The sequence below is a fragment of the Garra rufa genome, chromosome 24 (assembly GCF_049309525.1).
Source record: "Garra rufa chromosome 24, GarRuf1.0, whole genome shotgun sequence".
Classification (NCBI taxonomy): domain Eukaryota; kingdom Metazoa; phylum Chordata; class Actinopteri; order Cypriniformes; family Cyprinidae; genus Garra; species Garra rufa.
In genome coordinates, this window is record NC_133384.1 from 19,562,558 (window position 1) to 19,706,736 (window position 144,179).

Sequence of the window (144,179 nt, forward strand, 5' to 3'; positions counted from 1 at the left end):
CTTAGCTCCCTCACATAACATAATCATATCATCTATAACAGGAACATCAGATCGTTTTTATGACATATTATGTCGTTATTACGAGAAAAAGATGTCGTTTTAACGAGAAAAGATGTCGTTTTAACGAGAAAATTATGTCGTTTTTACGAGAAAAGATGTCGTTTTAACGAGAAAATTATGTCGTTTTTACGAGAAAAGATGTCGTTTTTACGAGAAAAGATCTCGTTATAACGACATAGCTGAGTGGGAAAAAAAATAAGTGTGCGGCAGCAATGCGTCACCGTAAAAATCTTACTGTTCAAAAACTTTTGACTGGTAGTGTATTTGCTGCCATCTAAAATGTTGGATGCAATAGACAAATGTGACCACCAGGTGGTGTCACTGTACTCAATTCCCTACTTTTATGTGAGTACAATTTAAGAGGGATGTGGGAAAATCATAAGTGGTGTCCTCACTGAAAGAGACAAGACCAAGACATGACTCAAAGCAAAAACATCCAGCATTCATGGAAGAATTGTGTAGCAGTGATGTGAGATGCTATTTTTGCACGTGTAGCCATTTAATTTTAATAAAATCATCATGCTTCTCTCAGACTTTCATTGGATACTCCATAAGCTGGAAAACACTGCAACATACACATTTTAAGACTTTTTCAGAGTAGAGAGCTGACTCACACTATAAAAGAGTGACACTGTTCAAAGACATGGGTCAAAGGTCAGTTGGACACCTGGGAGAGAGTCACCCCCGAGGAAAGCCATAAAAATTGGGTTTGCCTTTAGACATTTACATACAATCCACAGCAGAAAATAATAGTTGAATTTATAAAAATGACCCTGTTCAAAAGTTTACATACACTTGATTCTTAATACTGTGGTTTTACCTGAATGATCCACAGCTGTTTTTTTTTTTTTTTTTTGTTTTTTTTTAGTGATAATTGTTCATGAGTCCATTGTTTGTCCTGAACAGTTAATCTGCCTGCTGTTCTTCAGATAAATCCTTCAGGTCCCACAAATTCTTTGGTCTTTCAGCTTTTTTGTGTATTTGAACCCTTTCCAACAATGACTGTATGGTTTTGAGATCCATCTTTTCACACTGAGGACAACTGAGGGACTCATATGCAATTATTATTTTTTTTATTACAGAAGGTTTAAACACTCACTGATGCTTCAGAAGGAAAAGTGATGCATTAAGAGCTGGCGTAAACTTTTGAGCAGAATGAAGATGTGTACATTTTTCTTATTTTGCCTAAATATCATATTTTTTAAATTAGTACTGCCCTTCAGAAGCTACAGAAGATACTGACATGTTCCCAGAAGACAAAATAAGTTAAATTTACCCTCATCTTCAAAAAGTTTTCAATGCATCGTGTTTCCTTCTGAAGCATCAGTAAGCATTTAAACCTTCTGTAATAAATGCATATGAGTCCCTCAGTTGTCCTCAGTGTGAAAGGATGGATCTCAAAAATCATACAGTCATTGCTGGAAAGGGTTCAAATACACAAAAATGCTGAAAAACCAAAGAATCTGTGGGACCTTAAAGATTTTTCTGAAGAACAGTGGGCAGTTTAACTGTTCAGGACGAACAAGGGACTCATGAACAACTCATTAAAAAATATATATATTATGTAAAATATTTTATTCTGGTCAGTACTAAATAAAAAATAACATGCATATTGTATGATCCCTCTTATTTTGCTAAAATAGTTAACATTCTGCAAGGTGTACATAAACTTGACTTTTTATTTTTTTTAATATATATATTTTTGTTAGCTGCAACAAGTGGACACAAGTTGTTCAGTTAACATTATACAGTTTAGTAAATGGCTTTTAGATTTACTTTTTGTTGTTTTGTTAGTTTAGTTATGTTTTATAATCTTTGATATATTTTGATGACTGTGATACACAATTCAGTGGCAACTATTGGGGCATGTTGTCACAAAGAAATGAACATCTGAACATAATGATTTACAGGTTTTGTGGCCAAGAAATATAAATAAGTATGTTTAAAAAACAAAGGAAAATCAGCCTACATTTCCCAACATGCACTTGGAGGGCTCCGTCACCCCCTTCATCAAATCCGCAATCTCATTCACTCACTGTCCGTGCCGAGGACAACAACTCACTACCTCTGTGTCTATCTGCCCGTGTAAGTACAGTCCCTCATTCAATTCTCCTTCATTCAGTTCATTATTATTATTTATTAGAGCTTAGAGTCGAGTTGTTGCGATGTGCCGTGAAGGAATTCAATGAAAGTCTTAGTATTTGCACTGACGGTAACGTTATATTGTACTATATTTCTCCGAATTACACTCATGTATAAAGTCGTGACTTCGTAAACATTAGGTCGGGAATTAGTTGTGTTAGATAAACAAATAATTTGACACGGTTGACATAGTTTTTAAATTTCCTGACAGTGTTTTATCACTGGTCTGTCGCACGTTTACTGTTAGTCTTTGTCTTGCTCGACCGCTAATCTACCAGACAGCAGCTTGACTTCACAAAACAAATGACAGGATCTGTACGCTGTTTGTATTGCTTCTTAAACAGGTAGTAAAGAAATATTAATACTACTTTGTCTTTATTTCCTTTGTCTTTAGGATTCTGAATCACTGAACTACAAAGAATCATTTCAGCACCACGACCAGAGATCATTTCATCCTATGTGTTTTCAAATGACATGAAATGAACTTTTTCGATGCTTGTGCTTATAAATGAGGCGAAGTTGTTGGCACCTACAACAGGTGAAATATTATAGAATATATCTAATGCATATGATATGACCATATTGTGATTTATTATGATTAGGAATAAATAAAATAGCTGTTGGACAGCTATACATAAGGATCATGTGTAGAATAAATGCTGTAAACTACAACTAATTTATAATCATAGTTCTAATTTGCATTGACTCCACAAAGCCAAAATGACTTCACCGTATAACGATGAGACCCGGAGTGATATATCAGAATCTTTGGAAGTCTGTGAATTCCAGGGACAATATGGAGATCCGGGAGGTTACTTCAAATCTAAAAGCCTGCCCGTTCTTAACGGAGACTGTCCTACCGTTGATGAGTCTCTGGAACCGCGGCTGGTCAGTACGACGCAGACTTTAGTAAATATCGACCAGTGCTTGGCGTTTGACGATCTACGACAGAAAAGAGACTCGAGTGAACTGGATTCACCCACCAGAACTGATTTCTCCCCTTCCATGTCTAGTAATGTGGGTCTTAGCAGCTCTATGAGAACTGAAGCTAATCGAGGTGGCAAAAAAGTAGGCTTTTCATTGGCGAGATTCATCCGCTTTCCTGTGAGGAAATACATGAGGGTGATTCTGTCCGACTCTAGGTGTTTTTTATTCTGTATGTGTTACCTGACGTTCATCCAGTCGTTGATGGTCTCAGGCTACCTTAGTAGTGTCATCACCACTATAGAGAAGAGATACAGCCTTAGAAGCTCAGAATCAGGACTTTTGGTTAGCTGCTTTGACATCGGAAGTCTTCTGGTGGTCGTCTTCATCAGTTATTTCGGTGGTCGAGGCCAGAGGCCACGATGGTTGGCGGTTGGAGGGGTGTTCATCGCTGTGGGAGCAGCTCTGTTCTCCCTTCCGCATTTCATCTCTCCACCCTATCAAATCCAAGAGGTCAATTCATCCACGGGGAACGAGGGCCTGTGCTTGAGTGGGAATGGGAGCAGGAGGGACGGTCTGGATGTGTCGTCCTGTCCGAGGGACCAAGAGGGCAACGATCATTCCGTATATGTTGCCCTGTTCGTCTGCGCCCAGGTTCTGGTGGGCATGGGATCCACTCCTATCTACACGCTGGGACCAACATACCTGGATGATAACGTGAAGAAGGAGAATGCTTCCCTCTACCTTGGTAAGAAGTGTTTTTTAGTTTTATGACAGTACCTACTTGCTTTTGTGGTTCTAATATGACAGTTAAAGGATTAGTTCAGTCCTGAATTATCCAAAATGTTCATCCAAGATGTTTATGTCTTTCTTTCTTCAGTCGAAAAGAAATTACGTTTTTTGAGGAAAACATTCCAGGACTTCAACGGGGATCAATGGGTTGAAGGTCCAAATTGTAGTTTCAATAAATAATAAATATAAAATAATACTAAAAATGATTGATATACTTTTTAGCCACATTTATAATTTTTTTTACCACAATTATCAGAATTACATTTTAGTTCTGGAGTGAACTAATCCTTTAACAGTGTCATACATTTTTAGATATGTTTTCAAATATTTAATTTATTTTAATTATTACATTTTAATATTTATAAAATTTCCTAAGCATATAGATACATATATAAACAAATATATACAAATATGATATATAACGTGATGTATAATTATTATATAAAAATATTTATATAATAAAAATATATACATATAAAACTGTATTTAATTTTTTAAATGGTTAAAATGTTTTTAATTAATATATAAATATAGTTTTAGGTGTATAGTTAGTAATATATAATTAATTTATTACATTTGTAAATTAATAAATACAGAATTATATAAACATTAGTGTATAAATTGTATAAATATTAAACAAACACACTAGTTTTTATTTTTAGTTTAAATTAATAAATACAGAATTTTTTTATATATATTTTATATACATATAATTTGTTTAGGGAGATTTTTTTTAAATATATATGAGTGTATTAAAATTATAAATATAATCATATTTTATATAGTATATTAATATTAATATGACTGGCAATATAATTATTAATATTATATTGCCAGTCAAAAGATTTTAAATGTTTTCAATAAGTCATTTCTGCTCACCAAGCCTGCATTTATTTGATCCAAAGTACAGCAAAATAGTACAATTTTGAAATATTTTTTACTATTACTATTTACTATTAAAATAACTATTTTCTATTTGAATATAATTTAAAATGTAATTTATTCCTGTGATTTCAAAGCTGATTTTTTTTTGCATCATTACTCCCGTCACATCATCCTTCAGAAATCATTCTAATATTCTAATTTGCTGCTCAAAATAATAATAATAATAATTATATATATATATATATATATATATATATCATGTTACACTGAAGACTGGAGTAATGATGGTGAAAATTTAGCTTCAATCACAGGAATAAATTACATTTTAAAATATATTTAAATAGAAAGCAGTTATTTTAAATTGTAAAAATATTTCACAATATTGCTGCTTTTGTTGTATATTGGATCAAATAAATGCAGGCTTGGTGAGCAGAAGATAATTTTTTTAAATAACATTAAAACTGTTCAAAAACTTTTGACTGGTGGTGTATATTATATCATATTATATAAATGTTTTACAAATGAAGAAAAAATCCTGGAGAACTACAAGAGGTCATTGCAAGTGGAGGGGGGTTTTATACATGATCCCATGACCTTTGTTCTTTCCTTTGTCATATACCTTTATCCTTAATGTTTTTCAAATCCCATTCCTTCCGCACTGTGATTGAGCATGCTGATGAATTTGAATTAAGCCTCTTTGGATACGCAGACTTTGGTTGACAAAACGAATCAGCATCATGCTATTATCAACATGTTAAGTCATATCCATAGTAACTACAATGAAATGAAGCATGCAGGGAGTGTGCACAGTGACAGGTTTAAACAAAACAAAGCTGCTTTAGTTGTATGATTGATTGAGACAGGCCAGTGATTTTGAATTTTGTTGGAAGGTCTCTTTATCTACAGCTTGGTGAGCAAGTGGGGCAGTGACGGACCCTCTGTCTGGGGCAACACCCATCTGATTGTAACCTCCAGCTGTACACACTCCCAGACGGCATCTTTTAAAGAAGCACATCACTGATCCACAAATAGGGAGAGGTCTTTGTGATGGGTTATAATGCTTCAGTGAACATGCATATGCAGTCTTTGGAATAAAGAGCACCCCATTATAAAGTACATATGCTGCAGCCTTAAAGTCAATGTATTGATCACCGCTTACACCTGAAACAGTTCAGTGAGCTTGATACGAGTGAGAGCCAGAGACACAAAACAAATGGCTTCTCTACATTCTGACAGCCTCAGGTTTTTCTTCTCCCTTGAAACTTCATGGCCTGGAAAAAAAAATGTTGATACCTTAAAGCCTTTTTTTGTTGTAGTGTCTTTCTTTATCTTGAAATATGAAGCATTACTTGAGTTGATTAAGATGATAATAATGCATTTGTTTTTAATGCTGTGATTGCTAGATTTTTATTTTATATCTCGCAATTCTGACTTTTTCTTTGCAATTGTGTTTATATCTCACAATTCTGACTTTTTTTCTCAAAATTCCATTTTTGTTTCTCGCAATTCTGACTTTTTTTTCTTCTCAGAATTCCGTGTTTATACCTCACAATTCTGACTTTTTTTCCCCCTCAGAATTCAGTGTTTGTATCTTGCAATTCAGGGGTTTTTTTCCCTCGGAATTCTGTGTTTATACCTCAGAATTCTGACTTTTTTCCTCAGAATTCCGTGTTTATACCTCACAATTCTTTTTTTTCTCAGAATTCCGTGTTTATACCTCAGAATTCCGTGTTTATACCTCACAATTCAGACTTTTTTTTTCTCAGAATTCCATGTGTATACCTCACAATTCTGACTTTTTTCCCCTCAGAATTCAGTGTGTATCTCGCAATTCAGGCTTTTTTTCTCATAATTCCGTGTTTATACCTCACAATTCTGACTTTTTTCCCCTCAGAATTCAGTGTTTGTATCTCGCAATTCAGGGTTTTTTTTTTCCTTGGAATTCTGTTTATACCTCACAATTCTGACTTTTTTCCCTCAGAATTCTGACTTTTTTCCTCACAATTCCGTGTTTATACCTCACAATTCTTTTTTTTCTCAGAATTCCGTGTTTATACCTCAGAATTCCGTGTTTGTACCTCAGAATTCAGTTTTTTTTTTTCAGAATTCCATGTTTATACCTCACAATTCTGACTTTTTTCCTCAGAATTCCGTGTTTATACCTCACAATTCTTTTTTTCTCAGAATTCCGTGTTTATACCTCAGAATTCCGTGTTTGTACCTCATAATTCAGATTTTTTTTCTCAGAATTCCATGTTTATACCTCACAATTCTGACTTTTTTTCTCAGAATTCCATGTGTATACCTCACAATTTTGAGTTTTTTTCCCCCTCAGAATTCAGTGTTTGTATCTCGCAATTGAGGCTTTTTTTTCACAGAATTCCATGTTTATACCTCACAATTCTGACTTTTTTCCCCCTCAGAATTCTGACTTTTTTCCTCAGAATTCCGTGTTTATACCTCACAATTCTTTTTTTTTCTCAGAATTCCGTGTTTATACCTCAGAATTCCGTGTTTGTACCTCATAATTCAGTTTTTTTTTTCAGAATTCCGTGTTTATACCTCACAATTCTGACTTTTTTTTCTCAGAATTCCATGTTTATACCTCACAATTCTGACTTTTTTCTCAGAATTCCGTGTTTATACCTCACAATTCAGACTTTTTTTTTCCTCAGAATTCCATGTGTATACCTCACAATTCTTACTTTTTTTCTCTCAGAATTCAGTCTTTGTATCTCTCAATTCAGGCTTTTTTTTAATCAGAATTCCGTGTTTATACCTTACAATTTTGACATTTTTCTCAGAATTTCGTTTTTACACCTCACAATTCTGACTTTTTTCTCAGAATTACGTGTTTATACCTCACAATTCTGACTTTTTTCTCAGAATTCCATGTTTATACCTCACAATTCTGACTTTTTTTCTCACAATTCTGACTTTTTTCCTCAGAATTCCGTGTTTATACCTCACAATTCTTTTTTTCTCAGAATTCCGTGTTTATACCTCAGAATTCCGTGTTTGTACCTCACAATTCTGACTTTTTTCTCAGAATTCCATGTTTATACCTCACAATTCTGATTTTTTTTCCCCCTCAGAATTCAGTGTTTGTATCTCGCAATTGAGGCTTTTTTTTCACAGAATTCCGTATTTATACCTCACAATTCTGACTTTTTTTCCCCTCAGAATTCAGTGTTTGTATCTCGCAATTCAGGGTTTTTTTCCTCGGAATTCCGTGTTTATACCTCACAATTCTTTTTTTTTTTCTCAGAATTCCGTGTTTATACCTCAGAATTCCGTGTTTGTACCTCATAATTCAGTTTTTTTTTTCAGAATTCCGTGTTTATACCTCACAATTCTGACTTTTTTTCCTCAGAATTCCATGTTTATACCTCACAATTCTGACTTTTTTTTCTCAGAATTCCGTGTTTGTACCTCACAATTCAGACTTTTTTTTTCTCAGAATTCCATGTGTATACCTCACAATTCTTACTTTTTTTCTCTCAGAATTCAGTGTTTGTATCTCTCAATTCAGGCTTTTTTTTTCTCTGAATTCCGTGTTTATACCTCGCAATTCTGACTTTTTTTTTATTCAGAATTCTGTGTTTATACCTTACAATTTTGACATTTTTCTCAGAATTTCGTTTTTATACCTCACAATTCTGACTTTTTTCTCAGAATTACGTGTTTATACCTCACAGTTTGTTTATACCTCACAATTCTGACCTTTTTTTTTTTTTCTCAGATTTCCGGGTTTGCATCTTGCAATTCAGACTTTTTTTTTCAGAATGGCATATCTTGCAATTCTGAAATCTTTTCTTAGAATTGTGTTTATAGTTCAGTGAGCATGATACGAGTGAGAGCCAGAGACACAAAACAACTGCCTGAGGTTTTTCTTCTCCATTGAAACTTCATGGCTAGAATTTTTTTTTCTTATGTTGATACCTTAAAGCCTTTTTTATTGTAGTGTCTTTCTTTATCTTGGAATTTAAGCATTAAATGAGTTGATTAAGATAATAATGCAAGTGTTTTTTAATGTTTTAATGCTGAGATTGATTTACCTTGTGCTTTTCTCAAAATTCTATTTATGTCTTGCAATTGCAATTCTGCCTTTTTTCTTGCAATTGTGAGTTTATACCTCACAATTCTGCCTTTTTTCCTCAGAATTCCGTGCTTGTACCTTACAATTCTGACTTTTTTTTCTCAGAATTCCGTGTTTATACCTCACATTTCTGACTTGTTTCTCAGAATTCTGTTTGTATCTCGCAATTCTGATATTTTTTCTTTGAATTCCGTGTTTATACGTTATAATTTGTTTATACCTCACAATTTTGACTTTTTCTCAGAATTCCATGTTTATACCTCACAATTCTGACTTTTTTTCCTCAGAATTCTGTTTATACCTCACAATTCTGACTTTTTTTCCTCAGAATTCTGTTTATACCTCACAATTCTGACTTTTTTTTTCTCAGAATTCCGTTTATACCTCACAGTTCTGAATTTGTTTTCTTGCAATTACGTGTTTATACCTCACAATTTGTATATGCCTCAGAATTCTGTCATTTTTCTCAGAATTCCGTTTTATACCTCACAATTCTGACTTTTTTCTCAGAATTCCATGTTTATACCTCACAATTTGTTTATACCTCACAATTCTGACTTTTTTTCTCAGAATTCCATGTTTGCATCTTGCAATTCAGACTTTTTTTCTCAGAATTACGTGTTTGTATCTCGCAATTCTGAATTTTTTTTTCTTGCAATTACGTGTTTATACCTCACAATTTGTTTATACCTCAGAATTCTGACATTTTTCTCAGAATTACGTGTTTATACCTCACAATTTGTTTATACCTCACAATTCTGACCTTTTTTTTTTCTCAGAATTCCGGGTTTGCATCTTGCAGTTCAGACTTTTTTTTTTTCAGAATGGCATATCTTGCAATTCTGAAATCTTTTCTTAGAATTGTGTTTATAGTTCAGTGAGCATGATACGAGTGAGAGCCAGAGACACAAAACAACTGCCTGAGGTTTTTCTTCTCCCTTGAAACCTAATGGCTAGAATTTTTTTTTCTTATGTTGATACCTTAAAGCCTTTTTTTATTTTAGCATTAAATGAGTTGATTAAGATAATAATGCAAGTGTTTTTTAATGTTTTAATGCTGAGATTGATTTACCTTGTGCTTTTAATTCTGTATAATATTTTAATAAGAAAAAGTACATAAATTGGACTTTTGGTTGATGCTTGATTCACAGACTGCAAGTAACATGCAGCTAAAAATAATATGAATCATCAAACGAACCATTTATTGTGTCAAAATTGTGCCTTCTTTCTTTCTGGCATCTCCCTGTTCCAATTATTTCAAACCCCATCACAATTTGTGTAAAGCACTTGGGGCAAGAAAAGGCAAATTGAAATCTCCCATACGTTGAGAGGAAGTAGAGTGGAATGTTTGCTTCATCCTGAGCTGAATGTTTGCTTCATCCTGAGCTTGCTTCATGTTTGAGCTGCGCACACATTCTGCTAGCCCCGCTTAGGGCTGTTATACTTCCCTCTGTGCTCTCCACAGGTGGTTCAGACAGGGTTTGTTATTGCAAAACATGCTTATTCTCTTTCCTCTGCATCCTGCAAGCCTTCTTTTACCTGTGGTGTCTGAGTTAGTTGTGTGCCACGAAGAGGGAGTCTGTGTTATGAAAACATTTGCATACCCCAAAGTCCCTCAGGCAGATTCATTTTAATGAGCTGTTGCAAACCAACGTCTATTGTCCACCGTTTCCTCTTTCTGACACACTTTCACATACTGAAACTGACCCCTGTTTAGTTATCAGTGACAGTTACATGAAAAATGGTTGAGAATGGCATCTCTAACCTTTTTACTTAAACCCATAAACATTAAAAAATTGCTAATGCAGATAATTTATAAATGGCCCCAAAAAAACTCTTAAAAGCACCAAAGCCGATATACATGGAAGCCAGTTTCTGAATTAAAAAAAGGTAATTCCGACTTACAATTCTGACTTTTTTCCTCACAATTGCTAGTTTGCGTCTTGCAATTTTTACTTATTTTCTCAGAATTGAGATATAAACACAATTGCAAGTTATAAAGTCGGAATTGTGAGAAATGAATTGGAAATTCTGAATTTTTATCAGAATTGTAAGATATAAACTCACAATTTGGAGTAATAAAGTCATTCTGAGAAATGAAATGAACTTGCAATTCAATTGCGAGTTTATACCTTTCAATTCTAGCTTTTCTTTTCTCGCAATGGTCTCACTTTTTTCCTCAGAATTCCATGTTTGTATCTCGCCATTTTCCCCCCCACAATTAAGTTTATATATCGTAATTCCAACTTTATCTCAGAATTCCGTTTGTATCTTGAAATTATGACCCTTTTTTTCTCGCAATTGCGAGTTTATACTTCACAATTCTGACTTTTTCCTCAGAATTCTGTTTATACCCCGCAATTCAGACTTTTTTCCTTAGAATTCTGTGTTTGTGTCTCGCAATTCAGAATTTTTTCCTCAGAATTCCATGTTTGTATCTCGCAATTCTCTTTTTTCATGCAATTGTGAGTTTATATCTTGTAACTTGATTATTTTATAATCTTTGAATATATATATATATATATATATATATATATATATATATATTCAAATATCAAGATATATCTTTGAATCTTGATTATTTTTCTCAGAATTCCGTTTGTATCTTTCAATTGTTACCCCTTTTGTTCCGATTGCGAGTTTATACTAAGCAATTCTGACTTTTTCCTCAGAATTCAGTGTTTGCATCTCACTGTTCAGATTTTTTAAACAATTGCATGTTTATATCTTGCAATTCTGACTTTTTTTTTTCCACAGAATTCCATGTTTGCATCTTGCAATTCTGATTTTTTTTTGCTATTGCGAGTTTTTACCTCACAATTCTGACTTTTATTCTTCAGAATTCCATTCTGTATCTCGCAATTCTCTTTTTTTCGTGCAATTGTGAGTTTATACCTCCTAATTCCAACTTTTTTTCTCAGAATTCCGTTTGTATCTTGCAATTGTGACCTTTTTTGTAGCAATTGTAAGTTTATACTTCGCAATTCTGACTTTTTCCTCAGAATTCTGTTTATACCTCGCAATTCCTACTTTTTTTTCCTCAGAATTCCGTGTTTATACCTCGCAATTCTGAATTTTTCCTCAGAATTACGTGTTTGTATCTCGCAATTTTGACTTTTTTCACGCGTTTGAGTTTATACCTCGCAATTCTGACTTTTTTTTTCTCAGAATTCCGTGTTTGCATCTCACCGTTCAGAGTTTTTAAACAATTGCATGTTTATATCTTGCAATTCTGACTTTTTTTCTCGCAATTGCATGTTTATATCTTGCAATTCTGACTTTTTTTTCTCGCAATTGCATGTTTATATCTTGCAATTCTGACTTTTTTTTCTCAGAATTTTAAAATATGAACTCACAACTATCAGAAAAAAGTCAGAAATGTCAGATAAAAAGTTGTTTACCTTTTTCAGCTTTCATTGATGTATATCGATCATCCACTAATAAGCACAATAAGCAATTTGGGACAGAGCCAACAATCTCAAAAGTATACAATAGAATAGTTGACACTCTAAACAATATTACTATAACAAATACAATTTAAATAGTATACATAGTAAAAATGTCCATATTAGTTTACTTTCATGCAAAAGAAAGCAATATTTGCCAGAATATCTCATCATACAAAATATCATAAATATTAATCTTTTCTCTCCAAAGGAGAAATAATGCATATGTGACCCTGGACCACAAAACCAGTCATAAGTGTAAATTTGTCAAAATAGGACAATGTTTGGCAGAGATACAACTATTTGAAAACCTGGAATCTGAGGGTGGAAAAAAATCTAAATATTGAGAAAATCGCCTTAAAAGTTGTCCAAATGAAGTTCTTAGCAATGCATATTACTAATCAAAAATGAAGTTTTTATATATTTGTGGTAGAAAATTTACAAAATATCTTCATGGAACATGATCTTTACTTAATATGCTAATGATTTTTGGCATAGAAGAAAAATCGATAATTTTGACCCATACAATGTATTTTTGGCTATTGCTACAAATATACCCATGCTACTTAAGACTGGTTTTGTGGTCCAGGGTCACATATAGGTTTGGAATGACATAATTTAAATTGAGTGGTTGAACTGTCCCTTTAATGATCTTGTTCTTCATTTGAACAATGGACAGGATTTTGACCCCCAATTGGCAGCGTGCAATTTCCTCTTAGGTAGCAATTCATTAATGAAGTGGGGGCCCAGGTGTTTCTCTGACTGATTTACAGCCAGGCCAATGATTTTCTTAGCATGGTGCTCGTGGCTTATAGACTGCAGACAGCCGAGGGGTTCAGTTTTGATTGGATTGTTCCTGTGTGTTTGAGTGTTCAGTTTGTTGCCAAATGTAGAATGAAGTAATAATACTTAAGCAAGGCAGCCCTGTAACTTTAAGCTCTGACACTCTAATAACTAAGGGCCTGCATTATTTCTGTTTTAGCTGTTGCGCTTTTTGTCAGTGATAGTTGATCATAATGCACTGATGGCTCCCTGGTGGGTGAGCGGTTTTATTTGCGGTAGTAATTGAGGAATACTGCGAGATGGATGGAGGCTGTGTTAAATTGGTGTGCACAATATCAGGACGCCCTGTGTAAACACTCCTACTCTGTCAGCCTGCTTCTGGTAAATTTAGAAGGGGGTAACAGCTGCTGCTTTTTGTGTGTGCGTATGTGAGAAGAAGAGAGACTTTGACATTACTAGGTGTTTCTTCAACTACAAGCACTTTTGGCCCAGTGGGTTTTTAGAAAATAAATAATCTTAAAAATGCTTTTCATAATCTCAGTAGTTTAATTTGTCCACTTGCATTGTCCCAATGGTCTATATACCTGACTTTTTTCCCACCATACTGTTATTTCCAACACAAATTAGTTATTGTATTTGAAGGGGTCATTAAAAGCAGCTTCAGTTTTCATATTATGTTTCTCAAGGTTAGTTTTTTGCACCGATAAAAGCCCATTGTTTGTGAAAAATTATTTTTCATCCTTTTTTCCACTCTCTGTGAAAAACACTCAACTTTAAGGGGCATTACCTCTTGCTAACTTAATCGCACCATATCCACAACCTCCTTTACGCCATTTAGAGGAAACCATCCCAGGATATAGTGGACTTCAATTGGAACAAATGGGTTGAAGGTCCAAATTGCAGTTTCGGTGCAGCTTCAAAGGGCTCTACACAATCCTAGCTGAGGAATAAGGGTCTTATCTAGCGAAGTGATAGGTCATTTTTTAATAAAATTTTAAATTGATGCACTTTTTAACCACAAATGCTCATCTTGCACTAGCTCGACTTTGCGCATTACGTAATCACATTGGCACTTCGGTTCAAAAAGGTAGGGTAGGGTGAAAAACTTTTTATTATTATTTTTTTTTTACTTATTTTTTTTTCTCCCACTTTAAAATCGTCCAAAAAAGTTTTCCTTTTTTTTGTAAAGGGCGTTTGACTTCCTTTGCATGTTCGCTTTGTATTCCACCTACATCATGTGTGACTTTTCCAACATGACTACATAATGTGTGAAGTTGAGCTAGTGCAAGATGAGCATTTGTGGTAAAAAAAAAAAAAAAACAGTCTAGAAATTGTAATTATTTTTTAGAAAATGACCTACTGTTTCGCTAGATAAGACCTTTATTCCTCGGCTGGGATCGTGTAGAGCCCAAGCTGCACTGAAACGGCAATTTTGGACCTTCAACCCACAGATCCCCATTAAAGTCCACTATATGGAGAAAAAAACCTAAAATATTTTCCTCAAAAACTTAAATTTTATTCTGATTGAATTTTAATTCTGGAAGTGAACCTTTAAAGGGGTCATCGGATGCCCCTTTCCACAAATTGATATGATTCTTTAGGGTCTTAATGAGAAGTCTATAACATACTTTGGTTAAAATTTCTCAATGTTAGTGTAAAAAACACTCTTTTTACCTTCAGCCCTTCTTAGAGCGAGCTGTTCTGTTGCATGTTCCTTTAAATGCAAATGAGATCTGCTTGCCCCGCCCCTCTCTGGTGTGGGATGACGAGCCGTAATGTTTACTATAGCTGCGTTTAGCTGCGAAACTTGCTAGCCAACACGTTATTAAGAAAGGCCATTTGCAAAGATGCATCAAAACCCTTATACTCATTTCTGCTGTGGGTGAAGCTGCATCACGAATGATTCGCATGAACATAGACTCATATGTAGATCGGGATCGGCGCTTTCCTTTCAAAAACGAAAGTAACGTTAATCCTCTGCGTCTTCAGCGGCTCAGATGTCGGGAGAAAATGACGACTGCTATGTTCATTATTACATCCAACAACAGAACACCTCAATCGCTCAATCTGAGACATTCTTGTCTTCCCCTGCACCTGAGTCCACACAATGGCATTCAGAGTCGGACTGTTTCAGCTCGGCGAGGCTGGGTCTAAGGTAAGGCGCTCATGTGAATCAACTATCGTGGGAGAGTCCTCTGTCGGTGTGTTGTCACACCGAAAAAAAGCTGAGAATGACCTGATTTAAAAAGGGGATATTACTTTAAAAAAAAAAAAAAAATACCACTTTGTGGATTTTTATCATTGTAGGGTGGTTGTGTACACAAATTGCCAACACACATTAATGTTCAAACAACATGTAAAAGTGAGTTTTGCATCCAATGACCCCTTTAAAAAAATCCTTTAAAAAGATTTCCTGGTGTGTAAAAGTGGCCAAAGTTGAAGAAACAGCCTACTTTTTTTTTATTATAACGCATTGCAGTTTTCCCTCTTAGTGTGCTCAATGTTTCCACCAGCACACACTGAGCTAAATACATCTGTCCTCTCTTGCTCCTGTGTTTAATATTTTCCTCCACACGCTCCATCCATTATGTGTGATCATGTTCCCAGAGCTGTGCTTTTGCTGTTGTGTGGCCTTACAGAACATTGGCACCCATGTCACGCTACTTCCAAACTCAGCCACAGGCTTCGGTTACATATTAGAGTTACTCAGCAGATAGCACAAGTAGTAAATGAGCTTTTTACACCTTCCGTCACTCTCCCATACTCTCCTCTGCGTCATCGTCCTTGTGTATGCATCACGTCACCAGGAAGGAACTGTATTTTTAGAAAGTCTTCTGTTTCATTATATACACTAATTGATTTTCTGCAGCAATGGATTCTATTTCTGGCAGCGTTTGGTGTTGCGATTATTAAAGGTCACATGAAAATTGAATTTCCATTTTTCATGTGTTCTGAAACAGTTGGCTTGTTTTAGTATGGCTGCTGTTAACAACCTCCAAATAACCTAGTTTATATCTGGGATGTGTGAATAATACATGATTTTGTGTTCATATCAAATGACTAGAATGACATAATGATTATACATTGCCATTTTATATGGCTTAAACGTTACAAATGGGGCCAGCAGATTGGCTCTGACAGATGTCACATTGAGTTTGAAATGGGATCAGAGCACTTGTTATGGCGTTAATCGAAATTAGTGCCTGTCCACAAGGGGTTGCGAACAATGCATGTCAATTTGAGCAACTCAAATTAAACAATCTTATTCTTCAAATTAACCCTAATTGCAGATCTGGGATTGTCACTACATGACAGCAGTTTGAGCTAAATTATTACAGATTACTGTATTCATTGCTTTGACCCTTGCTTTGAGTTGCAGCCTTCTACCTTTGAAATTCAAATTGGCTGTTAAAACTAAGAGAATTGGATGAGGAGTTAAATTTCAGCATAATTTTTCTTTTCTTTTGTTTTTTTTTCTTTGGTTGTATTTGTAGTAGAGATGCTCCGATCAGCATTTTTGGGGCCGATCACCGATTACCGATCACCAAGATCATGATCTGCCGATTGCCGATCACTGCCGATCACAGAATGGCAGGGGAATGGGAATCTTTTATCTATAATCTAGCAGAGTTTGCACCATTTGTAGAAATGAGAACCACCAAGTTAGGGTTGTGACGATAGTATCATGTATCGACGATAGTTAGAGATATGCCAGTTGCTGATGCCTTTGACAATAGCAAGACGATTATTTAACTTTTATTATTATTATAACTTTAGCGATGCAGTGCAGAGAGTCGGTTCTAGGATGCTTCAGAAACTTGCCGTGGTATAAACACACGCATAGAGTGGCCACGTCGCCTTAACGCGCCGCATGGGGAAGAGATTTATTCATCATACAGTGTAGATAGATAAACTGATTATAACGGGAGTGTTTTTTAAAGTGCACCTGGCACAAGACTAGGCTACACTAGTTAGTGATGAAGTTCTTTGATAATGTAAATGTTCTTTGCTTGTTATTTGTAGCTGCTTTTTTAGATGATGTAAGGATTATATTATCCAGCATTGCACAGTCATTAGGATAAAGGTAGTAAAATGTGGTTTAGGCTGAATTAAATACGATATATCAGAATCCGTCTGTATATAGGAAACATAAACATTCACCTCAGTAACATCTGCGTTAATTAGAATTACGATGAGATAAAATGGCGCTAAACATACACACGTGATTTACACGGGCACCGTTTCTCCTCATTCTATATGAACTGAACTACAACATGAACTAATGATGACAATCAGACATACAGCGGTAACATTATTGCAATATGACGGGTATAGAAAGATACATTCATTTACATTCAAGCACGCACATTTACCACTCACTGAAGATAGCAGAGAATGAAACCGAAAGTAAACTTTAACTTCTCCGGCAAAACTACAGTCAGCGCTCTGTACACGCACAACTTAGTCACATGCCCAAGACTACCCTTACAAAACGAATAAGGATTTTAGTGCATAGAGATTATTAAATAAATTTCACAGGCTCACAGGCTGACGATAGGACGCTGTGAAAATTGAGCATATCGCCCAACACTAGTCTTTATTGGACACTTTGAAAAACTTCCAGATGGGAGAACTCGCGTTGCCACTGGTAAGCTCCGCTCTGCTGTTGTTTACCTGTGCGCCGTGCATGCACGAGTGAAAAAGTTGCGCGAGTAATTTAGGTCAAGTGATCGGCTTTTTTGATCGGCGCTTTTGGGGTTCGCCGATCAAGCTATTTTTAGCTGATATCGGCCGATCATGATCGGTGGCCGATCAATCGGAGCATCACTAATTTGTAGTGTGCCGGTAGTCTTTTGTTGGGAATGTTTAGCTCTAAGCATTTTGAGTCTTAAGCTTGACTAAAGATGAGCCAAGCAGTTACTTAACACTTAAATAGTGTTCATTGTTTGATACTTGATGCTTGAGTTATTGATAGATGTATATATACAGTGTATATCATATATATATATATATATATATATATATATATATATATATATCCTATATACAGTACAGTTGAAGTCAAAAGTGTACATACACCTTGCAGAATCAGCACAATGTCAATTATTTTACCAAGTTTTACCAGTATTTAGTACTGACCTGAATAAGATGTTTTATTTGAACCCTTTCCAACAATGACTGTAAGATTATAAGATCACATCTTTTCACACTGAGGACAACTGAGGGACTCATATGCAACTATTACAGAAGGTTCAAACGCTCACTGATGCTCCAGAACGAAACATGATGCATTAAGAGCCAGGGTGAAAACTTTTGAAATTTGAATCATGGTAAATTTCTCTTATTTTGTCTTCTGGGAAACATGTCAATATCTTCTGTAGCTTCTGAAGGGCAATACTAATTGAAAATATTGTATTTAGGCAAAATAAGAAAAATATACACACAGTTCATTCTGTTCATAAGTTTTCACCCCCTGGCTTTTAATGCATCGTGTTTCGTTCTGAAGCATCAGTGGGCGTTTGAACTTCCTGTAATAGTTGCATATGAGTCCCTCAGTTTTCCTCAGTTTGAAAAGATGGATCTCAAAATCATACAGACATTGTTGGAAAGGGTTCAAATACACACATGGCAAAAAAAAACTGAATTTGTGGAACCTGAATGATTTTTCTGAAGAACAGCGGGCAGTTTAACTGTTCAGGACAAACAAGAGACTCATGAACAACTATTCGTACGTTCGCCTCTAGCTTTGTGTGTACTGTGGACATGTAAATATCTCCATTACAAATCGGTCTGAAAGACACCTATTGTCCTTGCTGACCATGTTCTCAAAAGACATCTTGTTGCTGCTATTAAAACGGCACGATATGCGGTTGGAACCATAAATAACCTAAACGAGAGGGGAAAGAGGTTGTGCAAAACCTCATGCAATGTCCATTTTTTTCACAGAACCCTGTTGTTTTACTATAAATACATGGTAAGGTGATGATTTGCAGCCTCTCTGTGCATTTGCCACGGCTTATATCCCTTAATCACTCTTTGGCCTGTCTGGGATTTTAGATGTGACTTTGTCTTATCTAATGACCTTCCCTCAGGATATAAGGCTCTCTGAAGCGCAGAATGTTTGCCACGTCTCAGCCCAGGAGCTATGGAAAAAGACCTTCTCGGAGATACTCGGCAAGTTGTTTATCCAGAAAATATGCCTGTACTGGGATTCACAGGTTGAAATTCTAAACCCAAGTATTTGGTATTTAAAAACAACATCAGAAATGTTGCATTAAAGGTCATTTGTCTGTGCTGAATCACATTTTCCATGTTCCATTTTCCTACACAAGCTTTTGACTCGCTGGTCACTGTTATTGCAGTGTATATCTTAATTAGCCCAAATTCTGAATTCTTATGGTGATCTCATTTTGAGGACCTTGCTCCAGTTCAGAATGGCATTTGAATGTAGATGTAAGATCTGCTGCTCGGTAGGTCTGAATTTGTTTTTTAGACTGCCTGGAGTATTGATTTATTATAGGGTTTGCTTAGTGATCCTTTACATGGAAGGATGTTTGTAGACTCTGATGGCCCAGAACAAAACCCTTGAGAAATTCATCTAGGTTGTATTCCTCACTTGGCAGGATTTATGGTGACTTTGGAGATCTGGTTTGTAATGTGCATCTGCATACATCCTGTACAGATGAGCTTTCAGGGATTAACCTTTCTGTAAACCCCAGAATTACCTTTTATGACCTTGTCTTTCATAATTGGTTATGTACAATTGAAGTCAAAAGTTTACATACACCTTGCAGAATCTGCTAAATGTTAATTATTAGACCAAAATAAGAGGGATCATACGAAATGCATGTTATTTTTGATTTAGTACTGACCCGAATAAGGTATTTCACATAAAAGATGTTTACATATAGTCCACAAGAGAAAATGATAGTTGAATTTATAAAAAATGACTCCATTCAAAAGTTTACATACCCTTGATTCTTAATACTGTGAATGATCCACTTTTTTTTTTTGTGATAGTTGTTCATGAGTCCTGAACAGTTAAACTGCCCACTGTTCTTCAGAAAAATCCTTAAGGTCCTTCAGCGTTTCAATCCTTGATGCTTCAGAAGCAAACACGATGCATTAAGAGTCAGGGGTGTAAACTTTTGAACAGAACGAAGATGTGTATCTTGTGTGATCTTGTTTTGCCTAAATATCTTTTTTTTTTAATCTAGTACTGCCCTTCAGAAGCTACAAGAGTTACTTACATGTTTCTTAAAATGAAAACGTGTAGCAGTATATATCCGAGCAGCTCTTAAAGTGACAGCAGTCTAATATTCCTGCTAATATCCGTCAATATTGTTGTCAAACAACAAAAGAGAGAAAATCTCTTACTGCTCTTGACTAAATCACTTTTGTAACGTTAATAATAAGAAATATATATTTAATTTACACAAGAATATGCAGCGTTTTTATACAATTGATTAATTTTTATGATAGTGACACTGCTGACAATTTGTATAATATCAAAAAAATTGATATCAAATTTATTTAAAGCAAAAATATAAGTAAGAGTTCTATCATTTAAAATCTTAATGGTTTTTATTAACATGTATTGTAAAATGAATCTGTATTACATTGAAAGCTAGCCTCAGATGCGTTCACAGATGTCTGAGCTAAGACCTGAATATCCACTGACCCTGACTACACCAACCTGTCACTGACTTTAATGGATGAAAAACCTGCAGGTGTATATGAGTTGATTCTCTGACACCAGACACGCGCACAAAAGAGTGGGTACCCATCTCACTGCCCCCTTCCCCCATTGGGCCCTCATTGTCTGTGACCACTATGCAGATAAATACAGTGCGCACGAGCCAGTCGGCCCAGATGGCTCTTTTAGAAAGAATGTGCCGAGGGATCATCTGTCACTTACCCAGAATACTGGGTCATGGCAAAGGCATTTCTAAAGCTCATGCAATCAGAGCAAAGCCAGTTTGTAATCCAGCATGAGGAGGAAAACAGAGACGTGCACTCTGATGGCCGGTGCACGTTTTCATTCCACCTATCTGTGATTGTGACCCTGAGTTTAATAAAACAGTGAGGAAATATTTGTCAGCGTATTTGACTATTATAGGGATGACATCATGTATGGCACACGTATGCTGCGCTTGCTGATGGAGGCAGCAGTTTTAAGGCATAAAAAGTTACCAAACTTAAAATGTTTTAACCTAATTATGTTTAAGACAGCACTGCATGTATATTACAAAACAAGTAAATACATTTGTTTATTTTGTGTTTGTTTGGTTGTTATTGTTGTTGTTGTTGTTTTATCATATGCTATTTATTATTTATCTAGCCCATTTCTGTCACTGAATAAAAATAACAAAGATAATTGTGACTTTTATTCTAACGCTTCTGACTTTTTTCTTACAATTGCAAGTTGTAAAGTCAGAATTGTGAGATATAAATTTACGATTCTTATGTTTTTCTCAGAATTGCATGATATAAACTCACAATTGTGAGTTATAAAGTCAGAATAGCGGGATAAATTTAGACTTTTTTTCTCACCTTTTTCTTATTCTGAAAAAAAGACAATTCTAACTTTATAACTTACAATTGTGAATTTATATCACATAATTCTGAAAAAAAGTCAGAATTGTGAGTTTATATCTTGTAATTCTGACTTTATAAGTCACAATTGTAAGTTTATATCACGCAATTCTGAAAAAAAGGCAAACTGTGAGTTTATATTTCACAATTCTGACTTTATAATTCGTAATTGTAAGTTTATACCACATAATTCTGAGAAAAAAAAGTCAGAATTGTGAGTTTATATCACGCAGTTTTGACAAAAATATAGAATTGTGAGTTCATGTCATACAATTTTAATGTTATAACTCACAATTGTAAGTTTATATCACGCCGTTCTGATCTTTATAAAAAAAGTTTATATCTCACAATTTTGACTTTGAATCGCATTTGTGAGTTTATATCACGCAATTCTAAGTTTATAACTTACGATTGTGACTCGCATTTGCATGTTATAAAATCGGAATTGCGAGATATGAACTTGCAAAATTCTGAGAAAAAAAGTCACAATTGCAAGAAATAAACTAAAATAAAAAAAGAGATAAAAAGTCGCTATTACCTTTTTTTTTAGTGGCGGAAGTGGGCTTCCATAGTTTTTAGATATTTAAAAAGGCATAAAAAAATTTACTTTTATATCTGTTTTGTATTTTATTCTATAATCTTGTGTTATGTATTGTTATTTTAATTTATTAAATTTTTTCATTCTGTAGATGGGTTGGCAGCCGTTTCTTGTTCTGTCTTTACTTTCTAAATTTTCATTCCCCTTTATTTATTACTCCATGTTTTGTCATGGTCAGGTGACAGAGAAAAAGTGATTGAAAGCAAGAGAAAGGAAAAGAGATGCAGAAAGAGCAAGATCCACTCGCAGAGTGGATAGGATTAAAGATTTAGAAGCCAGAGTGAGCATCTGACCTCACGGTGAATGACGCCGTGGCTGGCAAGGAAAAAGGTACAAAGGGATTACCAACTTTTTCTTTGGGCGGTTCCTCGTAATAACATTCCTGCGCTAAAGCTCTTTAATGAGTGAAGCACGCCTTTGATCAGCTGGTCACATGGAGGAGGTGATTGCCACAGTGTGTCGAGCCATTTTGGGCTGGGACTGTCTTGAGCGTCAGCCAACCCCTTCTCAGGTGCTTCCAGAGGATGTGATGAAACATCAGCTCTGTTGATGCAATATGTTTGTCTTTTCTTGAAAGTTTAACTCTGTTTTTAAGTGGGCACTCACATAATTAAAAAAAAAATATTCCACAGTATTCAAATTATGCGTTCCCATCCCCTGTGTTAATTTATTGAATATTTGGATGATTTGATAACAGTTTTAGCATTGTTTAATATTCAAAAACACAAGTGCCCAAGTGTGTCTCAGAGAAAAAGAAAAAACTGTATTGTCAGTGGTGGAGAAAAAAAATCTTTTCCCAGTGCAAGTTTGAAACTGGAGCAGTATATCAGTCATGATGGAAGAAAATTGAATTACCAGGCTCTGTTTTTTCAGACATCACTGTCATAAAGACTTGGCCCATTTATAGTCCTACTGTAATCTGTGTTAAGGGACAATAAGAGAAAAAAAGCTTTGTGACTGACATTGGTTCCCATGTGTATAATAACGAACATTTAATTTTGCAGCCAAACACAATATCACAAAATTATTTTTTGTGTGTTTTTGTTCTAATACAGACCTGGTAACTATCGATTGTTGATGAATGGAAAATAACTTTTCAATATCAGTCAAGTGGTATTCAATGAATGCCTGATTTTACTATGGGTTGTTTTAATTGATAAGTCAGTTTATATTAGGGGTCGACAGATTATCGGTACCGATATTAAGCATTTTATGGATATCGGTATCTGTCATTTTCAAAACCAGTTTGCCGATAAAATAATTTTAAAGCAAGAATGTTTTTGTCAGAGTCTTTGTTATTTATAACATTGACAATCATTTTAATTTTTACACCAGACATATATATCGGTTCCAAATATCGGTTGATCTGTAATCAGCATTGTCCCTGAAAAACACGTATCGGTTGACGTCTAGTTTAAATTTGGTTATATTAGCAGGAAGCAAGTCCATTCAAAGTTTTTCTCTTGCTTTGATGATCCATCTTACCTTTCATGAAATTAGTCCCAAGTGCACTTCCTGGCAGCCAATAAAACCAAAGTGGCAAATAACCATTAAGGTGGCAATTAGTCTGTGGAACAGGAGGTCAGGTCCATGAGGAGAGCAGGTCAGCAATTTTAGCGCCACCTCAGGATGTAGGAGAGAGACGGGAGCTTCCTGAAAGCTTACCTAGGGATATCTCCAGCTGGAGGATCTCTGTTGGGAAGACAACTTTGCTGTTTCTACGCTAATAGAAATACCATTGCTACATTTCATTGTTGAGATGAATGCATGGATCACTTTTATGATGCTTTTTACAAATCATGTGGCTACTCTCAAATAGGGAGAGTGTATGGATCAGTCACTACTTAACTGTGCAGAAACATAAGAAACTAGATATGATAATTGAGTTGTTTTGCCTTAAAAGAGTAGTTTTTATGTAGTAGAAGTGTTTGTTGATAAAGTTGGAGTTGTGGAATTCCTGTCAGCGACCAAAGCATTTTTAATGAAGGCAATTCCTGCCGCTGTCTTCAGTTTAGGGTGGAACTTGGAACATCAGCAGTAGTGTTTCAGATTTGTAGTGAATGTTGCTGTCAGCATCAGTCGGAGTTCCACGCGTTCGCATCGGAATCAGCAGAAACCGTGAAGGGAGTCAGCAATGTGCAGCAGAACCCCTGGAGAGACCCATCGGTTCAGCAAATAAAGTGCTCAGTCGCTCTGTGTGAGTGAGATTTTTATGGCTGGATGCCCTGTCCTGTTTATTTTTCTGACTTTTTTATGAAGAACTTATTAAGGAACTCATTTTGAGAATGCACTTTGCAAGTTTATCTAATGCATAGCAGAAAAGAGCATCAATTGTTTCTAATAGCTATTAAAGTGCTCTGTGCTTGCATATTGTGGTTCTAGTTGGACTTATAAATATTACAAAGTCCTTTATATCATAGCCTATATATGTTTCGTTTGTAGCTAAGCAACTGGGGTGCTTAAAAAAGCCAGTAAATTTTAATACTGTTTTGGTAGCTTGACTTCCTCAAAAATGCTTCTTGTGTTGATTCAATTTACTAATCAAGGAGCTTATCCAATGTGTTTCATCTCATTTTATAATATTTAAACAAGATTTCATAATAGTCCCATTGGATAAACAACAAAGTCTGTTTTTCAAGCGACTTAACTCATTTGCTTCATGGTGTTTGTTGAAATAAGCATTAGCCGAGTTTGAGCATAAGAACTCTACACTGTTTATTAATATTTTTGGAAGAAGTCTTTTGTTTACCTAGGCTGCAATACAATTGCGAAATATTTCACATTTCTGTTTTCCATTTTCAAATGTAATTTATTCTTTTAAAGGCAAAGCTGAATTACTGAATCATTACTCTTCAGTGTCATGTGAACTTTTGAACGGTACTTTATCATCTGATGTAGCCAGAGGGACTGACCATATGCAAACAAGACCATATTGGCCATAATGCTTACAGGTGGATGGGTTTACCAGCTTGCTTTGAAAAGGTTAGGATATATCTTAACATGTCTTCAGGCAGAGCCTGCTGAAGATGACAGCTTCTGGAATAAGATCTGGTCTTGTGAGGAAACCTGACATATTATAGTAGCGACACATGACCCAGTTAACACAGATCTTGCAGTAGTAAAAACACTTTTGAAGGGATAGTTCTTAGTTCTTAGTGAAGTGAGTTACTGCTACTGTGCTTTTTGAAGTTTCTGGCCATAATTTTAGGAGTTCCTCAAGGCTTTGTAGTCGGTTCATTCCCGTTCTTGCAGTTTTCTACACAAAATGCTCATGTTCTTCAATTAAGTGATTTCCATAGACCTGTGTAGAATTACATATGTACTTTTAATGATTTTTTTGTATCACAATACAATTAGATATGTAATATAAATGCGATAAATTATGTAATAATGTAGATTGGGTATTAATAAACAATTGATATTAACTGTATAGAACCTTTGCACATTGCAAGTTCACGTTTTACTCAGTAAAATTACCTCATAGTAAATAAATAAATATTGTGTCATTTACTCACCCTCATGTTGTTAGAAATCTGTATGACTTACATAACATATGTTTTGAAGAACATTGGGGTCTGAACAACACTGACATATTTTAAAATGTTGTCTTTTGTGGCACAGAAATGCTGTTTTTTTTTCTTAAACACCCTCTAAAGTACTCAAAGAACATGTCAATATTGATAAAGAGCAACATTACTGACAGTTCAGATTAAGCGCTGTCACTTTGATTATACATCAGCTTGTGTTAAAGAGATAGTTCATACAAATATTAAAATTCTGTCATTGTTTGCTCACCCTCATGTCATCTAGACACCTACTGTATGACTATTTCATCAGCAGAACACAAAAGGAGGTGTTTGGCTGAATTCATAAAACTTCCATTCATGTCATGCAGTGGAAGTGAATGGAGACTGACGCTGTCAAGCTCCAACCTGAACAAGAAATCATCATAAAAGTAGTCCATACTACTGAATTATTTTATGAGTCCCATGAGGTCATTTGAGAGCTTTGTGTTCAAAACAGACTGGAATTTAGGAGCAAGTATTGATGCTCTTACATATTTTTTTTTTTTTTTTGATGCTCTTAAATATTCAAATGTGTTTCAGTGTTTGTGTGTCTATACATATATGTGCGTGTGTAGAATTGATCATATATTTAAGTTAGGGGTCGACTGATATGTGTTTTTCAGGGCCGATGCCAATATCTATTAATACAGAGTAGGTTATCAAGTAGATCAAGTAGACCGATAACCGATATTTTGAACCGATATGGATGTCTGGTGTAAAAAAAAATAATAATAATAATGTCAAAATTATGAATAACAAGGTCTCTGACAAAAACTTTCTGTAATACTTATAAATAATTTTATCTGCAAATCAGTTTTGAAAATGACCGATACCAATAAACCATAAAAATCCGTTTTGCTGATTAAAATCATTTAAATACATTTAAAGAACGTTTTTGTCAGAGCCTTTGTTATTTTTAATTTTGACATTAATTTTCATTTTTACACCAGATATATATATCGGTTCAAAATATCAGTTATTTGTCTACTTGATCTGTAATAATCAATAACGGCATTGGTCCTGAAAAACACATACAGGTTTTGAATAAGACAGATCCCGCTAACCATAAAAATCCTTAATTATCAGCCAGGCCGATAATTGGTTGATCCCTATTATCGGTATTGGTAATTTTCAAAACCGATTTGCCGATAAAATAATTCAAACGTTTTTGTCAGAGACCTTGTTATTCTTAATTTTGAAAATTCAGACATAAATATAAGGTTTAAAATATTGATTATCAGTCTACTTGATCTGTAATAATCGATAACGGCATCGCCCTGAAAAACACCTATCTGTCGACCCCTTAACAATAACCATAAAAATCCTTAATTATTGGCCAGGCCGATAATCTGTCGACCCCTAATTTAAGTAATTGACAGAAAATGAAGGTCATAACTTTTCTGTGTCAGGATACAAGGCCTAGAATCAATAACAATTACAGTACACAAGCATCGCTGCTCTACCAGAGTGGTTATGACATTGTTGGTGGGTCAGTGTTGATGAAAAGTTGTGAAATTAATCATTTGTGTCCTGTTGTGTAGAAATGGTGAGTTTGCTGAATGAAGCACAGGGTCACTCTCTCTCTCTCTCTCTCACACACACACACACACACATTTTTCTCTTTCTGTCTCTTCTGTGTCAGCTACATTGCTCTTTTTGTCTGATGGATCATTGCTACACTGTGGCCTTTGAGGCCTCTGTGTCCTCTCTGCACCTCATTACCCTCAAAGTCACACCTGCCCCAGGGACACAAATGCCCTCAGAGAGGCCTGTGGTTTCCTCACAGAGTTGTGCTTCAGGTACAACTTATTGAAGTGAGTTATTGCTGCTGTGCTTTCCGAGGTTTCTGACCATATTTTTAGGAGTGCCTCAAGGCTCTGTAGTCAGATAATTCCCATTCCTACAGATTGTTACATTAGAAACTGTTTTCCTTCAGTTTCCATAGACATGTTTAAGACGCCACACATGCACTTTTAATCATTTTTATTGTATCGCAATACAACTATTAGGGGTTCAAGTGTATAGCGCTGAAATCCTATTATAATTGTTAGAATCAGCAATCAGATCAGCAATCTCCGTATAAAACTGATCTTGCAGAATAAACCATAAGTTGTAGAGACTTCAAACTTGGAGAGATGGTAGTATTCACACCGCCAACAACATGACCTAGGCGCTCGCCCCAATCGGCTTGACGGGGGCACTACAGCGAACAAAAGTATAAAATCTCTCATAAGACACTTGAGCCTGCAACTGACGGGTTATGAGTTATGTCATTGGAATCCTTGGCTCATGAAATGTTCGGGTATTTTTTGAAAAACCTACTTTTGCAAACTAGTCCTAGGTTTTTTGCCCGATTGGAACCAAACCAGTGCAGACAGATTCTCTGGAGAGTGAATATCAATGATTATTAAAAAAGTTAAACTTTTGACTCACTGATGCAAAGGGGCGTTAAAACGTTCGAAAGAGGCAGGGCCACTTTTAATAAAATGCCTGTAACTCCTGAACAGAATGAGATATCTCCACCAAACTCTGAACACTTATGCAAGAGCTGAATCCTGGTCACAGGAAAAATAATTCAGAGCTTGGCCACTTGGTGGCGCTATAAAAATAGCTATAACTGCGCAACCTTTTGTCCTATCAACATGAAAATCGTTGTGCATGGTCTTGGTCCAAACTGCCACATGTGTTTACAAGGACATTTGCACATCCCAAAAAACATGGCTGCCATTGGCAGAAGAAATTTATGCATCTGTTAGACAAGGTTAACGGAGGCCAATTGGAATGTAACTTGGCAGGCCTATTCGACTCATGGCTTAAAGGTCTAAGAGAAATTTGAAAGAAATCAACAACCGTGGGGTGATATTAAATATTTTTTTAAAGGGTGTTAAATATTCTTACTGCATAGTTTTTTGCGCATATGCACGATATTCATATCCTACGATAGAACTCCTTATTTCAGACAACTTTGCCTCTAGAACCACTGCTGTCAATCAAATTATTTGTTAAATGATTGAGAAGATGCATACAAAAATTACTTTTGCAAACTAGTCCCAGGCTTTTTGCTCAATCTGGGAAAAAAAAAAAAAAAAAAAAACACTGCAGTATAATTCTCTGGACTCTCTAGGACAATAATTATCAAAAAAAAAAAAAATGTAGAAATTTACCCTGTGGAAAGCAATAATGGGGTCATTTAGAAAAGGGGCCTGTCCAAATTTACCCAAAATCCTATAACGCCTAAATAAAAAGTCAAAACTTCACAAAACATGATGAGAACATGCAACAGGTGATTCTAAACAAGCATGCAAAGTTTTAAGGGGGTCCAACCACAGATGGCACTATAACCGTCATAAATGTTACAAAACATAATATTTCTATGGTAAATTACTTTACTTTATTACTTTTTTTACTTTACAAAAAAGGCTTGCTACGTAATGTTTTTCGTCATATGTGCTTACATGCCTTAAAGCGCTTAAACCCCGGTAATCGCTGCTTGCAGCTATATTATATTATTACAATTATAAACTATTTAATATAAATACAATAAGTTATGTAGTAACCGTATAGCACATTTGTACATTGCAGAGTTTATACTATCATATCGTATCACCTCATATGCACTCTGATTTTTAATATGGTAAAAGACGGCTGCCACTCTTTTTTTTTTTTTTACATTTTCTCTGGGTGTTTGTAAATGAGTGTTGTCGGGATATCACCAAAGCCACATCTAGTGCTCTGACTGGATTGAACTGGCAGTGCAGCTGTGTCAGGCCATTCTGATGGGGCTCTGGGACAGATATATAAGGTTAGAACTTGTAAGAAGACACTGCTGCATCAGCAAGTTGCCATGACAATGTCATTCCCCATTTCATTGTCTTTTACCCCTGTCTCCTAGCAAGGTTACAAGGTCGAATAACCACCGAGATTCAGTTCTGTATACTTACAGTAGCTGGGAATACTTCTTCAACATTTGAGTGCACTATATTCATTCAGAATGCTGCTTTTCATTGGCTCTGAATTCATCTTCTGTTACATTTCGTGCTGAACATTGTGTGATGAATTGCTGCCTATTATGCTGTTGTTTTGCTCAAGCAGAGTTCTCTAGGGATACGAGGCTTCATTAGAGCCCAGTGTGAGATTATACAACTCAAGCCCATATTTAATCAGCTTCATGCTCATAACGGGACAAGAAAAACACAGACGTCCTGCGATGAATCCCCTACAGGGCACAGTCGGTGACATTGGGGGATGTTGCAATGTTTTATTTCATCATATGCTTCATGCTCGGTTGTTTTAAGGCTGTTAAGGGCCATTAATTATTTCTAGCGTTATGGACTTCACCTTGCCCAGCCTTTGTGCTCTCTTTCATGACAGTGTCGCTGTGCGCATGCTGACTTTCATTTTTTGGTATGAAATGAAATCAATTTATTAATCTTTCCTAATTATTTTTGCCACCGGGGACGCAGCTCATTTAGTATGAAAGGTGCTCGCGTAAGACTTCATCTTCCTCTGCTGAGATAACAAATCCTTAAGGAGTCAGTCGGGGTTGGGAGCGTTTCAGTCAACCTTTGTGAGCCATGCCTGATGGCTGGGGTAGAGAGAGAAAAAAACAGCAGTTCCGTGCACCGTGAAATAAAGTGTATCTAAATCCATCACACAGGGGAGAGAGGAACACACACAGCTGCACTCCTCTAAAGGGATCGGTGGAGTGTGGTTAATCTAATCAATTAATCCAATATAAATGACTAATTTATTAAATCTAAATTACTAATATAAATGTATCAGTTATATTTGATGTTTATAAGGCTTGGGGATACCCTTAATCTTACACTATTACACTAATGTACATTGAAAGGACTAATATATTTTCTTTAGGGGGTAAATACTTTGTACCTTAAGGTAGCACCCCAATGACAGTTTTTTTTTTTTCTGAGAGTGTATGTTTACATACTTTGACTATATTTATATAAAATCGACAACAGCAAAAATGGTAATAATCATAATAAATATATAATACTAATTATTATATTAATAAATAATCAAGAATTCATTATAAGTGTTAATTAATATATAAGTATTAATATGTAATAGTAATAATAATAATATAAATTGATATAAAAAAATCTTTGCATTGTATATATTTTTATGGTTATCAGTTTACAACAATAATAAATATATTAATTATTATATTATTAATAATTCATTATACTTAATAATCAATATGTAATTATTCATATATAATAAAATAATAAACAGTAAAAGTAATAAATAAAAGTATTAAACACAATATTATGAATTATAGTCTTATTAGTCTTATGTATGGTATTATTATTAATAATTTATTATAATTATTGTATTTTATATTATTATTATTATTAATACAATAAAAAGTCAGTCATTTTGACTTGTTACGTTGCTTTAAATCTTATGTATATACATTTTTAATGTATATCAATTTATAATAATGATATATAATAGCAATAATAATAATATAAATTGATCTTAAATCTTTACATTGTATATGAATTTTTAATGGTTATCAATTTATAATAATAATAAATATATTAGTTATTATTAGTAGTAGTAGTAGTATTATAAAAGTAATTATCTAAAACAATTTAAAATATTATTGTTATTAATACAATAAGTCAACATCATTTTGACTTGTTACATTGCTTAAATCAATTTATAATATAATATAATATAATAATATATAATATAATATATATTATAATATATAATAGCAATAATAACAACAATATAAACTGATATCAAAAATTACATTGTATATTACTTTTTTATAGTAATCAATTTATTACAATAATAATAATAATAAATATTATATAATATTTTATTAATTATTATGTTAATAATAGCTAATTTATACTTAATTTATATATAATTATAATTTATACTTAATATATAAATAAATATTCTATATTTATTAATATTTAATAATAATAATGATTAAAGAATTTTTATGAATTAATATTAATATTAGTTGATATTAAAAGTCTTGTGTAAATTTTAATGTATATCAATTTATTATAATAAGGATAATATAAAAATAAGTAATCAAATTAAATAATAGTAATAATAAATATATAATATTAATATATAATAATAATACAAATTTAATAATAATATCTTATATTAATTATTATATTAATAATAATGGCTAATTCGTTATACTTAATAATTAATATATAATGTTAATTATAATATAAATATTAACAGTAATAATTTTAATGTATATTAATTTATTATAATAATATAAATCATATTATATAAATAATAATCATAATAACAATTTCCTTTTTAAAAAAATGGTTTTCAATTATTTTATAATGATTTTATAAATGATTTTATAATTCAGTTAATTTTATAGTAAACCTAATTATTTTTGAATAATAATATCAAGTAATTATTTAAAACAATTTGAACTATTAGTATTATTTTTAATACAATAAAAGCCAAAGTCATTTTGACTTGTTACATTGCTTTAAAGAAAAAAAAAAGAATATAATTTTGTTCACATATATATATATATATATATATATATATATATATATATAAAGATTTTTAAAAGAATTTTGTATTTAAAAAGAAAAGAATGAAAACAACTGTTACTTAATTAATAATCACATTCTTTTTTATGTTTAGTCAATAAATCCTCTAAAAACAGCAAGTGTATTAATGGTGATAGAAGATGCACCTTTAATTATAAAATTAATACATTAAAAATCAGCTCGCAGGTCACATTCAAGTTCATTTTAATTGTTAGACTCAAACTTTAATTAATTGTTAGAGTTTATTGAGTTAGTTGTTTACTATGTAATTATGCCATTAACTTTCGTTAACGTGAAGCACTGTCTCCTCTCACATGACTTTTTACCTCTGTTTCATTATTTGTATACATTATTTCATCTGATATGTAGTATTATATTTCCCTAATCTAATTATTTTTGAGGAAACCCCAATGGCTCTCAGGAGAAGGCAATGTCCTTGAGTGACATTGATGTGTGGTAGTGTAAGCGTGGTTCTACTGATGCACAGCTGCAGCATTGATGTCCTTCAACTCCCACTGCAGCTCAGGAGTTTTTTTTTTTTTCAGTTTACTGTAATCTGATTAGATCCTTTGAGATTTTTTCCATATTGTAAACATTGCATTTGTGTCGAGTGACTAACTCTGCAACATATCTGCTGAGAAGGTCTGTTGTGTAAGTTTCATCGCAAAGATTCATTTGAGATTCGTGGAGCGTGCTGTTGTGACGTCAGTTGTTGACGTTGATTACGACAGTACGATATTGCATAGACAGCATGTTTTTCTCCTCCGCAAGCACCTCCTTTCTGTCCTTCCCAGGACGAAGGAAGAAGGAGAAACAGCACATTGGGCAGAGCTAAAAATCTACGCTGGGTTTCTGCCAGGCAACAGGCAACCTTGAAGGATCTCCAATTAAATGACTCTCCTTCACCCTCTGTTCAAGCATAGCGTTATTAACATGATCAATTGAGCTGAACAAAGCCGTTACACAATCGGGAATGAAATATGTGCATGTTCACCTGTGTGACACTTGAGGTGAACCCTTTCAGTGATGGGTAGTGATCAGTAATATACTGGCTTCTGGCTAATGACTGTTGACAACTAAGGTGATCAATTCTGTTATACTAATGTTAATGATCATGGATTGGCTTTCGTGTATGTCTATTATAATGATTGTTGGTTAATGAATGAACAACTTGGACTAGCATTATGAAAGTGACTGAGTCTGGATCAACACCCTTATTGGTTCTAATATGAACAATATTCATATTAACTGATCAGATTTTAAGGATAAGGAAAAATTAAAGCTTATGGATAAAGTTAGAAATGCATTTCTTTAATATGAAAGTTGTTCTGGAGCCAATGTACATCTTTCTTATAAAAAAAACATAGTGACCACCAAATTATTAATTATGCCTATAATTTATTGCAGTTAACCCCCTTTTTATTTTTTTGAAAGCTTATTCCCTGTTTTATATCTTAATATAATTAGACTTAATATCTTTTTTTTTTTTTCACATAATTGCAACTACACTACCATTCAAAAGTTTTTGAACAGTAAGCTTTGCAATGTTTTTTTTTTTTTAAAGAAGTCTCTTCTGCTGACCAGGCCTGCATTTATTTGATTCAAAGTACTACCAAACAATAAAAATGTGAAGTATTTTTACTATTTAAAATAACTGTTTTCTATTTAAATATATTTTAAAATGTAATTTATTTCTGTGACCAAAGCTAAATTTATAGCATCATTACTCCAGTCTTCATTGTCAGAGAAATCATTCTAATATTCTGATTTGCTGTTCAAGAAACATTTGTAATTATTATTATGAATATTTACAACAGTTGAGTACTTTTTTCAGGATTCTTTGATGAATCGAAAGATTAAAAGATCACATTTATCTGGAATAAAAAGCTTTTGTAACATTGTATACCACTATACCATTCAAAAGCTTGGAGTCAGTATAATAATAATTATTGTTTATATTATTTTGGGGGAAAGAAATTATAGGAATTAATTGTTTTATTTAGCAAGGATTCTTTAAATTGATCAAATGTGATAATAGACATTTATAATGTTACAAAAAAAATTATTTCAGATAAATGCTGTTCTTTTGAACTTTCTATTCATCAAAGAAACCTGAAAACTTTCTACTCGGCTGTTTTCAAAATAATAATAATAATAATAACAAATGTATTTGAGCAGCAAATCAAAATGTTAGAATGATTTCTGAAGGACCATGTGGCTGGAGTAATGATGCTAAAAATTCAGCTTTGAAATCACAGAAATAAATTATATTTTAAAATATATTCAAATAGAAAACAGTTATTTTAAATAGTAAAAATATTTTAAAAAATTACTGTTTATGCTGAACTTTGGATCAAATAAATACAGGCTTGGTGAGCCGAAGAAACATTACAAATCTTACTGCTCAAAAACTTTTGATTGGTAACAGCAACATTATATTTTACAATATGTATATTTCGCAACTAAATTTTATGTATCACATTTTATCATGACCTTTTCATGTGATTGCATTTTCATATCACACAGTGGGACTATCTCACAATTTTGCCTTTATTTCTTGTAAAAGCTTCATGATTTATAATGCGACTAAATTTTACAGTGTAATTTTATATCTTATGTCTTTTATCTTACGGCAAATTTTTCAGGTAGTTGCAACTGTATCTCAAAGTATATTTCATAATATTTTACAATTTGACTTTATATTTTGCCATGTCATTTTATATATTTTGGCCAAGGCTTAGACTAAGGCAGGATTATTCCATAGTTCAATTAGAACATTTAAGTAATTTTTATAAATGTGCTTAGAAAAAAACATTCCTGTGTGCATCTTAAAACAAAACAAAGGCACTGATATATTTTAAGATCAGTCAGTGCAAGATTCTTTATCTTGTAGCTAGCTACCTGTTACATTTTTTACACTGAGGCTAAAACAGGCTTTGATAAATTCATGGCAAGCGTAATCTATTTCTGTGAAGTTTGCCGTGCCAAAGAATTCAAAACTGGCTCACCTCGAAGCTCTCGACCCGACACTTACTGATAAACTGGCATGCTGGGTATTTTTTTTTTTTTTACACAATATAAATGCACCACATATTTCCATCTCTATATCAAAGCTATATCTGGCATTTCATTACCACATTTTACCCAGCAAAAATAATTCAATCTCTTCGTCCAGGGACCGTTTCCTGTTTCTTTTGTTCAGTAAGAAGATAAAATAAAACATAATTTGTAGATTTTCAAGTACTTTACATTGAAGTCAAGGTTTCGCTTCATTAAGCGACTTTAGAGGACTCATGCTAGTCTTTACCAATATTCATTATGTGCTCAGTGTGAGCACTTATTATTGTTAAAGTGGCTTAGTATTGAAGCATTAATGTAATGACATGCCCCTCTGATTTCACATCCTTTATAGTATTTCCATCTGCTTATGCTGCGCAGTAAAAATGGGCTGCCTGGTACCACAGAAGCACTAATAAAATGGTTTTAATTATTGATGAATTCATGATGAATTAATTGGCAAGTGAAGTTTATTCATCTGTATCCAACTGAATGCTGTTTCCTCTCTCTATTTGTTAGATGTTGGCTGGCTGTTTGGTTTTGTGTGCTGGGCATTTCTGCTTTAGGCTGATAAGAGCATTTATCAGCAGCTTTTGTGCTTTTAGGAATAATTTCTCCCTGCTCCCATCGTCTCCAGGGGTATTTTAGAAGAACCTGTTATTTAATTAGGCTGTAGATAAGGCTGATTGAATATTTGAGGAGTCAAAACTAAACGAGACCCTGGTGTTCCAGAGTTTGCAAAGAAAGCCACCCTTGTGAATAAATGAATAGCATTACGGAAGAAAGCCTGCAGCGTTATTTGTTCTCTGTTCGCGCTTTGATGTGCACAAAAGAATTATGAGAGACATGTTTCAGACTCTCTGCCATGTTTTTTCTTGGCTTTGGCACATTGTTGCTTGTAAGTGACTTCACACTGACAGAGCTTTGTTTTATCAACTGATTTATTGTGTATTTGTTGCAAGCAAAAGTGCAGAGTGAAAGGATTTGTGACTGAGAGCAATAATATTACCAGTATACCATATAATGACTTGACTAACAGCAAAACAAGCTGCTAAATCTTCTGAAATGTGAATTGTTGCAAACTTGAAATATATAAATACAAGTTTTCTAAATGGTGACAGTATATATGACAGAATCATTGCCTTTCAATTATCAGACAGAACTGTTAAACAAAGACAAACTAATGAAGATAGAATCCTGCTTCTAACTCTTATCAGTTTAACAGAATAACTTCTTGAACAGAGCAGATAATTAGAAACTGTCAAATACTGGCCTTGGATGATATATGGATAGTTCACCCACAAATGAAAATTACCCCATGATTTACTCACCCTCAAGCCATTCTAGGTGTATATGACTTTCTTCTTTCAGACAAATGCAATAAGAGTTATATTAAACATTCCATGGCTCTTAAAAGAGTTTTATAATGGCAGTGAATGTGTGTTGAGATTTTGAAGTCCAAAAAAGTGCCTTAATCCATCATAAAAAGCTCTCCACAAAGCTCTGGGGGGTTAATAAAGGCCTTCTGAAGTGAATCTGTGTGTTTGTGTAAGAAAAATATCCATATTTAAAACTATAAGCTAAATGTTAATCATTTTAATTTTACACTTGACTAGTACAAATATGTGGTTTTGTTTCATAATTACAGTGTGTACCTTTTCCTTATTTACCCCAAACAAATGGAAATTAAATGTGAGAACATGACCATATGACAGCTTGAAATTTTACCTGATCTAATAAAACATTGATAAATTGATAAAGGTAATGACTCCGCCCCAAAATGAGTTCTAATTTGTTTCCAAGTACGAATAGCACTGTTAATGACAGGGCTGCTTCTATAAATTTCTTTTTTACATTTTACTGGTGAAAGAATCACAGCACCAAGATCGTAAGGGGTACATTCATCCTGTTCTAATCTAAGCCAGTGAATTGTACGGTCGTTTTCAAGCTTTCGTAGCTGTCTAGATAACAATTTGTGTGGCTTATCGCCAAACTCAAAATACTTTTGTTTCATGAACAATAGAGACCTTGAAAACTTTTCAGATGTTATCTTATTATATTGATATCTAAGTTTTAGTATTTCCTTGTGCAAATCTAGAGAGGGTGTTCTGGCATTTTCTTCGTCTAACTGACTAATTTGTCTTCCCAATGATTCTAAAGCAGCTTTATTTTATTTATTTTTTTGCACCTTGAAGAGAGATAAAACAACCCCTTAAATATGCTTTAAAGGTGTCCCACAACAGTGAAGGCGAAATATTTGGTTGGTTGTTAGTTTCAAAAAATAACTCAAGCTGTGTACGCAAATACTCACAGAATTTTGCATCCTTTAATAGCTAGGTGTCTGCCCGCCACAATGGTTGAGTTTTAACAATATCTGATCATTTTAAAGCAAAAGTAATTGGACTATGATTGGAGATCTTCCCATTGGATTGGCTAACCTCCACACATCACTGACATTAGAATTTTTAATATACATGTTAAGAAAGTCCCTAGACTTGGAGGGTGGAGCAGGCTGAGCTGATGATCTGTCTAAATATGGGTCTAAAACACAATTGAAGTCCCCTCCTATTATTAAACTTGTAGGTGAAATATCAGGAATCCGGGAAAACACGTTTTGTAAAAAGCATGGATCATCGAAATTTGGTCCGTAGATGTTAACCAAAGTTATAGGTGTTGAAAATATTTCTCCCGTAGCTATGATAAATCGCCCCTCCTTATCTGCAATTGTAGATCTTAATTTAATTGTGACCCCCTTCCTTATTAAAACAGCAGTACCCCTAGCCTTTGATGAGAAGGTAGAGAGAAAAGATTGACCTACCCACCTGGCTCTCAGCACAGGATGAGAATCTTTTTTAAAGTGCGTCTCTTCTAGAAATATAATGTCGGTGTTCATAGATTTTAAATGAGACAACACTTTACCACGTTTAACAGGGTGGTTTAGGCCTTTAACGTTCCAGGAAGCACAAGTTAAAGTTCCCACCCCACCATCAGGGTTACTCAGAGTAGCAGCCATACCAATTATTGCGTTTATTGCCCCCCACATAACGCACCCACAGACGGAACCCCATAGAACATCCCCTCCCACGATCTCTTAACACTACAAAACAAAAAGGAAAACACAAAACAAGAACATACCTGAATGCACAGGCTTCGTTGAACATCAAGTCAGAATTCCCGAGATAACTTAACTGTAAGAACAGCCCTACTGGCATTAGCTGACTATCAGGAGCTCAGTGAGCAGCTCCTATACGGGTTCTGAAAGTTTGTATGCACATGAACACAGCTCCGTTATTGCAAATGCACAATGTGAGTTATATAAACTAGAGATGCACCGATTGATCGGTTGACGTTTACTACACTTTCATTCATTCACATGTTTGCGCTGCACCACCGCATACAGCGTCTTCACACACTAATAGTTCGAAGCGAGCATATATGTTCCATTTGAAGGTATTTAAAGCATGCGCGGCGTGAATTTAATTTGTATTTATTTACAGATGCATTTATGTTACACTTCTCTAGTAAGTTTCATCTTATGAAGACGCTGTATGCGGTGGTGTAGCGCAAATATGTGAATGAATGTTCCGAAGCTTAGTACCGCTGGATTAACTGGTGACAAGGCAGAAATGCTTCTCTTTATCAAGAATAATTTGCCATTAATGCTCAAGTAATAGCATTTAGTACTAGCATTGTTATTTCTACCTGTTTGAAGACACGGTGCACTTTTTGTTATTAAAGTTATTGTTGTGAGATGATCCTGTAATTAATGTTTTAAAAAAAATTCCATATAAAATTCATTGAAGAAAAGTAGATTTTTGTATGCCTGCTTTGTTACTTATATTTTATTTCTAATGTTTCCAAGACTCAGAGCACTTTATTTTGTTAAAGTTATTTTAATATGAGAAGATGCTGTAATGTTTATACATTGCTTTTATTATAAAATAAAATAAAAACATTGAGGAAAAGATTTTTGCTAGTATAACTATACTATGTTAGTTACTGGAACTAATTTTATACCTTTTTCGAAGGCACAAAGCACTTTATTTTGTTGTTAAAGTTATTTTGTTGTAAGAAGATCCTGTAATGTTTAATAATTTATTTTATTATAAAATAAATTTAATTAAAGAAAATATTTCTGTATAGGCCTATATGCTTTCATTACAGTTCTTAAAAAAAAAACCGGAATCGGCAGGTCACACTTACTGAAAAATCGGAATCGGCCAAGAAAATTGCAATCGGTGCGTCTCTAATATAAACATCATATAAAACAAGTCACGTCATACAAAAAAAAAAAAAGTCAGATCAGCGTTAATACTTTTATAACACTGTTTACACAGTATCAGTCTAAGGAGATTATGATGTCGATACATTTCCCTCACCGAAATGCTGCTCTGCATAGGCAATCGCTTTACCAGGGTCAGTGAAGTACAATTCTTCTCCACTATAAGAGACCCGCAACTTCGCAGGGTATAAAAATACGAAGCGGACTCCTGGTTGGTCTAGTAGTAGGTCTTTCGCTCTGTTGAAACGGGTGCGTTGCTTCAGTATGGCAGCTGGGAGGTCAGGAAATATCAGAAGCTTCTCTCCGTTGTAGGTGATGGATTTGAGCTGTGCTGCTTTTCGGATGATGTCTTGCCAATCATGAAAATAATGCATCTTGACAATGAAGGCCCGGGGATATGAGGTATTGTCGGAGCGTTTCCTCAACGATCTGTGGGCGCGGTCAATCAAAGGTAACGTCTCCAAAGAGAGCGCATTCTTCAACAGGTGCGCAATAAATTCTGTAGCTTTGCTCCCAGTCTCCTCGCCCTCTTTAAAGGAACACTCCACTTTTTTGGAAATAGGCTCATTCTCCAACTCCCCCCGAGTTAATAAGTTGATTTTTACCGTTTTGAAATCCATTCAGCCGTTCTCCTGTTCTGGCGATATCACTTTTAGCATAGCTTAGCATAGATCATTGAATCCTATTAGACCAGTAGCATCACGTTCAAAAATGACCAATGAGTTTCGATATTTGTGCTATTTAAAACTTGACTCTTGTGTAGTTATATCGTGTACTAAGACCGGTGGAAATGCAAAGCTTCAATTTTCTAGGCTGATAAGATTAGGAACTACACTCCCATTCCGGCGAAATAGTCAAGGAAGTTTGCTGCCGTAATATGGCCGAAGCAGGAGCAGTAATACCACGCAGCACATGTGCAAATGCTAAACTAGCTGGGAACTCATTTCTGATAATACTCCGCTTGCTTCGGCCATATTACGGCAGAAAACTTCCTTGACTATTACGCCGGAATGGAAGTGTAGTTCTTAATCTTATCAGCCTAGAAACTCGCAGCTTTGCATTTCCACCGGTCTTAGTACACAATATAACTACAGAAGAGTCAAGTTTTAAATACAACAAATATGGAAACTCGTTGGTCATTTTTGAACACGATGCTATTGGTCTAATAGGATTCAATGATATATGCTAAGCTATGCTAAATGTGATATCGCCAGAACAGGAGAACGGCTGAATGGATTTCAAAATGGTAAAAATCAACTTGTTAACTCGGGGGGAGTTGGAGAATGAGCCTATTTCCAAAAAAAGTGGAGTGTTCCTTTAATATTCAGAATGCGCAAGTTCTGCCTTCTACTGCGACTTTCCAGATCCGTACATTTCTCCGTGAGTTGGGAAACGCTGCTTGTTAACTTTTCTACCTCTTTTTGTAACTGGGAAACCGTGTCAGATGTAAAATCTGCACTACGTTCAAGCTCTGACATTGTTTTAGCTTGTTCATCCATCGTGTTTTTCATGGTAGAGATTGCAACATCAGTCTCTTTTTTTTTAAAGCAGCTAATTCTGCTTTGATGGAGATGGAGAATTGGTCTAGTCTTTTGTCGATGACCTCAACTATCTCCGACTTAAATAGCAGAAAGTTTGACTGTAGAGCAGCTATCCCTTCTAGCACTGCCTTGTTAGCCTCGGTGCTAACCTCACCGCTGCTGTGATCTTGAATCTCCCTCGGGGTTTCTGTCGTTTGTTCTGCGTTTCTTTTTGGTTTGTTTGGCATCTTAAGTGGTTACTCTAAACTCAATGACGTGACAGTAAAATATTATTTAGTTTAGCTCACATATATCATTAAAAATTGCGGAGCCGTCTTAACGTGCGTCCTACTCTCACATCGCGTCTCGCGGGAGTCCCGAAAATTAGTTTTAATTTGTTTAATAATGTGGACTATACAATTTAGTTTGTGTGAATTTTGTGCATTGTTGTTGAAGATTATCAATGAATGTAGTTGGTTTGTGAAGTTTCCCCAAATTGTCATGACTGGCCAGAATTGTAGTATCAGCACATCCAAAAAAAAAAAGAGAAGAAATTGCCCAATACATTAATTTTATTCCAATTGGAATAACTTGAATACATCTCACATTGTAATGGTGGTGTCCAAAGATTTAAGATGATTTGAAGGCATAATATATAACCAAACAGACAAAAGTCAGCCTGTCCTATTTCACAGTGTGATCATCACCCATTGCTAAATATGGTTCAGAGTGTGAAATATCTGTGTCCAGATGTCATGCCGCTCTGCCTGTAATGTGCAAGTGTGTGCGTGTATTAGATTTGGCTCATTTTCTCAGCTCTGGCTTTAGAGGTCTCGCGTAAGGACAGGAGACAAGAGTCTAAGCCAACATAGTCATGTTTACATCAAATCAAAAGTGACTTATCTGTCTCCCTCAACATGTTTGTACTTGTGTTATATAACCCGGCAGGCCTTTGGCCAAACCATCTCTAGTGCTGAGGCAGATTAGAGATTAGGCCTAGTTGTGTAGCTGCACCTGCCTCAGTTCAGTGTGAGCTTCTGGCTGGATCAGAACCAGCTTGGCAGTCGCGAGGGCCATGTGGAAGTGGAGAGAGTCCACTGCTGCTTTCTTTGAACAGACGCAAACAGATGACTGTAGGGATAATGCTCTCCTGACAGCACACAGATCCATCCCTCCGGCCTCGAAAGCAACAACAGAAATCAATCGAGCCTTGCATATGCACCTGTCCATGTGGAGGATTAGCAAATACCGCTAAAGTCCTTTATAAAGCAAGTCAGTGCACTCGGCAGTCATTTGTGGTGTCACCTCTGGGCTATTTCCAGTCATGTGAGTACAGCTTGTATCTACTTAAATGGATAAAGGCTGAAATCTCCAAAACTTTTGGCTAATCTTGTTACAGTATCGAATAAGTCACTAATGAGGTTTGACAAAAATAATATCGTAAAGTTTAGTTTCTTGAGGACTTCCTATAGAACTAAGAACCAGCTTCCAAAGTAATTCCAAATAAGAATTCGAACTACGTGCCGTTTCGCTAAATTCACTTAAAAAAGAACTAACTCATATGAGTCATTCTTTCAAAAATCGTTTGAAATGCACTGATGGTGTTATTTTATTTTTCACAAGAGCTCATAAGAGCCATTGTTCCATAATCAGACTACATAGGTCATGCAGTGTATTTTTGACTTACTAGAAATAATTGCTTAGAAGAGTCATTTTTCTGGTATGCAGACTACACTGCTTGTGCATGTTTTTGATTAACTGAAAAGAATCGACTGAATTTCTCTTATTTGCTTTTGTCTCCTCCGTATACTGTCGTATCTGGTGTATAAACAGAGCTATACAGCAGGTAGAAAACTGCTACTAATACATGATGTTCTTCAGCTAAGTGGAAGCATGACGCACTATTAATGATTAGCCCTTCATACTCTTCATCATCTCAGTGTGGCTGACTCAGTCGCCCGGTGAGTCAAGAGAGCGACTGAAAGTGGAAAGAACATTAGCAGCCTTAATCAGACATCCTGTGAAATAAAGAAAAAACATTTTACGTGGGTGTACAGAGCAAGGTTTGTAACGTGGTTGTTTGTGTCTTTCAGCTATTATGTATGTGATGGGGGCTCTGGGGCCAGCTGCGGGGTACCTGCTTGGAGGCGTTCTGATCGGCTTCTACGTGGATCCCAAAACCGTCATCAACTTTGAGCAAAGTGATCCACGCTTTGTTGGCAACTGGTAAGATCTGCTCCGTAGCTTTCAGCCTATGAAAGATTAACACAAATTACATTTTTCCACATTTACTACTAATTCTGCTGGAAATCCACAGTTCATTTGTTTTATTCCAGTCTTTGACAGAATAGCATAAATTCCATATTAACCACTTTATGAGCACATATTTTATTAAAAACAAAGCTGGATATCTCCATTTCAATTCATTTCATTTCAGAATTTTTCATTTTTGTTACTAAAAATAACATTGGAAATGTGTTGTTTCAATTCAATTATCTATTTCATTTTAGCCTTTTAATCTATTTCATTTTAGCCTTTTATTTAGCCCCTTATTTCATTTCATTAAAGTGCCTCTATTATGCCATTTTAAAGGTAGTTAATATTGTTGTATTAGTCTCTTAAAACAGGTTTACATGTATGCAAGTTCAAAAAACACTTTAGTTTTCTCCAAAATTAGATTTAATTTTACCCCGTTTCTAAATGATTCGTAAACGACTCGTTTGAAGCAGTTCGAAGAATCAGTCTCTCTAAACCCCTCCTTTCAGTGAGCCCTCACTGCTGTGATTGGTCAGATGGTGCAGTCCTTTTGGATTGGTCTACCGCTACAGCGCAAAACGAAACGCCCATTGGCATAACTGAATGACAGCTGCGGAGACCTGTTAATCCATAGAAAAGATAGCCTCGATTTTACCCTATCAATTCGAGCCGGAGTCTGACGATGAAACGGTTGAAGTGCACATAAACAAGAAACTGTTTTGCAAGCACGACTGGAGCAGGACGTTTCTCAGTGGGTGTCATATGTTAACTGTGGAAAGTGCTTGCAATTTGCTTTTGTAAGCGAACCGGGCACACCTCTACGTTGTGAACTTCAACACTGTACAATCCATAACACTGCGTTAAGCCATCGTTTATCATTATCATTACTTAAACTAATAAGGCAGACAGACAGTCAAGCTGCATCAATCACAATTTTTAGACTACATTGCACTCACAGCTGAACAACAGAACTACAGAAACGCAAGTTAGCCGGTTACCAAGACATGTGCGGGGTTGTTACACACCATAACGTACACAAAGACGTATTTTGAACGATCGCTAGAAAATACAATCATCAATTATTAATCATACTTACAGGTAGAAGTTCAGAGGAGCAAGCCGGTCCAAATAAACTGGGCACTGATCCATTTTTTAAAACCAAGTGTTTGGTGAATCTCGCGTTGTAACGTTACTCCCCAAGATTGGAAAAGCAGTCATCAGTAAAATGACGCGAACACAACACAAGATTGGAATTGGACTGCTGAGGTGTTGTTGAAAAAATTAATGTTAACCACTCATTCTTGGTAGTTTCATCTTTCGGAAGGGCATATAAAACAAATTCACTCTCACAGCGCAGGACGCCTTCTTGACATGATGTAATCCACGTGAAAATGGTAGGCCTACTGTTTGTGGGCGGGCAAGTTGTTCGCGACATAAAAATGTGGGCGGACATTACGCAAATGTGTAGCTCGTGACGTGTGGCCGTTACAGAAAAAGATTCGAATTGCTGACGACTCGTTTAGGCGAATGTGAGCCGACTCTTTTTTTTGATAGATAAAAACTTCATTTATAGTGCACTGTCGGCGTCACAACTTTGCAGATAGTTTATGTTCACATACAGCTACATGACACACTACATGAAATATCATATTTGAAAAGGCATAATAGGGGCACTTTAATGTCATTTCAGCCTTTGAAAGAATAGCATAAATTCCATTATTACCACTTTTTGAGCATATTTTACTAAAAATAAAGCTGTAGGTCTTAGTTTTAATACAATAAATTTTATTTCAGCATTTGAACGAATAGCATAAATTCCATTACCTCTTTATAAGCATATCTTTTAACAAAAAATAAAAGTAAATCTACGTTTCAATTCATTAATTTAATTTCAGCCTTTGAAATAATAGCATAAATTCCATTTTCTACCACTTTTTTTACCAAAAGTTAGGCTAGAAATCTTCTTTTTAATTTATTAATTTTATTTCAGCCTTTCAAATACTATAACTGGAAATCTCCATTTCAATTCATTAATTTCATTTCAGAATTTTTCATTTTTATTACTAAAAATAACATTGGAAATGTTTTGTTTCAATTCAATTTTGAAAGAATAGCATAAAATTCATTATTACCACATTTTGAGCATATTTTTTACTAAAAATAATGCTGGAAGTCTCCATTTCAATTCATTCATTTCATTTCAGTTTGAAAGAATAGCATAAATTCCATTATTAACACTTTTTGAGCATATTTGTACTAAAAATAAAGCTGTAGGTCTTAGTTTTAATACAATAAATTTTATTTCAGCATTTGAAAGAATAGCATAAATTCCATTACCTCTTTTTAAGCATATCTTTTAACAAAAAATAAGTAAATCTACGTTTCAATTCATTAATTTTATTTCAGCATTTCAAATACTATAAATTCCATTACATTTTTTTAAACTAAAATAAAGTATATGTCCATTTCAATTTAATATTTTTTATTTCAGCCTTTGAAAGAAAATCATAAATTGCATTATTGCCACTTTTTGAGCATTTTCTTTACTAAAAATGTAACTAAATCTAAATTTCTATGAATTAATTTAATTTTAGCCTTTGAAAGCATAGCATAAATAATTCTTTGACTTTTTGAGCATATTTTACTAAAAATAATGCTGGAGATACACATTTCAATTCATTTATTTTATTCCAGTCTTTGAAAGAATAGCATAAATTTCATTTTTACCCACTTTTTGAGCATATTTTTTGACTAAAAATATAACTGGAAATCTCCATTTCAATTCATTAATTTCATTTCAGCCTTTGAAAGAATAGCATGAATTCCATTATTACCACATTTTGAGGATTTTTTTTTTTTACTAAGAATAACACTGGAAATCTCTATTTTAATTCATTAAACCCTTTTAAATAATAGCATTAATTTAATTTGTACCACTTTTTGAGCAAATTTTTAAACTAAAAATAAAGGAATAAAAGGAATTAAAATCATAATATCATAAAAATCATAAAAAATTATAATAATAATCACAACAATAAAAACAGAGAATTTAAGAACATTTAAGATGATTTTAAAAATTGATTTAAAATTAATTAGCACAGTAAAAATGATTACACATAGAGTAATGCAACCTGTTCGGACGTAGCACAGTGCTCAATCAATAAATGCACAACTGAACAGTAAATCTCCATTTCAATTCATCCATTTCATTTTAGACTTTAAAAGCATAGCATAAATTTAATTTTAAAAAAAGATTTTATTCTAGCTTTTGAAAGCATAGCATTCCATTTTCAAAACTTTTTGAGATCATTTTATTACGAATAATGTTGGAAATCCCCATTTTTATTTCAGCCTTTGAAAGCATGACAAATTCAAATAGTAACACTTTGTGAGCACATTTTGCAACAAATAATGCTGGAAATCCCCACTTTTAGTTCTTTTATTCATTTCAGCTTTTGAAAGCCGGAATTAATTGTCGAACTGTATTGCTTTGTCCTTAGGTGGAGTGGTTTCCTGCTATGTGCTTTCGCCATGCTGTTGGTCATCTTCCCCATGTTCGCTTTCCCCAAAAAACTGCCCCCTCGTCACAAGAAGAAGAAGAAAAAGCACAGCTCGGACAGCACCTCCAATGACGACGACGTCCTGAAAGAGAAATCCAACAGCAAAGGCCAGACTGTGACGTCCTCAATGGGCTTTGGGAGGGACATCAAAGGTGTGCAGTCATAACAGAAATCCTTCAGTTAATGTAAAACTCTGCCACTGCAGAATGGTCCTTTCAGGGGTGATTATGTGATATTAAGCATTTAGTCAAAAAGCATCTTGCAGTACAGTTATTACAAAGTCAGTCCTCTGGGGTTTAGTGTCCTTCGTGGGCAGGATGTGAACCTGCAGTCTTTCAGTTATCAGCTCAGATCTTTAACCATTAGGCTTCGTCCCTCCCTCATTTAATTACACAGTGCTGCTGACCACCACTGTCAGGAGATTTTCAAATGCTGATATAAAGACTGTAGATTGATGATCAAGCTCAAAAAGTTATAAATGAAGACTGCGTAAGCTAGCAGAAGTTGCTTTTCATTATTCATCTGGGAAGAGCATTAATGACAATTCTGCCACCATCATCACTAATACGGTCCCGTTCATTACCGGACTGCTGGGAAGTTGAAGAATTAAGAGATGACAGAAACCAGTTTCTGCCTTATCACAAAAAATAAAGCAGGTAATTAAATAAGATAAGTGCTTAAAATAAAAATTAAACTTACACTGTGAATATAAAGTCAACAAATCGGGATGATGTGACACTGACTGCTGAAGATTGCCAGGAAAAGAATCAATTACTTTTTAAAATATTTAATAAAATATAAATCAGAACTTAAAACTAGAACAATGTACATTAAATATTATAAATCTCATTGCTATTCTTGTCACACTGTGATAAGTGCCAATTATTATTTGCCTGGAGAGACTTTTGTCCTGCTTTGACAAATACACACAAGTGACTACAATCAAGACAAGCCTTGTTCTATAAACCCGTTGTAACCTACTTCTATTCCCCCCGGCCTGCATGTGTTTGCGTAAGTAGGCTTTCAACATTTCAACTGTTTTACAATGCCTTACAGTAGGCCAGTAGTTTCTGGGACTTTGATGTGGAGACAGACAAGCTGTTTTGTTCATTAGTAGGTAAAGCTTCTAATCTGCCTGCTTTGTGCCAGCTTGTATGTCTCTTTTCTGTCAGTCCCATAGATCCTATAGAGGTATGAGAGTTCAACCTTCAGGAGGAAATTAAAGTTTGATTATAGTCGACTTCCATGGAAACAGTGCTACATCTGCTAATTAAACGAGGTGGCCATGATGAAGCATTCGGTTAAAACTTATTGGATTTAAACGGATTAGCCTATGAATCCAGAAGAGCTGTGGAGACACCGTGTTTAGGTTTAGCTGTCTTTAAGCTATTAGAACAGAAAACATCTGTTAGTATGGATTATGAGTGGTTTATGAGCTGATGGTGGGGAGAAGAATGTGGGTCGCATCTGTGAGCACAAACATTGAAGACAAATTAGCATGAAAATATCTATCTATCTATCTATCTATCTATCTATCTATCTATCTATCTATCTATCTATCGTATTTATTAGGGCTGTCAAAAAAATTTTTTTTTTTCATTTTAGGGTCATTTTTACCTTTATAAGGCCTATTTTTTTTCATACCTAATTAAATGTATGCGTCAATTTTCGTGTCAAATTCTTACATTTTATAAAAAAAAATCAAATAGTAAGACACCAATCAAATGAAATCGTTATCAACTAAATTTGTACGATTGTGGGTTAGAAAATCAGAATCACAATTCTGAGAAAAGTCACAATTGCGAGATATAAACTAGCAGTTCTGAGAAATATATAAAATATATATAACTTCTGACTTTTTTACCCAGAATTGTGACTTTATTTCTCAGAATTTTGAGTTTGTCCAGCAATTCTGACTCGCATTTAAAAAAAAAAAAAGTTTATTTCATGTAATTCTCAGAAAAAGTCGGAATAATAAGTTTGTATCGCACAATTCTGACTTTACAACACACAATTGGGAGTTTATATCAAGCAATTCTGCCTTTTTTTACTCAGAATTGTGACTTTATTTCTCAAGTTTGTCCAGCAATTCTGAATCTAGAACTTGCATTTGCGAGTTTATATCTCACATTTTTTTAGAAAAAAGGTTAAAATTGAGAGTTTATTTCATGTAATGCTGAAATAAAGTCACAATTCCGGGTTTATATCTCACAATTTTGACAATATTTCTTGCAATTGCAATTTTATATCATGCAGTTCTGCCTTTTTGCTGACTTTATTTCAGAATTTAGAGTTTGTCTCGCAATTCTGATTCTAGATCTTGCAATTGTGAGTTAATATTTTACAATTCTTAAAAAAAGGTTTGTTTCACAAAATTCTGAGAAAAAAAGTCAGAATTGCGACTTTATTTCTCGCAATTGTAAGTTTATATCATGCAATTCAGATTTTTTTACTCAGAATTATGACTTTATTTCTCAGAATCTCAAGTTTTTCATGCAGTTCTGCAAAAAAAGTCAGATTTGTATGTTTGTCACACTAATATGAGTTTGTTTGTTTTTTTAAAGAATTGTGTGATGTAAGCTTGCATTTGTGAGAAATAAAGTCAGCATTGCAATTTTATGTCACGCAATTCTGACTTTTTTTAACTCAAAATTATGACTATTTTTCAGATTTTCGAGTTTGTCCAGCAATTCTGACTTTAGAACTTGCAATTGCGAGTTTATATCCCAATTCTGAGTAAAAAAGTCAGAATTTCTAGTTTATATCTCACAATTCTGAGAAAAGGTCTGAATAATGAGTTTGTATCTCACAATTCTGACTTTATAACTCGCAAATGCAAGAAAAAAATCATAATTTTGAGAGAAAAAGTCACAATTACCTTTTTTTTATTCATTAGCGGAAACGGGCTTCCAAACGATAATGTCAAATTGCATAGCGTTTAAACTAATTATGATATTATTGTATATGATATCTATCGCACTCCCTTAGTATTGGATATGTATCTGCTAATGGTAGACATTTATGCTTTTTTTCTCTTTTTTAACATTTAGATTACCTTAGTCCTATCTAATGCTCACTTAAATGTATTATTTAAAAGCACTACTAAATTAACTGTTAAATGTCATAATGAATATCCATTTATCATACTGAATATTTTAGTGTTGTAATGCCTAAATTCATTTGTAGCATTCAAACTCAATTTATTTTATTTTTTCGTGATTCATTTTTTTTTATTTAGTTAAAATATTACAGAATTTAAATATAGAACATTTAACAGTTATTGCTGTGTGTGGTTGCTGATGCTATTTTTTTCTCATTCAACAGACCTCCCCAAGGCTGCCATAAGGATCCTCAGCAACATGACATTCCTGTTCGTGAGTCTGTCATATACAGCCGAGAGCGCCATCGTCACTGCCTTCATCACCTTCATCCCCAAGTTCATCGAGTCTCAGTTTGGAATGCCTGCCTCTAATGCCAGCATATACACAGGTACATGTTTTCATCATAACAGTATTTAGACCTCTCATTCTATATTCTTATATTCTCTTATTTCTCCTTAACACTTATGTGATATGACATTCTTTTTATGTCATATCACACATTGCACGATTCACACTCTGTTCCTCACATTACAGAACATGTGTTAAAAACGAAGTGTGAAGACATGTGTGATATTTTTTTTCACAGCTGTGCCTGCTTGTTTTGTGGAGGTATATTTGATAGATACTATATAAAGCTGTATAACCAAATATATATTTGAGTGTGTATCACTGGGTATTAAGTTGCTATGAAAATGTATTGGTTGGTCATTTATATCAACCCTCAAACACATATTGCCCTCCATCTCAGACTCTACATCATTATTAAGCCCTGCATATGTCAAAATATCTCAGCACAGATGCTCTCTCATAAGGTGACGGGAGACTGGCCAGGATCTCTAATCAGAGCCCACCAGGACTGACTAGAGAGTGTGATCCACTTCTTCCAGCACGGGTCACTGCCACTTTCATCCAGTTTGTTTACTATATAAATAAATTATTGCTGCAAAATGATTAATCATGATGAGTCACATTCAAAATAAAAATGTATGTTTACATACTGTATGTGTGTGTACTGTGTATATTTGTTATGTATATATAAATACACACACATGAATATATATAAAAAAAATATATATATATATATATTAGTGGTGGGCCGTTATCGGCGTTAACGTGCTGCGTTTATCTGGCGATAAAAAAAAATATCACCGTTAATCTATTCTCAAAGTTGGGTTGGGAGCTGGGTCTATACTACGCAAGCTATGATGACTTTCACCTTGATATTTTAGCATGGATGTATACCTAGCCGAATTGCACTGTAGGGGGCAAGAACGAGTCTTTGAATCTGTGTGTATGCCTACTGTGAAATTACCACATCAAACGAGACGTGCTAACATGGATGCAGCTATGAAGCCGCTGGGTTTGCTTCAGGGCAGGGCCATTGCTAGACCCTTTTTACTGGGGCACGTGCCTCAGTGAAAATCTGCTGTGCCCCAGTAAAAACTCAAATTTGAGTTATAATTTACTTTGATAATCCCGAAATAAAGACATTAAACTATATGCAACAACTGAATTGACGCTTCTAAAAGCAACGCAGTTTAACCGCAGACTATGCACGCAGATATCCATGCCCGTGCGCGCCTGTGTATTTAACTGCAACACGCACGTCACGCAGCCTTTTACGCAGAAGTACATGCAGTGTAGGAATAGTTGGTCACACAAGTTTGTATAGTTAATTGTGTTGTAAATGCAATTGTCAAGCAGTTTGTGATGCATTTTGGAAACAGGAGATGAGCCCCTGGTCTAATGCGCCACCTGGCTTGAGAAACCCGTTCTCAAAGACTTACTTTTAGTCGTTATTTGGGTAGCACACATATTCTGAATGCCTTCGGCAGAAATCAAATTAGCCATTTTAATCTAGATTAATCTAGATTAATTCCAAGATTACAGTGAGATTAATCTATATTAAAAAAATTAATCTATGCTCACCACTAATATATATTAGATATTTATATATAATATATATGATATACAAGAATAACATATTTTTCCTTAATGTATACATGTATGTGTGTGTAAGACACATAGAAAAATATACACAATAAATATACTTATTCCATGGAATGTCTGGATACTGAATTCTGATTGGCTGGCAGGTGTGCAGTAAAACCGTTTAATGCACAGGTAGTTCCAAGTCAGTTAAATCACCGTTCTATATTAATGCGCTGCTTTAATTGATGCACGCAAACGCAGAGAGAGAGAGAGAGATCGGACTCGGAGATCGCATTGTGCTGCGCACATACATAAACTTCTTGTCAGCACTTCCCCGCGATTCTTATTGTTAAAATATCCTACATACTAGATCGCTACATTATATTCCTCAGCAACGAGGTGGTAAAACTGCGGTTTTTGAATGAATTTGTTGTTTGTAGAGAGAGACGCGCAGGCGCACAGCAATGCAGACAGGTACGCGCGCACACACACACACACACACACAAACACAAACACAAATACAACTGTCATCTCTACCTCTCTCTCGGTCGATGGATAATTTACTGAAACAAATGCTAGAATTCATTCAAATAAATGTGATCTTACCGCATTATTTCATGTCTGTGTCTGATTTGAAGCAGTCTGATTTGAAGCAGAATGCTAGAGCGGCGTGTCATAACTGACGAAAAATAACCGTCTTTTTACCTATTCAGTCAAATATTGCGCTGCAAAGAGCAGTACTAGTTTTAACTTATATATAACTTAGCAAATGACCATGGAATAAGCGGGATAATCAACGGCTTGCCGTGCATTAAAGGATTTAAAATGCACTTCGCGGAGGTTATTAGCCTCCACGTCGTGCATTTAAAATCCTTTAATGCACGGCAAACCGTTGATTGTCCCTTACACAGTACACACACGTACAGTATGAACAACAGTACAAACTGTCACAGTTTATGGGAAAATCCAAAGTTCTATACCATTCCAAATAGTCCAAGCTGTTCTAAAGCATCCTAATTACCCTGATTCATTGGGAACAGCTGTTTTAATCAACTCAACAGGTGAAAAACAGAAGCTCTCTGCTGTTGGTTTGTGGACAGTCATGGCTAAGACAAAGGAGCTCATTGAGGACCTGCGGCTGCGCATTGTGGCTGCACACAAATCAGGAAAGGGCTATAAGTCCATATCTAAATGTTTTGAAGTTCCAGTGGTTACAGTGCAAAGTATTATTAAAAATACAAGGCGTTCCGCACTGTGAAAAATTTCAGAGGACGTGGTCGGAAGCCAAAAGTGACACCTGTGCTGGCCAGGAGGATAGTGAATCCAAGAGGTAAAAAAGAATCCAAGGATCACCATCAAGGCCATCCTGATGAATCTGGGCTCTGCTGGTGGCAACGTCTCAAGGCAGACAGTCCACAGACACTGCACACCGCTGGGTTCCACGGACGCAGATCAAGGGGGACACCACTTCTCCAGATAAAACATACAAAAGCCCACCTTGCATTTGCAAATGCTCATCTGGACAAAGAAGACGACTTCTGGTCTTGTGTTTTATGGTCAGAGGAAACAAAAATTGAGTTGTTTGCCCACAATGATGTAGTCTTCATTTGGCGTAAAAAAGGAGAAGCCTTCAACCCTAAGAACACCATCCCCATTGTCAAACATGGTGGTGAGAACCTAATGTTTTGGGGGTGTTTTTCAGCCGGTGGACCAGGGAACCTAATCACAGTAAACGGCACCATGAAAAAGGAGCAATACATCAAAATTCTCAACAACAACATCAGGCAGTCTGCAGAGAAACTTGGGAACCAGTGGACATTTCAGCACGACAACGACCCAAAACACGCAGCAAAAGTGGTGAAGAAATGGTTAGCAGACAAAAACATTAACGTTTTGCAGTGGCCCAGCCAGAGTCCTGACTTAAATCCAATTGAGAATCTGTGGAAGGAGCTAAAGATCAGGTTGTTGGCAAGGAGACCCTCCATCCTGAAAGAGTTGGAGCTCATTGCTAAAGTCGAATAGGCAAAAATACCAGTGGAGACGTGCAAAAAGCTGGTCAGCAATTATAGGAAGCGTTTGACTTCTGTAATAGCCAATAAAGGCTTTTCTATTGATTATTGATACATCGTCTTATTATATTCTGGGAGACGTCTGTGTCATTTCTATTAAAAAAAATCTTGCTGGTTGAATAACTTTAAGTAAGAATTTGCCAGTGGTATGAATAATTTTGGGTTTGACTGTATATAAGCACCTCTGCTTTATATTAATATTAGTGCTGTCAAATCGATTAATATCATTCAAAATACAAGTTTGTGTTTTTATAATGTATCTGTGTATATTTATATGTATATACAGTATTTGCATATATAATCTAAACACAAACTCTTATTTTGGAAGTGATTAATCACGATTAATCCATTTGATAGCACTAATATTATCTACCTTCGTTGTATAGGTGATTTTAGGGCTCTGTAGCCGAATTAAATGCGAGTTAAGAACTCACCGCCACAATGCTGGATGTGTTTGTACTTTTACTGTACGTTTACTTTACTAAGTAGGATTTTTCAAACATGCGCAATAATGATGGCTTTTTCAAATATGAGCTATAATAATAAAGGTGCTTTCTAAGTGGTGTCTCAGTAATTAGTGTCTGTATATAAACTAGCAGGGTTCTGCTTCAGAGTCATTACTGTGGCCCCTAAGCTTGTTGCCAGGATACTGGGAGCGACAAAAATTAATGGTATGGTTGCTATGTCGAATCTTAACTATGCTTGTGTGTTCTTAGATTATAACAGGAAGGCAACATGTTGGACATAACCCTCGTGGATAAAGTCTCTCCTTCAAGCCGAAGCGAGTAAAACTTATTCTGATTTAAAAGCCATGTTGTATTAACAGCAGATTCATATGCCTGCTGAAGTCAGAGCATTCACACAGGCCTGGATGTTTTACACATCAATAGATGCAAGCAGTTTGTCGTTTTTGTGCTGTTTCCTCAGTTATGGCTGCCAAGATTCCCTTCAGCCTATAAGACTGCAGCTGCAATAAACTAGAGACGGACAGAAGACAGATGGTGTACCATAAAACAGAAAACTGAGGCTAGGGAGCATCAGATCTACATTTATGCTCCAGCTTTCCTACAAATTAATTCAGTTATAAATCACAGCTTGACTCCAGATTCAACAATGGCTTCAACAGTGTTTCTAGATCACCTATGTGAATGTCTGTGTTGTTCCTATTTCCACATGACTTAGGTTAAAACTTGTATATGATGTTAATCAAACCATATTTAATTAGGCTAAGTGTAGACCTGGCTGTGTTTATGGTTAAGCAGTTAATGTGCGATCACAGAAGTGTGTATATCAATATTTTACAACGGCTCTTCCAGTCTGATTTAGAGCTAGAAGTATTCACTTTAAAAAGTGTGTGTAGTTTATAAAATAAAGCAATAGTCACAAAATAAAAAAAGGTTGGTTGTTTATTTATTATAAATAATTATATATAATAAACAATTATATGTAATATATATATATATATATATATATATATATATATATATATATATATATATATATATATATATATATATGATTCTTCAAGTCCACATGACTTCAGACAGCACTAATGACAGTGATATGAGTGTGTGCGTGCAAGAGATCTGTCAGTGAGCTGTGGTCATTAACACCCTGCCTTGCTCCAGCTTGTGGCCTACAGGAATCGTTGTACTTTGTCTTTGCATCTCCCACACACACACACAGCTCTATGCCAGCTGTGCACGCAGCCGGGGCCAAATCTCCCAGGACATCCTCTCAAGGAGACTTTCCCTGCTCTCCTTCTAGATATACAGCGGGTTTGTGTGAATAGTGCTCGTTTCTCCTTCTCCTTTCATGACAGGGAAGTGTTCCTGACGCACTTCTGGCTAAATATAGCCCAGAGGAACACTGTATTGGCTTCACACAGTCGTGGTTGTCTCGTGAATGGGCGTTCTTGCCACCTTGTCAGGTTGGAAGGGTATGTGTGTTTATGCATGTGTGGGTGTACGAACATTGGATGGATTGTAATGAAGTTAGGTGTAATCAGCTTGAATTAGTCTGGCTAGTTTATGCTAGTTTAGTGCTAGTCTAGCTTACTGGTGAAGTTGGCTGACTATAGAAGGCTTGTTGGTTTAACTCGAGGTCAAAGTTTGTCTGGTTAGCATAGTCCAGTTTTTTGCAAGATTTTGCAGCTGCACCATCTAGAATCTTTCTCCATTGACAACCATTCAAAATTAGCTGTCTATTCTGTCTTTTTTTAACATATAAATAATAAATATTTACATTTATTTAATAGTTTTTCATTAAATATTTGACCACAATAAAAGGGATCATACAAAATGCATGTTCTTTTTTTATTTGGTACTGACCTGTATAATATACTTCACATAAAATACATTTACATATAGTCCACAAGAGAAAATAATAGCTGAATTCATAAAAATGACCCATGCAAAAGTTTACATACACATGATTCTTAATACTGTGTTGTTATCTGAATGATACACAACCGGGTTTTTTTTTTTTTTTTTTTCTTCTTTTTTTTTTTTAGTGATAGTTGTTAATGAGTCCCTTGTTTGTTCTGAACAGTTAAACTGCTCGCTGTTCTTCAGAAAAATCCTTTGGGTCCCAAAAATTTGTTTTTTCAACATTGTGTAGTTAAACCCTTTCCAACAATGACTGTATGATTTTGAGATACATCTTTTTACACTAAAGACAACTGATGGACTCATGCAACTATTACAGAAGGTTCAAACACTCTCTGATGCTTCAGAAGGAAAAACTATGCATTAAGAGCCCGGGGTAAAAACTTTTGAATAGAGTGAATATGTGTTCATTTTTCTTATTTTGCCTAAATACCATTTTTTTATTTACTACTGCCCTTTAGAAGCTACAGAAGGTACTTATGTGTTTCCAAGAAGACAAAATAAGTTAAATTTACCCTGATCTTCAAATTCGAAAAGTTTCCTGGCTCTTAATCCATCATGTTTCCTTCTGAAGCATCAGCAAGCATGTGAACCTTTTGTAATAGTTGCATGACTCATTTGTCCTCGATGTGAATAGATGGATCTCAAAATCATCGAGTTATTGTTGGAAAGGGTTCAAATACACAAAAATGCTGAAAAAACAAAAAATTTTGGGACCTGAAGGATTTTTCTGAAGAACAGCAGACAATTTAACCATTCAGGACAAACAAGGGATTCATGAACAACTATCACTAAACCAAAAAAAAAAAAAACACTGTGGATCATTTCGGTAACAACACAGTATTAAGAATCAAGAGTAAGTAAACTTTTGAACAATGTCATTTTTATAAATTCAATTATTATTTTCTCTTGTGGACTATATGTAAACTATGGTTGCCACCCGTCCCTTAAAATACGGAATCGTCCCGTATTTGAGAATGAAATTGTGCGTCCCGCTTTTTTGAATCAATACGGGACGGGTTTTGTCCCGTATTTTTTATCATTTTTTTAAAGCAGCGTCTCATGCAAATCATCCCAAACGCATTTTATGAAGATGCCTCCTTTTGCCACTTTTGATTGGGTAATACTTGATGTCATCATTAGTTTGATTGGTCTTTTTAACTGTCCAGTGAGGAGGGCGGGTTTTTTAAGAAGAGTCTGCCAAGTCTAAAAATGGCAGATGCTTCTCCAGGTAACCCCCCGCGTCTTAAAGTTTCAGACGCAGTATGCGTCCCTTATTTTTTTGTATTAAAAGTGGTAACCCTAATGTAAACGTATATGTTAAATATCTCATTCAGGTCAGTGCTAAATAAAAAATAAAATGCTTTTTATATGATCACTCTTAATTTGGTAAAATAATTAACATTTTGCAGATTCTACAAGGTGTATGTAAACTTTTGCCTTTAACTGTAAATGAGAATGCTAATGGATATACAGTATACACTTCTATGGTTTAGCTAGCAAAAAACCTAAGGGGTTACCTTGACTGAATATCAAAAGGGGCGGATGTTGAATTTGACTTCTGTGTTTAGGTTGTGTCACGATGCATTTATGAGAGAGTGAGCTTCAGCTTTTCTTACGCGTTATAAGTTTCCTTTTACGAGGCTCTTACTCTTGACCAAGCTAAAAGCATGTGCTTGCCTTTCCCACCCAATGGATTTACACAGTGACCTCGGACTGCCAGCAGTCAGCTTTGACTTTCAAATCCCAAGCTGTGATGCCAGCACGTGTGCCACACTGCTCTGCCTCACGCACATTTCTCTCCCCGTTCCCTGTTATTCTGCCAGCCAGTGATGTCTATCTTTGGTTCTTAGTCACTCCGTCACTGCATTAACATTCGTCCTTGGTCCTTTTTTTTTCTTTTTGCTTCAGTCTTTAGACTAAAATCAACAGCCGTGATGTGAACAGATGTTTTTCTTTTTCATGATGGACCTGTGAACTATGTTCAGGATGTGTTCACATTCCTTGAGGTCTTTGTGTTAGCTTCCACCCATAGAAATATATGGACATTCCTTTCCTTGAGCTGCATTGTCACCTTTTTCTTCTATAGTTTTGTACAATTTTATCTTTGTCCCCTATATATCAGCGGTGTGCGGTGGTTTCTGAAATGAGGAGGGAAAGTCCTCAATGTTTTTCTCTTTTATATTTTTACATTAACTATTTATCAATATTGTATTTATTAAAGCAAAGTATGATCTCATCAAGTTAGTGTTTTTAAGCATTATACATTTATTACAAAATAATAACTCACAGCAGTAACAATTTAAACAGTATATTTTATTTGTGAACTTATGTTCAGCTATTCTTTTTAATAGTTAACTTTAAACTATTTTTTGATTTTTCGGATCATCTGTGATCAAAGCTCTGTAAATATTGGTTATATTTACTTTAAATTTGACCAAGCTGATTACTCACTAAAAACTCCCACAGACCATGTTTTCAGGCCATTTTAAGTCTTATTTTGACGCAACAAATTGGTTATATTGAAGTGTGTGAGTTGTTTACTTGCTTTTTTAAATGAGTCCATTAACGCCATTATATTGTTAATTCAGACTGATTCGCGAACACATAACGCACACAAACACAAGAGGCAGGATTTATCGCATGAACCAATCACAGCTGAATGGAACCAGTCCTATCCAATCATATTCACGTGACTTTCCCCCATTCGTTCTCAATTACCCCCCAACAAATTCACCACACGTTTTAGGAAATCTGTTAAAACTTAATGGGCTCAGGGAAGGCGAGAGAAACGCTACCGCTGTAAATTTACCTGTTGGTGTCGCTGCTGAACAATGTTTCTTTTGAAAAACAAGTGATTTATACACTTTGTAAAGTTATATTTTGTAATATTGGCATTGTTTTGTACACTATATGGTTGAGGGCCAACCAAGGACATGTTGATGAGCTAATGGTTACACATTGCACACTTTTTTATTCAAATCTGATGTTTATTGTGATAAGTGGCTTTCTGGACTAGTATTTTGACTGATCTCTCTCTTTCTTTTCATTTAGGTGTCATTATTGTGCCCAGCGCAGGGGTGGGTATTGTGCTGGGTGGCTACATCATAAAGAAACTCAAGCTTGGAGCTCGTGAGTCCGCCAAGCTGGCCATGATCTGCAGCGGGGTGTCTCTCCTGTGCTTTTCCACCCTCTTCATCGTGGGCTGTGAGAGCATAAACCTGGGTGGGATCAATATCCCTTATACCACAGGGTAAGAGAGTTACATCGGCATTAAAGCCTGTCAGTATAAGATTTGATGTATACTGCATGGATTTGGGTATCCTACGTGTTTTGTGGTTTCAATTATGGTGGGGTCGTATAAACACTAAAATACTTTGAACAACAGAAGAAACATATGTTGAACAGCAGGTGCAAGGGCTGTTTCTCGCATCATGGTGCATTTCATTGCCCTTACATATGCCTGCACGTATGGACTGAAAAGACAGTTGATGAGTCAGTATGTGATTGATTTTGTGGTTGTTTTCTTGCACCTCCAACTAATCCTACACAACTGTCTTAAATGTTACTTTATCTATTGAAAAAGTATGCACAATGCAGGCCTAAAATTACCTATTTTAAAAAAATTAGTAACCACTTAGTGCTTTTGGCTGGATAACTTTAACCATATTAAGCCACCTGAAACCAAAAAAGTATCTAAATTAAAAATTAAAAAGCGAAAAGATATGTTCCATTAAGATATTTTGTACATTTCCTACCGTAAAAATATCAAAACTTAATTTTTTATTAGCAATATGCATTGCTAAGAACTTAATTTGGACAACTTCTCAATATTTCTCAATATTTTGATTTGTTTGCACCCTCATATTCAAGATTTTCAAATAGTTGTATCTCAGACAAAACATACATCATATTGACCCTTAAGACTGGTTTTGTGGTCCAGGGTCACATTTTCTTTCTGGTTTGGCCTTTTTCACAGACTGTGTTTATCCCATGAGCCATGTGTTTGACATTCCTGCTGTGTAAGCTCCATTGTCTATATCCTGTTGTCCATCTTACAAGGCACCATTGAGTGACTTAACAGGTTTCTTGTGCTAAAGTCTGCAATAGGGAAGTTTGCATGGCCCTGACCAGCTAGACAGCTTGTTTGCTGAAGACATGACACAAAAGTGTGAGGCCCTTTCAACAGATAGACCTGCCTTGTAGAAATACAAAGCATTTGTGTTCAAAGTAATGAGTCAATGCTTACATTTCACATCCGTCCAAACTCTTTCTTTCCGCTACATTTCTCAAGGTTAGCCTTTCTCATCCTGTATGTTCTATAACAGTATTTTCATGGTTAAAATAGACACACATGCCCATTCAGAAGCTCTTATTTATTATTTATTCATTTACCAACCACAGCTGCTTCAGCTCAGCTGACCTTGACGAGAAAACTGCTTCCGTTAACTGAAGCTTAAAGGAGATGTAATTTAAGTCTCAGGTGTCCCCAGAATGTGTCTATGAAGTTTCAACTTAAAACCCTTCACAGATCATTTATTATATCATTTTGAAAATGCCAATTGTGACTGAGAAGCAGTAACATGCTGTTTTTGTAGATGCCATCTTTTTTTAGAATAAGGCTATGTCTTTACAGCTCATACCTCAGATAATCTGTCAAAAACATCTGTTTGCTTTTAATTATTATATCTATTGCACTGAAATCATGTGTTTTAGAGCCGTATCAGTTTAAACTTCTAATATAGGGTTTTCTAAGCGCACACATTCGAAGCACGTGCACAGAAAGCTGCTGTCACATGGCATGTGAGTACTAAACTAAATTCTCTTTCATGTCTTATTACACTTAAACTGTCAAATACACACATGTTTATGTTAAAAACACAGGAGTTACAAAAACAGTCGATTATGTCTATCAAAGTAAATAGCTGGGAAAGAAATCACATGTTTATATTAGATCTATGTGGCAGCAGCGTAATATACAGTAAATAAATGAATAAATCCTCTGCTCTCGTCTCCTCTAAGGCTGGGACTCTAAAATAGTGTTGTGTGCTCGTCTGTGCAGCCAAAGACAGAACAGTTAGCATGCTTAGCTTAAACATTCCACATGGAAAACACAATGGCGACACCATGGGTAAAAACCTACAGATTGAGGGGCGGTAATATTATAATATATCCCCTTTCTACATCACAGGGGGAGTGAAATCTGCACAGCTTGTTTTTTCACAAGCCTGCAGAGAAAGGCTTACCAAAAAAAAGATTGGTTTGTTCTTTTTTCACACTTTCTGGGTTGATAGATACACCAGGTAACCTGATTATAGCTCTTTAACATGGAAGCAGTCAGATTTTCATGATATGTCACCTTTAAATTCTGTCATTATTTACTCATTCCAAAACTATGACTTGAATTTTTCTGTGAAACACAAATTGAGAGATGTTGACTAGGATGTGCTGCCAGACTTCACAATGACAAACCAAAACACCATGTTATCCCTTTATGTCCTATAAGAATGTGTAGTTTTATAGCAAAGGGGTCTGTCTCACTCAGTGTTTAAAGACTGGATTCCGATCGCTGCTGTTTCCGTCCGTATGTGGCTGTGTAATGCCGTGATTCATCCCCTCATTCTGCTGTAGATCTGAGAGGATAATGTAAAGTCAACCAGATCTGCTGCTGATTGCTTTGCGTTTTATGTGGGAAAGAGCTTTGTTTGAATTTGCCTGCCGTTCCCACAGCATTAAAATAACTGTTTATACAGTATCGCTTTATTTATTTTACTGTCTGCATGTTTCCTTCTTACTCTCTTTTATCCTCTGCGGGAGATGATAGTTTGAGAGGAATAGGCTTTGAAAACTCATTTGTTTTATTATATAGTCGAATGACAAATAAATAAACCTTACTGTATTGTATTGCTATATTTAAAGGGATAGTTCACCAAAAAATGAATGTTGTGTCATTAATTACTCACCCTCATGTTGTTCTAAACCTGTAAAACCTTCATTCACCTTCAGAACACAAATTAAAGGGGTCATCGGATACAAAACTCACTTTTACATGTCGTTTGAACATTAATGTGTGTTGGCAGTTTGTGTACACAACCACCCTACAATGATAAAAATCCACCCAGTGGTATTTTTTTTTAATCTTTAAAAGTAATATCCCCTTTTTAAAATCAGGTCATTCTCAGCTTCTTGTCAGTGTGATGGCACACCAACAGAGGCTGCTCCCATGTTAGTTGATTGACATAAGCACCTTACCTTAGACCCGCCCTCACCAAGCTGAAACAGTCCGACTCCGATCGCCATTGTGTCGACTCAGGTGCAGGGGAAGACGAGAATGTCTCCAATTGAGCGATTGAGGTGTTCTGTTGTTGGATGTAATAATGAACACAGCAGTCGTCATTTACTCCCGACATCTGAGCCGCTGAAGATGCAGAGCATAACGTTACTTTCGTTTTTAAAAGAAAAGCGCCGATCCCGATCTACATATGCGTCTATGTTTGTGCAAATCGTTCCTGATGAAGCTTCTCCTACAGCAGAAGTGAGTATAAGGGTTTTTAATGCATCTATGCAAATGGCCTTTCTTAATAATGTGCTAAACATGGCTAAAGTAAACATTACGGCTCATAATCCCACAGCAGAGAGGGGCGGGGCGAGCAGAGCTCATTTGCATTTAAAGGCCCATGCAATAAAATTAGTTGATTTTTTGCAGAGCTGATTTTGACAAGGTAAAACACTACTATTGAGAATTTTTAACCAAAGTATATTATAGACTTTATTGAGACCCTAAAGAATCATATGAACTTGTGGAAAATGGGCGTCCGATGACCCCTTTAAGATATTTTTGATGAAATTCAAGAGCTTTCTATCCCTGCATAGACAGCGACGCAAATGACATACTCAAGATGCATTTTTTTCCTCAAACTGAAGACTCCATTTCCCTTCTGTTTCTGTTTTTCTTCAGGCCGACACTCACTCTGACCCACAGAAACCTGACGGGAGGCTGTAATGTGAATTGTGGCTGTCGGATCAACGAGTACGCTCCTGTCTGTGGCTCAGATGGCATCACATATTTCAACCCATGCCTGGCGGGATGCAGCACGGTTGGCAATGACAGTACCGGGGTAAGCCACACTGCATGTCTTTCTGGAGATGCTCCCATTTTTTTGGGACAGCACAGATCATTTCAGGTCAAGATGTACCCAACACCAAACATTAATATTAAATGTTAATCATCTAGTTAGATGTTCTGTATACTGTAGGTCTTTCATTCCAGTCACATCTACTTAAATGTCAGCATCTCATCTCACTGATACAGTCTTTTTTTATTCTAGAAAAAAGATTTGAAAGCAAGTGGGTGTCAGAATGTCTTGTCACCTTTTGGTCAGAGTGTGAATTTAAATCATAAACACTTTAAATTGAATATCTGTGATAATGTTCATGCTCTTTTTTTAACAGATCAGAAACTACACAGATTGTGCCTGTGTTCAGAGCAGGCAGGTTATCACACCACCCACCAGCGGCCAAGGCAACCAGCTGCAACTGGTCATTGTGAAGACCTACCTGAATGAGAACGGATTCGCTGTGTCAGGGAAGTGTGATCGCACCTGCAACACGCTCATCCCCTTCCTCATCTTCCTCTTCATCGTTACGCTTATCACAGCTTGCGCACAGCCTTCTGCCATTATCGTCACTCTCAGGTAGGACACAGTTACTAATGTTTCTGATCTTTTAAAATTACTTTAAAGGTGCATTTTGTTCTTTATTAAAAACAAAAATCAGTAGGGACTTTTAACACATTTTGAATCAGTAAGATGTTTTTGAAAGTAGTCTCTGATGTGCAGCAAGGCTGCATTTATTTGGTAATTATGAACATTTATTTGGTAATTGCGATACAAACTCGCAATTTTGACTTTTTTCTCAGAATTGTCTAATAAACTAGCAATTGCGAATTATAAAGTCAAAGTTGCATGATATAAACTCACAATTGTGAGTTATAAAGTCAGAATTGCAAGATAAAAATTTATAATCCTGACTTTTTTTCAGAATTGTGAAATATTAACTTACAATTGTGAGAAATAAAGTCAGAATTACATGATATAAACTCACAATTCTGACTATTTTTCTCAGAAGTATGTGATATAAACTTGCAATTGTTAGTTATAAAGTCAGAATTGCAAGATATAAACTCACGATTCAGACTTTTCTCAGAATTGCATTATAAACTAGCAATTGCAAATTATAAATTAAGATAAAATCACAATTCTGCCTTTTTTTGTCAGAATTGTGTGATATAAAGTCAAATTTTGATATAAACTCGCAGGTGACTTTTTCTTATTCATAATTGTGAGAAATAAAGCAAATTGTGAGTTTATATCTTGTGATTCTGACTTTATTTCTCACAATCATGAGTTAATATCCTGCAGTTCTGAGAAATAATGTCAGAATTATGTGATTTAAACTCACAATTCTGAAGTTTATATTTCACAATTTTGACTTTTTTTTCTCACAATTGTGAGATATAAACTTGCAATTGCAAGTTATAAAGTCCAATTTTAAGAGGGAAAAAAAACTGATATGTTGAATTGCGAGTTACATCTCACAATTATAACCCGCAATTGCGTGTTAGAAAGTCAGAATTGCATGATATAAACTCATAATTGTGAGTAATAAAGTCAGAATTGCAAGATATAAACTGAATTCTGACTTTTTTTCTCAGTAATGTAATATAAACTCGCAATTCTGATTTTTGTTTTCTCATAATTGCATGAAATAAACTTAATTGTGAGAAATCAAGTCAGATAAAAAAGATATAAACTCAATTTTATTTTATTTTTTCAGAAGTATGATATAAAATCACAATTCTGACTTTTTTTCTCGTAATTCTGATATAAACTCACAGTTGTGAAAAAATAAAGTCAGAATTACATGATGTAAACTCACAATTCAGACTTTTTTTTCTCACAAATGTTTTTTTCCCAGAATTGTGAGATATAAACTCGGAATTGCGAGTTAGAAAGTCCAGTTTTGAGAGGGAAATGAAGTGATATGTTCTCAGAATTGCGAGTTATATCTTAGTTATAATTTAACTCACAATTGCTTGTTAAAAAGTCAGAATTGCTTAATATAAACTCGCAATTCTGACTTTTTTCTCAGAATTGTGTGATCTAAAATCGCAATTCTGACTTTTCTTATAATTGCATGAAACAAACTCAACTGTGAGAAATAAAGTCAGAATTACGTGATATAAACTTACAATTGTGAGAAATAAAGGTAAAAATGATTTAACTTGCAATTGCATGTTAAAAAGTCAGAATTGCAAGATTTAAACCTGAATTGTGAGTTTATATCTCACAGTACTGACTTTCTGGCTAAAAATAATTGATTTCTTAAAAAAAAAAAAAAAAATGGTACTATTTATTTATTTATCTATCTATCAATGAATCAATCAATGCATTAGTAGTAGTAGATGGTATTAAAGAATACAATAAAGTCATTTTCTTTTGCAGGTCAGTCGAAGAACAAGAACGACCGTTTGCTTTAGGAATGCAGTTTGTGCTGCTAAGAACTCTGGGTAAGTCACAAATGCTTTATTTACTTGAGGAATGCACAGCTTTAAAAAAATAACTCATTAAATCCGTCAGCATTGTTTATAACTACAGCAGAGCTTTTCATATAGCACCACCTTGTGTTCTTAAATGTAAACTACAGCTCAGTACAAAGCATTATACATTCGAGTCAGATAAGATGACAATAACAAATGCAGCATAATATTTAAGGCTTAAAGCAGTAGTTAATAAATCAGTCTTCCATTTACCACAATGCTTCTCTTCTTCCATGTCTGCAGCTTATATTCCCACACCAATCTACTTTGGTGCAGTGATTGACACCACCTGCATGCTCTGGCAGCAAGACTGTGGCGTTCATGGCTCTTGCTGGGAGTACGATGTCACTTCCTTCCGCTTCGTGTACTTCGGCCTGGCTGCCAGCCTCAAGTTTGTGGGCTTTGTGTTCATATTCCTCACCTGGTACTCAATTAAATACAAAGAAGATCGTCTGGAGCGCTGGCAGCGCCATCTGCCTCCTCTGGGCACCGTCAGTGAGCTCATCTGCCACGCTGGAGGCCACAAAAGCCACGCTCGCACCCGCTCCTGCCCCGTGTTCACACCCCGTCCCGAGCCCCTCGACCAGCCCCCGCTCAACCGCGGACACTGCAGCCAGAGCTGCCCCGGAAACGCCCTCAAAGCAATAACCCCACCTGCCCGCTCGCTGCAGGAAATGCACATTTGAGGAACGTGCGCCCTGACATCTGCCTCCACGTGCCTTCCTTACAGGTGTTAGCGCCGACGTACACCTGTTTTGCCCCCGCGTGGCTTTCAGGGGCTTGCTGCGCTCACCGTTCTCAACGTCACCAGTATTTGCTGTCGAAGCGTATGGAAGACATCTCATGGTGCTAAAGGAGAAACGGAGAGGACTTATCTCTGTTATCCAATCTTGGATTCCGAGATTATTATATCAAAGACGTACCACAAGCACAAAAGGATATCAGTACTATGCAACGCCGTACCGCATTAAAGCCTCCTAACTATATTAGCATTATTCACAACAGTATTCTCAACAGCAGAACATCTCACATGGTCTTTCTGAACAAATCTGTGAAGACATTCACTTCAGAATGGTGTTAACAACTCCCTTCTGGTTGGTTTGGAGGCGTCAATGTGATCCGGAGCTGTACTAGAACATTCAGCCTCCTCCAGAAAAATCACATGGTTGCAAATTGCCCAGTCAGCAGCTGGGCAGCTGGCAACCTGCCTGAGTGGACTTCTAAAATGCATTTGGAGAAGGACTTCGAAGCCTAGTATTTTCTTTTTTCATCTTCATAATAATTCTGTCTGTTTAGTGATTGACTCTGAAATGACGATATGTGATTAGATGCATACTGTGGGATCAGATGTTTGTTCAGTGCTCCAGTATCACGTTTTTAAAAGAAGGCAGATCAATTTGATGGATTTTTGGTGAATCCGCATTCAAACCGGTTTCGTTTTTTGTAAGTGTGAACAGCAAAAAATTAATGAAACCTGATGTTTACAAACCCGATCTAAATCACATTCATATCTGGTTTGATATGAAACCAGAATGGTTTGGAATGACAAACTGAATATGTTCATTGTGCACTCTTTCCTTATATACACTCTTAAAAGAATTCTTCAATAGGCGGTTTCGCACTGGAGGAACATTTTCGTAGTTTCTTAGAACTATTGGTGGAAGTTTATGGTTTTTGGTGTGTTCGCACTGCAGGAACTAGGAACGTATTTAGTTCTAGGAACTCTGTTTGGGGGAACTATATTAGCCCCTACTTCGGAGTAGGGTCTAAAACAGTTCTATAGGAACTACTAGTGACATAAGTATACACTGTTTGGCCAAACGTGCAGAAGAATTGCAAGATATAAACTCACAATTGTGAGAAATAAAGTCAGAATTACATGATATAAACTCAAAATTTTAAGAAAGTCAGAATTACATGATATAAACTTACAATTCTGACTTTTTTTCAAAATTACATGATATAAAATCACAATTCTGACTTTTTTGTCTAAGAATGTTGTGATATAAACTCACAATTTACTTTTTTTCTCAGAATTACATGATATAAAATCACAATTCTGGCTTTTTTGTCTCAGAATCTTGTGATATAAACTCACAATTTACTTTTTTCTCAGAATTACATTATATCTAAGACGTACCACAAGCACAGAAGGATATCAGTATTATGATTCTGACTTTTTTTTTTCTAGGAATTGCATTATATAAATCACAATTGTGAGAAATAAGTCAGAATTATGTGATATAAACTTGCAATTTTCTTTTTTCTCAGAATTGTGATATAAACTCACACTTGTGAAAAAAAAGCCAGAATTACATGATATAAAATCACAATTCTGACTTTTCTTTTGTAAGAATTGTGCATATAATCTTATGCATTGTGCATATAAAGTGCCTATTGGCATATGGTTCCCTGAAGAACCTTTAACATCCATTGCACAAATGGATGGTTATTTAAGTTTAAAAAAAAAAAAAGTTTTTTTACAAATTATTAAAATGTCATTTACAATAGGAAAGAAGAGGTCCTTTTAAAAACTGTTCAATGAAAGGTTCTTTTGGGATCCCAAAATGGATCTTCTATGGCAAGACTGCGAAACCCCCTTTTGGGACTTTTATTTTTAAGAGTGTATAGTGAAGTATGTGATTTTGTAGTGAATTCGTGATCAAGTCAGCAATTTCGGACACAGTATGAATTCCTAAGTGTCTAATTTAGTCAAAAACCTAAAGGGATAGTTCACCCAAACATGAAAATTCTGTCATTAATTATTCACCTTCATGTCGTTCCAAACCTGTAAGACCTTTGTTCATCTTCGGAACACAAATTAAGATATTTTTGATGAAATACGAGTTTTCTGACCCTGCATAGACAGCAACGCAACTGACACATTCAAGGCCCAGAAAAGCAGAGACAGAAGAAAAGAACTTGTTGAAAAAGTCATTATTTTGTTTTCTTTTTGCACATAAAAGTATTCCAGTAGCTTCGTAACATTACGTTTGAACCACTGATGTCACGTGGATTATTTTAACCATGTCCTTACTACATTTCTGGGCTTTGAATTGCTGTCTATGCAGGGTCCAAATCAGATTGAAAACCATATCACATATGTGTGTGGTGTAAACAAAGGGATTCAAATCCAGATTCAAAAGATTCAGGATTCAGTCGACCACTCATGCTGCTGCTGCCTCTGCTGCGTCCAAATACCTGAGCATGTCTGAGCAGCTTTAGCGATAGCATTGGTAAAGCCATAGCAGAATGAGAATGGATTCTCTGCTTTGGTTGATGTAAATGAGCATGTGCTCTGGCTACAGCCTGATCCTCAAGCACTAGCTCGATTATTATGCACCAACTATGTATAATTAAACTTCTGCCTAATAATATGCAAATTTCAGATTTTCAGTACTCTATGATGGGTTTCTAAAGCCAGTTTGGCGGTTCATTAGATGTAGTTCAGTTACTTTTGATCAATACACAGTACAGAAGTCATGAAGGCTTTTTGAACTTTTTAGCCATGTTCGATAGGTATTATTCGGTTCAATTTTGATTAATGAGGAACTAACATGATAGGTAGCTAGTGCTTAGCATGCAAACAACAAAACCCAGCTTAATCAATGAAATACAAAATGGAGACCATGCCATATTAATTCCACCCTTTTACATGTCTCCACTTTTGTGAGCTGTACTGTATGATCAGAATTTCAGATACACAATACTTTTTTTCCAAACCTCTTATTGTCAGTGTTTTTCTAAAAGATGAAGTATTTCAGATGCTGACTTCAGTATTAGAATGTAATATTTAAAATTGGGCTGTAAAAAGTTAAATCAAGCCCTTCTTGAAATTGCTTTTTCAATGTTTGTGAACTATAAGGCGTACCGTGGTGAAAGTCTGACCTCTTTATAATAATCAGAAGCTCCTCATTAGTTTGACCTACAATGTGAGCTGCTCAAAATCTGATTAAAGTTAGGCTGTAAGACAGTACAAAGTACAAATTAATTTGAACATGAACATTTATATAAGCAAACAAATGCAAAAACCACAGAAGCCCTGGAGCCCTGAAGTACCCTGTTGTTGTTTTTTTTCTGCTGTGTAACCTCAAAAAAAAGCATTTTTCATAATTTTTCACATTTCCCTCCATGCTTGAGTTGCCTTGGCAAATGAACACAACAGGTTTCAAGTTTTTTTTCCAGAGTAAAGAACTGAACTGTTAATTTCCTACCATAAATATATCAAAACTTAAATTTGATTAGTAATTTGCATTGCTAAGAACTTCATTTGGAACTTTAAAGGCTTTTTTATATATAATATATAGATTTTTTGCACCCTCAGATTCCAGATTTTCAATTAGTTGTATCTCAGCCAAATATTGTCATATCCTAACAAACCATATATCAATGGAAAGTTATGACTTTCGACCCCTATGACTGTTTTGTGGTCCAGGATCACATTTAGGCAAATTGACTTGTTTGCTCCTAGTTATTCCGTTTAAAGATCAGCTCACATTTGAAGTCAAATAAATGTGTTGGTGTGAATTTTGGCTATCAGCAGGGCTGATTTTAGATCAGTGTTAAAAGTGTAAAGGCCAGTTGTGTTTGTCTCTCTTCAATACTCATGGACACGAGATGTCCTGGACTCCCACATGTGAACTAGTCATCTAGACATTAACTTTAATTCCGTCTTGGTTCTTCAGTATTTTATCGACATGTATTTATTGAAATAAAAGAATTTAGAAAGAAGCGGCAATGGAGAAATCAATGCCTTGAGTTTTGTATGTCATTAAAACAGTACTTTTTTATATTTTATGTTTTTTAAATGTTCATATTGCTTGTATATTTTATAAGGAGTCGTATTTTTCTTTGTAAACTAGCCTTTTTTTCTTTTAGTAGACAGTGGTGCCACCTACATAACATCAGGAGAGGTAAAACGTTTTATTTTATGGCTTTAAATGCTTTAAAGCAAATTAATTTATTTATTTAGCTGGAACAAATCACTGTACCTAAATTCAAAGGCTGGCCTCTATCTATCTAATTTTTCCTGTAAGTGCGGACGCCATTTGTAAATTTTAGAAACAGTTTGTATGTTGTTCCAGCCACGACGTCCCAGAAATGGAAACAATTACAGTTGTAATCTCAGGTACTGATTATGTGCTTTAATCAGTCTTAAAAGTGTCTAATGTTAGTTTGAATATCATATTGCGTGAGATTTATAGCCATACTGAAATCAAGAATAGATCATTTACCTCAGATCTTGAAAATAAATTTAAGACAGGCGTATGTTAAAACTGCGAACTCAGTTGCTTTCCATGACAAAGAAGGTATCCGTCACATGTAGTTTCAACAGTGTTAGGTTTAATATTTATGAATTGACCTTATGCACGGAGCGTTCTTTAGAACTTCCGCATAAAGATAAGCCAGCTCGTAAACTTCCGCTGAAGCTCATTTTATTATATGTGCTATATATTAGGTGGACACTCTTGAGACTGATCTAGTGCCTCGTTCTTATCAGAAACTGAGAAAAAATATAATTGCAACATTATCTAGCGGCATGAACATTAAGTTTCATATTATTTAACAACATTTAATTTAAATGCGGAGCCTGGTAATCCCGTACTGTCCATATCTGCATAGTTGTACATTTAAATGCTGACAGCTAAACACTATCATAACATGTTTAGGCTAACGTTAGCTAGCTAGCGATATTTCTCTTCCAGGACATCTTTAGTCGTGAACCCATTTTTTAAATCTTGCAATATTTCAAAGCCTTTATTATTTTCTAACTCTACAGCTGTGAAATAAAATGTACTTCAAGGACTCACTTTTCATTCATAAAAAAGGCATCGGAAAAAATTACTTTTCACGGAAAACAACGTCTATTTTGGCTAAAATAATATGGAATTACCCATATAACCAATAGATGGCAGCAGAGGATTATTATGCAGCTGCCTCTCCCTATATTTTTTTTTCAAGACGTCTTGCTTTTCGATTTCTTATAAAATTACCAGTATAATAAATTGTAGTAATAAATACCACCCTAAAGTATATAGTATAGCAAGTGCAGAAAGCCATTAAGCTCACACACAAACAGCCTATAAGGGTGAATTATTTAAATACTAATATATAGTTCACTACATAGCCTACGTTAAATATTTATGGCATAATAATTAAATAATGCACTCAATATGAATCGAAAGGAATTTGAAATATTTTATAAAACTGAATAACTACTTTTAAGTTTTATCTTGAACTGTAAAATCTATTAAATAGCCTATATTTAACCAACACATACTTGTTGTAGTTTTGTTACTCTGAATTTAGTTTGAATCATTTAAGCTTTTTTTTTTTTTTGACATCAGCTTGTCAGATGTTTCTCCGGTTATTATTGTCAATCAGAGCAATGACTCGCGCATATTTAGCCGATTTACTCACGAATTTTTTTAATCTGGCATTTGTCATTCTTGAAACGGTATACATGGACGTTTGGTCCTCTTAGACAAACAACACTTTTGCCACAGTTTTGCACGTTGTTAGGCTATATTTCTGGTTATTTCACTATGGCAGGCTTACACCGTGTCCTAACTACAAGCGACACGATTCCGCGACACGTGATAAAAGGTATCTTTTCCATGTTAATTGGAGTTTTTGTCCTAACTAGCTGCGACAGTGACATGCAAAATGTTTATTTTATTTTAGTAACCGTTTCTAACGTCGCAGCTGAAACAACAACATACAAACCATGACAATTATAATCTCAGGTATTGATTATGTGCTTTATTCAATGTTAAAAGTGTCTAATGTAAGTTTGAATATCATACTACGTGACTGCGTTATAGTTATAGCCTACTGAAATCAATAATAGATATTTACCTCTTGAAAATAAATATAAGCAAACATATACGTTAAAACTGCGAACTCAATGCGAACCAACAAGTGTTTTCCATGACAAAGATGGTATCAGTCACTCAGTATGTAGTTTTAATAATGTTAAAAAGGTTTAATATTTATGAATTAGATTAAACTTGTCCATTTCGTTGGGACTGCAGTGCACTTCTGAATGGCTGAGATATTTCAGTGTTTTTTGTCGATTTCATCCGGCTATTATAGTCACGATGTTACTTCCACGTTGAAGAATAAGGTGAATACTTTAACGTGGAAAAATATATTAAAACATTTGTATGATAATAGGGATCAGTGGCCATATTTGTGACCTTGGACCAGAAAAGTAGTCGTAAGTACCACGGGTATAAATTTGTAGCAATGGAAAAAAATACATTGTATGGGTCAAAATGATTAGCATATTAAGTAAAGATCATGTTCCATGATGGTATTTTGTAAATGTCCTACCATAAATATATATAAACTAAATTTTTAATTAGTAACAAGCATTGCTAAGAACTTAATTTGGACAATTTTAAAGGTGACTTTCTTTGCACTCTCAGATTCCAGATTCTTAAATATTAGCATCTCAGACAAATATTGCAACAAACCATGCATCAATGGAAAGCTTGTTTATTCAGCTTTCAGGTGATGTATTCATCTCGATTTAAAAAAATGTACCCATATGACTAGTTTTGAGGTCCAGGGTCACATTTTTGAGATACAAATGCTGCAAAAAGTATGAAATCTCAACATCACCCATGTATTCGCATACACAAAAGAACAAGACAAACAAGGCAGATATAAGAAAAAGCTTGACTTTTATTTTGAAGGGACAAACTACTGTCAAATGACTTGAATGAAATGAACAGCTTTAAACTGTTAAGCGTGAAAATATATAATATAAAAGAACTGCTTGGTTTTGTCTTTAGTTTCATTGAAGCAGAAAATATATACAACAAAAAAGGCAGAAGTAAGAAACACTTTGAAAAGCATCAGAGATCGAAAACATACATCAATCATGACTAATAAATACCAATCATTTCCATTTCATCGCGATGAGGTGATACATCTTTACAAGGGAATAAGAAGCTGGACTTGAATGAATGAAGCCATTAGCTTACGTGAAGGCAAAAATAAAGCAAATACATTTCTGATTGTGCATTCGTTGCTCTAAACGCATGTAGTACTGAGACAAATGAACAGGTCTTGCATGCAAATGCTTCTAACTCTGCGCCGACAGCTGAAATCTGGATGGTCGGATATGTACATCGATTCATTTCCTCAAAGCTCATTCAGAAACATACAAACTTAAACGTCTTCACTGTGAAGTGGAAACCATATGGGCAACACAAATTTGCATAATATGATACACGTTGCATAATATATGCAGGATTTTATCAACAAAACGTTTTTGAAACTACTAAATTTATACCCACAATTCATGTTGTCAGTTGTGTTCACCCAACCAGAGTACAATCTTGGTAAATTTGTTTAGGTAGTTACATCGTACGTAAACTCCCACTTTAGATTTAGCTCTGTTAATATATTACAAATGCTTCGATATTTGAAGAACAATGTGGATTTTATTTCTTAATAAAATAATTTGTCAATAAACAGATTAGAATTCTCTCAAATCTACATAGTTACAAAATGTTAATTCTCTATATCATAGGCAACGTCATTGGAAACTCTTCATTTTTAATCAATAGGTAGGTTATACAGGATCATCTCGTTCATTAAACAGCAAACAGCGACTCCTCGTGTTAACAGGCACAAAGACTAAACTTTTCTTTCGTTAAACACACCGTTCTCTTTATTGCCCGAACCGTGAATAAATTAACTTCTAATGCTGAAATGCTAAACGTGAAATAATTTAACCGAAAGTGTTACTTCATAATAGAATTATAGATTTTTAAATACTTTGCCGTTGGTGCCCCTTCCTCCACAGCTGAAACATAAAGATGTGCTTCACACAGGTTAACGTAGGTGGGAAACGTGAACAAGCTGCATTATTTCCACTTCTCCAGAGCACAGTGTGGCTCAGATAATATTCAGCTGGCATTCGGAGAAAAAAAATAAATAACTCGGTAAGAATAAATAAAAGCAATAATGGTCAACAGATATCGCAGTTAACGTTACACGATACGCTACGTAACGCGATATCTGCGGCATGTAGAATAAATTAAAAGGAAACGTTCACTTTTCTCCACCTTGTGCTGATGATCCAACACCATAAAATGGCATGAAAACAATCTTAGATTCAGAGGCGACTTGGCCAGCGTAACGCTGACCCATCTGCGCTCTGATTGGTTCATTTTTTCACAGATAAAGTGCTAACTGAGGAGCCTCTGGGGGATTCGTGTACCGTTCCCAAGGAGCCGTTTTGTGAAACGGGAGTCTTCCTCTAGCTTTGCAAAAAAAAGTACAGACCACCATCTCAAGTCTAAAAAACGACTGAGACTGAAGCCCCTCCAAAAGGGGCTGTTTAAATGCTGCTTGTTTTGGTGGAAATTCTCTGAAAAGGCGCCAAATAACAGCGATGGTCAAAATGCATTGCTTCTGAAAGCTAGAAAAAGTCCCTGAGATACATAATCAGCATTATGACTCCCATTGGTGCCCCTTCTGAATTCATATAAATAACCTTAGCAATAATAATAATAATAATAATAATAATAATAATGGTAAATGTTGATAATACCACCAAAGTGGGTGAGAAGTTCTTCACCTTCCTGGCCATATGTACAAATATTTAAAAAAAAAATCAGTCGGCCAGACTGAACTGAAATGTTAGCTGCCACAGCGATGGCAATAATGATAATAAAGATTGTTATAATAACTTAATGCTTCGCTAACATCTTAAAGGCAGATAATGCAAATATTGATATCCTGGGATGGAGGGTCTCCATTCATAAAGTAAAGGAAAAAAAAAAAACACATAGCGTTCATTTACAATCCCCAAGTTCATTTGTACAGAAGAGCCCCTGTTAGACTTTTACGGACTCCATCACCGACAGCTTCATGGCATCTTCTAGCATTTGATTGTCCGTGAAAGTGGCCGGAGGTTCTGGGACAGAATCTGACAAGCCGATTAGAGACTCCAGGAGGCACGTCCCCGGGTCGGTGGCTTGCGGAAGGCTGGGGTAAGTAGGCAACTGGAACTGAAAGAAGTTGTCCACGTGTTCATACTCCTTTAAGGAGTTGTACAACGAGCTCGGTCCGAGACAAGGAAAGCCGTCGAAGAACTCGAGATCTGATTCGGATGAAAGGCTCAAGTCCATGTAGCTAGCCGAGTGATCGATAGAGGGCGAGGGCGTGTGTGGGACGGAGTCGCTGTGGAATAGAGCGTTACCTTGATTAGCGTTCTCATCTAAGAGCTCGGACATGGCCATGCGGCTGTTGTCCGTTTGTGACGTGCTCAGCCTGTCGTCCATCATGCTGAAAATGCCGTAGCCCATCGACTCGCTCTTTTTCTGGTAGTCGCAGTTGTTGTTGTTATGCTCCCTGACAGAACAGTCCTCATTGTCTGTTTCGCTAAAGCTTAGGATTCTCGTAAGTCCGTTTTCGTCGACGTCTAATGACGACTGTTCCCTTTGAGCATTTTCGACAGATTCCGAGTCCTCGCTCTGGTTTGAAGAACTAGATGAATCGGTCATGTCGCTGCTACAGCTGTTCTCTCCCGCGGCTACTAGCTCTGAGTTGAAGTGAAACGTGGGTCTGTCTGGCGTGGTGCTGCTCTCTACTGGTTGGCTTGGGGAACTGCAGTCTGGCTGATCTTCTGAAGGAGTCTCACTCTCTGGCGTGTGCTCCTCCAGACGCTTCTCCAGCTCTAGCTTCATGATGGTGTGGATGTAGTGGGTCTGAACTCGGCTGGAGTTGAACTCGATGCGGCCTTCCGTGTTGCCACAGCCGTCTTTAGTGCAGCCACATGGGAAGGATGAATGGTCCATCTGTGTAGTCAATAAACAGTACGTTATTATTAAGAAAGTGTACATAAAATACAGCATTAATTTATATTATATATTCACAATTTTAATCCAGTCTTCAATGTCACATGATTCTTCAGAAATGTAGGAATAATATCTGTAAATATTACCCATAACCTTGGGATGGCATATTCTAAAAGGAAATCTCTCAGGGCTAAATCGCTCACCTGACATTTGATCCCAGCCAAACTACAGCTGCAGGTCTCTGGCTCGCAAAAGCCCTGGCAGTCGCATCCGCAGTCTTCTCTCGACGCACGCAACTCATGCAGTTGGCGCTTCTCATCTTTATCGATTTTCTTCACGCCAGCGGCTTTGAGGATAGCGTATCTTCTTTTAGAGGGGTAGGGATGCAGGAAGGAGCCATCATCCACGTTTACTCCACTGAGGTCGATTTCATCCTCTGGGATGTCATCGACGGTCAGCCTGTCGGCCTCTTCGGATTCCTGGGTGCCATTTTTGGTAAGCTGCCACATGAGAAAACAATATTTACATGACTACAACTTCACATCACCTTTAATGTTTGACAACAATTTGAGAAAATTAAACTCAATCATACCTTCAGCTTAAGAGCTTCCAGTTTCTCCTCCTTCAATCGGTTTTTGATTTTCTCTCGCCGTAGGTGCCGTTGTGCTATGGCGAACTCTGCTAATGTGTAGCGACGCTGGGCGCTATGCCTTTGCACCATGCCAAGGGTGCAACCTCCCCGGCTGGGCACGCTGGTGAAGCCCTGACAGCGTGGAAAGAAGAAGACCGTAACCTGGTCAAACTGCACGTTGCCTCGCCGTGTGCGCTTGGCCTTCTTCAGGATAGACGTGGCTGAGGAAAGAGAGAAAGAACGAGAGGATAAATATAAGACGTTCAGGCTTGTGGTGGACTTGAAAAGAAAACATTAAGTGGAAAACAGCAGGCGAATACATTCATGCTTGGAATTTCTTAATGGAAAATTAACAGCACATGTCTGAGAGAGAAAAGAGAGTGGTGGAAAAAAAAAAAAGAAATTTCAGTTCCTAGTATCTCATTGGGGAGTATTTGAGTAGGATGTGTGCCAAGCCTAATGGGAAGACTTGGAGTGGGGGAGTCTCTTGTGTAAACATCTAGAACATATTAACGTTGTTGCGTGTGCACCAAGTCGCCACTAGATGGCAGGCTACACATATCAAATCAGCCTAGACCTACAACCATACTACAAATAATATTCCAGCACTGAACATTCGAACAGATGTGCAAACAGTTCAGCTAATAGTTTTCGGGTCAAATCCAGTCATATGCAAAGACAACTGCATTCTTCTTCGCTCGTGTCTGACAAACAATCCACCCAGGAATTTCCTCTTTGGCGCTGAAGTGTGCAAGGAGAATAACATCCAAAATCACAACCCAGCGGCTGGATGATCTGGTAGTCTGAGGTTTTTGGAAGTGGTGAGGGCACTCAAGACATTTGCTATTTAACAACATACACCCCATCTTTATACAAGACAGGCCATCTGTCCGCACTTTCCTTGCAAATTATTCCTACAACCAGCCAAAAATCTGCATTTACCGAATGAATCAGTCAATGTCAGTGGTTGAAGCATCTCAAAGGGGAAAGGAATTTTCTTCTTTAAACAAAAAAAAAAAAAAAACATATTTTTTACTCGTAAATTCCTTGTCCTCTTTGCAGCAATACTTGATGTTGAATTGTTAGCCTCTGTGAGAGAGAAGCACATTCTCCCTTGGGGCCACCAGCTCACCGATTGTTATCTAAAGGGAATGAAGGAGATGGATCTCACTGTGCCTACAGCTGGTTTATATTAGACTTGCAATGGTGGGAACTCATCCTTGCACGTTTTTCTATCTAAAAGCTTGTGCAAATATGTTTTGCTCATCTAATGAAAAAAGTTTGATGTGAGCATTTGTGGCTTCCATGGACCATCTCAGAAATACAACAGCGTGTTATTGTTTGAAGAACAGAGCTGGTTTTGGAGATAAGAGTAAGCAAGCACTGACTTCTCAGTGACATCTCAGTTACGCAATAAGACAGTCTGATTCTGGTGACTCCATCTATCTAATATGCTCAAAAAATTATACTCTGTGGATGTTAGTCAGAGCTGAGGCATGTTTTATTTTAAGTCAATGGAAACAAGACAATGAGGGACAAAGAACATGTTCAGTGGTTTGTACTTGAGTGTGTTGTTGCCAACCATTATGCAACACCGAAAATGCATCCAAAAATCTTCAGAAAACATGGTTTGTGAATGTTAGACATGTGCAAGCTACTGAACAGACTGTACACTACTATTCAACAGTTTGGGACAGTAAGATTTGTGTTACTTTTGTTCAGCAAGGATGCATTTAGTTGGATTTAAAGGGACAGGAAATGCAAAACGCGTTTCCACAAATATTTAGCATCCAAAAAACACTGACCACTAACTTTGAAATAAAAGTATACGTCTGTCACTCACAGCTTTGTGTTCATTCTCGTCGAATTACATACGCCGTCTACCCTGACAATGCTCCATTCTCTGACTTTGTTTCATAAACACAAGCAGACAGCCGTATCGTTTCCCTTCCTCTTCTCTTCATCCTTGTCTTCCTGCTCCGTGCCCCTCTTGCCTTTCTCAGCACCTGTGCTGGGTTCATGCCCGGTGCTCAGACAAAGCTCTGCGTTCATTCTGTCTCCGTCACATGGCACACTCACTGGCTCCTTGCCCTGCCATACTGGGAAACTCACACAACTGTTTGCTTTCCCTACCCTGACTCACCCCAACAACCTGGAGGAGGTGACCTCGTGAATGGGGCATGCATTAAAACATCCTGTGTAATTAGTCGCATCCATGCAATTAACCTCGGACCTTCTTTTATCTCAGTAACACCTTATCAGGAAGGACACATGGCTGTAAACCTTACAGACCTTATGCATAAAAAAAACAATGGAAATGTGAGTCTGACAAGTCCACCTTGAAGACTTTTTGCTTTCGACTTATCGACTGGAGCTGAGTAAATTGTTTTTGGATTACTGTGATGTTATTATCAGCTTTTGGACTCTCATTCTGACCCATTCACTGCAGAGGATCCATTGGTAAGCAAGTGTTGTAATGCTAAATTTCTTCAAATATTTTACGATGAACAAACAGACTTCCCTACATCTTGCATCTTATTCAAAGAAAAAATTAGTACTTCAAGAGGGGAAACTTACTGTTTAAGGATGTTGCAGGGGAGCTAGGGTTGCTGGGAGTTGAATCCAGAGTGTCGGAGTAGCAGCTCTCCCCATCCGAGTCCCACTCCGAGTAGGCAGAGGAGGAGAGAGAGGAAGGGGAGGAGGAAGAGTAGCACTGGTCCTCCTCCACCTCCTCATACTTCCTCTTAAGAACCCCGCTCATGGCGCTAGCGTTTGGCTATCTGTGGAAAACAAGCAAAGACAGAAAAGAGTGTTAAAAGGGCAAAAATGAAATTTGTTTTGCAGCGCTTGGATGTTATCGGCAAATGTAGCACTGTTATTGCATGTCCAGTGAGGTTTTTAAATACAGGCTATGAGCATTACTCTCCAAACAAGCAGCTGACCACGCTTTATGCTGCCTCTGAGCGGTGAGGAAAACAGGAAGCAATCAATCACGTCCCTCTGCTGCAAGTCAACAATTACCAGACCCTTCACCTACTTCCAAATCCAATCGCTTAGACAAATACATTGATTAGGATGGGGGTTGATTACATAGCCACATTAGTGAGGAGGGGAAATTTAGGTTACCCCACTCGAAAAACCCACACAAGCCAGAGCCGGTAGCGGCAATTACGCTTTACACAGCTGCTAAATGCATTTTATGAGACTCTGTAGTAAATGTGTGTACAGCTTGGCACAGTAAACATGTTTATGTAAGCCCAGACTGCATTTGTCGCTGCTCCTGTGGAGAGGTTGCTTATTGGGCAATAAAAGCAATCAATCCTTTGGCAGGAAGAGTCTAGCCGGTGCCCACCAGCTTTTAAGGGTCAGAGCCGGTGCAGCACAGCGGCGTTTACACAAAACCATCATTTGATACTGGCGGCTGTGGACTCGTTTGTTTCTCTGCCCTGAGATAAACCCCAGTCAGCTAGTTCACCTCAGGCTCGGCCTCTCGATGCACTCCACAGCTCAGAGGAGTTCGTGCTGAAACAGGCAGAATGGAAGGAAGGAAGGAAGAACAAAGGGAAAAATGGAAAGCTTTGATTTAGAGATAAGAGTTTTCACTGCTGCTTGAAGATGTGAGCGCTATGCTAACTGGACAATGAAAGACTAAGTGATAATGAGCAGTAAATAAGTGTTTTAGAACAAGCTTCCCAGCAAGACAAGCCACTTCGAAGAAAAAGTGACAGACGGTCATGACTGGCAGATTACACATCTCATGATGTTGGTCTATGTGTGTCATCGACAAAAAAAATAATAAAGAGCCAAATGAGACTGATTCATCCCTGCCATATAGAGTGTGACTAACACAATATGACTCAATAGTAGTCTGCCATTTGCCTAAAAATCAACCCTTGGCACTTAATGTTATAATAATGGGTGGGTACTAATATTTCTGGTTCCAAAAGATAAAAAGAGTTCAAACTGACCACTGTAATTAACTGACTTTAATCAGTTTTTAGCAGTCAATAATGCATTTGTGTAACAATACAGTCAACATTTGAAGTGGATCAAAAGTTAAAGTTGTCCTAAAAAAGGTTTAGATCCACTTTAAATGTCGACTACTATAGTTTAGTATTTTAATATTGGTGATTTTTCCATTATTGATCATAACAGAAACATAATATTTGTTCATCCCTCATCTTCAGACACAAGTATGTAGACTTGTGTAGGTCATTTTGTTTACAAGCAGAACTTCTATTTCTGTGCCTGTGTGTTTCACACATTCGCAAATGTGCCAGACATCGAGGGCACGTCTGTGCCGTCTGCACATTCAACCGCGTCTGCCAAATACCGCTGCCAAGGTGAGTCTTTATCTTCGTCTGAACCTGACAATATCTTCCACGAGTCAAACTTATCTGCTCGTGCAACACCAGCTCGAACCCCGACAAGAGGAAATATAGTTGGAAAGTTACGCAATGGTTTGTGCCACACTCCAACGAACAAATGACACAGCAAATAGCGGACTTGTCTGAAAACAGCAATGGTCTATTTTTATTGCAAACAGTATGTGTCCAGATCTGTCCTCATTTGCATCAGGGAGCGTGAACCCTTACATGCTCCGTCTTGATTGAAAACAAGCAGCTTTGTGCACAGACAAGCCCAGAGGAACAGCTTTTTATACAACCGGCAAGATGACAAGAGAGAACCTGACACTTGACTCCCGCCACACAAAGAAAAAAAACAAAGAATTCATCCTCATCTGCTTATTTGACTAGTAAATTGGCTTTCGCCTTTTCTCAACGTCACATTTCGAGGCTTTGTATAAGAAACTACCTGGAAAGGTTTCTCATTCGAGAAAGAAAAAGAGAGAATCCCTGAGGACGGCATGCATGCCTACCAAGCAGAGGAGTTTTAATTAAGGACTCTGGACAGTGAGATAGAGGGGGGAGAGAGAGAGTGCGAAACCTGGGTGTTAGAAGTGGGTCATTGTCTCTTGACTGCAGCCTACCTGACACATTGATTTGTTAATCTTGCTTAACGGGCAGAAACAATGGCGACGAGCTAATCCCAGGAACAAGAGAGGGGGGATGCGAGGGGCTCAGCTGGAGGTCAATCTGGAGCTTGTCCTGTTGCACTCCAACATCAGCGGCGAGTAAAAATATGAGGTAGAATCTCACAAATGCACAGTCAAAACACACATAAATCCGCTACAGAGCAAGTCTGGATTTCACATCCAGGCAGAAGCTGTCACCGGCGAAGTATTCCAGAAGCTCCGTGCACTGGAGCATAAATTATGCAGGACTGATATTCCAACAAAGGCAGTGCACTGATGAGGTATTTTCAAAGCTTCGTTAAAACTTCTAGAACTCCCCCGCTTATCCTGCTTCCAAAAACCAGCCTCTCGGCAAACAGTGGAATCCCGACCTGGTCTTACGCAAGAGTGTCGACTTTGCCCCTCCAGCTCACGGCTTCCATCCAGATGATAATCAGCAGCATGTAGCTCATCCAAAAAGTGCAACTGTGATAGCAGCCTGCGAAAGAGGGTGTAAAAACCCTTGCGAGATAAGTGGAATCCAGATTCCACAATAGAAACTCTCCCCCTGCTGGTCAGCCCTTAAGAACTGCAGTCAGGGAGGAGGAGGGAGGCTTGTGTTGTGCCGATCATCACTCTAGATGTTCAGCTAAGCCAGAGACATACTGTTCCTGAACCTCAACCCATGCAGAGTACACATTCATCCCAAATAGGAGCGTGTGCTGATGTGGGAGGAGGGTAGCCGGCGAGAACTTTAAACAAATAAATAATGCGATGTCTCCAGCCCACAGGAATTCTCCCCTGGCAACGGCGACACATTCTGTAATAGTCTATCTATCCCAGATGTGTCTGCGTATTCCAGACCGCTATTGCCCAAGAGGAACCACCTCAGACAGACACATCTATAAAAACACCTGACGGGGCGTCACGAGTCAATGATTACATTATTAGGGTGGGGATGATTTTTCTCTCTTCACAGGCTCTCTTCATCATACTCTGCATTTACAAATTTAAAATACACAGACAAAGATTTATAAACACCACACTTTGGGCTGCATGTATGAAATTTACTTATGAAATTTCATACATGCATGTATGAAATTTACATTACTGACATGCAAAGTGATATTTAGTATCTGACTAACTTAACTGACTAACTTAACTCTAACACTGGTTTTCAAGTGGAGCCCAGGGAAAGGTTTAGAGTAAATAAAATAAGTTACTTAAATAACACATCTAACAGTGCTATAGTGAGTAGAAAAAAAATATTTACACAGATTTGCTGTGTTCAATTTTAGGTTGGTGGTCCCTCAAATTAGGATGAGCATATGTTACCCTGGACCACAGAATTATTCATAAGGGTACATTTTTTTTTAAACTGAGATTTATGCATTATCTGGAATCTGAAGGTGCAAAAAAAAAAAAAAATCTAAATATTGAGAAAAATCACCTTTAAATTTTGTCCAAATTAGGTTCTTAGCAATGCATATTACTAATCAAAACTTAGGAAATTTATAAAATATTCATGGCACATGATCTTTACTTAATATCCTAATGATTTTTGGCATAAAAGCAAAAAACGATTATTTTGACCCATACAATGTATTTTTTGCTATTGCTACAAATATACCCGTGCGACTTATGACTGGTTTTGTGGTCCAGGGTCACACATATTTGGGCTTCTGTGACATCTTAAAACACCCTCTAAAAACCATTTCACAGTTTTGAGTGAATCAATCCTCACATTTTAACTCAACGAGTGGAAAATATGATCGCTCAGGAAACTGCCTAAACCGAAAGGCGATATTTCCATCACACACGGAACAATTTGCATCAATATCCGAAATGCAAACTTCCAACAGAGTGCGCAAAGTGTAGCTTCCTCGAGAAGTCATCAGCATGAGTTTGTTCTAACTAACCTAAAACAAATACTGGCCATCTTTACCAGTCTCTTAAGACTCCCAAGGGAGAGTATTCATGTGTGTGTCTAGGGTGGGGGAGCTCAGGGGTCACCCGATCACGTCTGGGGCGCTCACTGGTACCTCACAAGCTGGGAGGAATGTTAGAGAGTGACAAAACAGATGGGATCCCTCTGCTTCTAGGTTTTAGAGACATCAGGACCTCCACCTCCCCCAGTACAAACTGAACTATCCCAAATAGGAACACCCAGTCTGTGGGTGGGAGCTGACATGATAAAAAGATGACATGTTGTGATGCACACTAATGATGTTAACATCATCTCGGTTAAAAGGTATGGCTGGTTTAGACGACACGTGAAGACTCTTAAGAAGAGGGAAGGAACTTACCAGCTGACTGATTCACTAGAAAAAAACTACGGTACACGTGCAAGTTCACACCTCATCAACCCAGAAGTAGGCAAACAACATGTTTATCAAACAGGACCCATAAAAGAGTTTAACGTGCAGCCCAATTCAAAACAACACAACTCACTTGTGACCTTTAGTTTTTAAAAGGCATAAAACACAAAACACAGACAAATATTTAGAAACACCAAGTATGAAAGTTTACAATACTGACATTCAAAGTAAAATTTAGTATCTGACTAAGACAATAATTCTAACTTAACTGGTTTTCAAACTAGGGTCCAGGCAAGTTTAGAAAAAATTAAACTTCAAGTTTCTACTATATGAGTAGAAACAAATATTTACAGTAAGAATTGCTGTGTTAAATTTTAGGACAAACACAAACACATTGTTTGTGCAAACAAATTCGACGGACACAGTGTTTGAGTGCGTTTATTGTTCAACATAAACACACTCAAACTTTAGAAACGTGCACTAATACACGAAAAAGATCACAACAACAAGTACTCCCGAGCTGGTATTTTGTCAATACACCAAGACAAGTTTACATATAAGCTCTTAAATCCACTTTCAAACATTCAGGGGCTGACTGTTTACCTCAGAAAAGAATCCAGCGAATATGTAAGTAACAAACGAGGGCGAAACGAGAACATTATGTTACATTTCACCTCAGTTATTTCAATCACGCCGCGCACAACCTATCACCAATTGTTGAATCTTCTCTCCTTGTGATTGATCAATCAATCACAGCAAGCATTGCATATTTAAAGGGCTACAAACTTTTCTAATATATCATCGGAATCAAAACGCTTGCTTTCAAAGAAAGAAAGAAAACGTTGTTGTTAGTGAACCCTTCACACACACACATATTTGTGTGTATGGATTTATAATGACCTCGACCAAGCTCGGATCAACTAAGGTATCTCTCAAACCTGCTTTCAGCCTTGCGTGCACCCGCGGTGACGTCACTGAGGACTGGAAGTGCATGTGAGGCTGAGAGCAGATCTGCAGGCAGACTATTGAAATGATGCGGTGTGGCACCTTAAGGAGTCGCTCTCGCTTCAGAAGACACACCAGCACTATAAACGTGAACGAGGAATGCACTCAACACATAACACACACACATCCAAACCAGCAATTAAGGCTTATCGGATATGGTCCACTATGTTGGAATTCTGCCAATGGATCCGAACCGAGAATTATCAATTTTCTCTGTTTGACAGAGAAAACGCTTTTGTGTTTACTCTGAACACTAATAAACCGTTTAAGAGTTTATTAGTTAACAAAATGAACAAAATAGTGATTTATATTTAAAACGCAAGACAATGGTGAATAATGTAAACTTTAGTTAGTTTTTTTTTCTTCTATGTCACGGCGGCACCTTGCTTTTTAAACAGTTACACAACGCGTTTTATCTGTTTACACTGGCCGACAAAAGAACATTGAAACTATCTGGCTGGACTCCAGCACCGAGGTTTGCCTATTAGACACATTACAAGTGCCGCCTTAAACAGCGCGGAGCTCCGCTACTCACCGATAACGTGTCCGATCAGCATTAGTATATCACAAAAGAGAGAAAACGAAGAAGCGGTAATAATCCAAGAGATACGACGCGGCGCGTTTATCCGTATAGAGATCCCGTTGTGTCCGTGCGGCTATTGTGCGCTCGCTCGGCGTACTGAAGCGGCAGCTGAAGCTGTTCCTCTTGTCTGAAGCAGACGGCTGAGCAGCGCAGTCTTTTCGTCAGTGGAAAACTCCCTCCTGGCGTGTGACGCAGGCGGTGACACTGCCCACGCGCCGCTTCCTGCCTTCCGCGCGGAGCGACACTCCTCCTGACGCGCTCTCATCCTGACAGAAAATCACTATAGTAACATGCTTGAGAAAGGACCGGAACACAATAACCGCGGGTTATGGGAAACAGTAAACGTTTCACTACCCTGAAAAAGATGTATTGTAACAGTGTAACGTAAGTAGTTCCTGTTCATTGTAGTAGCTAAGCTAGTAAATAGCAATTCCTAAAACACTGTAAGACCTTATAGAATCTTTCTGCTAGTTTATGTAACAATGTTGCCTAATAACACATTACTATGTTAACTATGGTAAACAATAGCCTATTATATAACATTTAGGCTATTTAATGTATAACGATTTTAATTTATTTTAAGGTTTCTTTTTAAATTCTTTTTTTAAATTTTAACATTTAGGCTTTCCTGCAGTCTTGATTTTTATATTGATATTGAATAGGCTAAATAAAATATATGCAGTTTGATGTTGTCTGGGTGGTTATTATTCATCATTTCCTGAGTCAGCCTCCACTGAATTAGTGAGTCATAAATCTTTTGCATCATTTAGTAGTAAATCCTGTTTTACTTTTGCATCATTCAGTAGTAGAACTTGTAAAACCATTGCCTAATTTATTGGTCGGGTTGTAGACGTGCTGTATGGACATACAAACTCTCAGACATACTGAATAAGTCATTTGATTACAGTGGAAGTCCATGGAAAGGCAATTCAGAGAATTGTTTCTATAAAGAAATTTTTTTTTAATTAAATTTAATTTTTTAAAGAACATACTGGGAACTCAAAAAAAACCTTTTTAATTAAATTCACATTTTTGTAGAATATACTCTAGAATAAAATAAAATTAAATATTTAAAAAATCAATTTAGATTAACTTTTTTTGCTTAATATACTGGGAACTAAATATAAAATAAAATTATACTAAATATAAAAAATAAAATCTAAATATTTTTTATTTTTGTAGATTATACTGGGAACTCTAAAAATAAAATAAAATTAAATTAAGCTAAATAAAAAACTTGAAGAATATACTGGGAAATATATTTAAAAAATTTTTTATAGAATTTACTCTAAAATAAAATAAAAATTAAATTAAATTATTTTTGAAGAATAAACTGGGAACTAAATATAAAATAAAATGTAAATTCATTTCTATTTAAATTACGTATTTTTAAAGAATATACTGAAAACTCCCAAAATAAATAAAATAAAATATATTTAAAAAAAAACTGAATTAAATTAAATTTACATTTTTTGTAGAATATACTCTAAAATAAAAAATGTTAAAAAATATTTAAAAAACAAATTAAAATGTAAATTAAATTAAATTATTTTTGAATAATATACTAAGAACTCCAATAAAATAAAATATATTTAAAAAATTAATTTTAAATTTAATTTAGTTAAATGTATTTTTTTAGAATATATTTTAAAATAAAATAAAAGTAAATATATAAAAACATTTTTTTTTTTTTTTTCAAATTGAATTAAATTATTTTTGAAGAATTTACTGGGAACAAAATATAAAATAAATATAAATTAATATAAATTAAATTATTTTTTAAGAATATACTGAGAACTAAATATTATAATATAATAATTAAAATATATATATAAAAAAATTAAATTACAAATTTTTATTTTGTAGAATATACTGGGAATAAAACATTTAATTAAAATATATTAAAATATGTTTTAAGAAAACACTGGGAACTCCAAAAAAATAAAATAAAATAAATTTTAAAAATTACATTTTAAATAAAGTAAAATTTAATATTTTTTTTAATAAACTCTTAAAAGAAATTAATAATAAAATACATTTAAATTTAATTAAATATATTTTTTAAATATACTGGGAACTAAATATAAAATAAAATATTAAGAAAATTAAAATAAATGAAATTATTTTTATTTTGTAGAATATCTCAACTCACAAAATAAAATAAAATAAAACAAAACCACACAAAGCTATTGTGTCTAGTCACATGACTTGGTATACATTTTTTTGTACATTTATTAAAGTCCATGTAAAGGCAATTCAGAGAATTGTTTCTAAACACATTAGAAATGTATCACTTTCCTGTGAGTGGGCGTGGTTTCAGTGCTGACAGGGGACACGCCCCCAGCATTTGAGAGCAGAGAATACTGTTTTTGGTTTTTCAAGATATTGATACCTCATTTTATGTACTTGCCTTTTTTTACCATTCAAAATTTGGCTGGGTGGTAAACAACACATTCTGTGGTGTCACAAACTCAGAACACATTAATATTGCTTTACACAAACCTGAAAAAAGTTCGACTGGAGCTTAAAGCAAGTTCGAGGTGAATCACAGTGATTTCAAGTAGGCTATGACTGAGCATTGCGTCTCCTCCTATCTAAAGCATCAGTGTGACAGCTGTGTCATCATTAACTGCGCACGCCTGCATGACACAGAACTCCACTAATGCAGTATTTATCAGAATGGTGCACAGCGCAGACGTGTTTAGGAGGAGTAAACTTTCAGTTTCTAGAGAAAAAGGGAGTGCTGCCAGTATCAACACAGGTGTAAAACGTTTGGGTGGAGACAACAAAAGACAGCTAGTGTTTGTGTACAGAGCATAATAATCAAACACAGGACCACGGCCCTTATTTTAAAGGGCTTCGGTCCTCGGGGTCCTATCCCAAGACAAATAGGCAGGTCTGATGGCATGCTGAGAATCACAGCTCTGCTGTTGTTGCAATGCACAAACCACTATTCTTGAGCACTTTATAGTCAATGTTGCTGTTTACGTTAGCAATTCTGTGTTCATGTTACTAATAAGTGTTTACTTATGATTCATGAGTGTTGGTTACTTATTAGTGCACGTGTTGAGACACCTGGAATGTACTTTAGATAGTCTCTTCCTGATTAACTTGGCTGTCGCCTACATGCTTTTAAACACAGTTCAAGCGTATCTAGATAGTCGGCCTTTTGGTACTTTGTCACTTCTCTACTCCACTCCTGCCAGCAAAACCACTGCTAGTGAAGAGATTGGTAGACTCTTGCTGTGTCTCTGTGGTCTTGAGCAGCTGAAAAACTTGTTAAAGAGAGAAACAGTAACTCAGTGTGCTTCCATTACTGTCACACGCAATAATATTGATAAAAGATGGTTCGGGACATGAAAGAACTCATCACAAATTTCCAAAGTGAAAAAAAAAAGTTCAAGGCATGAGCACTGATACTCACAAATGTTTGTCTGCTCTTCCAAGAAAAGGAGCCTCGGGAGGGGGAGGGGAATGATTTTGCCAGGGCCACTGGCTCAGGCCTGCATATATTACCCACTATGTCTTTAAAAGTGTGCCAGAGACTTTACCGCAGAGGACGCCCCACATCGAGAACAATAATGGCCCTCAATGCTTACCATCTGCAGGGAGAAAAAAAGCCATTGCTGCACGTGTTCTAAGCGGCACCTCACATGAACTGACTCGCACATTACTGAGCTGGGATCATACACCTCATGGAATACATTAGACAACAAGTGCACGCTGAAGTTTCACATTTAGGTTTTAAAGGGAAAGTTCAATCAGAAATTGCAATTCGGTTAGTCATTCTCAAGGTATTCCAAAGATCACAAGATGAATTTTTGAAAAATATCCAACCCCAAATAATAAACTAAAATATTTTAAAACCTAAATTCAATTAAAATATATATTTTTTTTTTAATATACTGGGAACTCTAAAAATAAAATAAAAAATAAATTAAGTTAAATAAAAATACATTTTGAAGAAGATACCAGGAACTGTAAATATAAAATAAAATAAAATAAAATAAAATAAATATATATATATATATATATATATATATATATATATATATTTTTTTTTTTTTTTTTTTTTTAAGAATATACTGGGAACTCTAAATATAAAATAAAATATTTACAAAAAATGTAAATAAAATTAAATAAATAAAATGTTTTTGAAGACTACACTGGAAACTGTAAAATAAAATAATAAATTATTTTTTTAAGAAATATGGGAACTCTAAATACAAAAAAATTCAATTCAATATATAAATTATAAATATAATCAAATATAAAAGAAAACAAAATTTAATAAAATTTTTTGAAGAATATAGGAACTCTAAATATAAAATATAATAAAATATTAAAAAATAAATTTTAAATTAAATTGAAATATTTTTTGAGGAATATACTGGAAACTATATGAAATAAAATAAAATATTTATAAAAACTAAATTTTGAATTAATTTAAATTAAAATATTTTTAAGATATATTGGGAAATAAAATTAAAATATGAAATCAAATATTTTGAAAGAAATTAAAATATTTTTGCAGTATATACTGAGATATAAAACAGAATATAAACTAAAATAATATAAAATAAAATATTTGGAAAAGAAATTAATTAAATGAAAATTTTTTTGAAAAATATACTGGGAACTCTAAAATGAAATGAAATAAAATAAATAAAACAAGTTACTGTGTCTAGTCATATGACTTGTAATACGGTGCATAAGACAAACTGATAACTTTTATGGTGTTTTTTTTTACCAGGATACTCTTAAAAAAATAACCTTTTGTTTTTCACAGAATAAAGAAAGCCAGATTTACATTTCCCTACATTTTTTGGGTGAACTATTAATTTTTAATTTCTTTAAATGTTTTATATCTTAGAGAGAAAACAAATTCTTTCAGTAAAGAGGAAGAAGTCCTTTTTGAAACAGAGTGGTGCTTACAGGAGTCAGGGTGAAGTGCAGGTTTTTTTGGAAACAGATTGATGGCCCCAGCTGTCCCTAAGGAGTGAGGCGAGACAAAGCTGGGCAGCTGGTCACCTGTAGTTGAGACAAGTGCTGATACTGCACTTCTGGATCCGCTATTCAGTAGAAGCCTAATTATTGCCTTACAGTCCTCCTGTATTCATACCACTCCTGAATATAAAGTACCAACAACTTCTGAGAATGACGTAATGTACACAGAATTTTTAAGGTACTTTTAGAAAAATTTCAGAAAATTCCAACCCTGAGTGCATTATGCCCCGCCCACTTTTTTCTATTAATTCATTACAAACTTAAAGCAAAAAAGTATTGGTACAAGTGACAGCTTCATAATGGCAGTGGATGGGTGTTGAGATTTTGAAGTCCAACAAAGTGCATCCATCCATCATAAAAAGTACTCCACACGGCTCCAGAGAGTTAATAAAGGCCCTCTAAAGCGAATCGATGTGTTTGTGTAAGAAAAATATCCATTTTTAAAACTCTATCAACTATAATAACCAGAAAATGAAAGAAGATTTTACTTCTGGAACCCAACTTTTGTACACTATTGGATGGGTAACAATCATTTAAGTTGGATCTGAAAGAACACAAACCACATAAAATAAGCGTCACAGAAGCAACACAGTCTAACTTCTACTTCTTTTGGATAATTAAGCATCTAAATTGGCGATTAAAAAGACAGAAAAGCCAAAGCTGAGTTAGACACAGGGGTTAATCTGCAGGCGGAGGAGAGCGGAGACACCCTTCCCCCCAACTCACCGCCAACCAATTACTACACAGAGCTTCTGCTTCACTCAGAGACAGACGGATCCAGCCAGTGATATGACATCATCAGATGCCCATTAAAGGAGAGTTTACTTGTTTTCTCCCCCTCTCTCTTGCTCTCTCTCTCTCTCCCTCTCTCTAAAGACGAGCTCAGAAACGTGAAGCCTATTTTCCCTCCGGAACTCTGTCACGGGGTGCAAAGACAAAGAACTGTTTGTTTTTTTCTTTCACATTAAAACTTTCTTGAAAACTCGGGTGGGCAAAGAGTTAAATACATGGGTTCTTATAGTTGAAGAAAAACATTCATACACTTTATTTTGACTGTTCAATATTACATACACAGTCAAAATTTTTAATGTTTCTTAAAGAGGTCTCTTCTGCTCACCAAGCCTGCATTTATTTGATCCAAAGTACAGTAAAAACAGTACAATTCGGAAATATTTTTACTATTTAAAATAACTGTTTTCTATTTGAATATATTTTAAAATGTAATTTATTCCTGTGAACAGAGCTGAATTTTCAGCATCATTACTCTAATCTTCAGTGTCACATGATCCTTCAGAAATCATTCTAATATGCTGATTTGCTGTTCAAAAAACATCTTGAAGATTGTCCACGTAAAACTGATTGTGCAGACCAAACTGTAAGTCGTAGAGACTTGAAACTTGAAGGGATAGTGCTCGCACTGCCTACAACATCACTAAGGTTTGCCCCAATTGGTCTGATGGGGGCGCTACAGCGATCAAAAGTACGAAATTGCTTATAACTCCTAAACCGCGAATCGCAGGCCTTATGTCATTAGAATCCTTGGCTCACGTTCCTTGCTGGACAAAGCACATGCCTCAGATATAGCAAAATTTTCAGGGCCTGTTTGACTCACGACCACAAAGATCTGTAAGTAATTTCGAAAGAAATCAGCCACTGGGGGTGATATCACATTTTTCAAGTCTGTAAATGATTGTGCATGGCATGTTTTTTTTTTTTTTTTGCATATGCACCTCATTCCGGACAACTTTGCCTCTAGAACCACCGCTGTCAATCAAATCGTTTGTTAAATGATTAAGAAAATGTAAAAAACCTACTTTTGTGAACTAGTCCTAGGTTTTTCACTCAATCTGGAAAAAAAATCACCGCAGTACAATTCTCTGGGCTCTCTAAGTCAATAATTATCAAAAAAATGTTGATGTTTATCCTTTGGGAAGCTATAACGGGGTTGTTTAGAAACCTATAAAACTTAAAGCAAAACTCAAAACTTCACAAAAGCTGGTGAGCACATGCGACAGGTGATTCTGAACAAGCATGCAAAGTTTTAAGGAGATCAGACCACAGCTGGCACTATAACAGCCATAAACATTACAAAACATAACATTTAAGTGCTTAATTACCTGTTTTTGCAACAAAAAAAGGTTTGCTACATGTCTTATTTCATACATGCTTAATTGCCTTAAAGCGCTTGAACCCTGTTAATCGCTAATTGCAGCTATATTTTATTAGTATTATTATCAATATTAAAAACAGTTTAATACATTTTTTCAGGATACTTCGATGAATATAATGTTAGTGGGTGGTCCTTCAGACGTTTAAAATGCATGACATTTCTGCTTATTGTGCATGCCAATTAAAACCTAAAACGTATCTGCTGCTATGGCAAGCCGTTTTAGCATTAAATACTCTTTGCCATACTAGTATGGCAAGCCGTTTTTGCATTCCATCTTTGTTTGTCTTTTATGTTTTAAAACATTCCTTCATTATTGTAATTATTGGTGAAAATAGTCGATCCGGAAGCTCACATTGTGTTGAACTATAGATCTGCTATTTTCAGAACTTACAAGTGACACCACCCAACAGCAAAATACTTACTGACCTACATTAATTTGTTAAAAGACTACTTTTTCCCCTTTTTTGACTAAAACTAGACCAAAACCTTTTTGACTTTTCGTCGACTAAAACTAGACTAAAACCTTTTTGACTTTTCGTCGACTAAAACTAGACTAAAACCTTTTTGACTTTTCGTCGACTAAAATTGGACTAAAACTATCACATATAGAAGTGACTAAAATTTGACTAAAACTAATAAGCATTTTAGTCCAAAAGACTAAGACTAAGACTAAATCTAAGATGGTTGTCAAAAACAACACTGCCTAAAGCAAAACTCAAAACAACACAAAACCTGGTGAGCATGTGCGACAGGTGATTCTAAACAAGCATGCAAAGTTTTAAGGAGATCGGACCACAGCTGGCGCTATAACAGTCATAAACATTACAAAACATAACATTTAAGTGCTTAATTACCTGTTTTTGCAACAAAAAAAGGTTTGCTACATGTCTTATTTCATACATGCTTAATGCCTTAAAGCGCTTGAACCCTGTAATCGCTAATTGCAGCTATATTTTATTAGTATTATTATCAATATTAAAAACAGTTTGATACATTTTTTCAGGATACTTCGATGAATAGAAAGATCCAAAAATGAGCACTTATCTGAAATAAAAAGCTTTTGTAACATAATACAATAATGTTACTAATGTTATATCAAAAGATGATAAAGACATTTATAATGTTACAAAAGATTTCAGATAAATGCTGTTCTTCTGAACTTTTTATTCATCAAAGAAACACTAAAGAAATTATACTTACCTTTTTTTTAAACATTATAATAATAATAGAAGTTTTTTGAGCAGCAAATCAGAATATTAGAGTGAATTCTAAAGGATCATGTGACTGGATTTCATATTCAGCTTTGAAATCAAAGGAATAAATTACTTTTTAAAATATAGAACAGTTATTTTAAATAGTGAAAATATAAAAAAAAAATGTACTGTTTTTGCTGCACTTTAGATCAAATAAATGCAGGCTTGGCGAAAGAGACTTCTTTAAAAAAAACATTGAAAATCTTACTGTTCAAAAACTTTTGACTGGTAGTTTACTTCTGAAATATTAGGTGTTCGCTGATAACAGCTCATGTGCTGGTATTTTCTCGGTCGCATCTGCACCGTGACTAGACACTCACTGTTTCCAATAGTTTCTTTCAGTTCCAACAAACACTCATTATACTGACCCTGCCCTCAATGTGTATTGTGTGTTTTTCTCCTCTACAGACTCTCTGTGCATGTCTTTGGCAGCTGAGGAGGGGGAAAAAAGAGAAAGAAAAAAGATTCAACTGGTTTTGTTTACTTAGCAACATCGCAAGGCTGTAAACTAATGCCTTCAAGAGTCTGCCCCGGAGGGATTTTATTCAATATCACTCCTGTTGATTTACAATTTGTTATAGACTAAGTATATATCAATACTTATTTGCTGATTAAAGCTTGAAAGATGTCAGGTTATATTAAGAGTCTATTTCTAATAGTGAATTTACTTGTTGTGGATTTGGGCATACAAACAACAGACCTCAAGATCATTTTAATGATTAAGGACTAAATAACAGGTTCATTTCTCGTAGCTTAATGCTTTAGACAAACCTCTTTCACGTCGCAGTCCCCGTCTCTGCACAGGAACACAGTAGAAAGTGAACGGAGGGTCATGAATTTAGAGCTGCAGAGGTTAATGATGAGTGACAAGTGGATTAAAACGGCCGTAGATCCCAGACAACAGTGGCTGACTCTGACCAACCCCCCTACCAGAGTTAAAGATCTTTGTAGTTTCACGACGGAGTCTGATCTCCTCGCTGATCATTCATCAATGTTCAACATCTCAGTAGAAACAACAGAACGGAGGCCTACACTCTCAGTGTGTGGTCAGATGTTCTTGTAATACGCTGACAGACTTTTATACATAATTACAGTGTTTGCAAGATGAATTGAAGATGCCGTTTTTTATTCCTGCTCTCACGATTTTCTAATTAGGTTAAAAGTTTTCCATATCAACAACCTTATTTATTTTAAATTATACGTGTGCATTGCGCAAGATTTGAGTTTAAAATGCAATATGCAAATATACACTATAAAAAAATATTTTTTTAAAACTGTAAGTAAAACAAAAATTATTGGAGCATGCTTTACGAAAAAGAAATGTTAATTCAATAGTGTGTTACTTGATGTTTGTGAATATTTCTACAGCAATTTTTTATCCATTTATTATTATTACTACAGTTTATCATTTTAAATACTGACCAGATTTTTCATATTAGCAACCTTGTTGATTTTAATTTATACATGTGCAAGATTCGCGTTGCAATATGCAATATGCAAATGTACACTGTAAAAAAAGTATTTTTTGAAAATGTGAATAAAAGATTATTGTAGTATATTTTACTAAAAAATACTATTTCAAGCTTTCTACTTAAAAATTTTAAGTTAAATTCAATGTGTTACTTGTTGTTTCTTTGTAAATATTTGAAATCTAGCAAATTCTGAGTAATAATTGCTTCTACACTCATTTTTTATACATTTAATATTATTATTACAGTGTATTATTTTAAAAACTGTTAAGATTTTCCATATTAGCAACCTTATTTTAATTTATATGTGTACAATGTGTGAGTTTGAAATGCAATATGCTAATATATACGCTGTAAAAAGTATGATTTTTGAATGTAAATAAAACAAAGATTATGTATGTTTTACAAAAAAATACTATTTCAGACTTTCTACTTCAAAATTTTAAGTTGAATTCAGTGTTACTTGCCATTTCTTTCTAAATATTTGTGAAATTTACTAGCAAATTTATGAGTAAAAATTGTTTCTACACCAATTTTTTTATCAATTTATTACTATTATTATAATTACAGTTTATAATTTTAAACTCAAGATTCAAGTTTGACATGCAATATGCAAATTTATGAAAATGTAAATAAAACAAAGTTTACTGTGGTATGTTTTACAAAAAAATACTATATTAGACTTTCTACATAAAAAAAAACTAAATTCAGTGTTATTTGCTGTTTCTTTGTAAATATTTGTGAAATTTACTAGCAATTTCTGAGTAAAAATTGTTTCTACACCAATTTTTATCCATTTATTATAATTATTATAATTATTATTATGATAATTTATCATTTTAAACTCGAGAATTGAGTTTGAAATGCAATATGCAAATGTTCACTTTAAAAAAGTATTTTTCAAAAATGTAAATAAAACAAAGATTGTTAGACTCTCTACTTCAAAATTGTGTTTCTTTGTGAATATTTTTTAAATTTACTAGCAATTGCTGAGTGAAAATTGTTTCTACACTATTTTTTTATCCATGTATTATTATTGCAGTTTATCATTTTAAAAACAGATCAAATTTTCTATATTAGCAACCTTGTCTATTTTAATTTACACATGTGCAATGTGAAAGATTGAAGTTTGAAATGCAATATGCAAATGTAGATTGCAAAAAAAGTATTTTTCGAAAATGTATATAAAACAAAGAGTATGTTTTACAAAAAATACTATTTCAGTCTTTTTACTTAAAAATTTAAAGTTAAATTCAATGTGTTACTTGCTGTTTCTTTGTAAATATTTATGAAATTTACTTGCAATTTATGAGTGAAAACTGTTTCTACACCAATGTTTTATGCATTTATTATTATTATTATTACAGTTTATAGTTTTAAACTTAAGATTCGAGTTTGACATGCAATATGCAAATGTACACTGTAAAAAGTATTTTTTCGAAAATGTAAATAAAACAAAAATTATTGGGGTAGGTTTTACAAAAAAAAATACTAGACTTTCAACATCAAATTTTTAATCAAATTCAGCATTACTTGCCATTTCTTTGTAAATATTTGTGAAATTTACTAGCAATTTCCGAATAAAAATTGTTTCTACACCAATTTTTTCATTCATTTATCCACTTTAAAAAAGTATTTTTCGAAAATGTAAATAAAACTAAGATTGTTGAAGTATGTTTTACAAAAAAAATACTATTTCAAACTTTCTACTTCAAAATTGTTACTTTGTGAATATTTTTTAAATTAACTAGCAATTGCCAAGTGAAAATTGGCCATTTTTTAATCCATGTATTATTATTGCAGTTTATAATTTTAAAAACTGATCAAATTTTCTATATTAGCAACCTTGTTTATTTTAATTTACCCATGTGCAATGCATATGTTTCATGTTTCATTCAATATTTAATTCAGATTAAAAAATTGAAGTTAAAGTCAATGTTACTTGCCGTTTCTTTGTAAATATTTGTGAAATTGTCCTTGCAATTTCTGAGTGAAAATTGTTTATACAGAATTTTTTCAACCATTTATTATTATTACAGTTTATAATTTTAAAAACTGATCAGATTTTTCATATTAGTAACCTTGTTCAATTTTTTTTGCAAGATTTGAGTTTAAAATGCAATATGCTAATATACACTATAAAATATATTATTTGAAGTTTATCAATAAAACAAAGATTATTAGAGTATGTTTTACAAAAAAATACTATTTCAGACTTTCTACTTTAATTTTTTTATTTAAATGTAATGTTACTTTCTTCTACTTTCTTCTGCCGTTTCTTTGTGAAATCTACTAGCAATTTCTGAAAATTGTTACTATTTGTTCTGCTTTTTCCCCCATTTATTACTATTATTAATACAATTTATAATTTATTGTTAATATTACATAAAAACATATCTTCTTGTATTTCACATAAGCAACATTTGGTGCAAAACATAAATTCAAATTCAATAATGTGCACTACTGTTCAAAAGTTTGGGGTCAGTAAGATTTTATTTAAAGAAATTAATATTTTTATTTAGCAATGACGCATCTAATTGATCAAAAGTGACAGTAAAGATTTTACATTGTTACGAAAGTTTTTTTCTTCAAATAAATTTTCTATTCATCAGAGAAAGATGAAAAGAAGTCTGTGTACTGGCTGCTAAAAATACATTTTGAAAATATATATTAAAATAGAAAACACTTATTTAAAATTGCAATAGTATTTTACAGTATCACTGTTTTCAATGCATATTGAAGTATTATGGAATGGAAGTTTTAATATTTAATACTATTTTCATTAAATTGCATATTATTATATTATTATTTAAATAAAACAACATGAATATACATAAAAAGGCAAAACAGCATTTTTTTTTAATCACTAATAGTTTTTTTTATTTTACCAAACTTGATTGTATTGATATATTGCATATTGATAAGTGATGCTTATTTTCAAAACACCTTGCTGAAGCTCCTGTGCAATGGGCATATCATTCGTAGCAACTCCAGCAGAAGTCAATACAGCGTTGAGTGTACATCAGGTCATGTCAGCAGGACTGCAGCGCTTCCTTATTGAAGTGTTTACATGCAGCACACGTGCTTTCACACTCGCTTTCCTCGAGCGCTGCTGTGGCTTCATTGCAAAGAAGTCAGCTGTCAGTTGAACAGCGAGTTTTTACAAGGCTGATAACTGTACGGCTACCCCTCTGTGTGCATATTTGTGCATGAAAACTCCCCAAACAACAAAGGGGGAATGTTGATGAGAGATTGTTTTGCATGTTCTTACATCACCAGCAGAAACATACTGATGACTGTGCATTTTGTGAATTTACTTCATAAACTAAACAATGTTTATGATCTGTTGATCTTCAGTCATGTATACACCATATATAACGTTGCTTTCAGGTTCTAATTCATTAGCTTGTCTTTTCCTCTTTCTCATAAACAGGTCTTTGTGTTCCTCTCTACACACAGAAGGTTTTTTCCAAATAACTTTCCCAAGGCTATATATCAGTTTCCACCTAAATAGGCGGAGATAACAGACAGTGACGGAAACCCCTTGAAGACGTCACATGCGCTGCCTCTGAGAAAGGGAAACCAAACACACTACAAAGTTTCCCGTTAAAGCAGGGTACTTCCTTATTACTGAACTGACACGCTTGCAAAGTGTGTTTCTCCCTTTAAATAGACTCTGAAATAACAAGCTATGTTTGAACGAGCCATAATAGCTGGGAAACGCTGCCTCCAATCCATCCATACACAGAAGCTGTTCAACAGGAGTATTAGTTGGATTTCCTTTCTCGTTTACCGAGAGATATATTTTTAGCACGGCTGGTGTGACTAACACAAATGATATGAAGCACACCCATAAGAAAAATGAGCTAAGGCAGGGATTTTTTTTTGTGTGTGATTTAATTACTATGTAACATTTTGATGATGATTTCCTCTTACTATCTTTGTATCTCAATAGGCGAGAGAAATATTTTAGCAGATACTCTGTAGATCAGATTAAACACGATCAAATGTGACTAAATGTAAAATGACTGACTGTGAACAGATCTTAAATAGAAATGGTTAAATAAGTCTGATTCTGGTTCCTTCATAGTCCCATGAATAATTTCTTTTAGTATTTTTAAGCAAAAATAGTCAAATTAATGAGATAACTCAGAAAACAATTCAGTTTAAACAATAATCACAAAAGGCGTGTTTTCAGTCTTTTAACATGTGGTATAAATGCTATAAAATAACTGAGGGCCTGAGGCTTGCTGTATGGCCTATACTGTTAAATAACAATATTTAACAAGCAAAAAATGTAGAAAATGTTTGATGTGTATCTTAGTTAATGTAATATACACAACTTATCAGTAAGTACACTGTTAAGTGTCACAATAGCAATTGATTTACTAAAAAGATTCACTTCATTAGATTCACCGATTGTGCTGTACATGTTTGATTCACTAAAACAAACTAGATTATAAAAGTTATTTGTTTGGGAATTGGACAACACTGGCTGTGCTGTACGTTTTTGATTCACTAGAACTTGTTCATAAGAGTTATTCTTTCCGGAATTGAACAACATGGGATGCGCTGTTTGTATTTGATTCACTACAATAAACTGGTTCATAACACATTTATTTGGGATTTTAGCAAAACCACAAAATCTGTTATCTTTTTTTTATTTTTTTTTCACACTGATTGTGCTGTATGTATTTGATTCACTAAAGAAAACTGGTTCATAAGAGTCATATGTTTGGGAATTGGACAACACTGATTGTGCTGTATGTATTTGATTCACTAAAGCAAACTGGTTCATAAGAGTAATTTGTTCAGGAATTAGACAACACTGATTGTGCTGTATGTATCTGATTCACTAAAGCAAACTGGTTCAAGAGTCTTACGTTTGGGAATTGGACAACACTGATTGCACTGTATGTATTTGATTCACTAAAGAAAACTGGTTCATAAGAGTCATATGTTTGGGAATCGGCAGAGGTGGAAAGTAACGAATTACATTTACTCGCGTTACTGTAATTGAGTAGGTTTTTTGTGTACTTCTACTTTTTAAAGTAACTTTTAAATTTTTTTACTTTTACTTAAGTACGTTTTGATTTAAGTGTTGTACTTAACTATATTTTGAATATCATCCGTTACTGAGTAAAAATAAATAAATAAAGAATAATACTAAAAAAATTAATTTAAAAAAATGTGCGTGGAGGGAAGGAGGAGATCGCGCACCGGAAACTACTGATTGCTTGGTGAGCGAAGGAGAACAAATGCAGCGCGCTAACTCAAGAAAGATGGAGACGGACAGTTGTGCAGAGTTACATCTCTCGGCTTCATGCATGAAGCAAACCGTCGCGCTAATGTCAAGGTAATAACAAACTTGCGCGTGCCTAATGTATAACATTCGTGTATATCAGAGTCGTACATTAGGCACGCATAAGTCCGCTATTGATTCACAAACTATGCGCGTTCTCTGGGCTCTGATCCCTATCGTATTTTTGCGTCAAAACATTTGCCTAGGGGGGTGTTCCATAAAACAGATTTACCAAATAAGTCAGGCTTATTTCAGTTAGTCTGACTTATTTTGTGCCAAATCAAGTGACAATAAGTCAGACTAACTGAAATAAGCCTGGCTTATTTGGTAAACTTGTTTTATGGAACACCCCCTAGTTGTCCAAATTACTGTCCTGTGAGTGTTTTATAATGAATGCTCACCCATAGAAGAGGAGTGAGGCTCGGTGTTTATGAGCATCAGGCTGCACTGACAGTTCACTGATCTTGTCTTTGTCGAACCTTCACATCGATGTGTTTCAACAGATTTAGAACGTATTTGTTGTAGTTTGAATTCGTATGTTAATTTTTTAATGGAAACAGTAGTTTTCTTTAAAGGTTATAAGGTATATTTAAAGTTTTAATTTAAAGTTTGTTTGAATTTTGAGTTTTTTTATAACATGCAGTAGAAGAATAATAAGGCAAAACAAATGTTTTGGTTAATAAAAAGACTTAAAAATAAATACTTTTCTCTTTACTGCGGAAGTAAATAAGTAAATAAATAAATAAGATAATAATAAATAAGAGGACATGTCTGGCATAGGGGGGCCTTGCAAAATTGAACAGAGAAGGAGGGGGGGCCCCGTAGTAAAAAAAGGTTGGGAAACCCTGCTCTACTGAATTCACAGTTTATGCAACATTCAGTGGTTGTGATGTTTAAAGTTTTATGGGATTATTTGCCTAAAAAAATTCCCTAAATGTTTTATATGGTTATTTTTTGTTGTATCTTATTTATTTGTTTTTATTGCACTTTAATTTGTAAAGTTGTTTCCTCAAATAAAAACAACCAGGTTGAGAATTATATCCCCTTGGTTTTTTTTGAATAACACTAGAATCCCCCACCCAGCACTGCTGTTCAAAAAAAAAAAAAAAAAAATACTCACTAAATTTTACTCAGAGTAAAATTTTAAATGATTGCGCTGTATGTATTTGATTCACTAAAGAAAACTGGTTCATAAGAGTCATTTGTTTGGGAATCGGACAACACTGATTGTGCTGTATGTATCTGATTCACTAAAGCAAACTGATTCATAAGAGTCATTCATTTGAGAATCTACACTAATTGCACGTGTGTTTGATTCAGGTGATTTGGTTCAAGGAGTCATTTGTTTGGGTATCAGACAACACTGTTTGCACTGTTTGATTCACTAGAATAATTCAGTTCATATGAGTCTTTTTATGGGAATCGGGCAACACTGATTTAGCTGTATGTATTTGATTCACTATAGCTATATGTTTTGATTCACTAGAACTGGTTCATAAGAGTCATTCATTCGTGAATCTACACTAATTGCATTGTATGTGTTTAATTCAGATGATTTGGTTCATATATAAGAGTCATTTGTTTAAGTATCACACAACACTGCTTGTGCTGTATGTGTTTGATTCACTAAAACAATTCACTTCATGTGAGTCATTTGTTTGGGAATTGGACAACACTGATTTCACTGTATATATTTGATTCACTAGAACTGGTTCATCCATTTTTGACTGTACACTAATTGCACTGTATGTGTTTGTTTCAGATGATTTGTTTCAAGTTTAGATTTTAGACAACAATGGTTGTGCTGTATGTGTTTGATACACTAAAACAATTAAGGGTCATTCGTTGGGGAATTGGACAACACTGAATATAGAACAGGTTCATTTGTGAATCTGCTCTGCATGTGTTTGATTCAGATGATTTTGTTCATAAGAGACATTTGTTTGGGTATCAGAAAACACTGGTTGTGCTTTATGTGCTTGATTCACTGAAGCCAACTGATTCATAAGAATCATTCACTTGGGAATCAGACAACATTGGTCACATTCTATATGTCTGATTCAGTAAAAAGAAAGGGCTCATAGAAGTCATACATGCTGAAATCAACACTAGTCACACTGTCTGTTTCATGCTGAGTAAAACAGTATGGTATTACGTCTGCATCGGCATTATTTGCCAAAAGAATGCATGTGATAACTGGAATGACCATCATTTTAAAAAACAAGGCATTTGCCTACGCAGAAACTGACCTTAAAAAATAAACCTACATTGCGAAATATTCAGAGTACCTGCGTGACAAGTTGCCCCAGTTTGTCCTTCTATTAGCGTCTAAGCTGAACTTAAACACTTGACCACGAACACATAGCGCAGCGACTCTGAATACTACATGCTGGTTTCAGTGTGCCTTGAATTCTCTCTTTACATGAGACTTTGGGGAATGTGTATGACACACCAGTGTGTGTGTGTGTGTGTGTGTGAGAGAGAGCGAGTGAGTTTGGCAGGACCTCAGCACTGTGTTGTTACCAAGGCTACAACAACGTGCGGGCCAACCGCAGGTGCCGCCGCAACAACAGCGTTTCCCAATTAGGGACCCTGAGAGAGGCCCAATAATGAAATGTGCCCCTGGGCTGCGCTGGGTTAACTAAATGGATCCACAGTCGTTTAAAGTTAACAAAAGGCTGACTCGGGAGGCATTTGAATGGCCACCCCCTTCTCCGTGTCCCACTCTCATTCATATCACACGGTTAAGGACGTGCTTTAATTCAGGGGGGCTGATTTCAAAACAAGGGATCCCCCCGACAGGGCAAATCTATCATTGGCGGTTAACAGTTTTCAGCGAGATTAAACATATCCATAGGGAAGATCCCATGAAAATGTAAGCAGTAAAAGTACACAAGTAAAGAAACTTAAACAAGTAATTGCATTCTCGCAGCCAAAGCGCACACAAAAACACTTACAGACACACACACACACTCGGACCAGCTTTGCCCTCAGAGCCTGAGAAAGGAACCGAGTTGTCCTGTTTGCCGAGGGCTAGTGTCCACACATCCGCTTCCACAAAGGCCCCATTGAAAGTGCACCCAGGTTAAAGTGTGTTTGAAAACCCTGTTTAACAGCACAGAAAAGGAGGCACAACCCTGACTGAGAGCAGAAGCAGCAGGCCTCACACTGCCTGCTTTACTGCCAGCCTCGACACACATACTGGCTGTTGTGCTGACACTTAGTTTTTCTGTCTCCCTCTCCCTTCCTGGTGAACAATATGAAGGGAGGTGCAGGAGAGGAAGTAGCCAGGCTGGGTGGTGAGCGGGAGGGAGGAGCGGGCCCCTCTCTTTCCCATGTGAAGGACAAGTCTGTTGGAGCGTCAGTCTGGGGCCGTGATTGTGTTCGGCGCCTGGCTGCGTCTCACAGAAGACCCCCATTAATCACTGGAGCAGGTCTCTCTCGCTCTCGCTCACTCTTTCTCTTTCTCTGCCCTTATGCAACGCACCACCTACATCCAGGACCCCACACACAGAAGAGGCATGTGCGCACACATTTAGCACTTCTAGAATGCAGACATGCAGAATACACTGCACTTTCCACAAATAGCCTAGAAAATAAGTCTCCAAACAAATGGTCATGCTGAAAATTGAAATTCTTTCTACATTTATTCAACTAAACCTGAATGACTTTCTTTTTCTGCAGAGCAGAAATGTGTTACTTTGGCCATACAGTAAAAAGTCAGTAGGGTCCGATGTTGTTTTGGGTTCATTTAATAAGAGTTATTTGTTTGGTAATTAGACATGATTTTGCTATATGTATTTGATTCACTTTAAATGTTTTGATTCACTAGAATTCATTCATGAATCTACACTAATTGCACTGTATGTGTTTGATTCAGATGATTTGTTTCATGGAGTCATTTTTTTGGGTATCAGACACTGGTTGTGCTGTATGTGTTTGATTCACTGAAACAATTCACTTTATAGGAGTTTTGTTTGGGAGTTGGACAACACTGATGTTGCTATATGTTTTGATTCACTAGAACTGTTCATAAGAGTCGTTCATTCGTGAATCTACACTAATGCATTGTATGTGTTTGATTCAGATGATTTGGTTCTAAGAGTCATTTGTTTGGGTATCAGACAACACTGGTTGCACTGTATGTTTGATTCACTAGAACAATTCAGTTCATAAGAGTCTTTTTTGGGAATCGGACAATACTGATTGTGCTGTATGATTTACTAGAACAATATGTTTTGACTCACTAGAACTGGTTCATGAAAGTTATTCATTCGTGAATCTACAATAATTGCACAGCATGTGTTTGATTCAGATGATTTGGTTCATAAGAGAAATTTGTTTGGGTTTCAGACAACACTAGTTGTGCTGTATGTGTTTGGTTCACTAAAACAATTCAGTTCATAACAGTAATTTATTTGGGAATTGGACAACACTGATTTTGTTGTAAGTATTTGATTCACTAGAACTGGTTCATATGAGTCATTCATTCTTAAATCCACACGAATTGCACTGTATGTTTTATTCATTTTTTGGGGGAATTGGACAACACTGATTTCACTGTATGTATTTGATTTCCAAGAACTATATGCTTTGATTCACTAGACCTGGTTCATACGAGTCATTCATTCTTGAATCTACACTAATTGGACAGTGTGTTTGATTCAGATGATTTAGTTCAAGGAGTCATTTCTTTGGGTATCACACAAAACTGGTTGCGCTGTATGTGTTTGATTCACTAAAACAATTCTGTTACTAAGAATCATTTGTTTGGCAATTGGACAACACAGATTTTGCTGTATGTATTTGATTCACTAGAACTGGTTCATAAGAGTCATTAATTCATGAATCTACACTAATTGCACTGTACATATGATTTTTTAGGGTCTTAATGAAAAGTCTCTAATATACTGTGGTTAAAAATTCTCAATAGTAGTTTAAAAAAACATTTACCTTGTCAAAATCAGCTCTGCAAAAATATCAGCTCATTTTATCGCATGGGCCCTTTAAATGCAAATGAGCTCTGCTCGCCCCGCCCCTCTCTGCTGAGGGATTACGAGCTGTAATGTTTACTTTAGCCACATTTAGCCGCGTTTAGCTGCATTTAGCCGCGTTTAGCTGCATTTAGCCGCGTTTATCGGTGAAACTTGCCAACAAGCACATTATTAAGAAAGGCCATTTGCAAAGATGCATAAAAAACCCTTATAACTCACTTCTGCTGTGGGTGAAGCTGCATCACGAATGATTCACACAAGCATATGTAGATGGGAATCTGTACTTTCCTTTTAAAAATGAAAGTAACGTTGTCCTCTGCCTCTTCAGCAGCTCAGATGTCGGGAGTAAATGACGACTGCTATGTTCATTATTACATCCAACAACAGAACACCTCAATCGCTCAATTAGAGTCGACACAAGGGTGATCGTATTCGGACTGTTTCAGCTCGGTGAGGGCGGGTCTAAGGTAAGACACTCATGTCAATCAACTGTGTTTGTCACAACAAGAAGAAGCTGAGAATGACCTGATTTTAAAAAGGGGATATTACTTTTAAAGATTAAAAAAACACCACTGGGTGGATTTTTTTTTTTCATTGTAGGGTGGTTGTGTACACAAACTGCCAACACACATTAATGTTCAAACAACATGTAAAAGTTAGTTTTGCATCCGATGACCCCTTTAATAGGGGGCAGCCGTGGCCTAATGGTTAGAGAGTTGGACTTGTAATCCAAAGGTTGCAGGTTCGATTCTCAGGTCCGGCAGGGATTGTAGGTGGGGGGAGTGAATGTACAGCACTCTCTCCACCCTCAATACCACGGCTGAGGTGAGTCCCTTGAGCAAGGCACCGATCCCCCAACTGCTCCCCGGGCGCCGCAGCAATGGCTGCCCACTGCTCCGGGTGTGTGTTCACGGTGTGTGTGTGTTCACTACTGTGTGTGTGCACTTGGATGGGTTAAATGCAGAGCACAAATTCCTAGTATGGGTCACCATACTTGGCCTCACCTCACTTCCTTTCCTTTCCTTCCTTTCCTAATAGAATTTAAAATAGTTTTGACTACAATGAACTGAATGTCAGTTCAACATACTCATGTTAATGTTATGCAACTTTAATTATGAATTAGAGTTGAGAAGTTCATAATTTGAACGATGGGAGTCTTCCTGTTGTTAAAACTAGTCACTTTTTATGCTAAATTAGTTGTTAATGTTAGATAATACTTTATGTAACACATCTAATAAATATTAAAACAAGAATGTGCTTTGTAAAAAAAGAAAAAAAAGAAAAGAAAAAAAAGTCATGAGACTTTGTTGTATTTATAGAAAGTACCACCTCTCATTCATGCACACACATACTCTGAGTTAAACACACAAAGCACAAAAATATAAAAAGAAGCTCATTCAGTCACACACACACACACACACACACACACACACACACACACACACACACACACACACACACACACACACACACACACACACACACACACACACACACACACACACACACACACATTCATTCCCATAATCGTTTATTTACTGAACTCACGTGGGTGAACAGCATGTAAAAGCATTTCATGAATGCAATAAAAACCAAATGTACTGTAAATACCACTATTTGGAAAAGCTGCAAAGTTCTTTTAATCCTCTTGCACTGAGGTGGAGAATGTCAAATAGCTGGCAATCCAACCTGATGAGAGCACTGGAATTGTTGGCTTATTCACATGAGGATTGTTTACCTAAACTGCTAAAGCTGGATACAGACTCTCGGAGCCGCTCTGAATGTTAGCGAAAGCTCACCAATTTACATTTCTCTCATATATCTTATACATACCTATTATATCTCATAAAATCATACAACATCATTTAAGACAACAAAAGAACTCAAAACTCATGAATTGTTTTGCATAATCTGTAAATAAAATAGATTATTGGAGTATGATTTACAAGAAAACACTTATTTTACGGGTTACAATTCATATGAAAGTTTAAAAGTTCATATGTGTCAAAAACATCTCCACCATTTTAAAACACCTTTTTCTTTTTAAATGTGGTATATTATATTATATTATATTATATTATATTATATTATATTATATTATATTATATTACTCATTTCCATAATGATGCAGATGGGAAGTGAAACACATTTGACCTGAGCATCCTGTCGCTCACACCCTCACACTCTCATCTCCTCCAGCTCTCTAATGCTAATTTATAGAGCAGTGGAGAGCAGAGAAAGAGAGAGGCGGATGGTGCAGCAGGTCAATGGCTTCTTCAGCACATAAACCCTCCCGTAATGAGCGATATTTGTGAAGCATCAAGGTGACAGAGTCTCTAGAGTGGAGAGTCATGTGACCGTACAGGTCTCCTGCACTCATTACACTGCACACACAAGCTTTCTGTGTTTGCCACTCAGGAACCATGGATGGAAATTAATACTTCCGGCCAAACAAATGATGACATTACACTTTTATACTGGCAATAAATTCTTACGTTTTTACATGGTGAGTTGTCACATTTAATGTAAAGGAAGGCTATTATTAATTGAATTATTATTATTATTTCACAAGATTTATTATGTATTATTATATTATTATGTACAGTATATAAAATTTAGCATTTTCATATATATAAAATTATAAATAGGATCAATTATATAAATTCATGTAAATATTATATAAAATATAATGTAAAAGAAGGCTACTAAAGGCTATTATTAATTGAATTATTGTTATTGTTATTGTTATTATTATTAGTAGTATTATAACTCTATAATTATACAATATATTATATTATAATTTTATGTAAATATATATATATATACACACACACACACACACACACACACACATACATATTTATTTATATATTATTATGATTTTTTTAATGTCTTTATATACAGTATATAAATGTAGTACTTTTTATTATATATTATATAAAATATAATGTAAAGGATGGCTATTAACTGCATTATTATTATTATTATTATTTTTACTATTTTAACTATATTTATGCATTATATTAAAATATATCATACAATTATAAACAGTGTATATAAACACACATACATATTTATTTATTTATATATTTATATATGATTAATTATGTATTTTTATTAGTGGTGGGCATAGATTAATTTTTTTAATCTAGATTAATCTAGATTAAATCTTGAAATTAATCTAGATTAATCTAGATTAAAATGGCTAATTTGAATTCTTCTGAAGGCATTCAGAATATGTGTGCTACCCAAATAATGACTAAAAGTAAGTCTTTGAGAATGGGTTTCTCAAGCCAGGTGGCGCATTAGACCAGGCGCTCATCTCCTGTTTCCAAAATGCATTGCTTGACAATTGCATTTACAACACAATTAACTATACAAACTTGTGTAACCAAGTACTTCTGCGCAAAAGGCTGTACGACGTGCGCGTTCCAGTAAAATATACAGGCGCGCGGGTATGGATAGCCTATCTGCGTGCATCTTCCAATAAACTGCGTTGCTTTTAGAAGCGTCAATTCAGTTGTTGCATATAGTTTAATGTCTTTATTTCGGGATTATCAAAGTAAATTATAACTCAAACTTGAGATTTTACTGGGGCACAGCAGATTTTCACTGGGGCACGTGCCCCAGTAAAAAGGGTCTAGCAACGCACGCACCTGCCCTGAAGCGGCTTCATAACTGCATCCATGTCTGCGCGTCTCATTTGATGTGGTAATTTCAAGACTCGTTCTCGCCCCCTACATTGCAATTCAACTAGATATACGTCATCCGCGCTAAAATATCAAGGTGAAGGTTATCACAGCTTACGTAGTATAGACCCAGCTCCCAACCCAACTTTGAGAATAGATTAACGGCGATATTTTTTTTATCGCGCGATATGAGTCTCACGTTAACGCAGCACGTTAACGCCGATAACGGCCCACCACTAATTTTTATACAATAGTACTTTTCATATATATATATATATATATATATATATATATATATATATATATATATATATATATATATATATATATATAATGTAAACATTATATATTATATGAAATATCAAGCAAATGAAGGCTATTATTAATAGATTATTATTATTATATATATCTATATTTATGCATTATATAAAAAATCATTTTTATAAACAGTGCATATAAAACACATACATATTTATTTATATATTTATATGATTTATTATGTATTATTTTTTATATATTTTTATATACTGTAGTATTTTTCATATATATATATATATATATATATATATATATATATATATATATATAAATTAATGTAAAAAATATATATTATATCAAATATCAAGCAAATGAAGGCTATTGTTAATTGAATTATTAATATTTAAATATTATTATAATTATTATTATAACTCTATATTTATGCATATATATGTATATAAAACACTGTTGAATATAAAGGAAGAAATTGTTATCGCATCAAGCATTCATAGAGTAGCTGTGATCAAGCATTTCATATCATTACAATCACTGCGGTGACAGCTTTTGGTATAAATAACAATTAAAAGGGAAATTATGCAGATTTTAATGATAGTATCATAACATTGGGATAAATCCATTAGATACACAACAAACAAAACCCATCAGCGACAAAAACAAGACAGGAAGGCTGATGTCTCTCTATTGTTGCTCTGCATGATAAACATGTTTATCACTAAAACCCAGATTATGTGAACTAGGATTATAATCCATCCGTATTCCCAATACCAGCACTGGAATCTCATTAGAAACAGGAACTGTCTCTTTCCAAAACATTGAATGCTAGAAAAACACTGTTTTCTCAAAGTACCATTCTGAAATATGTAGACAGATCATCGTTTAGTCTGATCAAAACACACTCAATGAGGACAAATGGGCCTTTTGATTGGCAGAGACTGAGTGAATGGCACAATAACGTTGTAAGCAAGCCTGTGGGTTGTGTGTGTGCGCGTTCTGGGTGTCTATGCGGGTCACTAATGGGTGTGAGGATGTATTGCTGTGTCAGCTTGATGAAGCACTGCCTGTGGAAGCTTCCCATCCATCGGCAGTGATTAATCAACCCATCAGAGGCTGTTAATCATGGAAACAATACACAGATTACAGACACACACACGCATCCTAAACAGCTCATACACGCGCAGTGAGATCAGACAGCAGACACTGATTGGTATTACATTTTACAATAATCATCAAACACACGGCTAATCGCATGTTTGGAATTCATTTTGCACAAAAGTAGTTTTATATAAATGTGTAAAAAGTCTATGAATGCCAAACATTACTTTCAAACTGAATGTAAGTAAAACAAAAAAAAAACTGTCATAATATATTCAAATTTAATAAACATTAGCAATTGGCAAACATGTTTTGCCTTAAAGATAAGTCTTAGCAAATTCAGAGAAGTTTGTATTCATATCATTAGAAGCATTTATAATTTAAACAGATTAATATGTGTTTTAAAGTGTATTCATTGCCAGTAGTAAGCAATCAGCGATGAATTGTAACGCTGTTAAGAAACCATCTGACACCTGAGAGGTGTAAATTCACTTATAACAAAAAGCCACTCATTCCTTAATGGGAAAGTACAACCACGTCACTCGATGTATTTCACACAGTAATTTGCATGTAAATGCTGCCTGTCTACACATGCAATGTAAGCTGAAAAGGCAAAAAAGAAAGCTTTGTGCTCTTTAGAAATCCTGACGAATGTCTCTTAAGTACGCCGTAAGCAAATAACATCTTTCTTTTTCATCTTATTAATGTATCCCCAACAGATGCAGAGCGGATTATCTCGATTAGTCCTTTCTTTTGGCCCTGTTTTGCTGCTTTGCATCTAAATCTATCAGACTGTGTAATAAAATACAGGAACAAAACTCAATGTTTACAAGTTACATTACACTTTTAATAATAGAGGTTTGTTTTCACAATTATGTGAAAAGGGTCAGAACTGCAAGATATAGAGTCGGAAACTTTTTTTTCTAATTGCGAGTTATAAAGTCAGAATTGTAAGATATAAATAGAATTGCAAGAAAAAAACAACACCTAGAAACATCTTACTGTGTAAGATACAAAGTAAGAATTGTGACATATAAACTGAATTGCAAAAGAAAAACGGCATAATTTCATTGTCGGACGTCAGAATTGCAACAGATAAATCTCATTGAATTGTAAGAAAAATTGTCACAGTTCGATTTTTTTTTCTCATTGTGAGATATGAAGTCGGAATTGTGAGAAATAAACTGAATTGCAAGAAAAAAATGTCACAGTTTGTACTTTTTTCTCATTGTGAGATATACATAAAGTCGGAATTGTAAGACAAAAAAACGTCAAAATTTGATCTTTTTTTCTCATTGTGAGAAATAAAGTCTGAATTGTGAGAACTTTTTCTCGTTGTGAGATATAAAGTCGGAATTGTGAGAAATAAACTGAACTGCAAAAGAAAAACAGCATCATTTCATTGTCGGAAGTCGGATTTGCATCATATAAATCACATTGAATTGTGAGAAAAAATGTCAAAATTTGAACTTTTTTTTCTCATTGGGAGATATAATGTCAGAGCTGTGATATTTAACCTGAATTGCAAGAAAAAAATGCCACAGTTTGAATTTTTTTTCCCATTGTGAGATATACATAAAGTCGGAAATGTAAGACAAAAAACGTCACAATTTGATCTTTTTTTCTCATTGCGAGAAATAAAGTCTGAATTGTGAGAACTTTCTCTCGTTGTTAGATATAAAGTCAGAATTGTGAGATATAAACTGAACTGCAAGAAAAAAAAGTCACAATTCAAACTTTTTTCTCATTTCTGAGACATAAAGTCTGAATTGTGAGAACGTTTTCTCGTCATGGGATATAAAGTTGGATTTGTGAGATATAAACTGAACTGCAAGAAAAAACATCACAATTTAAACTTTTTACTCATTAGAAGATACAAAGTCAGAACTATGAAACATTAAATGAACTGTAAGACAAAACACGTCCCAATTCAATTTTTTTTCTCTTTGCAAGATATAAAGTCAGAATTGTGAGATACAATCTGAATTGTAAGAAAAAACATCACAATTCAAACTTTTTTCTCAATGCAAGATATAAAGTCGAAATTGTGAGATTTGAACTGCATTGTGAGAAAAAACATCACAATTCTAACTTTTTTCTCACTGCGAGATATAAAGTTAGAATTGCGAGATATAAACTGAATTGTGAAAAAAGTCACAATTCAAACAATTTTTTGACTAGGAAATTGTGTCCGAATTGCAAGAAAAAACATCACAGTTTGAATTTTTTTTCTCATTGTGAATTTTTCATTTTTTTCTAATTTTTCAGATAAAATCGGAATTGTAAGATATAAACCGAATTGCGAGAAAAACATAATTCAAACTTTTTTCTCATTGCATGATATAAAGTCAGAATTGTGAGATATAAACTGAACTGCAAGAAAAAAACATCGCAATTCAAACTTTTTTTTTTTTTTCGGAATTGTGAGATGTAATTGCCAGAAAAAAATTCAGAATATAACTTTTTCTCATTGCAAGATATAAAGTTGGAATTGTGAGATATAAACTGAATTGCAAGAAAAAAACAGCGCAATTTGAACTTTTTCTCATTGCGAGATATAAAGTTGGAATTCTGAGATATAAACTGAATTGCAAGAAAAAACAGCACAATTTGAACTTTTTCTCATTGCGAGATATAAAGTTGGAATTCTGAGATATAAACTGAATTGCAAGAAAAAACAGCACAATTTGAACTTTTTCTCATTGCGAGATATAAAGTTGGAATTCTGAGATTTAAACTGAATTGCAAGAAAAAAACAGCACAATTTGAACTTTTTCTCATTGCGAGATATAAAGTTGGAATTCTGAGATATAAACTGAATTGCAAGAAAAAACAGCACAATTTGAACTTTTTCTCATTGCGAGATATAAAGTTGGAATTCTGAGATTTAAACTGCATTGCAAGAAAAAACAGCACAATTCGAACTTTTTCTCATTGTGAGATATAAAGTTGGAATTGTGAGATATAAACTGAATTGCGTGAAAAAGCGTCACCAAATTGTGAGAAAAAAAACATCACAATTCGAACTCTCTTTTTCTCATTGCGAGATATGAAGTCGGAATTGTGAGATATAATCTGAATTGCAAGAAAAAACAGCATAATTCGAACTTTTTCTCATTGCAAGATATAAAGTTGGAATTATAAGATATAAACTGAATTGCAAGAAAAAACGTCACAATCCGAACTTTTTTCCTCATCGTGAGATATAAAGTTGGAATTCTGAGATATAAACTGAATTGCGCGAAAAAGCTTTACCAAATTGTGAGAAAAAAAAAACATCACAATTCGTACTCTCTTTTTCTCATTGCGAGATACAAAGTCGGAATTGTGAGATATAAACCGAGTTGCGAGAAAAAACGTCACAATTCAAACTTTTTTTTTTTTCATTTCTATATTATAAAGTTGGAATTCTGAAAAAAAAAAAAAAGTCACAATTACCTTTTTAATTATTATTTTTTTCCTTACTCTGTAGTGGAAATGGACTTACATAGTTTTCACAGCGATTCCACAGAAGAACCATTTGTGGTTCCCCAAAAATTTTTCAGTGAGTTGACTTAGAAATCTAAACAACCTTTACCCCTTCAGTCGAATCACTTCGACGTTACATTGGGATCTCGCCTGAGAGACCGATCACCTCTGAGCCTTATTAAAAAGGCCAATTGAAAATTGGCGAGTGGACGTGCGCGCCGGCCACGCCCCCGTACATACGGGTATATAAGATGGCTGCGCGCACCACTCAGTCAGACTTTTGCTTTCAGAGCCGATGTGTCGAGCCTCTAAACAGCCGAGAAGAGTTCTTCAGAGTTCATGCTCCCTCCTGCTGCTGCGCTGCCATAACTAAAAGAGTGTTTCACAGAAAGAGCATTGTTTGGCAGCCGCCAGCGCGGTCCCGCGGGCGGCCGTTTTCACGGCCATATAAAGCCTTTTTGCATTCCAGCGAGCAGCCCCGGCGAGTGCATTGCCCCGCGGCGCCTCTCTGGGCAAACCGGGATCACAAAAGAGCAATTTCTAGCGGCCGTTTTAGACGTTCTTTTCAGGATGTCTTTTCGGCCGTGCGTTTCTGGATGTGGTAGTTTCCTCTCCTCAGCGAACGGACATGAGCGCTGCCTCACGTGTTTAGGCTTTGAGCACACTGGGGTGGTGCTCATGAATGGTTCATGCGGTGAAAGCATGACCATGACCACGCTGAAGTCCCGCCGCTCGTTCGCGAGCTGGCTCCCCCCGCCTCCCTCCCGTGGTCAGCCGTTGAGCCGCCTATGCTCTTCGGCCACCGCGGTGGAGCGCGGGGGGGGACATTCAAATTACAATAGACAGCGTTCCGCCGGCTCAAAAAGCCCTGCGGACCTCTCTATCTCAGCGCGGTCCCGTTGAGTTTCCGCAGCAGACGCTTCCCCGCCTGGCGGGCTGAGCGTCTCCTTCGGTGCTCCTGCAGAGGATGAGATGTCTGTCACAGCATCAGAGGGAGAGTCAGACGGTGACACATCTCTTCCCGCGGCGCGGCGCCCACCCTTGGTCGCTGCCCCCCTGGAGGTTGATGTCGAACTGTCGGCTATGCTTCTCCGGGCAGCCGGGGGGGATCGGTTTGAAGGTTCCTCAGGGGCCCGGCCGATCCTTCTAGGCTGGACGACTGGTTCCTGGGGGGGGCCCGGCGGCAGCGCCGCGCTCCCCCCCGGTCCCGTTCTGACCGGATGTGCATGAGGAGCTGACAAAATCTATGGCGCCCTATTCATTTGACGCGCTCTCCAGCTCCTCTCCCCTCGCCACTCTCCATGGCGGGGCAGCCAAGGGGTACGTGGCGGTCCCCCAGGTCGGGCGCGCCATCGCGGTGCACCTTTGCCCGCGGGCGCGGCCGCCTGGTGGGGCCCTCCGCGTCTCCCTTTTAGGGCATGTGAAATTCTTCCGCCCTCATCGGCTGGGCCTTTTCTGCGCCCCCCGACACGCTGCCCCGCACTGCAGGCCATGGCAACACTGCAAAAGTGCCAGGTGCAAGCACCTTAAGGCCTGCACGAGAGTGGTCCTGACCAGGGGGTACTTGAAGAACTCCGCGCCGCCACTGACTTCGCCCTTCGGGCTACTAGGTCGCGGCGTGTCCCCTTGGTCAGGTGATGTCCACCTGCGTGGTCCAGGAACGCCACCTATGGCTGACTCTGGCCCGGATGGCAGAGGCCGACAAAGTTCGCTTTCTCGACTCTCCCATTCCCCAGAGCGGCCTATTCGGCGACACCGTGAAGGGTTTTTGCTCAGCGGCGTCGAACGTATCGCCGGCCCCCAAAAGCCTGCGATCCTCCGCCCATCAGCATACCCCGTCGAGATGCCAGAGCAGTACGCCTCCCCGTCGTTCGGGCTGGGCATCTCCTCTGGCGCTCCAACGGTCCAGAGGCAGACGGAGGCCGTCCAACATATCCTGCCCCGCCGCGAAGTTACCATTCCGCCGCCTGGGCCCCCGCCTCCGCCTGCCCGTCGCCGAGGGCGTCCCCCCGCAGCTCCGTCCCCTGCTGAGCCACACGATCCAGGCTCGCAGCCGACGTCGAGCCGCCCGTGGGAGAGGGACGCCGCTCGCCTCTCAGGGTCCTGCGACGGAAGACCCTCGCAGGCGAGCTTCGAAGCGTCCCTGATGCGAGCACCCCCGGAGGTGGAGAGAGCTACTCTGTCGGCACTCCCGCTGGAAGCGGGACTTAGCCGGTCATTTGAAATCACAGAAAGACCCAGCCTTCTCACCTCTGGGGCCCCGGCCCCGAGTTTCCTTCCTGAGCAGCACTTCCACTCCTCGGAACCAGACTCGGGACCGGATGTCGCCAGCGCGGGAACCAGGGAAGTAGGTAAGCACTGCTTAGTGCAGTTAGACACTTCTCCAGGACGTTTATCCTTCTGGGTTTTGTCTCCTTCCCTGTCTTTCCCCAGGCTGCCCCACCACGGTCACGCCGGTCAACGTTCCCTTGATACCACTACACTGGTTGATACGGACGGTACGGCCCGGCTCCAGGCGTCCGCCCAGACTCACAGGTACCCCTTACATTCTTTATTCAGAAGCAGGTGTGCCTCTGTTCTGCCTGCGGAGGTCGCGTTCCTACTGGCGAAGGACGCGATCCAGCCTGTCTCTCCAGCCGGGACGAGGTCGGGGTTTGATAAGTGTCCTGACTTCACGTGTCCAGTTAGAGTGGTGGGTTAACATCCGCCCTGGATGGAGCTCTGTTCCGATCCCTTCTTAGGCTGTCGGCACACATGCTCACGACGACGCACATACAAGTATGTTTCCGTCTCCAGGGCTGGGTTGCAGCCATCTGCCTGAAGGGCACCCGCTGTCGCGTCTCGATCTTCCCCGGCGCACACCCCTTCGGCGGTCTGCCCCGGGGATCGAGCGCTCAGCGCGAGGTGCGTCCATTTGGCTAGTCCCTCTCCTTCCTGCCTTCTTAGGCCATGGGAGCTCCCCTGTCCCCTCTTCGGCAGACAGGTATTCGCGTCTTCAACCGTCTCTTCGACTGGTGCTTTACCAGCCCACTCGTGAGTTCCGTTGTGCGAACATTGGGACCTGGTGCCTCGGCACCCCCGCCATCTGGTTCTTCAGGCCAACCGAGGAAATTCGTTTCCTCGGTCGGGAGCCCGACTCGCTCCTCAAGACAGCCCGCCTTACTACCAAGAGCGCGCAGTCAGTGCTGTAGTTCCTGAGTCAATCAGGCACAACACAGCGGTTCTCTCAAACTGAGGCTCCTGGGGCACATGACAGCTCTAGCCGCTAAGAGCCGCTAAGCTTGTTCATGTGAGACCGCTTCAGCACGATCGAGTCCCATGATGGGCATGGCATCTCGGCCCACTCCGGACTGGCGTTTTCCCGCAGTTTGGCCGACAAGCCAGCCCGTGGCTTACCGCGGGTTGGGTTGCCATGTACGACAGAGGCTTACAGCCTCTCCATCTGCTCCCAGGGAGTACGTGGCAGATTTTGCTACTTGCCATTCACTTGAAGCAGGTAAACTCAACCGTGCAGCCTATCGGCTCTCACGGCAGTCCACCACCTGCAGGATGGCGACTCCACCCCGTGACGCAGCTAGTTTGGAGCATATCGGTAGGCCAGCCACATCCGCTCGCCCCCGATTGCTCTCATTACCAGCTGCCTCTTTCAGAGTAGCGCTGGCACTCAGCTGACCTCCGGGGCCCAAGTACGCCCTTCCCCAGCGAGCCTCCTTGCACAGACTCTGTGCAAGTCCAGGGAGGACGAGGAGTAAGTCTGTTGGTTGCGCTACAAGAATGGCCCACCCAGGCTCAGGTCTAGTAACCGTTCCCTCGCGGCAGTCCCTCCCTGTAGGGCACGGGATGACACCCAGACCTCTCCGGCCTTCGCAGGCCGTGATACAATTATCACTCAGTACCGAGCTCCCTTGACTAGGCAGGCTCGCACTGAGATGAGGTCTATTTGCTGGCTTTCCACAGAGTTACACGGTTGCAGTATGCTTCCCTTCCTGCAGGAGAGTTGAGCGCAGACTGTCCCCTCACTCTAAGTATATGCCGCTGCTTCGCCGCATATCACATGCAGTAGATGGAGCTAAGTAGGTAAGCATTCACTGGCCGTGAGGTTTCCCAGAGGTGCCCAGAACGCACCCCACACCCTCTTGGGGCCTTTCCGTCGCCTTCAGAGCCGCGGGACGCTCCAATTGAGCCACTGGCCTCAGTCGAGCTAGCATTCCTGTCATCAAGACAGCGCTCCTGACCGCCCTGGCTCCCGTTAAGAGGGCAGGAGACCTACAAGTTTTCTCTGTCAAGTAACGCCTCATACCCTCTGGGACCCCCCCGTCGCCCTTCGGGGCCGCGGGGTGCTCCTCAGGAGCCTCGGGCCTCAGTCGAGCTAGAATTTCTGTCAGTAAGACAGCACTCCTGACTGCCCCGGCTTCCTTTAAGAGGGTAAGTTACCGACAAGCTCAGGTTCCTCAGAGGTGCTTAGCATGCACCTCATACCTCGTGGGCCTCCCCGTCGCCTTTCAGGGCCGCGGGTCGCTCCGTTGGAGCCACGGGCCTCAGTCGAGCTAAAGTTCCTGTCATTAAGATAGCGCTCCTGACTGCCCTGGCTCCCATCAAGAGGGCCTACAAGCTTCTCTGCCAGCAAAGTGTGTCGAGAATTCGGGCCCGGCGTTCTCCACGTTACCGTCGAGACCCCGGCTCGGTGCCCAAGGTCCCCACCACGCCTTTCCGCGACCAGGTGGTAGACCTGCAAGCTCTGCTCTGGAGGAGGCAGACCCAGTCGTGCGATGTAGTGTCGTTAAATATGTGAGACTGAATCACTCGGCACTTCAGCCGCACCAGCAGCTTCATCTGCCTCGGGATTCGCAGAAAGGGAATGCTCCCCGAACTGAGGTTGGCTAAATGGTGGTAGATGCCCCTCCCTGTTATACCCAGGGACAGCCGTGATCCTTGGTTCATGGCACCTCACCAGCAGATGTAAAAATCGGAAGCTGCGGGCTGGGCGACACCCTACCTTCGCTTGGTTCTCCAACCTTGCGTAGAGGCCGTTCTCCCGTGTCCTAACTTAGGGACTCTCAGGCGAGCGGGAAGACCGGCTGGTGTCGGCTTGCTGCGCCATTCCCACGTGGATCCGTGCGCTATTTCCCAGTATGTTCCCTCCGGCGAACCCTGGGTCCTCCTGCCCCGCAGTCAGGGCTAGGCGCGGAGTAGTCCTGCACTGTGATCCTGCCTGGGTTTCCTTCGCCCCGCAGGTTGTGGCTTAGTTTTTTATTATTCCAGCGGAGGAGACCGCTGTTTCCCTCGTATATCCCCAAAAAACTTTTTATGGATATATTGAATTATTCTTATTCCACATGTAAAATTTCATGTGCTCCGCCCCCCCAACCCATGCTTCAGTACAACTGGCATCCCTGGAGGGGCCCCCTTATTGGGCCCCAGGGCGTTGGGAAGGTTACGTTACACTTCGCCTGCCGGCACGTATACTTGTCAGCACGTGAAGCTGTTGCGTAACGCGGCGTCAGGGTCGTGGCCTTTTCCATGGGTTTGTTCCCAATGTAACGTCGAAGTGATTCGACTGAAGGGGTAACGTCTAGGTTACGAAGGTAACCCTCGTTCCCCGAAGGAGGGAACGGAGACGTTACATTCCCCTGCCACGCCCCTGGCGTCGCGCTGACGCCGGGCTCTCCCGGCTCTTCAGCAAAAGCCTGACTGAGTGGTGCGCGCAGCCATCTTATATACCCGTATGTACGGGGGCGTGGCCGGCGCGCACGTCCACTCGCCAATTTTCAATTGGCCTTTTTAATAAGGCTCAGAGGTGATCGGTCTCTCAGGCGAGATCCCAATGTAACGTCTCCGTTCCCTCCTTCGGGGAACGAGGGTTACCTTCGTAACCTAGACGTTATTCCACTATAAAAAACCTTATTGTGGAATGGAAAGGTTCCATGGATGTTAAAGGTTCTTTATGGAACCACAACATTCAATAAATAACTTTTAATTGTAAGAGAGTGTGTTTTACAAAGGCAATCCGTTCATTTTGGAACAGAACTGAGACTATCACACTTTCCAAAGACAATAGATTTCCTCAGGTATCGTTCCCCACTGACGCAGCTGTCCTGGTGCGGACGCCAATCCTATATTTTCATTTCACTAATTAGACCTATTGATTAACCCGACGTTGGCTGCGTTCCACGAGAGACGGGAACCTGCTATTTTCTGTCGCCCTTAACCACATGTTTGATATCAAAGATGACTCATCATTTTAATCGTCGTTTCCCAACCCTGACTCTTGTGTTTTTACTGGCACCTCGCAGCTGTACAGAAGGGGAGTTTTATTTTTCCGCTGACCTCTCTCTCTCACTCGTTCTCTCCCGCTCTTTCTCTTTCCTGACCGCGAGATGATGAGATATGAGAGTTGGGTGGTAAATTAGAACAACGGGCAGTTTTCCACTGCATATACAAGATGTGCTAATTTGGGCAATGTGGTCAGGGTGCGTCCTCGCCCCTCATAACCATCGCCGTAGAAGCTGCGCGCTCTGGCAGATGGCTGTTCGCAGGGCAGCTAGATAATGACGGAGGATTAAACGCCTGACTCCCTTGCCACATTCCCCTCCTGCATGTGTTTGTGTTCCCTCTTTAGTGAGAATTTATGGGTTCTGTGGCGCTAAGATAGATTGCCACAAAAAAAAGCCTCTGAGAAAACGCCACTAATCTGCAAGCGATAATTCCCATTCAAGTGAGTGATTCTGGATTAATAAAAATGCTAATTCATAGAAATGCAACGCAATGGCTCCCGGTGAGGAGGATTCGTGGCATGTTTGCCCTCAACTCTATTAAAAAGAAAGACACAGAGATCATAAATATGGATCCCGTTTTGTCGGCCTGTGTGGGTGGTTTGTGCCAAGCAGCTACACTCATCCACAACATATTATTCATTTGAATACCACGGGCAAAGGGACACGCTGACATGGGAATAATTGAAAGAGATGTGATTAGAATCTGGAAGGCCATGTTTACACCTAGTAAACATCTAGGGTGATTTAATCACAAGCTGTCAACCATGGCACGTTGTTGTTTACACCTTAAATGTCTTCTTTGAGGTACTGGGCACATCAGGATATTTTCAACGTTTTACCTTCACTACCACATGAAGAATGGGATATTTTGCAACATAGTGAAATGATTTCTATACGAATGCCCAAGGCAGTGAACAAGCAGGACAGAGTTTAACTGTAGTAAATATTGAAGCATTTACTTGATAAATGCTCACTGGGGCATTAGGTCAGCAAGTGTGTTGTAAGTGGCTGATTGTTTTTCCTTTGTGATTTATTTGAGCACCTTAAGAAATATCTCTTGTGTGTGTGGTGAAACTGTTTTTGGTTTCATCACAACTGACTTATAACTCAAATTCTGGGTAAAAGGCAAAAATCAGCAGAAGCTCTACTTGCAGAAACAGAAACCAAGCAGGGCTAGGGGCAGAAATGACATTGACAAAAATGCCCCAAATATTCCAAATGTGGAGTCAAAAAATGTCCAGTGATGTTTTTCTGCTGCACGTTATACTGTCAGGGAAGTTTTTGGCCCCAAAGGTTCTTTGGTTCTTCTGCATTTTTGTGTATTTGAACAATTTCCAACAATTACTGTATGATTTTAAGATCCATCTTTTCACACTGAGGAACACTATTACAGAAGGTTCAAACGCTCACTGATGCTTCTGAAGGAAACACAGTGCATTAAGAGCCAGGGGTGAAAACTTTTGAATGGAATGAGAGTGTGTACATTTTTCAAATTTTGCCTAAATATCATATTTTATTTATATATATATATATATATATAGCTGAAAAAATAAAGAATTTGTGGGACCTGAAGAATTTTTCAGAAGAACAGCGGGCAGTTTAATTGTTCAGGTATAAATTCAACTATTATTTTTTTCTTGTGGACTATATGTAAGCATCTACTATGTTAAATATCATATTCAGGTCATTACTAAATAAAAACATGCATTTTGTATGATCCCTCTTGTTTTAGTAAAATAATTAACATTTTGCAGATTCTTCACAGTGTATGAAAACTTTTGACTCAGATATGAAATATAAAATTTACTCATGTACTCATGCTGGTTTTATACAGTAAAATTTTTTTTTGATTCATTGACAAATGTCTAGTAATGTAACTATTAAGCGAAACGTAAACATAAAAAGTTTTCAAACAGTATTTAGGTAAAAAAGGTACAGTGTAAGTAATGTGTAATATGTAATGCGTAATAATATGTTCATATCATTTCATTACAAATATCAATCAGTCATTAATTGAGTAACATTTTTTTTTATTAAAAAATATCAAGATATTTACACCAACTCACCTGAATAAAAGAGACTTTTCATGAAAAGATCAAAGGCTACACACTCACTTTGATTTATCAGACAGTTTTTCAAAGTTTGTAAAATATTAAATAATCCTTTAATATTTTATAAAATATTTTAATATTTTATATGCTTATTTTGAAAGAAAATATATGTATATAAAACATACCAAACTACATTTTTTTACAATCTAATAATTGACCCATAAAAGACTGATACTTTTACATGCCTGCTTTAAAGTAAAAAAGCTCTTGAAAATTGATATTAAATATTAATTCGTCACACCTAACAGCAGAGACACTACAATCAGACTGAAATGTGCTGGCTAAAATTAACTTCACTTTCCGCCAACTTGTCGTACTTGACCCAGGTTTTCCATTACAACCTGAGGAATCGTTGATCTCACCTGTGCGTTCAATAGAAACATTATCCCATTACCAACAGCTAAAGGTGATCCTTCACAGACAACATAGCAGAGATCAGAAATTGCTCGAGTTAAATATTAAGATGGCAGAGGATTTATCAGTATGGGCCAGAATGCACTGCACACACACACACACTCACACTCCTCCACACTCAGTATTCCAGAAATAAAGCAGGCTGGATCATTAGTCTCGGCACATAACCACATAACTCACTCATTGCCACCATGAATATTCCTAGAACATGATTTGTGATCCAAACTGTCTGCCCGAGTTCTGTTTATTTAGAGTCAGTCTGACTGAGACAGTACAGAGTATCACTTAAAATAACACACACGCAGCCTGTAATTTAAGGACAGTCTTAGTACGTGATAGAATCCAGTTTGAAAACACACAATGAACGCTCGCTCTGGTCCATTCAGCCCCATCGGTTTTCACTTTGGAAAGGGAGCTGGAATGAGCTGCATTCCATTTTATTTCACCACATTTATTTGGCTTCAGTGTTATTTTATCATTAGTGTTTTGTGAGTTGAACAGCAAGAGTTTAAACAAGGACAATCATTTGCAAGCCCATTTCTGCCACAGAAGAAAAATATAAAAAGGTAATAAAAAGGCTAAAAAAGGCAATGCAATAGATAGAAAATTGTGACTTTTTATGTCCCAATTCAGATTTTTTCTCATAATTCTTAGTTTATATCTCACAAATGCTCAACTTTTACTGTCGCAATTTGGATTTGCCAGATATGAACTCAGAATTGGGAGATATAAACTCACAATTCTGATATAAAGGACAATTGAGAGATGTGAACTCACAATTGCGAGTTTATAACTTGAAACTGTAAAGTATAAACGCAATTCTGAAAAGATATAAATTTGCAATTGCAAGAAAAAGTTTGTGAGACAAAAAAAGTGGAAAAAAAACTACATTGCGAGATACAAATTCAGAATTGTGAAATGCAAACTGAGAATTGCAAGAAAATAATTAGAATCTTGAGCTTATATCTCACAATTCTCAAAAATAAAGTCAGAATTGGGAGATCTAAACTCAAAAACTAATTCTTAGTTCAGAATTCAGAGACAAAAAGTCAGAATTTTGAGACATAAACTCAGAATTGCGAGTTATAAACAGTTGTGACAAGTAAACTAAGAATTGCAAGAAAATAATTTATAAATAGAAAATAATTCTGAGTTCAGAATGCTGAGAAATAAAGTCAGAATTTCGAGACATAAACTCAGAATTGTACGATGTAAACTTGAATTTGCAAGAAAATAATCAGAATTCTCTATTTTTATCTCACATTTCTGAGAAATAAAGTCAGAATTCTAAAATATGAAATCAGAATTATGAGATGTAAAATCAGAATTACAAGAAAATAATCAGAATCCACATGCAAAAAGTCAGACTTGTGAGATATAAACAGAATCGTGAGATACAAATTTGGAATTACAATAAAATAATCAGAATTCTGAATTTATATCTCGCAATTCTGAGAAATAAATTCTGAATTCTGAGATGTAAACTTGGAATTGCAAGAAAATAATCAGAATTCTGAGTTCAGAATTCAGAGGCAAAAAGTCATAATTCTGAGACATAAACTCAAAATTGTGAGATGTAAACTTTTTTTTACATTTTTGAAGAATCAGAATTGTGAGTCAGAATTGTGAGATGTGAATTTGGAATTACAAGAAAAAAAAATCTGAATTCTGATTTCAAAATTCAAAGGCAAAGTCTGAATTGCAAGTTATAAACAGAATTGTGAGATGTAAACTTGTAATTGCAAGAAAATAACCAGAATTCTGAATTTGTATCTCACAATTCTCAGAAATAAAGACAGAATTCTGAGATATAAAGTCAGAAATATGAGATGTAAACTCGGAATTTAAAAAAGAAAATCAGAATTCTAAATGTTTATCTCACAATTCTGAGAAATAAAGTCAGAATTGTGAGATGTAAACTTGGAATTGCAAGAAAATAATCAGAATTCTAATTTCAAAATTTAAAGGCAAAGTCTGAATTGCAAGTTGTAAACAGAATTGTGAGATGTGAACTTGGAATTGCAAGAAAATAACCAGAATTCCGAATTTGTATCTCCCAATTCTGAAACAAATTCAAAATTCTAAGATGTAAACTCATAATTGCAAGAAAATAATAAGAATTTTGTTTTTAAAATTCAAAGGCAAAAGTCAGAATTGCAAGTTATAAACAAAATTGTGAGATGTAAACTCAGAACTGCAAGAAAATAATCAGAATTCTGAATTTTTATCTCACAATTCTGAGAAACAAAGTCAGAATTCTGAGATGTAAACTTGGACTTGCAAGAAAATAGTTTATATTTCACATTTTTGAGTAACAAAGTTAGAATTCTGAGAAATAAAGTCAGAATAGTGAGATAAAAAGTCACAATCACCTTTAAAAAAATAAAATAAAAAAATGTATTCCATGGCGGAAATGGGCTTCCCTCCAATTGGTTCTGAAGTTGCTTTATCATGCACAACTTCCTCACCATGCAACATATGGTATTGGTGACATTTACAGCCAAGCTATAAGTCTGGTTCACGGTCCTGTTAGTTGCATACATGCATTCAAAATCAAGTTTTATTTCTTATCTGTTGCGAACAGCTCCCGAAGGAAAGCTTTATTATGATGGATTGTGTTGATGTCACAAGTCGTTTTAGCGTCAAAGACAAATGTGGCCTTTGTTTCCCGTGAACCGCCGTCCTCACCTGGAACCAGACCGGGACTGGCCAGCTGCCAGGTGCGTACTTGGCGGAGGATACGGCGAAGCAGGGCCCTGTGTTCCTGGGAGAAGAGGCCCCGGCGGAGGATTTGAGGGCCTGATAGGATTAGACTCCCTTTCTTTACACAACATTGATGAGGATAAGGAATCCGTAGAGCGCTCAAGCACTCCAAAGCTTTCCTAATGCAAAGCATCAGATGCCTTCACTACTGCGCTTACACCAAAACACATGCCATCAGACCTCGGCACACATGATTTCTCTAGAAGCTGGTTTGGTTACATGTGCCGGAGAAACTCAACCACAAACCAATAGCGGTGTTTATTACCTCATGGGGAATTTGCTCACTTCACCCCATATGTCACACATACCTTGATCTTTAGATAAATATTAGTAATATTTTCCTTCAACAGTGAGCCAAGAGAAATATATGTAAACAGTCATGTAAGGACAGTTAAGTACAAGAGTGAAAGTTTGCCAGCGCAGTGCATTATGAGAATGTGAATGAGTCTACCCAAAAAGAAACAAATGCTGCATTTTCAGCATTTTTGTGTATTTGAATCCTTTTCAACAATGACTGTATGATTTTGAGATCCATCTTTTCACACTGAGGACAACTGAGGGACTCATATGCAACTGTTATAGAAGGTTCAAATGATCACTGACGCTTCAGAAGGAAAAATGATGCACTAAGTGCTGCGGGGGTGGGGGAATGAACAGAATGAAGATGTGTACATTTTTCTTATTTTGCCTAAATATCATATTTTTTTTCATTTGGTGCTGCCCTTCAGAAGCTACACAATATGTTTATATGTTTCCCAGAAGATAAAATTAGTTTAATTTACCCTGATCTTCAAATTCCAAAAGTTTTCACCCCCACGGCTCTTAATGCATGTTTTTTCCTTCTAGAGCATCAGTGAGCGTTTGAACCTTCTGTAATAGTTGCATATGAGTCCCTCAGTTGTTCTCGGTGTAAAAGGTGGATCTCAAAATCATGCAGTTATTGTTGGAAAGGGTTAAAATACCCAAAAATGCTGAAAAACCAAAGAATTTGTGCGACCTGAATGATTTTTCTGAAGAACAGCAGACAGTTTAACTGTTCAGGACACACAAGGGACTCTTGAACAACTATCACTAAACAGAAAAAAACTGCTGTGGATCATTCAAGTAACAACACAGTATTCGAGAACCAAGTGTATGTAAACTTTTTAACAGGTTCATTTTTATATATTCAACTATTATTTTCTCTTGTGGACATATATGTAAATGTCTTTTATGTCAAATATCTACTAAAGGTGTACCAGACAGGAGAGTATATTAATGTTGGAAGACTTGAACTTGAAAAAATGGTGATTTCTTTTCGCGGTTGTAACAAGATAACTTCTGATGTTCATTCATATTTATTTCAAGCTAAAACTAGTAAAGAGTAGAGATGATCAGGTTATGTGCTGCTCGAATCTGTCATAACACACTTAAGAGCCACAAAACAGTATTTATAGTTTGAATTTATTAAAAATGACTACATTTGAGACTTTGTTTCATACCAAAAGTAACCTGCTCTGTCTTGTCAGTCGCCGTGTTGTCTGTGTCCTCTACGCTCCACAATGTATTTTTTACTGCATGGGAACATGATGTGTGGCCTTTTTTATCATAAAATGAAAATTCCATTATTATTTCATGAGTAAATGATGACAGATTTTTCATTTTGGGGTGAATTATCCCTTTAATATCTATTAACACTTAATTTACAATGTCAATGATTATTCACTGAAAACTAGCGTAACACCACTGTTTTCAGGGCAACTTGATGATATTAACTATTCCATCCCTAATCTGATGCGTCATATAAATTCAAAGTCCATTATATAAAACACATCAGTCTTCATAAAATCCCTTTGCAAGAAAAAATAAAAAGATAAGGCCAGACATGCTGACAAAATAGAATCATGTAGGAGGATCTCTTAGCTGTGCATAGAAACTCTCTGTGTTAAGAATGCAAAAAGGGAGCTCGTTTTCCATCATCTATGGCCATAGGTGAAACTTCTGTCCCCACTGCACGCCTGAAATAGATGCCATATTTTAGAGCAGTTCTTCAAAGGTTCAAAGAGCCAGGAAAAGGCTGTAATCAGGTCAGAAAGGGGCCATTTGAGGCCCAGACAACCTCAGCCCAGACTTCAGATCAGTGTTGAGGAGCATGGAGCTGTTTAAGACAGTTATGTACTCCTGTCAGATAAGGTATGTGTCCCTTTTTGATCTTTTCCCTCAGCTTTGATCAGTGGCTTTGAGTCTGAGTGTGTGGTGTTCATTTGGACATTAGGCAGCAGGGCAGATGGGAAGACTTGCTACGGAAAGTTGAGAACATGACACACAGATTTGCCTTTGGTCTCGTACGCTGTGGGGTCTTTAGATCTGAGCGATGGTGATTTTTTTCAATCTCTCTGTAATGCACTGATCCTGGAGCTAAAGCAAGCGCCAATGTGTCACTTGGTGCAGTATCCAATTATCTATAAATGATTGCCACAGAGAGAAGAGTCTACACAGAAATCCACAGAAATGTTACTATATGTTACTTACTTTAATGTGGTTAAGTATAATAAATGATAAAATTATGTTTTTTTATTATACTTTTATATTTTAAATATTAGCACAAATAATCATACCACAGAAATTTCACAATAAGGTTTTTTTTTCTATTTTTCTACCATCAGAGCTTAACTAAGTTCCATCTACAGTTTTTATTTTAAAATAAAGCCTACACGGATAATTTTCAATGCTTTCAGTTTGAAGCAGTGTAACACCATGTGACTGGTAATAAATTGCCACCCAAAATTCCTTATGTCCATTACAAATTCCGATGTTCATGCCAGCGATGCAGCTGTCGGATACATACTGCTGATCTGTTGCATCCCTTTGAAACAGATTTTGGAAATTGTGAGCAAACTCTGCTGAGCTAAATCTTCTCTGATTAAGTGTGGCTGTCTGCCTCCTCTGATAAAAACAGCTCTCTCCTTCACTTCTGCCCAGCCCCCATCATCCCTCACCGGCACATCACAAAGACGACTTCCAACATTTTTCTTCAGAGTTAAAAAAAAAGAGAGAGAGAGATACCTATACTGTCTAAATCCATTTGGATTTAAACTGTGTTTAATCCAGAATAAACCTGGAATGTAACATATGAGAAATAGTCTTTTATGTCTTTTCTGAGTTTGCAGCCACAGCCAATATCTAAATGGCCTCTCTCCCAGGGGGGTTGCAAGATCACATTGGGAATTGGACTGATTAAGTCCCTATCTTACTAGCAAAGCAATAAGTTGCGCCTTGGTTATGGGTTTCCAGATTAGCCAGAGAAATTAAGCGACTTAAACAAAGAGTGGCAACAAAGCGGGTTTGCAGGAAGAGCCCATTAAAGCACACAAACCTGAGCCCTCTCTCTTTCTCTATAACTAAACATGGTGCTGGGTGATATACCAGTTCAAACAGTAAATCTGTTTGAATTGCACACCATTTGAGTGGCATACAAAAAAAAAATGGCATACGAGTGGCTAAGCAGTGTAAACTGATTCCTGTAAACTGCATACACTTCTGACTAATGGTTAAAGAACTATTAATAACACTCAACCAGTTCTTTAATAAAAATAAATAAACCAACTGTAAATGGCCAGAGAAAATACTGAAAAGGAGAAAATACTGTAGCTGGGAGATCAGCTCACTCTTCACGAAAATTCTAAATAATGAATTGGAGTAGGGGTTTATATAAATGTATCTCTGCTTTGTTTACAGCAATAACTAAGGAAATGTTGCATGCTGCTGTTCCATAAGCGCCACCTGCTGTCAGAGAGTGAATTTGCATCTCACATAGTGTCCTAACTATATTTGATCAAACAAAATTCCATGAATTCATAAATGTGACCCTGGACCACAAAACCAGTCATAAGTGTCAATTTTTCAAAATTGCGATATACAGCTATTTGAAAATCTGGAATCTGAGGGTGCAAAAAAAACGTTCCAAATTTAAGTTCTTAGCTATGCATATTACTAATCAAAAATTACGTTTTGATCTATTTACAGTAGGAAATTTGCAAAATATCTTCATGGAACATGATCTTAATATCCTAATGAGTTTTGGCATAAAATAAACCTTTTTAACATTATTAAAACTACATACTGAGTGACAGATACCATCTTTGTCATGGAAAACACTTGTTGGTTCGCAGTGAGTTCGCAGTTTTAACATATATGTTTGCTTAAATTTATTTTCAAGATCTGAGGTAAATGATCTATTATTAATTTCAGTATGGCTACACTGTAAAACCTGACAAGTTACGGTAACTCAAACCGTTTGAGGAAACCGATTGCCTTAAACCATTTAAGTTTTAAAACCAATAAATATGAGTACTATAAACTCATCTACATTGTTAACTCAGTGTAGATGAGTTTATAGTACTCATATTTATTGGTTTCCTCAAACGGTTTGTGTTATCGTAACTTGTTGGGTTTTACAGTGAAAATATCAAGCAATTTGATATTCAAAAATCACAATAGACACTTTTAACATTTAATAAAGCAAATAATCAATACCTGAGTTGTCATAGTTTGTATGTTGTTGTTCCAGTCGTGACATAACTACAAGCAACGCAATGCCACTACACAGGATAAAAGATATATTTTCTATGTTAATGACAAAAACTCCAATTAACATGGAAAAGATACAGTTCATCGCGGTTTTATGTTGCATGTAGTTAGGTCAGCTCTTTCTTTTGTGCAGATATGTTCTATGTAGCATAATTCCACAAAGCTAAGGTCAACCCATTGTGTTTCCACTTTTAAATGTTGAAATTACACAATCTAATTTACAATAAAAACTGCTCATACTATGGTTTGAGCAGTTTGGATCATGATTAAAACTGCTTAAAACTGTTTCATTCAATCTGATAAAGGCACAGTCAGGGAAAAAACATGACTGTGAAACCGCCAGAATCCTAAAAAAAATTGTGATACAGATTTTGGGCCAAACCACCCAGCATTACCTAAACATAAAGCATATGCTCTTGTCACTCAGTATTATTCCTTTTGGTCTTCCAGCCCTTTATGTCACTATTCTGCACTTCCTGTCTTTGATCCTAACCGGCAAGTCAGCGGTGCGGTCATTTCCTCACATTCAGAAAAACACTAATAATATACTATACACTAAAATATTTCCTGCATGTCTCCAAAGTAAACAAACTCTCACATTATGCAACAGTTCGTATAGACACAATAGCAAATTTATTTAACTGTCTGTGTGGTCATTATCCGAACAGAAAAGACATTGCAAACACTATCAACAACATTATTCGCTGCGAACATCCAGCAATCAGTGTGCCGGGGTGACATCTTTTCCTTTAACGCTATCAAAAGAGTTGATGATCCACATCGAAACAATCTAAGAGAAAAAGCTGCTTAACAGTCTTAGAAAAGACTACATAATGAACCTTAGTGAACAAGGACAATGAAGCAAGTGTTGTGCAAATGAGTGGAATCGCCATCGTTCCTAGTGCGCACTTAGAAGAGGTTCAAGCACTCCATCAAACGCTTTCAGACCACAGATCTTATCAGGTGTTAAAAGGGACTAGAGAACAAAAGCATCCATTCTTTTATGTTGCTCTAAAATGCTAACCCAAAACGGGACGTGGAAGATAGATTAAAGAGAGTGTTTGTTGCAGCTTTACAGGCTCACAAAGCTGCCAAAGAATCCATCCAAGCAGTCTGTTGGTGTTTAACAGCTTCATTAAGACAGTTGTGGTTTGTCCCCAACAGCGCTACTAGTGTTGCTTCCCTGGGGGATTATTGAAAGCAATTTAAAAATGTCATTACATTCGCAAAATATTTACATAATTATTAAGTAAATGTTTGAATACCTAATATATAGTGCTTGTGGCAAAAACAAAGTGAGAAAACCGAACCATGTGTTCCAACTTTTAAGAATAAGGTTTTTGATGGAAAAACATTCCAGGATTTTTCTCCATTTAGTGGACTCCAATGAGAATTAGTGGATTGAGTTTCAATGCAGCTTCTAAGGGCTCTACACGATCCTAACTGAGAAATAAGGGTCTTATCTAGCAAAACGATTGGTCGTTTTCTAAAAAAGATCAAAATTTATATACTTTTCAACTACAAATGTCACCAATGACGTAGGTGGAAGTATCGACAAAAACAAGGCAACAATGAAACAAAAACTTGTTTTGAATGACAAAAACTATGAAATTTTTCGTCAACAAACAGAATGAGATGAAAATAGTATGGAGGGACGATTTGGGAAGAGATTAATTCAGAACAAATCTGAATACACTTGTCAAATGTCAATATCTAGGAGTAAGAGAAACGAGAACGAGAAAAGAGAACTCAATTCGGTCCGGTTTTCTGAGCGCAGACACTGAAGCAGCGCCTCTCACACAGCACACCAGTACTCTTTCACGTCTCATGAATGGAGAAATACACACAAAATGATGACATTGCATCCTGCATTTGGTTTTTAAAGGGACAGCAGCCTAACTTAGTTGCTATTGTCTGTGGCGATGACGGTAATCAAGCAACAAAAGAAAGACAGAAAATCACTGACTGCTCTTGACTGAATCACTTTAGTAGCTCTAATATCTACAGTAAATATCTACATTTATTTATATAAATAAATATGTCTGCTTGAAAGATTTAAGAATGTGGTAAACATGTGGTAAACAAGTTAAGAAGTTAAGTAAAGAATGCATGATTAGCCTATATAACCATTGGTATTTCACTGAAAAGAAGGCCATGTTCTTGTTTCTTTATGAGAAGTGGTTTTATTTAAGTTTAATATAAAGGCATGTTGCGTGTCATAGCAGTTATAGGAATAGTTCACTTTCAGAACAAAAATTTACAGATAATGTACTCACCCCCTTGTCATCCAAGATGTTCATGTCTTTCTTTCTTCAGTCGTACAGAAATGATGTTTTTTGAGGAAAACATTTCAGGATTTCTCTCCGTATAATGGACTTCTATGGTGCCCCGGAGTTTGAGCTTCCAAAATGCAGTTTAAATGCAGCTTCAAAGGGCTCTAAATGATCCCAGCCGAGGAAGAAGGGTCTTATCTTGCCAAACGATCAGTTAGTTATTTTCTAAAAACATTTACAATTTATATACTTTTTTAATCTCTACACAGAGTACACACAGAGCTAGACAAGACAAGCAGTTGAGGTTAAAAAGTATAGAAATTGTAATTTTTTTTTAGAATAATAATAAGAATAACTGATCATTTTGCTAGATAAGACCCTTCTTTCCTCGGCTGTGATCGTTTAGAGCCCTTTGAAGCTGCATTTTGGAAGTTCAAACTTAGGGGCACCATAGAAGTCCATTATATGGAGAGAAATCCTGAAATGTTTTCCTCAAAAAGCATAATTTCCTTTACGACTGAAGAAAGAAAGACATGAACATCTTGGATGACAAGGGGGTGAGTACATTATCTGTAAATTTTTGTTCTGAAAGTGAACTACTCCTTTAAGTCTGTGTCTATCACGATAAAACCTTAATATTCAAATCTATACAATGTCATTTTAGAGAAATGCTTAATAAATGCATTACACTGTAACTAAGCCCATTAGATTTTAGCTGAAATCTACTGTAGATTTAGTCAACTAAAACTAGATTAAAACTAAAAATCATTCTGATGACTAAAACATGACTAAAACTAAATGGCATTTTAGTAAAGAGTCTATGACTAAGACTAAATCAAAATTTGCTGTCAAAATTAACACTGGGAAGTACCAACCCAGTGTTTACAAAGCGAACATTCAAAGAAAGTCAAACGCCCTTTACAAAAAAAAAAAAAGGTAATACAGTCGGAAGATTTTGAAGTTGGAGGAGAAAATTAGATGTAGTTTTCCATCTTTTTGAACCTGAGCACAAAGATAAAGAACAAAAATGATGGCGTAATGCATGAAGTCATGGACGCACAATGCAGAGCTGGTCTGGGATTGTGTAGAGCTCTTTGAAGCTGCAATTTGGACATTCAACCCATTGATCCTCATTGAAATCTTCTTTATGGAGAGAAATTCTGGAATGTTTTCCTCGAAAACCTTAATTTCTTTTCGACTGAAGAAAGACATGGACATCTTGGATGACATGGGGGTGAGTAAATTATCAGGATTTTCTGTTTCTTCCACCCCCGATCCCCAGCATACAATGACCCTTGTAAAGCTGTTGATTGTGTTCTCCATTCAGCTCCTACTGACCCAACGACCGGGTGATTACCTAGTACCCATCCCAAACTTCAGAGGCTCCGCAGGACACTCAGCTGACGGGACGTGTAATGGAGGCTGGGTCCTTCCCTGTGGAGGTGAGCAGTAAGTGATGAGGCCTTGCTGGAGTCTGTCTGCTTTTTTATTGTTATTAACAGGGAGGAGGAAGCTCTAAATCAATCCAGTTCAGAGGCTCTTTAGAAGAGGAACTGGATCTGCCAGCAAGAGGAAGTGAGTCTGTCATGATCAATTAGATTCAGGCTATGAATGTTTCCCAGTGGTTAAGTGATGTCTATTTGGTGCATCTTGGTTGCCCAGATAGATTCTTAATAGAATAGAATAGAATAGAATAGAATAGAATAGAATAGAATAGAATAGAATAGAATAGAATAGAATAGAAAAACCAAGCATGACTATTACTATCACTATTCAAATCTGATTCAAATTATAGTTTTGCTTTTGCCAATAAACATTTCTGATTCAATCTCTTTCCTGATTATATCAGTGAGCTTCGCTTTTTGAAATCTGCAGCTGTTTCAGATGCTATGATTTGATGTGACACCAATAAAAATCTACATCTTCATTTTCAAGACTCAGTGTTTAAACCTTAGTGATAGCATTAAAGACCCATTCGATCAGATTCAAACCACTGACTCTTACCTACGCTGGTCAGCAGTGGACCTGTGATAAGGGTGGTGGTGGAGATGGTGGTGGAGTGTCACTAATTACCTCACATGAACTAACAAGCACATAAACAGCAGTTATCTGTCTGTCCCTGAGCAACTTAAGTGCTGCTTTAAAGCAGAGAGTGGCTGAGAAGAGTTATTCAGTTCAACTCCCAGAGCTCCCTCTGAGTGAGGACGCTTTTTGCTTCAGCGATCTTCACTTGCAGGGACAAATCAGTTCGTCAGTTGACTCGGCAGATTGCCAGGCCAGAGAGATAGATAGAGAGAGAGAAAAAAAGACTAAAAGGGACCTGACCACCACAGGCCGTTTTATATTTGGGTGAATCTTATGAAACCAGTCAAGAACTGGCAACCAGGTCACATTTCTTCCTAAAAACTAGTAGAAAAATCATTAGAAATTATATTTACCAAGGATGAGCACATTTAACCCCCTAATGCTTCTGGTATTATTTTATTTTGAATGATGAATCTCATACTGTACTCATTACTTGTATTACAAAAAAAAAGTTTTGTTTTAGATATTTCTTTGAATTTCGTTGCACTTATACAGCACATTTTTGTCCTGTATCTGAACCCCAATTTTGGGTCATTTGGACGTGGACACCTTTTTGCACTTTTAATACAGCAAAATAAGAATGAAACGTACTCGGTTACTTTCGTAACCTCGGTTCCCTGAGATACGGGAACGAGTACTGCGTCGTAAGACGCTTATGGGGAAAAGCTCCTTTTCTCCTGAGACTGAAGCATTTCAATAACGCAGTGTAACTGCACGGCCATTGGTTCGTGCAGTGTTAAAGAAACGAACCAATGGCTCGGCAGCGGAGATGCACAAACCTATGGCGATGATTCGCGCCCGATCGCGCCAAAAGGGGCGGAGCATCTGGCTATATAAGCGAGCATTTCGCCATAGGGAACTCAGGTACTTCGACTGAAGCGACGACTGAGTCGTGCAGCTACCTAGCACGGCCAGCAACGCAGTACTCGTTCCCGTATCTCAGGGAACCGAGGTTACGAAAGTAACCGAGTACGTTCCCTTTCGATACTTTCACTCGTACTGCGTCGTAAGACGCTTATGGGGAACCAGTACAATCCCGCCGTTGCTAAGGTAGAGGAACGACTGACATGACCCTAGCACTAAAGGGCTAATAAGGGCCAATTTGTTCGATCAGATAGCCTGATAAACGTCCGTTCCAAGGAATAAGTACAACTTGGAGCTCCAAAGAGGCCAAGGTGCACTATATATAACATACTGGTAACAGACATACCACTATGTGGAAAGGACCCGAGTCTGTAAGACTGGAACGTCCAAGTTATAGAATCTAGCAAATGTGGACGGTGAGGCCCAGCCTGCCGCCGCACAAATTTCTGCAATGGAAACCCCACTAGACCACGCCCAAGACGAGGCGATGCCCCTAGTCGAATGGGCCCTTACTCCCATGGGACATTGTAGGCCCAAAGAGGAGTAAGCCAGCGTGATGGCTTCCACAATCCATTTGGATAATCTCTGTTTTGTGACCGAACACCCCTTGGTGCGGCCACCAAAACATACAAACAGCTGTTCTGACTGCCTAAAAGGGGCAGAACGCTCTATATAACATCTCAGAGCCCTGACAGGGCAGAGAGAGTTAAATCCCTGGTCTTGCTCCGTAGGAGGAAGAGCCAAAAGGGAAATAATCTGGTCTCTAAAGGGTGTAGAGAGACTTTTGGGAACATACCCACGTCTTGGCTTCAGGATGACCTTAGAGTCATTTGGCCCGAATTCCAAGCAAACGGGGCTCACAGAGAGCGCCTGTAAATCACCCATGCGTTTGACTGATGCTAAAGCCAATAGCAAAGCAGTCTTCAACGTCAGGGGGCGAAGGCCTATGGACTGAAGCGGTTCGAAGGGAGGGCTTTTCAAGGCCCTCAACACTGTGGGTAAGTCCCAAGACGGAACCGTGATGGGGCGAGGGGGATTAAGCCGCCTTGACCCCTTTAAAAAACGAACGACCAAGTCGTTTCTTCCCACAGATTGACCGTTTACAAGGTCATGGAATACCGCTATAGCTGCGACATAGACCTTGAGCGTAGAAGGGGATCTCCCCTTATCTAACAGCTCTTGCAAGAAGGACAATATCATGGATATGTCACATGAAATTGGGTCCGCACCGCGGGTGGAACACCAGGCGGAAAAGACAGACCACTTGAGATCGTAGAGCCGCCTCGTAGAGGGTGCTCTAGCTTGTGAAATAGTACTCAAAACCGACTCAGGGAGACTTAAAGGCTCCCGTCTAGAGCCCAAACGTGCAGCGCCCACAATTCCGGTTGGGGGTGCCATATCGTTCTGTTCGCCTGTGTTAAGAGATCTCGTCTCAGTGGCACGGCCCATGGTGCTCTTGAGAGCAGCCTGGGAAGATCTGGAAACCAATGCTGGTTCTGCCAGAATGGAGCCACTAACAGGACTTTGAGTTTCTGTTCCCGCACTCGTCTGATGACTTGTGGCAGCAGAGCGATAGGAGGGAACGCGTATAACAGGAGATTGGGCCATTCTTGGGTCAATGCGTCCTGTTCCTTCGAAAAATAAATTGGGCAGTGATGATTGTCTTTTGAGGCGAAAAGGTCTACTTGCGCCCTGCCAAAGACAGCCCATATTTGCTGAACCGTGTGAGGGTGAAGCGTCCATTCGTCTGAGGAGACGTTGCTCCGAGACAACATGTCTGCTCCCTGGTTCAGTTTGCCTGGCACATGCGTCGCTCTCAGAGAGCGGAAGTGCAGCTGAGCCCATTTCAGGAGACGTTCTACCATCGTAAATAGACGTCTCGACGAGAGGCCCCCTTGGTGATTTATGAAGGACACCACTGTCATGCTGTCCGAACGGACTAAGACATGGTGACCTCTCAATGCAGGTAGAAGGGTGTGAAGGCCTAAACATACTGCTAGCATTTCCAAGCAGTTGATGTGAAGGCGACTCTCCGCTTTTGACCATAGGCCGAAAGCAGGTTGGCCGTCGCACAGCGCCCCCCAACCTAAGTTGGAGGCGTCTGTCGAGACCGCTTTCCTTCTGACCACCAAGTCCAGGGGAACGCCCTGTTCCATCCATTGAGCGCACCTCCAAGGAGCCAGGGCTGTTATACAGGCCCGATCTACCTTGATGCGCTGGCGTCCCAAACGCCAAGCTTGAGGAGGAACCTTTGGTTTCAACCAGAACTGCAGGGGGCGCATTTGAAGCAGACCCAACTGAAGTACTGGAGATGCTGAGGCCATAAGGCCGAGCATCTTTTGAAAAATCTTGAGTGGGCGAAGGGCTCCTATTTTGAAGGAAGCCGCGAGCCTGCGAATGGCTTGGGCTCTCTGCGGCGCAACTGCTGCCTTCATCTGACGTGAGTCGAAAACTGCTCCCAGGAACGCAATGCGTTGGCTGGGAGACAGTGCGCTCTTGGCAAAATTGACCTTGAGTCCTAGGCACTCTAAGTGGCTGAGGATTAAGGATCTGTGGTGCGTTAGCTCGTTTTCTGACTGGGCTAGGATGAGCCAGTCGTCTAGATAGTTCAGGACGCGGATTCCCATCTGTCTCAGAGGAGAAAGCGCTGCGTCCATGCACTTTGTAAACGTGCGAGGGGCTAACGACAGTCCGAACGGAAGGACTGTATATTGATATGCCACTCCCTCGAAGGCGAATCTCAAGAATTGCCTGTGATGGGGGGCGATCTGAATATGGAAGTATGCATCCTTCAGATCCAGTGAACAAAACCAGTCCCCTTTGCGTATCTGCGAGAGGATCTGTTTTAGTGTAAGCATTCTGAACGGCCGTCGCATGAGGGCGCGATTCAGCTGTCTGAGGTCGAGGATGGGACGTAGACCGCCATCCTTCTTTGGAACGAGGAAGTAACGGCTGTAAAAACCTGACTCGCTCTGTGTTGGGGGGACCGTTTCCACGGCGCCCTTGGCCAACAGATTCTTTACCTCTAATCGCAAGACGTCTGCGTCTTTGCTGCGAACTGAGGTGGTGATGACACCATGAAAGCGAGGAGGTCTTCGAGCGAACTGGAGTACATAGCCTCGTTCTATTATACCCAAAACCCATTTTGAGACTCCGGGGATGGCTTGCCATGCCGCGGATCGTGTCGCTAGGGGCTGTAATGGTTCGCACAGCTGTATGTTGTCTGAAAGCATTGGAAGAGGAAATTTGCTCTTTTCTTGAAAATGTTTGTTTTTTATTTTTTCCGCTATCACAGCGGTTTGCTGTAAGGGCGCTGATACAACGGGCCCGTGAGTCACAGCTATATTGTTTACAAACATGAGTTCCCTTACACTCGGAACGGAATGGAGTGAAGAAGGGTTGAAAAGAGGCACTTTGGGGGCTGGTCCAGCTGTTGCGAGACTCGGCCCCTCCCTCTTCCTGCTGCTGGGATCAGGAAGACGCTGGCGGCGCCTGGTCCAGCACCACTCTTGGCCGAGGTCCCTGGCGCTTAGGGAAGGGAAAGCGCTTGGCTGGGCGTGACCGAGGGCGGAGCTCCGTCCTTGATCTCTGTTAGATTAAGCCATAAGTGGCGCTCCAGCACCACTAAACTGGCCATCGATCGCCCGATTGCCTGAGCCGTCATCTTCGTGGCGCGTAACGCCAGATCCGTAGCGCTGCGTATTTCTCTGAGCGGAGAATCGTCCAGGCCCAACTCGTCCAGCCCGCGGAGGAGTTTTGCTTGGTACACCTGGAGTACCGCCATTGAGTGAAGCGCCGAAGCTGCCTGTCCAGCAGACGAATACGCTCGTCCAGCGAGGGTAGAGGTCGTCCTGCAGGGCTTAGACGGGTGTGACGCCCTCGCCTTCCAGCCGATAGCGGTGGGCGGGCAAAGGTGCGCAGCAACTGACTCGTCCAGCGGGGGCAGCTTCTCGTAGCCCTTTTCCTCGGCGCCATCGACCGTAGTGAGGGCAGCAGAAGAGGAAGTATGGAGGCGGGCGGAGTATGGAGCACGCCAGGACTTAGAGATTTCGTCGTGGACTTCGGGGAAGAATGGTGAAGCTCGCTGACGAGGGGCCTGGCGGCGCCCCGGCAGAAACCATTCGTCCAACCGGCTCCTAGAGGGCTCCTCGGGAGGAGACCATTGAAGATCCAGCTCCTCGACAGCTTTAGATAGGACACGGAACAGTTCGGCGTCCATACCGGCGCTGGCGGCACTGGATTGCGCAGACGGCAAGGGGGCGGGGTCATGGGAAGAGCCCGACAACTCCTCTGCGTCAGATGCGGCCAATGACATGCTGTCATCCTCGCATTCACTTCCTCCGAAGGAGACCAGATCGCTCGCAGCCGCAGAGGGACGCTGGTCAGGATGTAGGAAGAGAACTGGCGATTCCTCTCCATGTGGTGAAGGCGAGGCACGCGGGGTCTGAGCCGGCGTGAGCTCGCCTGTCACCGCGCTCTTAGCTCTCCTGCCCCGCTGCTTCTTCCTAGCAGGCTCTTGCGAGGAAGTAAGCGGGAGGGCGCGAGGAGCGGCTTCATCTCTGAAAAGAAAGCTAGCCGCGAGCGGAGGGAAGTGAGACTCATATTCCCGCAATGGGAACATTCCGTCTCACTGAGCGCAGCCTCAGCGTGGGCGTGACCCAGGCACGAGACGCACTCAGCGTGAGTGTCAGCGGCGTGCAGAGGGGCTCTGCACGAGTGACAAAAACGCCGCGGCATTTGCAACAACGCCGTAGAAATTTGCTCTTAATTTGCTCTTTTAGATGTTCGCCGGATAGCAGCAGGGAATCAGCTCCGGAGCGTCAATCCGCCGAGCAGTGAAGATCCGCTGCGAGGCTCGTCAACGGCGAAGAAGAGGCTTGCTTGAGCGAAGTCTGCGTAGTCAGTCTCTGCGAAGATCAGAAGTCGTCGCTGAAGAAGAAGGATCTGAGTTCCCTATGGCGAAATGCTCACTTATATAGCCAGATGCTCCGCCCCTTTTGGCGCGATCGGGCGCGAATCATCGCCATAGGTTTGTGCATCTCCGCTGCCGAGCCATTGGTTCGTTTCTTTAACACTGCACGAACCAATGGCCGTGCAGTTACACTGCGTTATTGAAATGCTTCAGTCTCAGGAGAAAAGGAGCTTTTCCCCATAAGCGTCTTACGACGCAGTACGAGTGAAAGTATCGAAAGGGAACTATATTTTTACAGTACTGAGAATTGTTGTTTAAAATGAGCTTAACTGACATGAAAATAATGTCACAACGCAACAGTAGACTATTTCCTATGGAAGCATGTTTCTGCCTCTGCATTTTTTCCACTCAGAATTACGTCATAAATTCGCAATTGAATTTTCTTCTCAGAATTACATTATATAAACTTACAAATCTGATATTTTTTTTCTCAGAATTGCGTAATATGATCTCACAGTTGACTTTTTTCTCAGAATTAAGTGATATAATTTTGCAAATCTGATATTTCTTCTCAGAATTGTGTGATACAAACACAATTAAAGTCAGAATTGGGATATAAACTCGCAATTGACTTTTTTCTCAGAATTGTGATATAAACTCATAACTGACTTTTTTCTTAGAATTTTGTGATATAAACTCGTAATTGCAAGTTATAAAGTCAGAATTGGAAGATTTTAAACTCACAATTGACTTTTTTTCTCAGTATTACGTAATTTAAACTTGCACATCTGATATTTTTCTCAGAATTGTTTAATATAAACTCACAATTGTGAGTTATTAACTCACAGTTGAATTTTTTTCTTAAAATTGTGATATAAACTGGCGATTGTAAGTTATAAAATCAGAATTGCAAGATATAAACTCACAATTGGCTTTTTTCTCAGAATTGTGTGATATAAACTCACAACTGGGTTTTTTCTCAGAATTGCGTGATATAAACTCACAATTTACTTTTTTTCAGAATTACGTGATATAAACTCGCAAATCAGATTTTTTTTCTCAGAATTGTTTAAAATAAACTCACAATTGCAAGTTATAAACTCATAGTTGACTTTTTTTCTCAAAACTTGCAAATGACTCTTTTTTCTCAGAATTACATGATATATACTCACAGTTACGAGTTATAAAGTCAGACCTGTGGGATATAAACTTACAATGTCAAGAAAATAAAGTTAGAATTGCAAGGTAAAAATGCTGTGATTTAAACTCGTAATTGCGAGTTCTAAAGTCAGAATTGTGAGATTTTAAACTTTTTTTCAGAATTACGTGATATAAACTTGCACAGATATTTTTCTCAGAATTGTTTGATATAAACTCACAATTGACTTTTTTTTTCAAAATTGCACGATATAAACTGCCAATTGTGAGTTATAAAGTAAAAATTGCAAGATATAAACTCACAATTGACTTTTCTTTTAGAATTATGTGATATAAACTCACAATTTACTTTTTTATCAGAATTGTATGACAAACTCACAACTGCGAGTTATAAAGTCAGAACTGCGAGATATAAACTCACAAGTCTGACTTTTTTTCTCTGAATTGTGTGATATAAACTCACAATTGCAAGAAATAAAGTCAGAATTGTAAGATAAAAATGCACAATTCTTAGAAATGTAGTCAGAATTTTGATATAAACTTGTAATTGCAAGATATAAACTCACAATTGACTTTTTTTTTTCAGAATTATGTGATATAAAATCGCCAATCTCAGAACTGTGAGATAAAAAGTCGCAATTAGCTTTTTACATTTTTTATTCAGTGGCTTCTTCTGGGATAAAAGTTCTTTATGTAAAACAAGAACAAGAAACAATTAATAGGCATAAAAAATGTAAACATAATATGTGTACTAAACTCTCCTCAAGTAGTCAGATTAATAATCAAATGATATTAGACTTGAGAAATCAAATCTTTTTCCCCGCATATAAAGGGAGCAGTGTCTGTCATAAGTCAAATATCTATCCTAAAATGAAACAATAGTGTGTCACAGTCTCTCTTTCATTCCTCACAACATTTCAGAGTCTACACAACTGCACCTGCACTGGAAATGTAAGCAAACAAGTGCACTCAAATATTTCATTTTCCAGACACTCTTATGGTCAAGGCCATTTGACGTGGTATGTTTGGCTTGCTGGTTTACTAAAAATACAGAACATGTGCCTTATTTCTCAGCATTCCCATTAGCCGAAGGAAAAAAAAGAGAGAGAGAGGGGCCAATGCTGGAGGAAGCTGGTGCGTTGAGTCTGCATATTGATTGTGGGGCTGCTTTGCCAATGTTCCCTTAATATGTAGGTCAGCAAAGCTCCAGACTCTCTCAAGAGCATGTTAAATTCTCTTATTTGGGTCGCACCTCAATTACCACTGCTCTGGTCCTGATAAGCTGCTCAAAGATGATGTGTAAGGAGAATTCCTTCAGAGTAATTCAAGAAATCACGCTCAGAGGCTATTTCGTGAGAATCGCAGCGCAACAGGCGCACATGACGGCAGAATAAACGGCTCTGTGTGTGTCGCTTATGCAAATGACTAGACCACCCATGTTCAACC

At 36.9% G+C, this 144,179-nt stretch overlaps 2 protein-coding genes across 2 annotated transcripts; one reads left to right on the forward strand and one right to left on the reverse strand.

Moving 5' to 3' along the window:
• The first annotated feature begins 2,602 nt into the window (after positions 1–2,602).
• slco5a1 (solute carrier organic anion transporter family member 5A1) lies at positions 2,603–68,152 on the forward strand. Its single transcript, XM_073831008.1, has 9 exons — positions 2,603–3,874; positions 43,409–43,541; positions 47,072–47,283; positions 50,456–50,620; positions 59,675–59,873; positions 63,579–63,738; positions 64,073–64,314; positions 66,124–66,188; positions 66,462–68,152. Exons 1-9 carry the CDS (start codon positions 2,923–2,925, stop codon positions 66,902–66,904), a joined length of 2,571 nt encoding a protein of 856 aa, XP_073687109.1. The 5' UTR covers positions 2,603–2,922; the 3' UTR covers positions 66,905–68,152.
• Positions 68,153–73,889: 5,737 nt separating this feature from the next.
• On the reverse strand, positions 73,890–86,712 carry csrnp1b (cysteine-serine-rich nuclear protein 1b). Its single transcript, XM_073830707.1, has 5 exons — positions 86,539–86,712; positions 80,244–80,446; positions 77,628–77,887; positions 77,239–77,535; positions 73,890–77,035 (listed from the first exon to the last, which is right to left on the reverse strand). The coding sequence occupies exons 2-5, from the start codon at positions 80,425–80,427 to the stop codon at positions 76,073–76,075; spliced, it is 1,704 nt and encodes a 567-aa protein (XP_073686808.1). The 5' UTR covers positions 80,428–80,446; positions 86,539–86,712; the 3' UTR covers positions 73,890–76,072.
• Between the last annotated feature and the right edge of the window lie 57,467 nt (positions 86,713–144,179).

Excerpts from the sequence above, each read along its gene's own strand:
- slco5a1 (XM_073831008.1), top strand. The coding sequence starts at position 2,923 with ATGACTTCACCGTATAACGATGAGACCCGGAGTGATATATCAGAATCT. Across the intron at positions 47,284-50,455 it reads CTTTGGGAGGGACATCAAAG|ACCTCCCCAAGGCTGCCATA; the intron begins GTGTGCAGTCAT and ends CTCATTCAACAG. Across the intron at positions 64,315-66,123 it reads GCCATTATCGTCACTCTCAG|GTCAGTCGAAGAACAAGAAC; the intron begins GTAGGACACAGT and ends TTTCTTTTGCAG.
- csrnp1b (XM_073830707.1), bottom strand. The coding sequence starts at position 80,427 with ATGAGCGGGGTTCTTAAGAGGAAGTATGAGGAGGTGGAGGAGGACCAG. Across the intron at positions 77,888-80,243 it reads CCCTGCAACATCCTTAAACA|CCACGTCTATCCTGAAGAAG; the intron begins GTAAGTTTCCCC and ends CTCTTTCCTCAG. Across the intron at positions 77,036-77,238 it reads TGGCTGGGATCAAATGTCAG|ATGGACCATTCATCCTTCCC; the intron begins GTGAGCGATTTA and ends TTGACTACACAG.